General features: G+C 45.5%; 2 protein-coding genes across 2 annotated transcripts; one reads left to right on the forward strand and one right to left on the reverse strand.

Annotated features, from left to right (window-relative positions):
• Positions 1-275: 275 nt before the first annotated feature.
• LOC134612359 (uncharacterized) lies at positions 276-20,951 on the forward strand (the record flags this gene model as incomplete). Its single annotated transcript, XM_063456733.1, has 5 exons — positions 276-329; positions 10,218-10,715; positions 11,526-12,317; positions 15,257-15,260; positions 19,720-20,951. Coding segments are annotated over exons 1-5 (2,580 nt in total), but the record flags the coding sequence as incomplete, so codon positions are not given.
• Positions 20,952-58,549: 37,598 nt separating this feature from the next.
• Positions 58,550-120,008, reverse strand: LOC134612445 (ornithine decarboxylase 1-like). The gene is made up of 9 exons (XM_063456838.1): positions 119,937-120,008; positions 107,689-107,862; positions 107,428-107,600; positions 91,243-91,377; positions 84,410-84,575; positions 84,150-84,297; positions 72,521-72,657; positions 60,822-61,036; positions 58,550-58,679 (listed from the first exon to the last, which is right to left on the reverse strand). The coding sequence occupies exons 1-9, from the start codon at positions 120,006-120,008 to the stop codon at positions 58,646-58,648; spliced, it is 1,254 nt and encodes a 417-aa protein (XP_063312908.1). The 3' UTR covers positions 58,550-58,645.
• Between the last annotated feature and the right edge of the window lie 24,171 nt (positions 120,009-144,179).

The raw sequence follows: 144,179 nt of genomic DNA on the forward strand, positions 1-144,179 counted from the left end.
AAAGGGTCAGCAAGGAGCTGAAAATGGCAGCAAGGAGCAGGAAGGGACAGAAGGAGCACAAAGGTGAAGTAGGAGAAGGAAGAGGAAGGAGTAGGAAGGGTCTGCAAGGAGAAGGAAGGGTCTGCAAAGAGCAGAAAGGGACAGAAGGAGCACAAAGGTCCCCCACTCTTTTTACTTTAGGGCCCCCGCCTGCCGCTCAGTGGTTCAGTGGGGGCAATAGGTCCTTTTTTTTTTTTAACAGTGAGCAGAAGTCCCAAAAGTCCAGAAATTCCAAAATGCCGAAATTCCGCAGTGCCGAAGTTCTGAAGTGTCGAAGTGCCGAACCGAAGGTGTGTTGTAGTTATGAAAACATGGCTAATATCAGTGAATGCATGAAAAAGCCTGTTGCCAGCATCAAAAAAAGCTTTCCAACTTAAAGGAGCACAAGTTTGTTTTCCTGGCACTATAGTGTCATTAGGTCCCCCCCCCCCCCACCCTCGTGGCCCCCCTCCCCTGGGCTGAAGGGGTTAAAACCCCTTCAGCCACTTACCTTTCTCCAGCACCGGGCTCCCTTGGCCTCTGCCGACGTCAGCTCAGAATGCGCACAGCGAGAATGACAGAAGCACCTCTAGCGGCTGTCAGTGAGACAGCCACTAAAGGCTGGATTAACCCTCAGTGAGATATAGCAGTTATGTTTTCAGCTGCAGGGTTAAAACTAGAGGGACCAGGCATTGAGCTGAAGTGGTCTGGGTGCCTATAGTGGTCCTTTAACTTAAAGCACACTTTAGTGTTTATGATGCCAAAAGTGCCCTGGCAGCCCCACCACCAATATAAGTAGTCAAACTATTTTAGAGTAGTTTGACTTCTTACCTGGGGTTCAGAGTTCAGTTCCCTGCCTTCACTACAGTCTTCAGAGAGCCAGGCGTTCTCAGTCTAGGTTATGCACTGCAGTGCGGGCCTTATTTCATTGGCTGACAGCAATCAGCTCATGTTCTCAACCAATGAGCTGGCCCTTCGCTGCAGGAATCAGCTCAAGAGAGCTGGGGAAAGTTTCTAAGCAAAGCTTCCAGCTCTCTTGCCTGCAGAAAGGTGGCTGGGAGTGGCACCCAGCAGGCAAAAAGTCAAACCAATTTAAGGAACCATTATTAACATGCCATGGACAAGTTAACACGTCATAGATAACACAATATTAACACGCCATAGACAAGTTACATCAACATATTTGTGGCAGACTAACATCTGGAATAATAGCATCTATTCCAATAATTTTGTGCTCTGGAGGGGGTACATTGACGACGCCCTCATGCTATGATCTGGAGGGGTGAGGAAGGAGATTTTTTTGAATTTTAAAGGATTTTAGATAGAAATACTTATTGCTTAGAATTTACCTCTAATATAAATATACAATAGACTTTTTAGACTTAAAGCGGCACTCTCATGGCCGAATCCAGTTTTGTTTAACCTCCCTCCGGGCTCCACTACATGTAATTGACCCCCTAGTCACCCACAAATTCCCCTAAGTCCCCTATGTTACCTATTTTTTCATCTTTATTTAGTGCCAAGTCCTATGTCCTGGACGCCGCCATCTTTGTGTGGGTAGATGAAGTCCCTGTGGGAGAAGTCATCTGCCCACACTAGACAGCGCTGTGAAATTCCCTAGTTAAACAGTTGGGCATGTGAACGGGAATTTCATCTATTCATTCATTTGTCAGAAAGACGAATAAATGAATATACATTTCAAATGAATGAACAAAGACTTCTTTGTTTGTTCGGTTTATTACAAGGAGAGAGTTATTGGCGCTCAGCTCCTTCCTTCTAATATGTAAATAGAGAAGCTGCAGGGAGCAGTGCTCCCCGCCACTTCCTAAGACCCCACATGTCCTCCCTCACTCTATGGGGGTCAATATGACCCCCATAATAGCATAAGGGAAATTAAAATCTCCAGAATTACCTAAACGCTATGCCGCGAGTAGGGGCATGTGTACTAAACAGTGAGCAGCCAGTGGCCGTTGCCACTGGCTGCTCACTGTTTAAAAAATGTGCCGTCGCTGGGTGAAGATGGATTATATTTTTACAATCTGGATTTTTTTTTTTGCGCTCTGGTTTTTTATTTTATTTTCAAAGTTCGGCTGGTATTAAGGATTTTTATTTGGCCTCTTTTGGGGCTGAAAAAATGTTTTTAGAAAAAAGAAGATATCAAATGGTAATTTATTTTTATTTACAGGTATTTAATTTTTTTTTGTTCCCCCTCACTATTTTTAGGGTGAGGGGGGTAGGTAGGAATTTATAAAAAAAAGTTTTGGGTGTGGGATATAATATTTTATTTTTTATGGAGATATGTTATGTTTTGGGGTGTTTTCCGGACTTTGGGGAAAATTTTTGTTTTTCTGCCTGTGGATAATTAGGTTATTCTATTTGTTACTTTATTTATATCACAGGCAGAGGGGAGGGATTGTTTGCTGTATGTGGGAGTGTCGGTCATTGTTACAGTGTTCTTATTGGTTTGTACAGTTGGTAATGCGGTGTTCCATCAGGTCCAGGGGGTGTGCCTCTGGCCTGAGGAATTGTATATAAAGAAACCTGAACCATTAAACTTTCAGATCATCTTGCACCTTCATGAAGTATTGGCTCATGTTTGGGGGGTTGGAAAACTACACTCTGGGGATTGCTATAATCTCAATTAAACAATGTTTAATAGACATGCCCCTACTTGCGATATAGCGAGTAGGGACAGAATTTACTAATACTAACTAATTTTTACTTAGTTAAGTTGGCTGAAAGACCAATCTTGGTCTTTCAGCCTTTTGGTAGATAGCTCCCTAATACCGTGGGAATTAGGGAGCTATCTACTAAACGGTTGCAAGATGCAGCAGCAGCACAGATCGGATCAGAATTTAATTTATTCAAATTAAATTCCGATCTAAAAACAAAAGTCCCGAATTTCGTCCTAACACGAATGGACGAACTGCTCTCATTCTATTAGGACGAAATTCGGTAGTTTTGCCGGCGTTCGGGAATACGGAAGGGAGGTGTAACGGATCGCCTGGCACCCCGACTTGGTACCTCCGTTAAAGGATGCTCCTAGCGCTTCCTGAGGACTCCAAGCACTCTGGCAGACACCACAATCACCGAATCAGAGAAGCATATGAATCCTCTCAAGCCTCTGAATGCTGTAGACAGTTGAATAGGAACCATACAAATAGGTTTGCACTCCTTCCCTTACACACCTTCAGCCGCTGGGGAGAGGGGATAACAGGCTCCTCTCCCTGCACCGTAGACTGCCGCTGGGGAGCAAGAACGGCACCTTCAGCTCCCTGTAACGCACACTGCCGCTGGGGATCTGGGCCGACTGCCCAGCATCCCTGTAGGGCCGGTAGAGAGACCGCAGTCCCATCTCCACCTGCCATCTGTGGGTCTTCCCAGGACCAATCCGTGAGGCCCCTCAACATTTGTGAGTAAGGGCCACCTGCTTCCCCACCTGGCAACTCTGGCTGCTGCTGGGGATCTGGGCCGGCTGCCCAGCATCCCGGTGGGCCCGGTGGAGAGACCTTGGTCCCATCTCTACCTGCCTGTTGTGGTTCCTCACAGGACCAGTCTATGAGGACCCCCACTTCGGGTTCCTCCCGCCGCCTCAGGGAAAGACGGCTAACCTCCTCGGATGCAGCCTCTACTCGGCTGCTGTAACGCTCCTGCTGCTGAGCATACTTCCTCTCTTTCGCCAACCGGAATTCTCGGTCCAGCCTTGTGTTTCGCTCGGCCATGACCTGGTTCCAGATCACCCGGCGTGTCTCCATGGGTATATCATCCCCATACTCGGCCACTCGCTGCCTGACCTCGGCCAGCCAATCCTCTCCAGAGCCAGAACCTTCCATACTAGTCTGCTCCCAGGGGCGCTGCACGAGTGCTAGCGTTGCCCTCAATTTGTAAATCCAAACAGTGTCTCTGAGCTGCTTTACCTCGCACTAGGACGCCATCCCACCGCTGCCACCAATGTAACGGATCGCCTGGCACCCCGACATGGTACCTCCGGTAAAGGATGCTCCTAGCGCTTCCTGAGGACTCCAAGCACTCTGGCAGACACCACAATCACCGAATCAGAGAAGCATATGAATCCTCTCAAGCCTCTGAATGCTGTAGACAGTTGAATAGGAACCATACAAATAGGTTTGCACTCCTAGCAGTCAAACTGGAACAGCATACAATAAATCCTCCCCCAATAATGAGACGACACTTCACTTTGAGGGTTAAACAGGAACTCTGGACTGGCTCATCCAGCCTGGCTTTTATTTCCATCTCACACATACAGGCCACACCCAGGGGGAGGCATAAAATAACCAATCCGAGATATGGTACAACCCACACATCCCCTCCCCTTAGCCTGAGAGATAATCCACTTATTATACAGTTTAAAACATAACTTTTACACAATATCTGTAACTTCAAAACCATACATCACATTCACATACAAATCACATATTCAGACTCAGCATACTTTAAACATAAACACTTCCAAAATTCAGGCAAATCCCTCCAGTGGATCAAAAGTTACACTTAAGTCCTGTTATGACTGACCGCAAGCACATTTTCTTGCCCAAAACTGTTCCATAGATTTGGGCTGTGCGGTCGGTCAATTCCTGGCATAAAAACGGCTAAGTCCCATTCGAAGTGTGCCTGTACTTCGACTTTGGTCGAAGTGTCGAAGTGGAGTTGATGTTAAGGGTCGGCGGTGTTCGAAGTTAAAATGGCCGCCGCCACGTTGTCCTTTGTCCGATACCGGCCACTTCGACGACTTCGGTAACTTCGGTAACTAGGATCAGATGTAACTGCTCGAAAGAAGATGATTTTAATAAACAAGTGTTTAGTCCCGAACGGCATGACGTCACCAGTGAAAAGCTACAAAGGCAAAAGCCGTAAACTCAGAAGTTGCCAATTGGAAGGCGGATTAACCAATCTACTCAGGTATAAAAAGACGAACGCTGATAAGGGACTCAAAGCTCTTGAAAAAGTCCCCGACAAAACACGTAGAGCAAACCTAAACAGATGAATGCACTACAAGGATTCTGGTAAACTGAAATTCTGGTGAATGAAATATACCGAACCAATAGTGCCTTTCCAGCCGACTGCTACTACTGCATAGATCCTGGGGACATCCTTGTGAGTGTACATTTGGTTTTGTTTTAAAATTGTTATTGTTACATTAAATTCTACACTATGCTATTTCTTTCTTGTTATGTCCTTCTCGTTATATTATCCACTTTATATATCTAATCCTGAGAGTATCCTGGCCAGTTTTTAAAGCCTTTAAAGTAATACTGATATTTTACATTGTATTTTGCACATAATTGTGAAATTGCACAGTGCACTTTTTTGCAGGAAAAACAATATTTTAGTTTATTTCACGTTTGTTTTGGAACTTTTGGAGGTGGTCCTGTCTTTTAGATTGCGCATTTACACTTAAATAAGATTACACTTTATGTGTCTACAATGTGTTGTACCTGTCCCTCATACTGTATTTTGCATTTCAGGAATGTGACGAGGTTGTTAACATTTCTAGTACTCTACTGAAGTGGGCAATAGTATACACCTTGTGGTTAATTTGAATAGATAATAGATTCTATCGAATTTAAGAATGGGGAGATGTTTATGTAAAATCTGGGTTATATCATGAAGCACCTTAGTAAATTGAGAACAGAAAGTAATATTCCTATCATCCCCATTCTGTGTCAATCTATTGGTAGACTCCACCAATGAAGATTCTGTATTCTGGTTTTTAGCAATGTTTTAGCCTCAATTAATTGGTTTCTCCTTATAACCTCTAGATTTCAAGAATTCTTTAAGCAACCTGGCATGATGTTAAGATTTAGTATTATTAGAACAATTTCGCTTTATGTGAATACGTTTGCTCACAGGTATACCCCCAAAAATGTGGGACTAACGTGTCAACTAGAGGCCAGCAATACAAAGTTGGGTTTCTTGTAATTGTTAGTTATAATCTCCCCAAATCAAATGAAACTCATTATTATTAAGAAGTTCCATAAAATAGGCAAATCTTCCCTGGCACCTCTCAAAATCATTGTCAAATTATCAGTAAATCTACCATAAAGTAAACATCTGGTCCCTTAAAGGACCACTCTAGGCACCCAGACCACTTCAGCTTAATGAGGTGGTCTGGGTGCCAGGTCCTTCTAGGGTTAACCCATTTTTTCATAAACATAGCAGTTTCAGAGAAACTGCTATGTTTGTGAATGGGTTAAGCCTTCCCCTATTTCCTCTAGTGGCTGTCTCACTGACAGCCGCTAGAGGCGCTTGCGTGATTCTCACTGTGATTTTCACAGTGAGAGCACGCCAGCGTCCATAGGAAAGCATTATGAATGCTTTCCTATGTGACCGGCTGAATGCGCGCGCAGCTCTTGCCGCGCGTGCGCATTCAGCCGACGGGGAGGAGAAGAGGAGGATCGGAGGAGGAGAGCAGGAGGAGATCTCTCCGCCCAGCGCTGGAAAAAGGTAAGTTTTAAACACTTTCCCCTTTCCAGAGCCGGGCGGGAGGGGGTCCCTGAGGGTGGGGGCACCCTCAGGGCACTCTAGTGCCAGGAAAACGAGTATGCTTTCCTGGCACTAGAGTGGTCCTTTAATAGCTTACTATCTCCATAAAGAGGTTGGCATATGAGGGCACACCTCACGACCAAATCGCTGCTCTACTCCTTGGGAGGCGAACAAAAAATGTAACAAAAAACTTATTTTGGGACAAAAAGAAAATTTTGGACGCCAGGAGGAAGACCAGAAGCACACTTCAAAACCAAATTTGTTGGGAATCGAGGAATATAAAGGGATACCAAAGGGATATCAAAAGGCATCCCCTTTTCCTACTTAATAGATTCCAATTTTTGTAATAGATGTCTAGTATCTTTCAGAACTCTGGAGTTCCTAACTAGGGGTCAGAGATGAATATGTACTGTGGTGGAATCTCGGTAAAAATAAATTTAGTAGGCCGAGATTACCACGTGGCATGTGTACGTGCATATGCTGACGTATCGATCAGTTGGTTGCACGAGGCAAGATACGATCAGTAGTGTACGGAGCATGTGCAAGAATACAGGATATAGTATTCCCCCTCCTCCATTGTGCTGGACAAGCCATGCGGTCAAACAGGAAGTTAATTCTTATTTGTATTGATTGGTCAAGGGAATGTGCGGGTGGAGCTTAATATGGGAGGAGTTATATGCCTATATAAGGAGCCTGCACTGTTGTCCGGGGCTCAGAATTTGCTGTATTTTGGTGACGCTAGTCCCTCTGAGTCCCGATCGGTGATCCAATAAAGAATCTCTTCCTTCCTGAAGAAACCTGTGTCCATCTCTCTGTGCTTGGCTTCCGTCAGTTTCTCCGGTATCATTTGGTGCATTGGCCGGGAAGCTCATCGTTCAACGGTAGCTGAGAGGCAGAGGCGTGAGACGGTCTATCTTTGCCCACGTTCTCTACGGCTGCACCCCTGAACTTCTGCGTGGACCTCCCTTCGTCTCGGCGCCACTGGTCTGTTGTCCAGGAGATCATCGGCCTCTACGTGAGAAGTGCTGGGGTGTCCCCGTCGATGAGTGTGAACTCAGGTTCAGGAACGAGGAGGTAAGACAACTGCTGTTTTAGACGGCAGGATCCGCTAGGGGTATACCGATTGTGCGGTAGGCCCAAAGGGGTTTTTGAATCTGTATCTGCCCCCTCTGTCGGAGGGAAGGAGCGAAGGCGCACCGCTCGATCGAACGCTCTTTAGTCAGACCGTTTGATTTGGTTAGTCAGGCGGGGTCCTGGTGTAAATAGCCCTAGCCGGACACCGGTGTCTTGTCTAGACTAGCGTTCTAGGGTGTATATTACGTTCGCTAGGTCGGAGGGACCGGGAGACTAAGCGGCGCCTGTGTAAATTCGGTTCGCTAGTTCTCATCCTATCTGGGCTAAGTGGGAAGGCGTGTAAATTTGGAACCCACTAGACTTTTGATAGTACGACTAAGAGGCGCCTGTGTAAATTCGGTTCTCTAGCTCGTTGTATAGTGCGACTAAGAGGCGCCTGTGTAAATTCGGTTCTCTAGCTCGCTATATATGTGGTGATTGGGCAGTGTGGCTAACCAAAACGGGTGTATATAGTTTTAGGTAGTCCATTCAAGGTACTGGCCAATAGTTTAGTTGGGAATTGTAAATGTGTTAACGATTGTTTTAGTAAAGTGTATATCTTGTTAGATAGCGCGAGCTCAGCCGTCTAGCGAGAGTGTTAATAGTGTGTTGCTGTATTATAGTGCACGGTACCATAACACTGTATATTTACTGACACTGTATATAAGTACTAATCATTGTCGTCCATTGCATGTTTAACACCATAACCACTAATAATTGTATTGTGACCTTAACTTGTGCTTTGACCTATGCTAACCGTACTGTAACCGCTATTTGTAAAAGACGATGTTACTGGGGTGTGTTATAGACGGGTAATTCGTATATAGAGAATTATAGCGTGGGTGACTGTATAGTTACGCCAAAGGGCATAATATTGATTATATAGTGACTGGTGTAGCAGCTGTGTGTGTACGGGAATTCCCTGAGTGTTTATTGTGTTATTGTGTACGTTTCACTTGGTAACCGTACCACGTGGTGCTGTTGCCAGAGGAAACGGGTGTGACTGTTGAATAGTACGCGTGTATAGTAATCGTTGTCGACGACGTTCCATTGTTAAATATGGGTGCGTCGCAGTCAACGATTCCGGATCCCTTAGGATGTATGGTTAAGAATTTTAAAAAGGGATTCAAAACCTGTGATTTTGGGGTTAAGATGTCTTCTGTGCGTTTAGTTACTTTATGCACTAGGGAGTGGCCTACTTTGGTTGCGGCATGGCCGCCACGTGGCAGTTTGGATCTAACTCTGGTACAGCGCTTACACGTGGCTGTATCAGGTAGGCCTGAACTTTACGGCCAGTTTCCTTATATTGACTGTTGGAGACAGGCCGTAAATGACTCGCCAAAATGGCTCCAGACATGCCACGAGGAGCAGTGTCGCCTCATGGTAGCTAGGACTTGTTCGTCCACTAGGACTGGTGTTAGGCCCATTTTGGACACGCCCCCTGAGTCCGAGATCCCTTTGCCGCCCCCTTACTTTCCGTTAAGAGGAAGTGACGCAAACGCAGGAAGTCCTGCACCCCTCCCCTCATTACCCTCATCCACTTCCGCTTCCTCCTCCAGTACAGGATCCACCCCCCCTCGTACTAAATCTCCCCTTCCGGAACCAGAACCCACCCCCATTAGAAACGAATATCCTGATTTGGCGCCACTTCAGACTTCCGGTCAAGCTTCATCTAGCTCGGCCCGAAGTGTTTTATTTACGACCTTTTCCCAAAACCAACCTCCCACATCCCCATACCCTATCTCTCCCCGACCGGAAACCATGACTGACGCTTCCCTACGTAGCCCCATCCAAACCCGACAGTTGACTGGTGCCCAACAATTAAAGCACTATCAGATGCCTCTTCGCCTAAATCCCGGGTCAGCTTATATCGATGCCGCAGGTCAAATGGCACACGCTGACCCAGTCTTCGTATATGTCCCATTTACCACTACCGACCTTTTAAACTGGAAGACCCATAATTCCTCGTATACTGAGAAACCACAAGCCATGACTGATCTGTTCACCTCAATAGTACAGACGCATAATCCGACATGGGCTGATTGCCAGCAGTTACTAATGACTTTATTTAACAATGAGGAAAGGACAAGAATAAATCAAGCAGCCATTAAAGCATTAGAAGATAGAGCCCGTGCTTTGAACCAAGCTAATCCAGCAGCATGGGCCGCAACACATTATCCCAACACTGATCCCGATTGGAATGTAAATGGTGCTGATATGGTTCAACTCAGAGCCTATAGAGACGCTATAATTGCTGGCATGAAAGCCGGAGGAAAGAAAGCCATTAACATGTCGAAGACAGTTGAGGTGATCCAGAAAAGCGATGAAGCGCCCAGTGTCTTTTATGACCGATTATTGGAGGCATACCGCTTGTATACCCCCTTTAATCCGGAAGACGCAGACAATTCCCGAATGGTTCCCCATCCCCTTGTCTTACTACCCCTCGACCGGAACCCCTAACTGACGCATCTCTACGAAGCCCCATATTAACCCGACAACTGACCGGTACTCTCCAACCCCGACATTATCAAATGCCACTTCGATTGACTCCTGGCCCGACACACATTAACGATGATGGCCAGATACAATACGCTGATCCAGTCTTCGTTTATGTCCCTTTTACGACTACCGATCTCTTTAATTGGAAGACCCATAACTCCACTTACACCGAAAAGCCTCAAGCCATGACGGATTTGTTTACCTCAATAGTCCAGACACACAATCCCACTTGGGCTGATTGCCAGCAATTATTAATGACATTGTTTAATAACGAGGAAAGGACTAGGATAAATCAAGCAGCAATTAAAGCGCTGGAAGAAGAGGCCCGTACACAAAATCAGGCCAACCCAGCAGCATGGGCCACAGCCCATTATCCAAACACCGATCCAAATTGGAATGTCAATGGCGCAGACATGGTTCATTTAAAAGCTTATAGGGACGCTATTATTGCTGGCATGAAAGCTGGAGTAAAGAAGGCGATTAACATGTCTAAGACGGCTGAGGTATTGCAGAAATGTGATGAATCGCCCAGTGTCTTTTATGACCGATTATTGGAGGCATACCGCTTGTATACCCCCTTTAATCCGGAGGCCCCTGAGAATTCCTGGATGGTTAACTCTGCCTTTGTCAGCCAAGCATACGGAGATATTAAGCGCAAGCTACAAAAGTTAGAAGGGTTTGCAGGTATGTCCATCACCCAACTAATGGAGGTAGCAAATAAGGTCTATATGAACAGGGATACAGAGAGTAAGAAAGAGGAGGAGCGCAAGATGCGTAAAAAGGCTGATATGCTAGCGGTAGCAATCGCAGGCGTAGATAAACGGGGCCCAGATAGAGGCAATAATAGATGGAGTAGGGAGCCTTTGAGTAGGGATCAGTGCGCGTATTGCAAGGAAGAAGGGCATTGGAGGAACGAATGTCCGCAAAGAGAGCAGTACGAGAGAGACCTACCCAGGGCAGGCTACGGAAACTTTAGAGGCAGAGCGAGAGGTAGAGGAGGTCCCGGAGGGAGTAATGGTTATAGAGGGAGTAATGGGAACAGAGGAAGTGTTAGGGAAGACAGGTATATTCCAGCAGCGCAAAGGTCCCGCGATAGAGAAGGTAGGGACTTCGTAGGATTGGCTGACACGGTCATGGAGGACTATTGATACCGACCGGGCTCCATCCCCCTTGGTCGAGCGGAGCCTATGGTCGATGTATCAATAGGGGGAAAAAGGAGTGCGTTCATGATCGACACTGGTGCTGAACATTCAGTGGTGACTAATCTAGTTGCTCCTCCATCTGGAAGGACTATTACTGTGATAGGAGCAACTGGAAGAAGTGCTGAAAGACCGGTTCTTAAAAGTCGACTCTGTACATTGGGAGGCCACGTAGTAAAACACCAATTCCTTTATATGCCTGAATGTCCAGTCCAATTGCTGGGACGTGATATGCTATCAAAATTACAAGCGCAGATTACGTTCCTACCAAATGGAACAACATCCTTAAAGTTTAATGGACCTTCAGGTATTATGACTTTATCCGTACCAAAGGAAGAAGAGTGGCGACTTTATACAGTGTTGACTAGCCAAAACCCTAGGAGTGATGAGACATTGTTTAACATACCAGGAGTTTGGGCAGAGAACAACCCACCAGGACTGGCCCGCAATATTCCACCTATAAAAATTGAACTGAAAAATGGGGTTTATCCAGTGAGCCTAAGACAATATCACATTCCGCAGAAGGCTAAGAAGAACATCCAATCCTATCTGGATAAGTTCATACGGTATGGTATCCTAAAATTCTGTACTTCCCCCTGGAACACCCCATTGCTGCCTGTTCAAAAGCCCGGTACAGATGAGTATCGACCTGTACAGGACTTAAGAGCAGTCAATGATGCGGTTGTTAGTATACATCCAGTTGTACCCAATCCATATAACCTGCTTGCTTTAATTCCGGGCGGGGCTACTTACTTCACAGTCTTAGATCTTAAAGATGCCTTCTTTTGCCTCCGAATTGCCGCAGAAAGTCAATGTATTTTCGCTTTCCAATGGGAGAACGCTGTAACGGGCTCAAAACGCCAAATGACTTGGACAAGACTGCCCCAAGGGTTTAAAAATTCACCTACCCTATTTGGCTCAGCCCTAAGTCAAGATCTACTGGATTTCGAGTCCATCCCAGGAGAGTGTGTTTTGTTACAATATGTAGATGACTTGTTTTTTTTTGTAAATATATTTTTATTGTCATTTTCGTATATTCAATGTGAGACTCGCAGGTCTCAAGCGTTGTAAACAATATATAAATCGAGACTCGCAGGTCTCTTTGAGGTAAGCAAACTGAGCACAACGTGTGCTATAAAGTACAGGTTGGAAGTGGAGCACGCAGGCCCCCGACAGTGGTGGACACGCAGGTCCTATCAGAAGTGAACCTTGGTTAAGTATTTGGTAAACCATTCGTGTGTCCCTCTGGGTTTAACTGCATAGTAGGTTAACCCTAGTAGTTGTCATAGTGTTTAAGTACAAAACGAATGTATCTGCGGTTCATAGGGTAAGGGGGTTAGGTAACCAAATGTTCAAAACATCTCTCAGTCATTGTAGGTGAGCTTTGTGTGTCTGCGTGGCAGTCTGAGCCGTCGTACAGTGATCCTACGTGACTCTGTGTTGTCGGGGCAGTTGCCTACGGCCTTAATGGAGGATGTGGGAATTGTTAGAGGGGGGGGGGGAAAGCAGGGGGTGGGGGGGATTCTGAGGGTGGGAGGGGTATGAGGCTCCGTGGTGGGTTGGGTGGGTGGGGTGGTAGAGTCAGTCCGTCCCGTCGTGTGAGTCTCCCGTCTCCAGATATGTGGTGAAGTCTGTCTGTATAGTGGTTACTATCCAGTGCGTCCAGGTCTCCATATATTTCCCAGTGGTATTGGTGGCTCCTGAGTGGAGTTCTTCTATTGCCCTGAGGTCCTCCATTTGGTTGAACCAGGCTTTTAGGGGTGGGGGTCTGTCCTGTCTCCAGTATTGAGGGATGATCTGCTTTGCTACATTGAGGATCCTAATTGTCAGGGATTTTTTATACCTAGATCTGGGTGTTGTCGTGTGGTGTAACAGCATCGCCGCTGGGTCCAGCGGAGGTGGTGCATCTGACAACCTTGACAGGATATCGTGGATAGACTTCCAGAATGGTGTTATCTTACGGCAGTCCCACCATAGATGTAGTGTGGTGCCTGTAGCCTCTCCACATCTCCAGCACAGGTCGGAGTGTGAGGGGTCTATGGCATGTAATCTGTGTGGTGTGCGGTACCAATGGCTCAATAGTTTAAATGCCGTCTCTTGCGTCCTCGAAAAGGTGGAGCAGTGGTGTGTTAGATAGCAAATTTTGTCCCATTCTGTCTCTGTAAATGTCTTCCCCAGGATCGTTTCCCATGTTCCCTTAAAGGCTGGAGTCTCTGTGGGGGTCTCCCTCTGTAGCAGTGAGTACAGGGTTGATATGCTGTGGGGAAGGGGGTCAGGATGGATACAGTGGTCCTCGAAGGTGGTCGGTTCCCTAGCGTGGTTCTGTCCTCCGGGCAGTGAGTTAATGTAGTTCGAGAGTTGTTTGTATTTAAAAGTTTGCATGAATGTGGGGTGTGTGCGTTCCGTCAGTTGTGTGAGTGTTTTCCGTCCGTTATGTGTGTGTATGTGGTGTAGTCTGGGGATTGGGTTATGTATGAGGTCTCTAAAGGCCTTTGGGTCCAGCCCGGGTGGAAAGTCTCGGTCATGGATAAGTGGTAGCAAGGGTGAGGGGTGTCGGGTGAGGCCATGTACCCGGGACGCTCTGTGCCATACCCGTAGGGTATGTTGCGCCAGAGAGGAGCATCCCCGACCCAGGCCCCCTCCGGAGCACCATGGTAGGGTCGACACCGGCCCCGCTGTCTCAGTCTCTTCCACCGTTTTCCACTGTTTGTGGACGTTGGTCTTGGTCCAGTCTAGGACCCTCCGCAGGTGGCCAGCCGTGTAATATAGGTAGAAGTCGGGGATGGCCAGCCCCCCCCTCTCCTTGGGTAGAGTGAGGGTCTGGTACTTGAGACGTGGTCTTTTCCCATTCCATATGTACCCGCTAGTCAGTGTGCGTAAGGTGGTGAAGAACCTTTTAGGGATTGTTATGGGGAGTGTCTGGAATAGGTAGAGTAGTCGTGGGAGAAGGTTCATTTTAATTACCTGAACCCTTCCCAGCCACGATATATGTGGGTGGGACCATTCGGCTAGTTCCCTTTTGAAAGTGTTTAGTATAGGGGGGAAGTTTTCTCTGTATATGTCTTCTTTCTGTCTGGTTAGCCATGTGCCTAGGTAACGTATTTTGTGTTCTGCCCATTGGAATGGGAAGCTGGAGCGGATGGGGGTATTTCTGTTGTCAGGTAAGTCTACATTCAGTATGTGGGATTTGGAGTAATTTATTCTGAGGTTGGAGATGAGTCCGAATGTCTTGAAGGATTGCAGGATGTTGGGGAGAGATATCTCCGGTTTCGTAACGTAAAAGAGGAGATCATCCGCGTATGCGGCCACTTTGTGATGTGTGTCTCTTGTACGTATGCCCGTTATGTCGTGGTGTTCTCTGATGGCTATCATAAAGGGTTCCAGGGCAAGGACGAAGAGCAGTGGGGAAAGTGGGCAACCCTGGCGGGTGCCGTTGTGTATCGGGAATTCTTCCGTCAGTGCCCCGTTGATTATGACATGAGCCGTGGGCCCATCATACATGGCTGTGATCCAGTCCTGCATGTGGGGTCCCAGACCTATTTGGCCCAGGATCTGGAATAGGTACTCCCATCCCACTCTGTCGAAGGCCTTCTCCGCGTCCGTGGACAGAAGGAGAAGGCCTCCGGCGTCGCAGGTCTTGTTGTGCATAAGGGCAAGGGTTCGGATGGTATTGTCTCGTGCTTCACGGTCTGTGACAAAACCGACTTGGTCGGGGTGCACTAGTGTGGGAATGTGTGGCTGTAGGCGACCGGCAAGCATCTTCGCCATCAATTTAATGTCACAGTTGATGAGGGAGATGGGCCTGTAGTTCCCGCAGTGCTCTGCGTCCTTGCCCTCCTTTGGAATGATAGTAATGTGTGCTGTCAATGCCTGTTTGGGGAAATGGTGACCTTCTCTAATCGAGTTAAAGGAGGCCAGCATAGGTTGGTGTAATCTGTCTGCGAAGTGCTTGTAGTAGCAAAGAGGCAGGCCGTCGGGGCCCGGACTCTTGCCGGGTTTAGTTCCTTTAATCGCCCTCGACAGTTCCTCAACTGAGAAAGGTTCATCGAGCTGGTCGGCCACCTGTTGGTCTAGTACGGGTAGTTTATGGGTCGTCAGGTATTGTCGGATGGAGTCTTTTAGGTGGGCGGCCGCCGTCTCCGACTTCGGTCGGGGAAGCGAGTAGAGTTCTGAGTAGAAAGTCTTTATCGTTTGCATGATTTCGGATGGTAGGCGGCGCGTCACTCCCTGTTTGTCTCGTATTTTATTGATGTAAGTCATTTGGCGTCGTTTCGCCAGCATCCTGGCTAAGAGCTTGCCGCTCTTATTGCCGTGTAGGGAGAAAAAGGCTCTATGTCTGAGGGCTTCTCTATGGTGTTTGGACTGGATCAGGGAGGTCAGGTCTCGTCGCAGTTGTAGGAGTTGTGTGTGAAGGGCCGGGGATTGGTTTTGTTTGTGGAGCGTGTCGTGTTGATGTATGTCTGTTATGAGTTCCGTGATTCGGGCTTCCCGTTGTTTCTTGAGTTCTGCGCCCTTTTGTATGAAGTGTCCCCGTATGACGCTTTTGTGTGCTTCCCACCTAATTGTCGGTGAGGTGTCCTCTGGTGCGTTGTCCTGAAAGTATTCGGTCAAAACTCTGTCAAAGTGCGTGGTCATGTCTTGGCGTGATAGCAGGTATTCGTTCAGTCTCCATTTGGTCATTGCGGGTCTAAGGAGCGGGGATCGGAGGGTGATAAGGACTGGAGCGTGGTCTGACCAGGTCGCTGCTCCAATCTTTGCGTCTCGTATTAAGGAGAGGTGGTAGTGTGTGGTGAGAAAGTAGTCTATGCGAGTGTATGTCCGGTGGGGGTGGGAGTAGAATGTATAGTCTCGTTCGTCCGGGTGGTGTGCCCTCCAGCAGTCAATTAGTCTGTGTTTATTCAGTAGGGCGGTTATTGCCCTAAGGTGTTGTCTGGGGAGGTGGGAGGTGCCCGTGGAGCTGTCCCAGGTTGGGTCTATGGCGACGTTTAAGTCGCCCCCTATTATGAGGACCCCCTCTGTGAAAGCGTGAAGCTTCCGCAGAGTGCTTTTAAGGTAGTGGTGGTGTTTGTAGTTTGGTGCGTACAAAGTGGCAAAGGTGTAGAGGTGGTCGGATATTGTGCCTTTTACAAAAAGGAATCTCCCTTCCCTGTCAGTCATGTTTGCCTTCTCCACAAACGGTATTTTCTTATTAAATAGTATCGCCACCCCCCTGGATTTTCCTTCGTGGAAGTCGCTGTAGTATCCTGTTGGGAAGTGGTGGTTAGTCAGCTTGGGCCTGTCCCCATCTCTAAAGTGGGTCTCCTGTATCATTACTACAGATGCTTTCTGCGAGTGGAAGTCCCGCAGTGCCCCAGACCTCTTCTCCGGTTTGTTAAGCCCTTTGGCGTTTATGGAGAGGACAGTGAGGTCGCACGGCAGTAGTGGTCTGTCGGTCATCGTGGGATGTGTGTACTTGTCTGTGTCGGGTCCGGTCAGTGTGTGTAGTGGGTCAGTAGGGTCGTCCGGTTGAGGAGGGGAAGGAGGGAGGGGGACGGGGGGGGGGGGAGGACAGGTATGGGGCGGGAAGGGAAGGGGGATCTAGGCGGGGAAACTATGTACAGTGAACCAAGCAGCCACTCGGTGGTGGCTGTTTAAGGGTCGAGCGTCGGGGGACAAGGAGTGGTGGGGTCCACCAGTGGTCCACCAAGTCCCGTCCACCTGTCTGTGGGCGCTCTCTTCCTATTGGGGAAAACGGAGGAGGTCGAGAGTCTCCGTGTGAGTCCCGCCCGGGAATCCCGGGGTTGTGTGGCCTCCCGTGCCCTCACACCCCTGGCTCTCGTGTGTCGGGTCTCACCTGGAACCTCCAGCCCCCTTACGGCTTCAAATGTATGTGGTGGGTGAGTGGGTGTTAGATCCATCCTCGTCCTAAACTCGCATTGGCCTGGGGCCCTCAGTGGGTAGGGTTTGTTTCTTTGGGCGTTGGTTTTGGTGTGGCGTGTGGCCCAGTGGGTAGATCAGTGAGCATCAACAAACAAGAATAGTTGAAATAACATATTAAGCAATTATAACAGTTTAAATGAACTTATTAGGCAAGCATATATTGAACAGTTTATCTACCTAAGAAAAGGTCCCGTTTCCCCATTCCTCAGGATTGGTTTCGGTTTTCCCATGCAACTCTACGGGTGTGAGTCCTAGTCTGATTCCTTGTGTTGTGAGGAGGTTAGGACAGTTTGCGACTCTCATGGTGTGGGTGGGAGGGGGTACCCCGTTCGTGATTTTAGCGGTTGTCGGGGGTGGGTTCAGATTCCAAGTTAGCATTCTTTGGTGTCTCGCACCCATCCCTAGTTCGAGGTAGGCCCTGTACTCGTCCTCCACCTTCTGGTTTTGGTGTTGAGTTAACTCCCCTGTTGCTATCGAGAAGGGGGGTCGTGCCCCGGGTGAACCGCACCAGCATCGGCCCCCGCCTCTGCTCCCCCACCGGTTCCTTGCAGGGCGGTATCACCTCCGCGGCGCGGTCCAGCCGGGGACGCCCCCCTCGCCCCTCCGCTAGGGGGGGTTCGCTAAAGTCGTCTCAGGACGTGTGTCTGGGCTAGGGGGTAGTGATGGTGGGCCGATTAAGATTTGCTCGGGTGTGAGCTACCTGTCTCTATCTCTAGCGGGGTCCTAAGCTGTTACAGGGCGAACCTTCTGGTGTTAGTGTTGTATTAATTCCCCTGTTGCTGTCCAGGAGGGGGGTCGTGCCCCGGGTGTGCCGCACCTGCAGCGGCCCCCACCTCTGCTCCCCCACCGGTTCCTCGCAGGGCGGCGTCGCCTCTGCGGTACGGCCCAGCCCGGGACGTCCCCCTCACCCCTCCACCAGGGGGGGGTTCGTTAAAGTCGACTAAGGTCGTGCGTCTGGACTAGGGGGTGGTGATGGTGGGCCGGTTAAGGCTTACTCGGGTGTGAGCTACCTGTCTCACACGGAATTGTATCTCTAGCGGGGTCCCAGGCTGCCTCCGGGCATGTAGCTTCCCTCCCCTCCTCCCCCCCCCCTCCCGCCCCCCCCTCCCCCCCCCCCCCCCCCCCCCCCCCCCCCCCGTTACTTGTTGTAATGAATCAAGTGGAGTCTAGTGGAGCAAAAGGAAAAAAAAGTCTCGTATGTGGTGCATGGGTGGTCTTAGTCTCTGAGTTCATGGAGCGTAGTTAATACTTGCAGTTAGGATCAGAGGTAGAAATGTCTCTCGGCTTAAGAGGTTGCTCCTGATTGGCGTGTGGTCTGGGCTCTGGTTCTCCGTTGTCTGCGGGGTTGTGAGACCGTTCCTGGGTGGAGGGAGTAAAATGACATCGGGTCTGGCCATGTGAGCTGAATAGGCGGTAGTTGCAGTTCGGTAGACAGGTCTGCTAGGTCCTCTGGGGTTCTCACCACAAATAAGCCGTTGGGAGTGGAAGCTTGTAGTCCTGAGGGATAAGTCCATCGGTAGCGTATTTTGTTAGATTGTAGGACACGAGTCAGGGGTTTAAGTGTCCTTCTGTAGGCCAGAGTTGCTGGCGACAGGTCAGGGTACAGTTGTAGGGGTGTGCCGTTCAACAGGACCCGGTCTGATTCTCGGGCCTGTCTCAGGATGTCCTCCTTTAGTTGATAGCTCGCTAGGCAGCAGATTGTGTCTCTGGGGGGGGACTCCGGGGGGCCCCTAGGTCTCAGGGCCCTGTGTGCCCGCACAAATTCTATGTGCGTGGTTTCAGGCCTTCCAAGGAGCCTGTTGAATAGCCCCATTAGTGTTACGCGGATCGGGGTAGTTTGGTCCAGTTCTTCCGGGATCCCCCTCACCCTGATATTTTGTCTGCGTCCCCTATTGTCTAGGTCTTCGAGGTGTAGGGCCATCTGGCGTAGTTGCGCCTCATGTACCTTCAGGGTATTTGTAGTGGCGTTTTGTGTGGCAGTCAGATGGTCACTATCCGCTTCCAGCTGGGATACCTTTTGGTGCAGGCCCTGTAGTTCTTCTCGGAGGGAATGGAGCTCTGCCGTGATGGAGTTTCGGAGCTCAGAGTTCGCCTCCTTGAGGTCTGCCTTGGTTGGTAGTGCCCGGATTAAAGTCACCCATTCCGGTGTATGCTCTGGGTGGGGGTTGGTGTCGGTGATGTCCGTGCAGGGATCTGCGGTTGGGGAAGGAGGGCGCGAGGCCCACGAGGTCCCGGAATCCGTCGAGGCCTGCGAGGCCAGGTCCGCCGGGGTTTTCAGGTATTTGTGCAAGGTGGACGCCGGAGTGCCCTTGGTTGTGTCTGCGGGCTTACCAGCGTGTGATGAGCGATGTGTTTTGCCCATTTTGCGTTCGTAGGGAGTGGATGGACGAGGATTTAAGATAAGCCTGCGGGGAGCTCTCAGATTAAGCTGCCATTCCTCTCGGCCTCCAAGCCACGCCCCCCGTAGATGACTTGTTGATAGCAGCAGTTACAAAAGAAATCTGTCAGCAAGCAACGCACGATCTACTACACATTCTCTGGAAGGCAGGATACAAGGTGTCTAGAAAGAAGGCTCAGTTGTGTTTGCCAACTGTCAAGTATCTGGGATTCCATATCTCTGAAGGTCAAAGAATTATGGGGCCAGAGAGAAAAGAAGCTGTCTGCCAAATACCAATACCCAAGAATAGAAGACAAGTGCGAGAATTCTTGGGGGCAGCAGGCTTCTGTAGGATATGGATTCCCAGCTATGCGATACTAGCAAAACCTCTGTACGCAGCTATCAAAGGTACAGAGCACGACCCCTTCTTATGGACCCAAGAACAGCAAACGGCATTTGAAGATGTGAAGAAGGCTTTGATGAGTGCCCCAGCATTAGGTCTACCTGATCACACACGACCATTCTACTTATATGTACACGAGCAAAGAAGAATGGCTGTGGGAGTATTGACACAGTACTTGGGATCATGGCAAAGACCTGTTGCCTACATGTCTAAGCAACTGGATGCAGTGGCCAGCGGACTTCCACCTTGTCTAAGAGCCGTAGCTGCAGCCGCCCTGCTAGTAGCTGAAGCCGATAAACTCACTCTGGGTCAAGAACTTTATGTACGAGTTCCACATGCAGTACAGACGTTGTTGGATTACAAAGGAAATCATTGGTTCAGTAACAGCCGTATGACCAAGTATCAAGCAATGTTGTGTGAAAACCCAAGAGTGCATTTAGAGACTGTAAACACCTTAAATCCAGCTACCCTTTTGCCACAACCTACTGAAAGTCAACATGATTGTTTGGAAGTAATGGATGAAGTATTTTCAAGTAGACCAGATCTTCGTGATTTTCCCATCCAGAACCCCGATGTTCAATATTATACCGACGGCAGTAGTTATGTGAAAGAAGGGATCCGCTATGCAGGATATGCAGTAACAACAATAGACAAGGTGATAGAAGCTCGGCCACTGGCGAAAGGAACATCAGCACAAAAGGCAGAATTAATAGCACTAACACGAGCGTTACAATTGGCTGAAGGTTTAAGAGTGAATATCTATACGGACTCTAAGTATGCGTTTTTAACCACTCATGCCCACGGAGCTTTGTATAAAGAAAGAGGACTACTGAATTCAGAAGGCAAAGAAATCAAGTACGCAGCTGAAATCCTACAACTATTGGAAGCAGTGTGGGAGCCGAAAGAAGTCGGTATTATACATTGTCGAGCGCATCTGAGAGGAGATGGTGATGTAACCAAGGGAAATCGGATGGCAGATAGTGCAGCTAAGCGTGCTGCTGAATCAGGAAGACAGGAGTATGTGGGGCATATAGCTGCTCTAATACCAACCCCACTGTCTCAATGGACTCCAGTTTATACAACTCAAGAAGAGGAGTGGTTAAAGACTGAACCGGGAAAGTATCTGGAGAACAAGTGGTATCAGCTAGAAGATGGAAGAATAGTTATACCAGCATCGCTAGCGGTAGAAATTGTCCAAAATTATCACAACGGGACACATTCTGGGAGAGACAGTACTGAAGAATCTCTCAGAAAACATTTCTACATACCGAGATTGTCCAACTTGACTCAGGCCATTGTACGCAGATGTGTAACGTGTGCTAAGAATAATGCAAGACAAGGACCAGTAAAGCCACCAGGAGTCCAGTTTATGGGGGGACTCCCCATGTCCGATCTACAAATAGACTTTACAGTGATGCCTAAATCGGGTGGACATCGTTACCTGCTGGTAATTGTGTGCACCTATTCAGGCTGGGTAGAAGCATGTCCTACTCGTACCGAGAAAGCAGGAGAAGTTGTGAGATTCCTGCTACGAGAAATAATACCCCGATATGGACTACCCTGTTCTATAGGATCGGACAATGGTCCAGCTTTTGTTCACCAGTGCCTACAACAACTGACTCATATGCTTGGTATAAAGTGGAGGCTTCATACTGCATATAGACCCCAGAGTTCTGGTAAGGTAGAGAGAATGAATAGAACTATAAAGAACCAGTTGGCTAAAATGTGTCAGGAAACCCAACTTAAGTGGAACGTTCTCTTACCTATAGCTCTATTGCGAATCCGCAGTACCCCTACCAGAAGGATGGGCCTCTCTCCTTTTGAAATTATGTATGGGCGTCCACCTCCCGTACTTGGTAACTTAAGGGGGGACTTGAGTCAGTTGGGAGAAGGAATTACCCGGCAGCAGGTTGTAGAGTTGGGTAAGACTATGGAGGAGGTACAGAAATGGGTACAAGATAGATTACCTGTGAATATTTATCCCCCTGTTCATAATTATCATCCAGGAGACCAAGTGTGGATTAAAGAGTGGAATAATGTACCGTTAGGGCCCAAGTGGAGAGGTCCTTATGTTGTTCTTTTGTCTACCCCTACAGCGATAAAAGTAGCAGAAGTGACTCCGTGGATACATCACTCCAGGGTTAAACCAGCAGCAGTCGATTCTTGGCAAGTTACAGCAGATCCAGAGAATCCCTGCAAGATCCGGTTGAAACGCACTACTCAGTCGGAGTAACGAGGAATTATTGTGGATTACAAATTTTATTGTTACAGGTGTAAGTGAGAAGGCCATAATAAAGCCTGTCCTCTTACCATCACATAGTGTATAAGCCAGGAAAGTCCCGAAGGGACACCTGTGAAGACGAGCAGAACTCCATTCCCTGCAGCCCTCACATCCTGGAAGCTGAGGTTCCATCGCACGGACGAAGACTGAGGATGACGGCGAAAGATGTGCTTTTGATTGTGTTTATTTATATGTGTTTTTATATTCAGGAAGGTAGAGGTACCGACACTCCTAGCTGTGAGGTATGCATTAAGACTACGAGAACAGGTAACCATATTTCCCAAACCCTAATTTGGCATTCACAATACGAATGTAAAGGAGATGTATCAAGATGTAGATACTTAAATATAGACTATAGTGTATGCCATTTAGGAGTAGGAGAACCTAAGTGCTTCAGTCCGGAGTATCAGCCTCGTACAATTTGGTTGACTCTCAGGAATGGAGATCCTCAGGGGACCCTAATTAATAAGACGGTGTTAGAATCCGTATATTCTTCGGGTGTTCTGCTATTTGATGCATGTAAGGCGATATCAAGTGGTAGAAAGCCGTGGAATGTATGTGGGGATCTTAGATGGGAGAGGACGTATGGATCTAACGATAAATACATTTGTCCCAGTAGCAAAAATAAATATGTAAGTCCTAGATGCCCAAATAAAGACTATAACTTCTGTCCATATTGGTCTTGTGTGGGGTGGGCGACTTGGGGACAGACAGTAGACAAAGACATGATAGTGACTAAGTTGCCGACTAGCCCATATTGTAAGTCTATGGAATGTAACCCAGTCCATATACTTATTAATAACCCCGACAAGTTCTTAGATAAGTATGGCAATTTATTTGGGTTTCAGATATACGGGACGGGTTTAGATCCTGGGACATTATTGTTTATAGGAATAGAGACTGATACGGTATCCTCCCAGACTCATCAAGTATACCATTCCTTTTATGAAGAGATGAGTATAGATAATAAGATCCCCCATAACGCTAAAAACCTGTTCATTGACCTAGCTGAAAGTATTGCCGGTAGTCTTAATGTTACCAACTGCTATGTGTGTGGAGGTACTAACATGGGAGACCAATGGCCTTGGGAAGCAAAGGAGGTAATGTCCGGTTCTGAGGCAGTTGACCAACTAATATCTACACAAGCCGATTATCATTTGAGTGTTAGAGGTAAATCTGAGTGGAGATTAAAGACCTCCATCATAGGTTATGTTTGCATAGCAAGGAAAGGAATAATGTATAATACTTCTGTAGGAGAATTAACTTGTCTAGGGCAAAAAGCTTATGATGATGATACAAAGAATACAACTTGGTGGTCGGCTTCAAATGTCTCAGAACCATCTAACCCGTTTGCTAGATACGCCAATTTAAAGGATGTGTGGTTTGATCTATCCATCACATCTACCTGGAGAGCCCCAGCAAATTTGTACTGGATCTGTGGTAAGAAAGCCTATTCGGAACTGCCACAGGACTGGGAAGGGGCATGTGTGTTGGGTATGCTCAAACCATCCTTCTTCTTGTTACCGATTGAAACAGGTGAGACTTTAGGTGTTAAAGTGTATGATGTGAATCATAGGAAGAAAAGGGGACCCTTAGAGATAGGCACCTGGGAAGATAATGAATGGCCTCCCCAGCGTATTATAGATTATTATGGGCCAGCCACGTGGGCTGAGGATGGTACCTTTGGTTATAGAACCCCTATTTATATGCTCAACCGTATTATAAGATTACAGGCGGTGGTTGAGATTATCACTAACGAGACATCACAAGCGCTCAATCTTCTAGCGAAGCATAACACCAGGATGAGGACAGCAGTCTACCAGAATAGATTAGCCTTGGATTACCTTTTGGCAGTAGAGGGAGGTGTATGTGGGAAGTTTAACCTAAGCAATTGCTGTCTTCAAATAGACGACGAAGGGCAAGCAATAGCTGAGCTTACTAGCCATATGGTTAAACTAGCGCATGTGCCTACTCAGGTATGGAAAGGGTACAATCCAAGTAGTTGGTTTGGTAGCTGGTATGAATGGTTTGGAGGGCTTAAGGCAGTGGTAGGTGGAGTCCTACTGATTTTACTGTTGTGTCTACTCCTACCGTGTCTTATACCCTTAGTAGTTAGGTCTGTGCAAAGCCTGATAGGAAGTATAGCAGAGAGGAAGGCTGCTGCACAGATAATGGCGATATATAAATATAGGGCCCTAGATCAGGGAGAACCAATGCAAGAAGATGAATGTTGAAGATTCACATCATAAGATAAGTCTGGTCTGGTTCAAGGTAACTTGCGGTGTAAGCAAAACTAAGGTTATGTGATGCCTCAAGTAATTGTAAAATATCAAGAGGCATCAAAGGGGGGAATGTGGTGGAATCTCGGTAAAAATAAATTTAGTAGGCCGAGATTACCACGTGGCATGTGTACGTGCATATGCTGACGTATCGATCAGTTGGTTGCACGAGGCAAGATACGATCAGTAGTGTACGGAGCATGTGCAAGAATACAGGATATAGTATTCCCCCTCCTCCATTGTGCTGGACAAGCCATGCGGTCAAACAGGAAGTTAATTCTTATTTGTATTGATTGGTCAAGGGAATGTGCGGGTGGAGCTTAATATGGGAGGAGTTATATGCCTATATAAGGAGCCTGCACTGTTGTCCGGGGCTCAGAATTTGCTGTATTTTGGTGACGCTAGTCCCTCTGAGTCCCGATCGGTGATCCAATAAAGAATCTCTTCCTTCCTGAAGAAACCTGTGTCCATCTCTCTGTGCTTGGCTTCCGTCAGTTTCTCCGGTATCAGTACAAACTTTAGTTGGACCCTATTATAAGCTCACATAAGTCGATTCATCTACCAATTGTTTTAATGCCTCAGATATATACTCATCCAGGGGCAGACTGAGCACTCGGGCAAATCGGTCATGGACCGAGAGCCCGAGGCTCCGAGGGGCCTGCCCGCTGTGCATATAGCAACAGCTCGGCTGGGGAGTTTAATAATCTCCTCAGCCAGTCTGCAGTCAGTCAGGTGCCCCGCACGGACCTGTTACAAGATACAATCTCCCCTCGTTTGCTCCACCATGGCACACTGAGTGACAGCTAATGGGCCCTCCCAAAGCCCCACTAGGCTGACTCTCAGTGTGCCTGACTGATGAGCACAGCAGGAGAGCTGTCTGTAACACAGATCAGGCAGCTCCATGCGGCTCGTTATAGAGGAAATTACATAATGTGTCAAAAGTTCAGGGAGCAGTGCGGAGCTGCCTGATCAGTGTAACATGCAGCACTTCAGGGAAAGACAGCTGTCTTCAGTGCTGGCTGGACCGCTAAGAGAAGAATTCCCCCCTCTGGCCAAAGGTAAGGCTCAGGGAGGGGGGGGGTGAATTTTTTTAATTACATATGTATATAATGGTCTCCATTGAAGCCCCTCATCCACTTCAGGGATTCCTGGTGGTCGCAGTGGTGAGAGTGAACTCTAGCCCCATAAACACACTGCCCCCACACACCATACACATTCACACACTGCCCCCATACACCTACACACATTGCCTCACACACACACACACATACACTGCCCACCCATACACACACAGCCCCCCATACTAACATTGCCACACACATACACAGCCCCCTCATACACACATTGCCCCACACACCCTACACATTCACACACTACACCCCCTAACACACACTGAACCTTTCACACACACTGCACCCCTTACACATTGCACCACTGCTCCTATACCCTACTACAGCCTCATATCCCAGCAGACCCCAGGTAAGTTGTCAAACTGTTCTTAAACGGTTTGACTACTTACTCTGAAAGGGGGGCCCGGCCCTCCTGGCACCATAACGACTATACAGAGCAGTAGTGGTTATTGTGCATGGATTATTTCTTTAAATAATCTACAAGTGCCCCAGTAGCCAGCAAGCCAGCCAGCCCACAGGCCGGCCAGCCAGCCAGCCCACAGGCCGGCCAGCCAGCCCACAGGCTGGCCAGTAGCCAGCCAGCCCACAGGCCACCAGTTAGGCTTACAGCCAGCAAGCCCACAGCCTGCCAACCACAGCCAGCAAGCCCACAGCCAGCAAGCCCACAGCCTGCCAGCCGCAGCCAGCAAGCTCACAGCCTGCCGGCAGCAGCCAGCAAGCCCACAGCCTGCCAGCTGCAGCCAGTAAGCCCACAGCCTGCCAGCAAGCCCACAGACTGCCACCCAGCAACAGTAATTAAGGTAAGAGGAGCCAACTTGGCCTAGGTATCACCGAGCTATGTTGTGTTGCTATATTGTGAATAGGAACCAGAGTGTTGGAGAGACCCCCCTCCAGGCCCCATTAGACTCCATTGTAGTCTCTAATGGGACCTGGAGGAAATTCTTTCTAACACACCCTCTAAAGGACACTGAGATAGCCTCTGCTAGAATGCTCCCCCCTCCATGGCCCATTAGCCCTCAATTGTAGTCTCTACTGGGGCCTGGAGGCGACTGTTTCCAGCAGGGACACTGAGATGGCCTCTGTTAGAAAGACCCCCTTCCAAGCCTATTAGACTCCATTGTAGTCTCTAATAGGGCCTGGAGGGGATTCTTTCTAACACACTCTCTAAAGGACACTGAGGATAGCCTCTGCTAGAAAGACCCCCCTCCATGGCCCATTAGCCCTCAATTGTAGTCTCTACTGGGGCCTCGAAGGGATTATTGCACTTTTGTTCCTTGTGTCTAAAGATTGTGTAGGGTGTGGCTGGAGGCGGTGCATGGAGGCGGGACATGGGTGGCACTTGCTGCGGAGTATGGGTGGGGCCTGTAAGGGGGCCCTTGATTTATTTTGCCCGGGGGCCCTGATGGTTCTCAGTCCGCCCATGATATATATATATATATATATATATATATATATATATATATATATATATATAATAAAAATAGAAAGTATATATGCCTTGTTGTGTGTGTTTATTACTGCATTTTTTTCCTGAAGAAAGCCCCTGAGAGGACTGAAACGTTGAATTTTAATTGCATAAATAAAAATTGGATTTTAGAGTGCTGCCTCACCATTATTATATATATATATATATTTTATATATATCTCTATCTTCAGGAGGCCCAGGACACTGTCAGTCCGCTCCTGTACTCATCTTTTCCCATAACCCTGTTTATTCTCCCTTAGCATGCTGTAGTGATTTTGGTGCTTGAAGTGTTTTTTTAAATGCCCCCTACGGCACAAGCATTATTAAATGGAATCAGGTGGATGATTTACAGGATATTAGAAGGAAGTAAACATGCGCCAATTACTTTAACCCCTTAACGACGAGTGACGGACGAGGTCCGTCACTCAGGGGATTGCCTTAACGACGAGTGACGGACCTCGTCCGTCACCTGTTAAAATTAACCCCAGATCGCCGCAATCGTGGAGATCGCGAGGTTAATGGTGCTTCGGTCTGCATCTGTATTAGAGGCAGAACGGGAGCACCGGATCGGGCTGTCCCAGCACATGTGCCCGCTCTGACAGCATGTCAGAGCGAGCACATGTGCTGTGTATACTCACCTTCCGCCTCCCTGCACTTCCGGGTTCACTGTGAAGTGCAGGGAGACGGATCATCAGTGATCCTGCCCCCTGTTGAAAAAAAATAATTAAATTAAAATCCCACCCCCTTTACCCATTTTAATAAAAAATTAACCCCTTTCCCTGCCAATTGATCACTGAATACAGTGATCAATTGGCAGGGATTACATTTTATTATGATCTGATTTTTTATTTTTTTTAACCCCTGAGGGTTAATTCTTTTTTTTTTTTTAACCCTCACGGGTTACATTTATTTTATTAATTAATTTAAATATTTTAAAATTATAAATTTAGCTAGCTGGGGAGGGTGGAAGTTAGTGGGGAATTGGGGGATTTAGTGTTAGGCTAACTAGGGGTTAACGTTAAAAAAGTTTAAAAATAAGCTTTAAAAAGTTAAAAAATTAAGTTAAAAAAAGTTTTAATAACGTTTAAGTAAAAAAAGTAAAAATAAACCCTTTACCCAGTCCAAATAAAAAATGAACCCCTTCCCTGCCAGTCGATCACTGCCTACAGTGATCAAAATACAGATCTCAGTATTATGCTGTGATCTAATTTTTTTTAACCCCTGACGATTAACTTTTATTTATTTTTTAACCCTCAGGGGTTACATTTATTTAATTAACTAATTTAAATATTGTATAATTAATTTTTTTGCTAGCTGGGGTGGGTGGGAGTTATGGGAAAATGGGCAATTTACTGTTAGTGCTGCTTACTGCTAGTTAGGGGGTTAACGGTAAAACAAAGCTTAGAAAAATGTTAAATCTGTAAAAAAAAGTTTTACGAAAGTTTAGGAAACTTTAAAAAAAATAATAAGCAAAACAAAAGTTTAAATTTTTTTTTAAAAAGTAAAAAAAAGTAAAAAAAAAAAGTAAAAAAAATACATTTAATAACGCTCATTACCACTACACCTGGTACAAGCTAGCGGAAAAATGATCCCACGCTAAGGTTCAAAATATGCCTTTTGAAATACCCTGGGATGTCTTCTTTAATAAATGGTATGGCTTTATGGGGTATTTGGATTATATAGCCTGGTAAAATACTCTAAAATGGGACATGGGCACAGCGTAAAAATTTAAAGTTTGAAAAAAATGGAATGGCTGTGTCCCAAATGTGCCCCTCCGATGTCCACATATACCTGGCAAAGGTACATACAGGGGTATTTTTGTACTCAGCAGAGATAGCTGAGTAACATATGAAGTATTATACAGTGGTAGTACACATAAGGTTTGAAAAATATACTGCGCAAACTCACTTTGTGTGTCAAAAAGGCAGAAAAAATGCGTATTACCACTACACTTGGTACAAGCTAGCGGAAAAATGATCCCACGCTAAGGTTAAAAAAATGCCTTTTAAATTGCCCTGGGATGTCTTCTTTAAGAAATGGTATGCCTTTATACTGTAGTTGTAATATGTAGCCTGCTCAAGTGCTCCAAAGTGGGACACGCACGCATCAAAACCCTCCATGAAAATTCACACTTAAAAAACGTAACTTGTTATGTCTCTTTTACAGCAGTGTAACTTCACAAAATAGTGTCTAGGTCATACATTGGGCATATTGTTTTACTCAGAAGGCTTAGCTGAGCATAATTTGGGGGGTTTGAACTTAGTGGCACATATGAAATGTACAAAATGCCCAGCAAAAATGTAATCCATATGGAAAAATGCCCCAAATTATATTTTATCACATACTTTGGCATATATTGGTGAACAAATGGGGGCATGTTAAAGCACAATATGCACCATATGAGATACCCTGAGGTGTCTACTTTTACAAATGGTAGGCCTTTGTGAGGTTTTTTTGAACAGTCAAACTGCTATAATACCCCAAATTGAAGCATAGGCCCATTAAATCCGCCTCTCAAAATTCTACTGTAAATGTTGAAACGGACAGGTCTCCTATATGGCACTGTAGCTTCACGAAATAGTGCCAAAGACATACAATGGGGGTACCGTTGTACTCAGCAGAAGTAACTGAACACATAATAAAACCTTGTACAGGAATAGCACACACCAACTTTACAAAATACACATGAGAAGTTCTTTGTTATAAGTTTGTGTGCCAAAAACCCCAAAATACTAAATTTTACTCCAATATTTAGCAGAGATTGGCGGTGAAATGGCTACTTAGAAAGTGTCAAAACAACCTTAGGACAATAGCCTGTGATGTCTACTTTATATAAATATATACTTTTGTGTAGCAATTTTGTTTTCTTTTATGGCTATTAAGCTTACAAGACAAACATACCAAATTCTAAAATCGCTCCACATTAAAAGTTTATTTTACTCCTTGTGCTTTGTGACCTGTAACTACCAAAAAAAACTTAAAATTCCAGACACATTATATATTCTGTAAATCAGAACAACTAAATGAATTTATTTTTAATTACTTTCCTTAACCTGCACTAATTGTGCACACATTATTATTGCAAAAACTGTAAAAATAAATAAATAAAATTTTTCATTTTTTTGCATTTTCTGTATTTTTTTTATAATAAATAAGCATTTATGTATGTATGTATGTATGTATGTATATATATATATATATATATATATATATATATATATATATATATATATATATATATGTATATGTTACATCAAATTAAAGCCCTTTCTGTCCTTTAAAAAACGGTATATAATATGCGTCGGTGCAATAAATTAGTAAAATGCAAATTGCAGTTGAACGCAAACAGCAAAAAATGCAAAAAATGCCGTTGTCATTAAGTGAAAGACAAGCTTCTGAAGCTCTGTCCTTAAGGGTTTAATTTGTAAATAATTATACTTTATTCTGCTGTGAAGTGATTTGCACATGATCCACATAGAAAGGAGATTTACATGTGATTACTTAAGCACATAAACTGAAGATGTTTTGTAACTCCATTTCTTTCAGTGCACCCAACATCTGCCAAATCTGATAGTTACATTTAATCCTATTCAGGGACTGGCTCACTGGCCATTGATGAGACTCACAAATTGTGTGTGTAGGGGAAAGGGTAAAAGCCACCATACCCTATAACTAATTTTATAAGTGATGGTGATGTATAGGGTACAAAATGTATCACAAAAGGGTTAGAATATGTGCCAGGTTAGATAGTGTAATAATAGTATGATAATTATACTTATTGCAAATTAATACTTAACATCAAGTTGCATACACTAACAGCCATCCTTACAGTTTCTACATATTTTCTAACAAGCCAAAACATATGTGCATTAATGCAATTACATATTTTTCATGAGAAATAAAAAAAAATGGCAGGGAAAAAGTCTCCAGACTGTGTATTTGACCAGCTTGACTATTTTAATGTCAGTTTGAGTCTGCACAGAACTAATTGTTTAATGTTAATCGTATATACTATTTAAACTCACAAATGTACTTGTTAATATTAACAGAGTATCACTCCCTACTATGAGATATAGATTTGAATATATTTGGAAACTGAAATCACCAATAGACTTACAGTTGACTTTGTCTCAATTATACTTTTCAGGAACTGTTCAGCGCTTGTTCCCTCATCGAGGAGAAAAAGGTCTTTTGTTTCAGCCATATCCATTACTGGAGCTACTGTCTCTTGAGGAGGTCTCAAACGGAGATTTATAATTCATGCCAGGTTTATTTAGCCAGTCCCTAGCACCTCCCAGGTAAAAGTCATATTTGCCATTTAGCTGCACGAAATTTTAAAATGTAACCCTTCCATGACAAGTGTTAATTTGTACATTCAAGATAAGAGTGATCTCAGCTTCTTTTAAATACTGTATATAACACCATTCGTGCACTCATGAGTATTATATACTGTATAGTTATGTTTTTATTTTTACATATGATAATGTGTATTCAACTAGCCTAGCTATAAAATACTTTAAGATCGACTTGTTTAACTGCTAAAATTACCTGGTTTTAAAAATACCAGATATGCTGAGCATATTCATCTATTTTGACAGTTTTAACGGCATGTATTTCATTGACAGCCTTATTGCTTAAAACCATTAACCACTGTATAGTTTTTTTTTAAGTTTAATAGTGATACCAAACCTAAAACCTGTACACCAAAGTGTACAGTTGGGTCCAGAAATATTTGGACACTGTCAACAGTTTTGTTATTTCGGCTGTTTACCAAAATAAATTCAAGTTACAGTTAAATAATAATTATGGCCTTGAAATGCAGTCTTTCAGCTTTAATTGGAGGAAGGTTTTAGGAATTACAGCTCTTTAATATGTACCCCCTCTTTTTCAAGGGACCAAACGTGGACAACTGACTCAAAGGCTGTTATGGGCCATTCCTTCATGATTTCTTCATCACCTACGCAGATAAAATGGTCTGGAGTAAAAATGGGGCCCTGGTGTGAAACTGATGCATGGCCCTCCCCCCCCCCCCCCTCCCCCCTTCAGGATGCACCAAAATGGAAATTCTGGACCAAAACCGAAAATTCAGGATGTCCCTGGCTAAAAACGACTTTTTCCCCCAAATGATTTTAAAAAGTTTTTTTCCTATAATTTTTATTAATATTAGACTTTTTAAAGAATTTAATAATCTAATATGAAAAACTTTCCTTCTCCCTTCTCTTTTTGTGGTCCCCCTCCTAAATGTTCCTCTCCCCACCTCTAGTGTTCTTCTCTCCTCCCTCTTTTTTAATGTTCTTTTTTCTCCTTCTCCCCCCTCCCATAGTGTTCTTTTCTCCCCCCTCCCCTATCCCATAGTGTTCTTTCCCTCCCTCCCGTCCCAAGTGCACTATTCTTGACATTTCATGTAATCATTACTATCTTTCATTGTGATATATAATCATCTTAATTGTTAATGCAAGCATGTCTGGTAAACTATGTACAACAAACATAAAAAATATATATAAAAAAACAACTTTGGCAAATTTGACCTGTTTTCGGACTAAATTCCGGGGCATCCCTAGTCCTAATATTAATAAGTACACATATTTATACCTTAGATGTTCAATCAGATCATTTTAGGGCCTACCTTAACTTGGCAAAGATACAAGGCCATACCTTGGTCATTTCACATGGGAACATTTTATCTATGTTTATTTGTCATGACCTAGACATCTTATCTATGTTTAGACTATAATGTAAGGGTGCACGTGACATGGGAAATTACACTAACCTAGGACAAGATGGCGCCCTCAAGTCTGAACACCATATTCACTGAATATGGATAAGAGGTCATTTATTAAAGAAACATTGTATGAAAAACATTTTTTTCCATTTCTAATAACTCGTCAGATTGCAAAATCTCTTAAAAACAAAGTACACAGTTTAAGAAATACAACTTTTCATTCTAAAACTTGGAACATTTTCATTTGCCCATAACAATAGGGAGGATCAAACCCTTGTGTACAATGGATCCAAATGGCAGACTCACCACCAGGTGAACAAAGTATCCAATGCTTTATTTGTGGGTAAAAACAATAAAAAAAAATTTTTAAGTTAGGCTCACAGTGTCTCAGTAGACAAAGTCTCTGGTTCGTTGGGATGCAGTTAGAGTGCACTCTCTTCCCTGCAAACAACCAACTATCATCGCGTCCGTCTGTCCACTTCTTTCTTCAGCACGCTAGAGTGCAGAATACGGAAGTCATCTGTAAAACACAGTGGAGACAGTGTGATGGCTTCCAATGGCACTGGTCATTAGTGTTTAATGATGATGTGACAGAAGTAGCCAGATGAATTCTGAAGTGTATAGGGTTATATTGTCTGCTCAGATTCAGCCAAATTCAGGAAGTTCCTTAGATGGCGCTTCATTTTACAGATATAAAATGGTCCAAAACATGCTGTGAAAGTACCCCAGGAGAATTTAGTGTAAAAAAGTGAAATATGCAGCAATGGCCAAGTCAATCACCTGATCTCAAATAATCGAGCATGCATTTTTCAATTGCTGAAGACAAACAATGCAAAAAGGCCCATGAACTGAAGACAGCTGCAGTAAAGGCAAAGTATCACAAAGGAAGAAACCTGGCGCTTGGTGATTTCCATGCGTTCCAGACTTCAAGCAGTGATTGCCAGTAAAGGATTTTCAAAAAAGTACTAAAAATTTACATTTTATTTATGATTGTGTTCATTTGTCCAATAAGGGGACTGTATATGAAATAAGGACTGTATATGAAAATGGTTGCAATTCCTATATGTTTCATACAATATTTTCGCTCAACCTCTTGAATCAAAGCTGAAAGTCTACACTTTCACGGTTGTTTTATCTCAAATCCATTGTGGTGGCGTACAGAGGCAAAGTTATGAAAATTGTGTCAGTGTCCAAATATTTCCGGACTTGACTATACACATTGCTGGTGTGTTGTAACTGACTTCATAGGGTGATTCACATAAAGTGTTTAAACACTTTTCATCCAGCCATTTTTCTTATCTATTTCATGGTTCATCATAACATTATACTCTGCATATAGCATTGTACATTTGTCACAGAAATAATATGTAGTGTCAGTTGATGTCATCCTTGGGGGTTTGTTGTCAATAAGGAAAATTCCCCAATTTATTTGTGGGAACGTCAAAGGAATCATATAATTAAAGAAAATACCCGCACTCCAAATTCAATAAAAATTTTAATTTTTATTAAGTTCAAATAGAATACAAATCAATCTATGTATGCCTATTACTGTTGGCACATCTATCACACTACATCTGTTAAATACACAGAAGAAAATCAATAAAAAAACAAAATACAGGAAAATCTTGATACCAAGCATGCAAAGATACAAATAATGAAAAAATTATAAATTGCTATACAATATTACGTGACAAGTGGACAGGACTAAACACCCAACATTTCGGTTAAGGAGCCTTTGTCAAGGGTGATCTATAGTCACAACACCATAAGTTCATATAAGCATACATTCAATTAAAAAAGGCGGTTGGACCTCCCACTAGTAGCCCCAAATTCAATAGAGAACACCTGTGTTTTAAAGTGTAGAAAAATGTATGGTTGCTATGGCAACAGGACGCTTCAATCAATATGCACATATCATTTTGAAGGAAACCCATCATACCCTCACCAATAGTGACCCTCTCAGTCACAACAGATTCCAACAATGTAGCAAGTTTGTTCAAAATCAAACGTAACAATATTGCAGGAAAGACCCTGTGCGTGTAAAAACATACAAGCCAGTTTTCCTACTACGGAAGCTCACACTGACCAAAATATACCCGAATGTGAATAGTGCTCTCTGGATAATATAAAATAAAATGATAAAAAATATGGAGGTATACTCACAAGTGCAGAGCAAATAGGATATTGCTCAATATATGTAGGCGTAGGTGGTATGATCCCCACCAAAGATATCACTCCTCGAGTCCTCCAGTGGGGGTGTTGGAGAGAGTAAAAGGAGTTATATCATAAAATAAAATAAATAGAATAAAAGGATAGTTTTGGAGGCTCCAGTAGCATAAATGAGCTATCTTTATTGGAGATAAAAAATAGTAACTGTGACGAGACCAATCTCGCCACTGTGCATTGGAGGAGCCTGGTTGCCTGCCTTCTGCCTTTTGACTATGGACCGGCATTTAAATACTTTATTTTCCTATGCAGAAAGGTCTATTCATGTATTTCTGCCCTGGCGTTCGGTAGATTCTCGGATTTACTGAATGAACTCATTTAACCCAGATAGCTATGCCATGGAGCCTATTCGTTTAATAAAAGACTTTGGCTCCATGGCAATTGAACTTTATGTGTGTGGTCTGAGCTCCATTCAGTAATAATGTGTGCTCAGACCTAAGCTATCTGGGGATATGTTGCATGTCTGTATTTTATGTAATAAATGTAACCTTGTGTATTTTATTGTATTCTACTGTATTTTGCTACCATGTGGCTAATGGAGTTTTGCCTCTGTCCTTGGAGATAATTTGATTACTTCTCAATTATCTCCAGGATAGAAGACTCTGTGGAACTGGTTTTGGGCAGAAAAGCCATGCTTCATTTGGTCACAAAGGACTTCGATCTATCTTTTGAACCAATGGACCAATTTGTATGATTTTGACATATGTTTGTATTTGGAGTATGCTGATTCTGAAAATGTACATGCGAATGTGATGCATACTTTTAAAGTTATGAATAATGTGGAAAAACTGTATTTCTCTGCCTGTGATAATTACAGTACCCATTGTGTAAGGTAATTGTATCACAGGCAGAGGGGAGGATTTTGTGTGGGAGTGTCTGAGTGTATTGAACGTGTTTATTGGTTGTTTTCCAAAACCCTGTGGGTGGTACTAATGTGTAAGAATGAGTATATAAGAACAATAAACCCACAGCTCTGTTCCTGCTTGACCCTCAAAACTGAGCCTTGTCTCGTTCTTCGGGGGATTTATTGTATGCTGTTCCAGTTCGACTGCTAGGAGTGTAAACCTTTCGTATGATTTTTCCTATTCGGCTGTTTACAGTATTCGTATGGTTCCGGTTGTGCTGTTTACGGCATTGATATGCTTGTCCGGTTTGGTGGCTTGGTGTCTACAGTAGCTGCCTGTATATCTGGAAGGGAATATCCTCTAAACTGCGTTTAACCCCTTTTATGCCTGGGGGTGCCGTTACAGTAACATAAAACAGCTTTAAAAAAAAACACTAACGCGTTTCTCCTGCAAAGAGGCTTTATCAAAGTGTTACAGCATCAGAGGCCTATCCTGTTTACATAGCAGATACAATTGATTACATCATCACAATTAGTCGCATCATCAACCATGTGATACAGAAAACATATTAAAACGTTTTAAAACGAACAATAATACAGTGCAGATGGGAGGGGGACATAAAATAGGTATAAATTATCAAATGGATAAACATAAATCTTAAAATTGAGGAAGATAAAAGAAGAGGATGTGGTGGTTTTAAGAAGGGCACCAATATGGCTGCCAAATTATGTTAATGGAGGACACCAACATGGCTGCCGCTGGCTTAACTTTCCCTATATCAAAAGTGTGGATAGAATACCTAAATCCCTAGTATAGGGGATGGGGAGATGGAAGAGATGTCTGCTGAAAACGATTTTTTTTAGGTGAAAGAAAGTAAAGGAAGAGGGAATTTCCCCCCCCCCAACTTTATAAAAAAAAAAATCAGAAAGAACAAACAAAATGGTGACCCCAACCCAAACCAACATGATCAACTGGGGAAGCATCGCCATGGAGACCATCCTTACACAGTCTTGTAGTGCAGGGGGTAAGGGAGGGCTGGCCTTATGGTGGGAATGACAGACATGACCTATGTCACATGACTGACCGGGTCACATTGTCATGGAGATAGGAAACACTTAATACCTGAACTGAGATGAAACAGGGGGAGGAGACTGGCAAGAGGAAAGGACAACAGGGCTCTCCTTCTACCCCATAGAATAATGGGGAATGTAGTAGAAGGAAGAAATACATGCCTAAAAGAAACTAGAAGTGAGAGTATAAAGGAATATAACTAAAACATAAAATAACAGTACTAGGAGAATGGAACTTACAAACATTTAAAAAAATACAGAATAAAAACTCTGGGCAAGTGTAAAAAAGGGGTGATTAAAAATCTGTGTAAAAGAAAAAGGATCAGATAAAATAAATGTGAGAGACCTTGGGACACGAGATCATAAAAGGAGTCATACATTGTTTATAAAAACAGAATACTGTAAACACTTTAGTACCTATGGCAAATGTAAAAGGGGTGTGGTTAAAAATATTATACAAGAAAGAGGACCAAGTAACATTATTATTTACAAAAAGTTATACAAATCAAAATCTACGTTTAACCCTTGGGGTACCAAAGTGTCTAGTGTGAATACCCAATTCATCTCTTTTTTGCCTAGGAGTTTTGGGAGGTTGCCTCCTCGCCAAGAGGGGGATACTTTTTCTATAGCACACAATTTTAAAAACTTGGGATCTTTCTGGTGGATTAAAAATTGTTTTGACACGGTTAATGTAACCTTTTTTTATGTTTCTACAATGCTCGGCAATGCGGGTTTTTAAGCATCTTGTAGTCATGCCAACATATTGCAGTTTGCACGGGCATTCTAATAAATAAATTACATTCTTGGAATTGAATGTAATAAAATCCTTTATTTTGTGTTCATAAGGGGAGTATTTTGATTTAAAAGTTGTACGTTTGATGTGTTCATTGTTTGTACTCCTGCATGCCAAGCATTTTTTGCATTTGTAGAACCCTTTATGTTGGTTAAAGAAAGGAGGGGTATGGGAACTGGTTTTTTTTTGTATAGTTTTTGGTGAGGCAGGTTTTTAGGTTAGGGGCCCCCCCTAAACACGATATATGGTTATTCTGGTAGAAGTTTATTTAAAATGTCATCCTCTTTCAGAATATTCCAATGTTTTTTAATTATTTTTTTTAATTTAAAACTTTTATTATTGTAGTCTAAAACAATAGGGAGAGTAACCTCTTTGTGTGTTTTCGAATTATTGTATTGTAATAACTGCCTTCCATCTGCTTGATTTATTTCAGCAATTAAAGTGTCCATATAGTTTTCATTATAGTTTTTCTCTTTAAATTTTTCCTTGAGATCTTTGGCTTGTTCATTAAAAACCTGATTATCATTACAGTAACATTTTAATCGTATAAGTTGGCTCTTTGGGACACTTCGGAGTCACGGGGGATAATGGCAGCTGCTGAAGTCTATGAAAGTATTATTGTGCACTTTATAAAAAAAAGTTTTGGTGTGCAATTTGCCATTGTCTATATAGATTTCTAGGTCTAAAAAAATGTACCTTAGTGGAGCTTATTTCAGTGCTAAGCTTAATACCCCTATCATTGTTGTTTAAAAATTGTAAAAAGTCATTAAGATCATTTGTTGTGCCTTCCCAAATAAAAAAACATATCGTCAATATATCTACGGTATAAAATAATATTAGATTTCCATTGTTAGACCAAATATAGTTAGTTGTCTTCCCAATCGGCCATGAACAGATTGGCATAGTTTGGTGCTACCTTCGTCCCCTGTGCCTTGTTGTTGCATTTAAAATGAGTCATAAAACCAAAAATAATTATTATTAAGAATGATGTCCAGGCCCTCTAAAATAAAATTAGTTAGAGTTGAGGGTGTATCTCTATCTCTCTCTAAGATATGTTTTATAGCAGTGCATCCGAGGTGATGAGGTATAATGGTATAGAGGGACTGGACATCACTGGTAACTAAGATGTAATTTGGCTTCCACTTAAAATCATTTAAAATCTGTAGGAGACTCATACTATCTTTCAAGTACGATCTCATATTGGAAACGTGGGGTTGGAGACGGGTGTCCAAATATTCTGATAGGTTGGATAGGACAGAGTTGATGCTTGAAACTATAGTGCGGCCTGGAGGTTTTTTTTAACATTTTTATGAATCTTGGGTAAAAAATAGATGACTGGTATAGTTGGATGGGTTATATTTATATAAGTGTATTCATTTCTGTTAGTCTGCTGGTCTAGTCCTTTATTTAAAAGAATGGTTAAAACGTTTTTGATATTAGGGGTAGGGTCAGATAAAAGTTTCTTATATACTGTGGTGTCATTTAGTTGGGAGAGAGCTTCCTTCATGTACATGTCTGTAGGGAGAATAACTATCCCACCCCCCTTTTCTCCTGGTTTTATGACGATATTCTCATAATTGTTTAGAGTTTCTAGAGCCATTTTTTCTTTTCTTGTTAGATTTGATTTGTCAAATTTGCTGGTAGTAATTTTTTTAAGGCGCCTGGTGACTAGCTTTTTGAAAGTATCTAGGCTACTGGATTTGAAATACTAAGGGTAGAAGGTGGAAGTAGGTTTTAATTTAGTGTATATATGCTCTGTTGTGTTTGGGGGAGGTATCAGGTCACTGGTGGTATTATCATTGTTTTTGCCTATGTAGAATCTTTTTATTGTGGCTTTTCTCACAAATTTATTCACATCAATAAATGCAGAAAAGGGGTTAAATTTACGGGTAGAGGCGTATTTGAGGCCTTTGTTTAGTACTTTAGAGCTCTGTTAGACAGATTAAATATGCCAGCCCCAGAATCTGTACTTGTATTGTTTTTCTTTTTTTTTTTAAAGTTTGTAATTCTCTCTTTCCTTTTTTGTATCCTTCTCCCACTCCTTCGTCCTCTGGTGTGAGACTTATCTTTTTCCTCTTTTCTTCTAGAGGTGGTTGTGATATGTGCTGCTTGGTACCTATTTCTAAAAAAAAATGGTCCTCTGTGTCAGTGTAGTCTGATGAGAGTGTATAGAACCTATTTCTTTTGATGAGTTCATTGGGGGATATGGGTGCTTTGAGAACTTGTCTGTTGGGTGTTCTTGGTTTCAGAAAGTGAGTGGTGGTAGTCTTTGTCTTTTGGGGTGTGAAATTTAATTAGTGCTGAGTTGAGTGCTGTGATCACAGTGTCTGGTGTAATATGCTGGAGATTTGAGAGAATAATATGTGTGGGAGATGTGGGGTGTTTTTTTTTTCTTAAGATAGGATGATATTGGTGCATGGGTCGATAGGACCTGGGTCTCTTTGGGGATGGTGAGTTGAATCTGGTGTTGTATGTTGGTGCTTTTCTATCTTTGTTGTACAGACGTGGAGTGTTGGTACCGTTGATTCTTTGAGTAGTCTTTTGTTTTTAATGGGCTTCTGCCTCTGTTAGGGGAGTTGGGGATGGGATCTCTTTTGTTGTGGTATGTCCAAACTTCTTTTTTCATAGAGTCTTGTTTAATACCACAGATTTTCCAGAGGTGTTGGGTAATTTCCGCAGTGAATTGAGTACCCCGATCCGAAATTATCTCCCTGGGTAACCCCATTCGGGAGAAAATCCACATGAGGGCCTCTGCTATAGTTTCAGCGTGGATATAAGTTAAGACCACCGCCTCTGGATAACTGGCAGCGTAGTCCACTTCTGTCAAGATAAACTTCTTGCCAGAGGGGCTAGGCCAGGCTAAGGGACCTACTATATCCACCGCTATTCGGCTGAAAGGTTTTCTCGACTATGGGTAAGGGGTGTAATTTAGCTTTCCGGCAATCCCCCCCTCTTTCCTACTCTCTGGCATGTATCACAGGTATTGCAGTATTTCCTAACTTCCTGACTGATTCCTGGCCAAAAAAAACTCTGGGTGCGACTGACCTCTAAATGTCCAGATAGCGGGATAACATGCGATATCCGGAGTAACTCTAGTCGGTACCGCTGAGGTACCACCAGCTGCCTAGTGATAATTGGGTCAGACCCATCTACAATTTTCTTGGACTCCCTGTACAACAATTTCTTGTCCCACACAAATCTCTCCCCCTCCTCCACGGATTGGCCAGAGGTGACCTTGTCTCTATACACTTGTAGTGTGGGGTCGGTGATCACCTCTGCCTCAAACTCGCTAGGGGGGGCCCAGGGGACACACTCTAAGGGTGGAGTAGGATCTCTTACCTGAACCTCCGGATGTGAATTGTGGGCCTGGGTGCGGGCTTGGAGACTGGTAACAAACGGGTGTGCTTCTCCTGCTGTGGTCTGTGGCTCATAGGTGGATATGAGCTTCCCCAGATTATTCCCCAACAAAACCTCTGCCGGTAACTGCGGCATTAACCCCACCTCCACCGTTCCAGACCCTGCTTCCCAATTCAATTGTACCCTTGCTGTGGGTAGCCGGTATACTGCTCCCCCAGCAGTACAAAAGTCCTGGTCTGGGTAGGTTTTTGTTGCCTGCGGGCATCCAGGTACTCATCCGCTCTCCTGGCTGCCTCCATGATAGAAGTGGGGTTTCTATCTCGGACCCACTCCTGAATATCTGTGGCTAGCCCCTCATAAAATTGTTCCAGCAGGACCAGTTGTAACAAATCTTCTAGGGTGCGCACTTGGTGTGCCTCCACCCTTCCCATAGCATCTCTGTGAAGCTGACAAGCCCATTCTGCGTGGGAATCTTTTTCCACTTTCTTTAGTTCTCTAAAGTGCCTCCGGTATGCTTCCAGTGTAGTAGCATACCATGCCAGGATGATCTCTTTTACTCGCCTATAATTTCTGATGTCTTCGTCTGGGACGGTGCGGTAGGCTTCCGTCTGCTAACTAATAAGGGGACCCATTCCTCTCTATCAATCTTGTGTAAGGCACATTGTCTTTCAAAGTCCTGTAGGAAAGCATCAATTTCTTCTTCTACCACTACATAGGTTTTAAATGCTTGATATGGAATGTTGGGCTTACCCTCTGGCACTGTGATCACTGCTGGTATGTGCTGCTCTCTTTGCCGCATCACAAACTCCTGTACCTCCGTCATCATTCAGGAGAAAATCTCTATCGGTGGGCTTTCTCCATAAAATGAAAGCCGAAACTGCAGCTCTCTTTGAAATTCTGATTGCTCCCGTTCATTAGATGAACCACTGCGTTCGGGAGCCAAACCGCTATCCGTTTGGTATTCCGTCATCACTTCTGTAACAAGAACAGCCTTTTCTTGTTGCTGGCAGGAATACCTAGGAGATCCTTTAACGTGGACCGCTTAAAAATAGAATAATCGATCTCCATCCACAATCCATTGGTACTGCTGCCTTCCCTGGTACTTATTCCTTTGTGAGCTCTGGATCCCGCCACTGCCAACCAATGTAGCGGACTTTTCTCCGCTATTCAGATCGGTTCAGGGGTTCGAAGGTTTTATGGAGGTCTTAATTTCACCAACCACACACGAGGTGTAAGCTGAAGATACGTCCATGTGTTTTGGCCTTGTGGTCAGTCTCCATTCGTGCAGTTGAAAAGCACGAAAAGGTCTACAGAATGGGTTTTGTCTGGGTTTGTATGATTTCCCTGGTTCGTATGATTCTTTTCACCGAACGTCATTCTGTTCTCATTCTGTGGTATTAAGCCAATAGACTGTGCCCCCTAATACCCCCAACCAAATGGGCTTTGTGAACGTTTTAACGGAACACTGAAACAGATGTTCTGAACCTTCCCCGAGACCCACAAAGGTAAAGTAGGGGAAGAAGTAGAAATTGTCTGCAAGGAGCAGAAAGGGATCAGAAAGAGAAAGGAGCAGAAGGGTGCAAAATAAGAAGAAAGTAGCAGAAAGGTGAAGGAGCCAAGGAGGAGAGAAGACAGTGTCAGAAGAAAAAGAATACTGTGTCAATTGCAGGAGAAGAAAAGGAGATTGGAGCAGGAAGGACAAGTGAAGCGAACCCTCCACTTAATTCTGGACACCACATCATAAGGCTTTGGTACCTGGGCCTGGCAGGGAAACTTTGGACCTTCTCATCTCCCCAGGTAAAAATAAAATCAGTGTTAATGTGCTCACTTTTATTTACTGAGTGTCAGGAAGTACAGAGTGCCGCTGGTTAGGGGTGTCGCTGATTGGCTAGAGTACTCAGCTGGAACTCTAAGCCAATCAGTAGCTCCCCATTTATAAAGTAAAACTTTTTATGAATCGGGAACTAGCGATTGGTTTAGAGCGTCAACTGACCACTCTAGCCAATCTGCAGCACCCATGCCTGACGTCAATCTGCACTTCCTGACACTCCGTTTCAGAAGCCGAATACCACTGAGCGACCTGGAGATCTGGAGCTGGAGGAAGCCTTTGGGGTTAAACCATTTGATAGCGGTTTAACCCCTTAAGGAAAGAGCACACCCAGGAGATTACTGGATTCATAGCATTTTCATTTAGATAAAGTTGTTATGGTGACCAGAATGTTTTTTGAATTTGCTTAAAGGAAATACAAACGTATTCCTGACACCATAGTTGTGAAAACTCTATTTACTCTGGCTTTGTGATAATGACTATGGGGCCAAGCATGGATGTCATTACAGTTATGCTCTCCCCCTTCCCCCCCCCGGAAAAAAATTCTGTGGACGCCCATGTACACACACCAGGGGTCAAGTCCTGGGGAAAAAAGTGTGGGAACTCACCCAAGATTCCGCCTCCCCCCCCTTAAAGTAGTGTGTTTGTAGTGAGTGCAGTGTGTATAATGAATGTAGTGTGTTTGTAGTGAGTGCAGTGTGTATAATAAATTTAGTGTGTTTGTAGTGAGTGCAGTGTGTATAATGAATGTAGTGTGTTTGTAGTGAGTGCAGTGTGTATAATAAATTTAGTGTGTTTGTAGTGAGTGCAGAGTGTGTATAATGAATGTAGTGTGTTTGTTGTGAGTGCAGTGTGTGTATAATGAATGTAGTGTGTTTGTAGTAAGTGTAGAGTGTGTATAATGAATGTAGTGTGTTTGTAGTAAGTGTAGAGTGTGTATAATGAATGCAGTATGTTTGTAGTGAGTGCGGATTGTGTATAATAAATGTAGTGTGTTTGTGGTGAGAGCAGAGTGTGTATAATGAAGTGTTTGTAGTGAGTGCAGTGTGTATAATGAATGTAGTGTGTGTGTAGTGAGTGCAGTGTGTATAATGAATGTAGTGTGTGTGTAGTGAGTGCAGTGTGTATAATGAATATAGTGTGTAGTGAGTGCAAAGTGTGTATAGTGAATGTAGTGTGTTTGTAGTGAGTGCAGAGTGTGTATAATGAATGTAGTGTGTTTGTAGTGAGTGCAGAGTGTGTATAATGAATGTAGTGTGTTTGTAGTGAGTGCAGAGTGTGTATAATGAATGTAGTGTGTTTGTAGTGAGTGCATAGTGTGTTTAATGAATGCAGTGTGTTTCTAGTGAGTACAGAGTGTGTATAATGAATGCAGTGTGTTTGTAGTGAGTGTAGAGTGTTTTTTTAGTGAGTGCAGTGTGAATAATAAATGCAGTGTGTTTGCAGTGAGTGCAGAGTGTGTATAATGAATGCAGTGTATTTGTAGTGAGTGCAAAGTGTGTATAATGAATGCAGTGTGTTTGTAGTGAGTGCAAAGTGTGTATAATGAATGCAGTGTGTTTGTAGTGAGTGCAGAGTGTGTAGTGAATGCAGTGTGTATAATGAATGTAGTGTGTAGTGAGTGAAAAGTGTGTATAGTGAATGTAGTGTGTTTGTAGTGAGTGCAAAGTGTGTATAGTGAATGTAGTGTGTTTGTAGTGAGTGCAGAGTGTGTATAATGAATGTAGTGTGTTTGTAGTGAGTGCAGAGTGTGTATAATGAATGTAGTGTGTTTGTAGTGAGTGCATAGTGTGTTTAATGAATACAGAGTGTGTATAATGAATGCAGTGTGTTTGTAGTGAGTGTAGAGTGTTTTTTTAGTGAGTGCAGTGTGAATAATAAATGTAGTGTGTTTGTAGTGAGTGCAGAGTGTGTATAATGAATGCAGTGTATTTGTAGTGAGTGCAAAGTGTGTATAATTAGTGCAAAGTGTGTATAATGAATGCAGTGTGTTTGTAGTGAGTGCAGAGTATGTAGTGTGTTTGTAGTGAATGCAGAGTGTGTATAGTGAATGCAGAGTGTGTATAGTGAATGCAGAGTGTGTATAGTGAATGTAGTGTGCAGTGAGTGCAGAGTGTGTATAATGAATGCAGAGTGTGTATAGTGAATGTAGTGTGTGTATAGTGAGTGCAGAGTGTGTATAATGAATGCAGTGTGTATAATTAATGCAGTGTATGTAGTGTGTGTGTAGTGAATGCAGAGTGTGTATAATGAATGCAGAGTGTGTATAGTAAATGTAGTGTGTGTAGTGAGTGCAGTGTGTACAGTGAATGTAGTGTGTTTGTAGTAAGTGCATATTGTGTATAATGAATGCAGTGTGTGTGTGCTGGATTATGTGTGTGTGTGCTGGATGAAGTGTGTGTGTGTGTGTGCTTAATGAAGTGTGTGTGTGTGTGTGAGCTGGATGAAGTGTGTGTGTGTGTGTGCTGGATGATGTGTGTGTGTGCACTGGATGATGTGTGTGTGTGTGTGTGCGCTGGATGATGTGTGTGTGTGTGTGTGTGCTGGATGAAGTGTGTGTGTGTGTGCGTGTGTGTGTGCTGGATTATGTGTGTGTGTGCTGGATGATGTGTGTGTGTGTGCGCTGGATGATGTGTGTGTGTGTGTGCTGGATGATGTGTGTGTGTGCTGGATGATGTGTGTGTGTGCTGGATGATGTGTGTGTGTGCTGGATGATGTGTGTGTGTGCACTGGATTATGTGTGTGTGTGTACTGGATTATGTGTGTGTGTGTGTACTGGATTATGTGTGTGTGTGTGTGTACTGGATTATGTGTGTGTGTGTACTGGATTATGTGTGTGTGTGTACTGGATTATGTGTGTGTGTGCTGGATGATGCGTGTGTGTGCTGGATTATGTGTGTGTGTGTGCTGGATTATGTGTGTGCTGGATTATGTGTGTGCGTGCTGGATGATGCGTGTGTGTGCTGGATGATGCGTGTGTGTGCTGGATTATGTGTGTGTGTGTGCTGGATGATGTGTGTGCTGGATGATGTGTGTGCTGGATGATGTGTGTGCTGGATGATGTGTGTGTGTGTAGCGGATTGGTACCGGGCTGTCCTACAACATGTATGGGAATAATTGTATTCGGTCATATTGCTGGTTTAATGTGTGCGAACATGCATGGGAATAATTGTATTCGGTTATATTGCTGGTTTAATGTGTGTGAATTACTGTATTCCTCTGGTTGTTCGGTAGAAACATTTGAATAAAACAAGGGAATGAAACTACCGAACAACCAGACCACCCTGTGTAAAGTGTGCCTTCAATTACCGTTTGCAACAATGTTGCAAACGGGTAATTACCTATTCGTACAGTGTGGTCTTTGTTCTCTGGGTGGCCGCCATTCGGGATACGAACACGTGGCGGCGGCCATCTTAAACTGCCGAACAGCGGTGTTTTGCCGTCGAGTGTCTGGAACCGAAATCAGACACTTGACTAGGCAAACACCGCTGAGACCTCCAGACTCCCAGTACTTCGTGGGGAAACTACCGAACGGCCCGCCATTCGGTAGAAAGAACCCCACGAACTAGGGGATTCATCCGAATCCTCGTCAGGCTACTTAACATCAATAATTCGCCTGTTTGTATTCCCCTGTCTGTGACCGACCGCAGGGCCAAAATACATGGAACTGTTTTCGGACACTTTTTCCCAGCGGTCGGTCAAAACTACACCTTGCCATAACTCCTGAACCCCTGGTCCAATCTGGGTGATTTTTGAGTATGTTGCTCACCCAGATCAGGGCTACCAGGGGATACCATTCTTAAAGGGGTACCCCTATGTTTAGGGGTACATCCAGAAACTGTGGGAATTCGTGTACAGTATAAGGGGATTATGATGCTAGAGGAGGGGAGGATATAACTGGTATGTGAGCGCTCCAATTAATTATGCAGATCTACATAAAAATCAAGATGAAAATATCAATAAACTTAAAAATGACCAATCTCGCCGAGATCACCACAATGACCACCATAAACCACAATTGAATGTACTGGGTGAGTCTTATCTGAATCAGAATACTCTACACATATATATAAGAGTATAACAAAATATCATTTATTGTATAGTAAACCAATCATAAAAAATGAAACAACATCTCAAAACGTCCAGTATCAGATGTAATCGTGATGAATAGTAAGGGGCCCCTTATTCATATTCTTGTCGACAAAGGACTGATGTAAAAAATCCGAGATGTGCACATTAGCATAAAAACTATATGTGAACTCAAAAAAGTTCAAGCAGTAGGCTCCAGTCCAGTCCGTGAAAAAATATATAAGTGGATAAACGGATAGTGCCCAGACGACCAAGCCGTCTTACGGAGAGGGAGCTCAAACACCAGCCAAACACCCTGGTCAAGACTAAGAGGGAAGCGATAGGGATGGCCCCAAAGGTGAAAAATCACATCCAGATATGGAAAACTATGGGGATATCACTTCAGCAACTTACCCTATCCGTCCGACCATCGGGTGAGAAACTGGGAGCACATAAACTCCAAACCGTGAGGGCTGCAGGAAAAAGGCCGTTCTCGCCAGGTCGCTTGCCGAAAATCAATGGCGGGTCGTAAAGGACGAATCGGCTGGGAAGTTCAAATCCGTCGGCGGTGTGGTGAGGTAGCAGACAGCACGTCTACGCGTTTCGTCCTAGCTGGAGGACTTTTTCAAGACAATGTCTGCTGTCTAAGAGCCGGGTTTATATACCCACTCTTAATTGATTCATAGAATGGTCATGATTGTTAATTGATTCATAGAATGGTCATGATTGTTAATTGATAAACTGAGATCATTACAGATCTAAAGTAAATGGTCATAATTGTTAATTGATAAACTGAGATCATTACAGATCTAAAATAAAATATGCTGCAAGTGGATAGAAAAACACAAAATATAATAAATGAAAACATATATCCTTATTAGGACAATCTCATATTATTAACATCGAAAAATTATATATATATAGACATAAAATAAAGATTACAAAAATATATTTTTATTTTTACTTTTATTTTTACTAATAAAGTATTTCAATCTCAAGTTTAACAGAGATAATTAATCAATCTTGATTTGTGAGCCTTTTTTTAAAAATAATAATAATGATAATATAGTTCAATTGTTTTATAAAAATCTGTTATTTATATATATTAGATTAGGAACAAGAACATTAAAATAAATGTTGAGCACTATATTTTTGTATATATATTTATATGTATAATTAAGAAAAAGAACATTGGAAAAAAATGCTGAACACTCATATAGGATTCATATAAGTGTTAAAGAGACCATGGGGTCTAAGGTGAATCGTAATATATATGTGGTTCCCGATTCATCCTCTCCCACATATAGAGACAGTGAAAGATCTTTCACTCACAGGGACAAATAAGTATGTCTTCCAAATTTTAAATGTTACATTCCACTTCTTCATTTAACCCATTAGGAGTAAGTGTGTTGAGTCTAAAGATCCATTTAGTTTCTGCTGTAATTAAGGCTAATTTTCTATTGGGTATATTCTCTGCAATATGCTCGATGCCCATTACTAAAAGCTGTGAAGGGTTACTGTCATGGGCCATTTGGAAGTGTCTGGCTACTGGAGATTTTTTATCACGGTTGCTGATGGCTCGTCTGTGTTCCCTGAACCTGGCTTTTAATGGTCTCGAAGTCTGACCTACATATAGCAAGTCACAAGTACATATCAACAGATATACCACAAATGAGGTATTGCACGAGATTCTAGTGGTTGTATGGAAGTTCTCATCTTTAGAGGAAGGGGGAAAATTCTTTTTTCCGTGACATATGTGTTGGCAGGTTAAGCATCGGGTGGCACCACATTTGAAATTTCCTGCTTCACATAATATCGATGTTTGATTAGTTTTTGCAGTCGGAAATTTGGAAGGGGCCAATAGGTTCTTTAGATTCCTATTTTTACGGAATGTTACTCTGGGTACTTCAGGGATACTGAAACGAAGCCATGGATCCAACCGCAGAATAGACCAATGATTGTTTAGGATATGAATGATCTGGTTGTACGCCCTATTGTACGTTGTCGAGAAGATGGGACCTTTATTCTGACCCACCTCTCTAGTACTGATGTGAAAGTCTATCCTCGGTTTAGGTCTCCTTATTATCGGATGATTCTCCAATAGAGATATAATCTCCCTATGTTTGACTGAGGGGGAAGGTGATGAAATCAGTATATCAGCTGCAAACCCAGGGATAATTATAGAGTTCTTTCCGTCCATTCCAATTTTACGCTGGTTGATAAGGGAATCTCTATTGAGCCCTCTAGCCTTCTGGTACGCCCGACCAATGATGCTAGGGTCATAATTCTTATCCAGAAATCGCTGGCAAAGGTCCAACGACTCCTCTTCAAAATTCTCCAAAAAGGAACAATTGCGTCGGAGCCTGGTGAACTGGCTAAACGGGATATTATTAATCCACGTAGGATGATGACCACTCGTGGAGTGTAAAAAACCATTGACATCCACCTGTTTTTTATATGTTCTGGTGTGGACATAACCAGGTTTCCCACTCAGGATTAAATCCAGAAATTCAATAGTAGATCTATTTTTGTTGCTCGTGAAGGAGAGCCCCCACTCGTTGTTATTGAGACTTTGAACGAACTCCTCAGCTTCATTTAGATCACCTTCCCAAATGATCAGGATGTCATCAATGAAGCGTTTGTAGAATTTCAGGTGCCTCTTCCAGATAGGGTTATGGTAGATGTTGGAATGCTCCCATAAACCCATAAAGATGTTGGCGTATGCTGGGGCAAAGCTCGCCCCCATTGCTGTCCCTTTCTTCTGTAAATAAAATTGCCCATTGAAACTAAAATAGTTGTGGGTTAAAATGAAGGATATACTTTCAACAATGGCTTCCACTTGAAATCGTGGAAGAAGGGGGTCTTCCAAAAGGAAATGTTTGACCGCTTTCAAACCTAACTGGTGGTCAATGTTGGAGTATAAGGCCGCCACGTCAATCGTTAGCTAGCAGAAGTTCTCCTGCCACACAACCTCCTGCATCAGAGACAACACGTGTCCTGTATCTTTAATGTAGGAGGGGAGGTGAATCATAATTTTTTGAAGGTGAGTGTCTACCCATTTTGAGAGTGGTGCAGTCAGAGAACCAATAGATGAAATGATGGGTCTCCCCGGCGGGTTGGTGAGAGATTTATGAATCTTGGGGAGAAAATAAAAAATGGGGATATTGCCTTCACCAGAGAGGAGGAAACCTTTCTCCATTTTGTCAATAACCTTCATGTCAAACATCTTATTTACCCAAATCCGTAATTCTTTGGTAAAGCGGGTTGAGGGGTTGAAGGTAAGAACTTGATAGTATTCTTGGTCTCCAAGAATTCGATTGGCTTCACCCAAGTAGTCCTCTCTATTGAGAAGGACAATCCCTCCTCCCTTGTCTGCTCCCTTTATGATGATGTTATTATCCTTTTTAAGGCCCTTTAGGGCTGACATTTCGAGATTAGTAAGATTGTGTTCCAATTTACGATCTTTCTGTTGCTTCTCAAGATCCAGGACCAGGTGTTTAAAATCCTTCATAACCAATTCATAGAAGATAGGAATGAACCCTCCTTTGTCGGCTAGAGGATAGTATGTAGAACGAGTTTTAAGTCCTGTAGATACACTAGCCTCCAACACCTCCAGGGCATCAACTTCCCCAAGGGCTTCAGTTTGATCATTTAGTAGGCTCATCAGGTTCTTCAGAATGATTTTATCTTGTGGATCATTTAGAAAGAACGAAGCCGTGTGAACGCTATTGGCATCCTTGATATTAAACGACCTGGTTAAGGTTAATTTTCTAATAAATTGGTTAAGATCTCGAAATAGATCTAGGATATCCGGATTCCTAAACGGAGCAAAACTCAGACCCTTGTTGAGTAAGGAGATCTCAGGTGCGGTCAATACATGGGTGGATAGGTTGAAAATTCCAGTTATGGGAGGCATCTGAGATGTGTGGGAGGTTACTGTTCACCGATTGGACAATGTATTAATTGATAGAACCTCCTCCCTTGCATGGGAGAGGGCTTTATAGGGCACTGTGGAATAAAGCTTGTCAGTTCTGCTCCTGAAAGTGTGTGTCGTCCAGTTATTGGGATTGCGATGGGGATACTGCTGTATGATTTTACCTGCTAGAAACCTTGCCTGTGGACTTATCATCACCTTGTTCCTGAGCCTCACTGGGATCGCTAGTGGAGAATAGCTGTGGAAGATCGGCTCTCCGCTACATTGGTTGGCAGCGCTGGGATCCAGACTCACAGAGGAACAAGCGTAAATGGAGTACGGATGGAGATTGATTTTTCTGCGCTAAAACGCTCCACGCTAAAGGACCTCCTAGAGGCAAGGGGTATACAAGCCAGCAATAAGAAGAAAGCAGTACTTGCTACAGAACTCATGGCAGAGTACAGAATGGAGGGCGATTCAGTTCCTGCACAGAGGGAGCCGGGAGGAACACCACAAGACTCGGAATTCCGGAGGCAGGTTCAATTCAGGCTATCCCTTTATGGGGAAAACCCCTCAGAGGAAATTATTTCCAGGACGGTGACCGAGGTACAAGAATTTGTTATAAGGACACAGGCGACAACAGTTCCAGAACAAAGCTCTTCAAGTAGTGTGCCACAGGAAGGCAAGCCTAAAATACCGTACCAGGCTTTTAAAACATATGTGGAGGCAGAGGAAGATATAGACGCTTTCCTGCAAGATTTTGAGAGACTGTGTGCACTGCATAAAATTAACGCAGAGGACTGGGTACCTATTTTGGCTGGAAGGTTAACCGGGAGGGCAGCAGAGGCATATCGGACTGTACCTAATGACGAAATACGGAATTACAGTAAAGTAAAATAAATTATACTCGCCAGGTATGCTATAACACCAGAAGCATACCGGCGGAGATTCCGGGATTTAAAGAAAGTAGAGAAAGACTCGCACGCAGAGTGGGCATGCCGATTACAGAGGGCAGCACTCGGGTGGGTGCAAGCTAGCGGGGCACGTTCTATGGAGGATGTAATACAGATGTTGCTGATGGAGCAGTTCTATGAGGGAGTAACCAGTGAGGTCCAGGAATGGGTAAGGGACAGAAACCCTACCTCTCTCACCGAGGCTGCTAGAAAAGCAGATGACTACCTGGATGCCCGCAGGCAACAAAAACCTGCAACTCCAAAAGCAACTTTTAAAACATTCGGGGGAACCACCTACACCCCAGCTCCACCGAGACCACTACCACCACCCCCACCACCCGCTGCACAGCCCCGGTTCCGACAACCCACCGCTGGCCCCTGTCATCACTGCCAGAAGTGGGAGCATTATAAAAGGGAATGCCCACAGCTGCGGGACTGTTCCACCTGGATTCGTCCAGGCCCACCTCCACCCAGGGCGGCCGCAGCCCACCACTACCAGGACCTAGTTGCCACCCCGTATGGCTCCGCAGTCCCCAATACCACTGTGGAACAATGGGAGGTACTGCACGAGGCAGATCCTGTCCAGGCCAATGTGGACAATCTACGGCACCATCGACAGACCGTATATCTGAATTGTACAGCAGTCCGGGGGTTACAAGATTCGGGAGCCACCATCACTTTGGTACAGAGCCACCTGATTTCAGATCAGGCAAAACTGAACAAAACTGTTGCCGTCCGGGTAGCCGGGGGAGCGGTGTACCGGCTACCTACAGCAAGGGTACATTTACATTGGGGAGCGGGGGCAGGGGACGTGGAGGTGGGGTTGATGCCGCATTTACCGGCGGAGGTTTTATTGGGGAACGATCTGGGGAGGCTCACTTCTGCTTTTGAGCCCCAGTCGCCCACCACAGGGGAGGTCAACCCTGTAGTCACCCGACAACAGGCCCGCACCCAGGACCACAACACACTGCCGGAGGTCCAGGTAAGCAATCCTACCCCCCCTCTAGAATGTGTCCCCTGGGCCCCACCTAATGAATTTGTAGCTGAAGTTGCAACAGACCCCACGCTTCAGGTGTATAGGGACAAGGTTGTCACGGGCTCCCCCGGGGCAGAGGGAGAGAGATTTATCTGGGATAAACAACTTTTGTACAGGGAAACAAGCAAGCAGATTACGGGGTCAGACCCGATAGCGATGAGACAATTAGTGGTACCGCAGCGGTAACGGGCGGAATTACTCCGGATAGCGCATGATATTCTGCTATCCGGACATCTAGGGGTTAGTCGCACCAGGTACAGACTAACCCAGAGTTTCTTCTGGCCAGGGATTAGCCAGGAAGTACGCAGATATTGCACGACTTGCGATACCTGCCAGAGAGTGGGAAAAAGGGGAGATCGCAGGAAGGCTAAACTTCACCCCTTACCCATAATAGAGGAACCTTTTAGCCGAATAGCGGTGGATCTGATAGGCCCCCTCAATAAAGCCAGCCCGTCAGGAAAAAGGTATATCTTAACGGTAGTAGATTATGCCACCAGGTATCCAGAGGCAGTGGCTCTGACCAACATCCACGCTGAAACGGTCGCGGATGCCCTCATGCAGATATTCTCCCGGATGGGATTACCCAGGGAGATTATCTTGGATCAGGGCACCCAATTTACCGCAGAATTCACCCAACACCTCTGGAGGATCTGTGGCATTAAGCCTATTATCAGTGCCCCTTACCACCCCCAGACGAACGGGCTCTGCGAACGATTCAATGGTACCTTAAAGCAGATGCTCCGAACCTTCGCAGAGACCCACAAGGACTGGGAACGATTCCTGCCGCACCTCCTATTCGCATACCGGGAGGTGCCGCAGGAATCCACGGGGTTCTCCCCGTTTGAATTACTGTTTGGGAGGAGGGTCCGAGGCCATTAGATCTTATTAGAGAGCATTGGGAGGGAGACCGGAGCACAGACGGCACCCCCATCATACCATATGTGTTTCGGGACCGCCTAGAAGCGTTGACCAAGACGGTAAGGGAAAACCTTCAGGCAGCCCAGACCCGCCAGCGCACATGGTATGATCGGGGAGCCAGGGACCGTAGCTTTCAGGTCGGGCAGAAAGTACTAATTTTAAAACCTGTCCGACATGATAAGTTACAGGCCGCCTGGCAGGGCCCATATAAGGTGGTGGAACAAAGATGTGACACCACCTATATTATCGGCCCCTGCATAGGGACTGGGGGGCGACACATGCTCCATGTGAACATGCTGAAGCCCTACCAAGAGCGTACTGAGGAGGTAACCGCCATCTGTGCCCCTAACACGGAAGAGTTTGACAGCTTACCCCTCCCCGATTTGCTGGGGGATGGGCAGTTGTCTGGGGATTTAGGGGAGGTTGCGCTGGGAGATCGGCTGAGCCCACAGGAGCGGATCGAGGTACAGCAACTATTAGAAGAGAAACGCGACACGTTCTCTAATGTACCTGGATACACGCCTCTGGCAACTCACCGGGTCGAGACCCCAGGACAACTACCCATGCGCCAGACTCCCTACCGCATCCCAGAAGCGGTACGGGCAAACATGCGTAAGGAGATCGACGAGATGCTCCAACTGGGGGTGATTGAACCCTCAGACAGTCCTTGGGCATCTCCTGTAGTCCTCGTACCAAAGCGAGACGGTACGACCCGCTTCTGCGTGGACTATAGGAGGTTGAACGAGAAGACCGTATCCGACGCCTATCCTTTCCCCCGGATAGACGAGTTACTGGACAGAATGGCCAGGGGCCAATACCTCACCACTATTGACTTGTGTAAAGGTTATTGGCAAATCCCCTGGCCCCAGACGCCATCCCGAAGTCGGCCTTTGTCACCCCATTTGGCTTGTACCAGTTTAAGGTCATGCCATTTGGGATGAAAAACGCCCCAGCCACCTTCCAAAGGATGGTGGATCGGCTCCTGGATGGATTTCAGGACTATACCTGTGCCTACCTGGACGATATTGCTATTTTTAGCAATACGTGGCAGGAACATTTAGCTCACATAGGAGCTGTGCTAGATAGGATAAGGGAAGCAGGTTTGACCTTGAAGCCGGCCAAGTGTAGTATCGGAATGGCTGAGGTACAGTACCTGGGACATAGAGTAGGGTGCGGTAAAGAGAAACCCGAACCCGCCAAAGTCGAGGCTGTCGCCCAGTGGCCCACCCCTAGGACTAAGACCCAGGTTTTAGCGTTTCTAGGGACAGCGGGGTATTACAGGAAGTTTGTCCCCAATTATAGCGCCCTGGCCAAACCCCTCACTGACCTGACCCGTAAGAACCTTCCCCGCCAAGTAAACTGGACCCCGGAGTGTGAGCAGGCATTCCAACAATTGAAAAATGCACTGATAAATGCCCCTGTCTTGGCAGCTCCCAATCCAACTAAACGATTTCTTGTTCACACAGACGCTTCTATGTTTGGATTGGGGGCAGTACTGAGTCAAGTCGGGGCCGATGGCGGAGAACATCCAGTGGCTTACATCAGTCGCAAACTGTTACCTCGAGAAGTAAGCTACGCCGCCATCGAAAAGGAATGCCTGGCTGTGGTGTGGGCCTTAAAGAAACTGCAGCCCTATTTGTTTGGACAGCCCTTTTCCTTGCTCACGGATCACAACCCGTTAGTCTGGCTGAACCGGGTGGCTGGGGACAACGCCAGGCTGCTGCGCTGGAGTTTGGCGCTACAGCCTTTTGACTTTAATATCCAGTACCGGCCGGGTAAGCAGAATGGAAATGCTGACGGGTTGTCAAGACAAACTGACTTAGAGAAATGATCCGTGAGCCCCCGGACATCCCCAAGCCGATCCGTGTTGGATCAGACTGTGTATGCCGGCTTGTGGGCAAGGGGGAGCAGTGTAGCGGATTGGTACCGGGCTGTCCTACAACATGTATGGGAATAATTGTATTCGGTCATATTGCTGGTTTAATGTGTGTGAACATGCATGGGAATAATTGTATTCGGTTATATTGCTGGTTTAATGTGTGTGAATTACTGTATTCCTCTGGTTGTTCGGTAGAAACATTTGAATAAAACAAGGGAATGAAACTACCGAACAACCAGACCACCCTGTGTAAAGTGTGCCTTCAATTACCGTTTGCAACAATGTTGCAAACGGGTAATTACCTATTCGTACAGTGTGGTCTTTGTTCTCTGGGTGGCCGCCATTCGGGATACGAACACGTGGCGGCGGCCATCTTAAACTGCCGAACAGCGGTGTTTTGCCGTCGAGTGTCTGGAACCGAAATCGGACACTTGACTAGGCAAACACCGCTGAGACCACCAGACTCCCAGTACTTCGTGGGGAAACTACCGAACGGCCCGCCATTCGGTAGAAAGAACCCCACGAACTAGGGGATTCATCCGAATCCTCGTCAGGCTACTTAACATCAATAATTCGCCTGTTTGTATTCCCCTGTCTGTGACGGACCGCAGGGCCAAAATACATGGAACTGTTTTCGGACACTTTTTCCCAGCGGTCGGTCAAAACTACACCTTGCCATAACTCCCGAACCCCTGGTCCGATCTGGGTGATTTTTGAGTATGTTGCTCACCCAGATCAGGGCTACCAGGGGATACCATTCTTAAAGGGGTACCCCTATGTTTAGGGGTACATCCAGAAACTGTGGGAATTTGTGTACAGTATAAGGGGATTATGATGCTAGAGGAGGGGAGGAGATGTGTGGGAGGTTACTGTTCACCGATTGGACAATGTATTAATTGATAGAACCTCCTCCCTTGCATGGGAGAGGGCTTTATAGGGCACTGTGGAATAAAGCTTGTCAGTTCTGCTCCTGAAACTGTGTGTCGTCCAGTTATTGGGATTGCGATGGGGATACTGCTGTATGATTTTACCTGCTAGAAACCTTGCCTGTGGACTTATCATCACCTTGTTCCTGAGCCTCACTGGGATCGCTAGTGGAGAATAGCTGTGGAAGATCGGCTCTCCGCTACAGTGTGTGTGCTGGATGATGCGTGTGTGTGTGCTGGATGATGCGTGTGTGTGTGCTGGATGATGCGTGTGTGTGTGCTGGATGATGCGTGTGTGTGTGTGCTGGATGATGCGTGTGTGTGTGTGCTGGATGATGCGTGTGTGTGTGCTGGATTGTGTGTGTGTGTGTGTGCTGGATGATGCGTGTGTGTGTGTGTGCTGGATGATGCGTGTGTGTGTGTGTGCTGGATGATGCGTGTGTGTGTGTGTGCTGGATGATGCGTGTGTGTGTGTGCTGGATGATGCGTGTGTGTGTGTGCTGGATGATGCGTGTGTGTGTGTGCTGGATGATGCGTGTGTGTGTGTGCTGGATGATGCGTGTGTGTGTGTGTGTGCTGGATTGTGTGTGTGTGTGTGTGCTGGATTGTGTGTGTGTGTGTGTGTGCTGGATTATGTGTGTGTGTGTGCTGGATTATGTGTGTGCTGGATTATGTGTGTGTGTGTGTGCTGGATTATGTGTGTGTGTGTGTGCTGGATTATGTGTGTGTGTGTGTGCTGGATTATGTGTGTGTGTGTGTGTGTGCTGGATGATGGGGGGATGCATTTGCTTTTTAACCTTTATGTTTTTTTTTACTTTACTCCCCCCTCCCTGCTTCTTACCTTGTCAGGGAGGGGGGAGATCGCCTGGTGGTCCGGTGGAGGGTAGCAGCCGCTGCATACAGGGGCCATCACACGCGGCGTTCTTCTCCAGCTCTCTCAGCTTCAACTCTCGCGAGACTCACCTGTGCGGAGCGTTGCCATGGTAACCCGTGGCAACGCTCTTACAGCTGCGGGTCTCGCGAGAGTTAGAGCTGGAGAAGAACACCGCGTGTGATGGCCCCTGTGTGCAGTTAGCAGGGCAGGTCCTGCAGGACTGGGAACGGCGTTCCTGCAGGACTCGAGCCCTGACACACACACAGATTTACACAATCTTACAGACATAGTATACTAATTTCATCTGAAGCCATCCTTAACTTACCTTGTGTCCTGGCTGAGACTGATGGGAGTGAGCATTGAGCTTCACACACCAGCCTCTTCTCTGCCTCCATGCTGCATGTGTTCTCCAGACTCCTACCTCCCTCCCTCCCTCCAGCTGTCTTCTTAGCTAGGAGGAAGTGACAAGGTATGTATAACTTCCTTGCAGCTGGTGTTCACAGGTAGGGAAATTTGATAGAACAGGGGCTGTGCTTAGATCTCCTGCAAGCATCTGTGTGACAGGGAATTCTAGCTATTCGACTTGCTCCAGTGATGCTCTAACAGGACAGGATGTAGAGAGAGGGATTTTATCATGCAGTGTAGGCGCCCCATCAGGCTTGCACCTGTGGGCAGGTGTGTACTCTGCCTAATGGGAAATCCGGCCCCGTAAAATAAACAAAAAGTAAATAATAATTAGAGAATAGATGGATTTTGCACATAATATTTATTATACAACAAACATGCATATTATTAATCACCAATGTAATCTAAATGAGCACATTGTGTATGTTCTGCGTTTTACTCAAACATGATAAGATTATTTTTGCTGAAGCATGCTTATTATTCAATCTACAGGTGTACTAAGTAAAGAAACATTCATAAATCACATGTACCTAGTTTCCATGTGATTTTTAAACGACAGCCACATGTTTTAAACATTGACATAAAAAACAAGTAATAAATCACTTAAAACTGTTTTCTACTATATCTTGATTTTTCAACAAAGCCTCAAAGGATAACATTTGAATTGCAGAGGATGCACCTGAAAACAAAGTAGAAGAGTTACAGTATGAATAGTGATAATGACTTTTTTTTGTTTGTTTATAAATTATCCAGTGCTTTTATTGGATCATTTAAACAAATCTAAGCGAAAGGAGAGAATTTAATGGGATATACATCACTTGCCATTTTAAAAAAAAAAACAAGGAAACTTTTACACAAATATACAAACTAAAATAAAGCAAGAAAACTTTGAAAAGTATGTAACAACCATTTATAAAAAAAATATTAAACTAACTATTGACAGGGTGAATTTGGCAGGGTTGGAAGTGATTGTGATAGAGTGAAGGAGATGAGTATGGGGGCTTGGCAGTGTATGGGGATGCTGTTTCTTTGTACAGCCTCCTTATACTATACAAGCTCTTTTATTTGAGGTTTGCCTCCCTCTTGCTTAACGTCCTGGGCAGAGAGTGGGGCGATAATCTATTCATACTACCTTAGTGTCTATTCTCCACTGGCTGCACACTGTCAGCTGGGTTTATGCTGTCTTATGAGCTCCAGCACTTGAAGTGTCAGAGCCTTGATGTGGTAACCCATGGTAATGCTCTGACTGGCCAGAACTCAGGAGAATGGTACTCATGGTCGGTGCCTGGTGGAGGTAAAGACCAGAGAGGCTGCTGGGCTGTCTCCCCCTGGGCAGATTGAATGTAGGGGGATGTTTCTTAGAGCCACACTGTGCAAGCCACAGGGTCCCGCAGCAGCATCCAGGCCACATCCTAAAGATAGATAATCAGCATCCAGTGCACATCCTAAAGATAGATCATCAATGATGTTCCATGGTGTTTCAATTGAGCATGTGCAATTGAGTGACACATGCTCAATTTGACTTTTTACAATTCCTAGTGATAGGACACGGACAGGATTGGTTGGAGTGGGTGTTAAAAATGCAAGATAGAAGAAGCAGGTAAATATGAAAAAGCTAATGATTTTGAATAAGAGTTATCTCTTTAAAGCTGTTGTGAAACTTTTTGTCAGATCCCATGCACAGGTTTTTTTTTTTATTGCTGTCAACAGGTTTGCCTAAAACCCATGCCTTAATTTCCTTACCTGTGCAGAATCTAACATGTGGTTCAAAGTGAAGAAGGGAATTCAGTCTATTTCTCTGTTCTACATAGTGTAGCTTACATATTAACAATTGGTTTCTGCATTTATCACTACAGAATGTGAAGGTTGAGAGATTTTACATAAAGGCTCTGACCTGAAACTGCATTTGCTGTGATTCCTAATTTTATACAACTGACAACCTAGTTATCAGCTAAATTGAGTCTGTAAAGTAATACCATATCAAGAGCAGATAGGACATGTTTTCAACTTAAGCTAAAAGAACGCTCCAAGCACCGTATAAGGCAGATATCTATATATGTGTATTTATATACACAAAGATTAATCTGCTGAATAACGAAATGGTATTATTTGTAAATCGCTCATTCAATAAATGTCATGCCAAACATAATATTAATTTTATACAGAATACTCTCAAAGAGCTTACAGTTCATGACTATACATCCAGGGATGTCTTTACCACAAGGCAAACAAGGCATTTGCCTAGGGTGGCACTTTCAGCGGGGGCACCAAAAATGCCACCCCAAGCTCCTAGACAAATGCCTTGTGCTCTGGGGCTGTCCACCTTACTGTGAGTGAGTGAGTGTAGCTGTCAGTGTGTGTCTGTGAGTGAGTGAAAGTGTGTGTCTTTCAGTGAGAATGGGTGTGCCTGTGAGTGTGTGTCATTTTATGTGTATCTGAGAGTGTGTGCCTTTCAGTGAGTGGGTGTGTCAGTGTGTGTCTGTCAGTGAAAGTGTGTGTTGGTTAAACAGTGTGTGCTTATGACTGTATGTGTGTACCAATGACTGTGTATCTTTCAGTGAGTGTATATCAGTGCATGATTCAATGAGGGCATGTGTCTGTCAGTCAAAAAAGTGGCATTGACACGAATTGGGGGGTGGGGGCAAATTTAGATTTTGGGGGTGCCCGAATTTAGTCATGCCTATGGCAGCACAAATCCAAAATACACCACTGTATACATCTGTATAGTATCACCAACTAAACAAATCTAATGATATTCAATAATATTATGGCAGATTACAGTCTATATAATTGATTATATTAGACATTGCATTATGCTCACCAATGTTCCTTAGAGATGACGTAATACACAGGAAGCTTTGGAAAGCCACAGTATGAGCTGTAGAGTGTCACCGAATAAGCTCCCATGTTAGGGAATATTATCCAATCACCAACATCCAACTCTGGTAGGTATACTTCATCCATAATGATGTCTTCCTCGTCACAGGAAGCCCCCCATAGTATGCTGCGATACCAAGGCTGCATAGGGGCAGCAGGCTAAGAATAATGCAGAGCAACAACAAAGAAATGACTATTAGCAACTTACTAGTAATTGGCTGTGATCAAAGAATCTTAATGTATATTTTAAATACTTTGTTAATGCATGCTATTATACCGTAGCATTTTTAGATCTTGTTCTGACATTTATGTTGATCCCATTTGTCTTCTCTGTTCCCAACTGGTCCCCTTTGTACCAATGTTGCTTGTTCAGTATAATACATTTGACTGTATCTGCATGTAAGCTAGGGGTGGAAGGTCAATCATATGATATAATGGCTGACAATGTGGTAAATCCTGTAATGCACTCATATGTACTAAATATTATTGCATAGCTCTGTTATAACCTAATTGGAACAGTGTATTGCCGAGGAGCTCTGCAATACACTTCTATGCATTTCATACACTAATATGCACTGCAGAATCCAGGGGGGGGAAGTCACAAGAAAAGAAAATCACAGAAAATATTCGCAGGAGGATTGTCACACAAAAAAGTAACCCTAACCCTTCTAACGCTAAGGAACTCCCTGATATGGACTAATATCAGCAGATCAATTTCCAAGTAAAATCAGTAGTGTGGTATGACAATATTAAAAATACTGAATACTGTGATGTCACATTTAAGCAGCACTCTCACTAACATACACACACAGTGTCCCTTGCACACTCTCACTAACATACACACACAGTGTCCCTTGCACATTCTCACTAATACACAGTGTCCAGGGCCGGACTGGGGAAAAAATTCAGCCCGGGCATTTTTCAATCACAGCGGCCCCCTGAGAAAGGGGCGGGGCCAGAAAGGGGGTGTTTTGTTATCACTAATGACAAGCACGCCCCTTGTCAAAGTGATCATGTTAGTTCAATGCGCAGAGCCCTGCTGAAGAGCTCTAGCATGGGAAAAAGACCCTGTATTTGTTCTGCGCAGCGCAAGAAAATGTAATAACATGCTTGCGCTGTGTTTGCTTTTAACTTGTCTCTGGTGTCTCCACAAGTCGGATACCAGAGGACAAGAGCCTGCTTGTGGGATTGCGTGTGTGTTGAGTAAGTTGATTGTGGTGTGGTATTGTGTAAATAGGTCAATTTAATTTGTGTTTGTTGTGTAATATGTGTGGCTAGGGGCTGTAGCGAGTTTTTTTAGGGGGCATAGTGTGTATAGGGGATGTAGTGAGTGTGTGCATACGGGCTGTAGTGTGTGTAGGGGTTATAGAGAGTGTGTGTTTAGAGAATGTAGTATGTGTTTGCTTACAAGGAATGTAGTGTGTGCATAGGGGATCCAGAGTCTGTATGTCAGGAATGTAGTGTGTGTAGGTGGTGCAGTGTGTGTAGGGGATCTTGTGTGTAAAGGACCCAGAGTGTGTATAGGATATTGTGTGTGTGTGTGTGTGTATATATATAGAGAGAGAGAATTCAGAGTGTATATAGGGTAAGGGATCTAGAGTGTATCTGGAGCGTAATGTGTGTAGTGGTGCTGTAGTATATAATATTGTAAAGCGCTACGGAATCTGTTGGCGCTATATAAATGGCAATAATAATATTAATAATATTATGCATGCTGCACCCTTCACACATACACACAGCAGACCCAACACACTGCGCCCTTCACACATACAATACGTCCAAACACATATATGTATGTGTTTGGACGTATTGTATGTGTGAAGGGTGCAGTGTGTTGGGTCTGCTGTGTGTATGTGTGAAGGGTGCAGCATGTGTGTGAGGATTGCAGTGTGTGTGTAAAAGGGGTGCTGTGTGTGTGAGGGTGTTCTTATCTACTGTCACATTCTATGTTTCTAATTTTTTTGTCTGTTAACTTACTGAGGGTTATTTTATATATTATACATACGTGTGTGTGTTGTATATGTGTGAGAGTGTGCTGTGTGTGAGTGTGTTGTGTGACTGAAGGTGATGTGTATGTCTGAGGGTGCTGTGTGAGTGAAGGTGCTGTGTGTGTATGAAGGTGCTGTGTGTGTGTGTGTCTGAGGGTGCTGTGTGTGTGTTCTGTGTGTGTGTGTTGTGTGACTGAAGGTGATGTGTCTGTCTGAGGGTGCTGTGTGAGTGAAGGTGCTGTGTGTCTGTGTGTCTGAGGGTGCTGTGTGAGTGAAGGTGCTGTGTGTGTTTGAGGGTGCTGTGTGTGTGTGTGTGTCTGATGGTGCTGTGTGTGAGTGTGTTGTGTGACTGAAGGTGATGTGTCTGTGAGTGTGTTGTGTGACTGAAGGTGCTGTGTGTGTGTGTAGCGGTACTTACCCTTTCCAGGGGCCGGCCAGGGTCCTCTGTTCGAGCCACGCGTGGTCCTGCTCCTTCACAAGCCGTGCGTGGCTCATCCGATGGCTGTAACAGAAAGGCGGGCAGTGACCGCGAGAAGCGGTCACGTGTCCCGCCTGACTCTAAGAGCGCGCCGCGGGTCTCGGGCGCGCTCTTAAAGGAACAGTGGAGAGCCTAATTGGAAAAGGTCTCCCATTGGCCCCTGTCGTGCCACATTCCACATACACTCACCTTTTGGGGGCGTGGATATGACAGGGGCCAATCAAATTAATTGCTAAGGTATATATACTCACCTTTTTCCCTTAGTACCTTGCCCTATCGTGGTTTCTGTTACAGTTCCCTTTAGCGCTTGTTGTGTCCAGTTGTGTTTCTTCGTACTTGATCTTGGCTTTGTTTCTGACTCCGTTATCTCTTTATCCTTATCTGCTCTGTTTGCCGGCGTTCTGATTTTTGTGTAACGGACCTCGGCTAGTCCTAGTTTATGCTGCCTCTTTGTGCCCTTGACCTCGGATCGCTCCTGACTCTGTATCTCTCTCCTTTACGTCGAGTCCGGCCATTCTAAGGTCCGGTAGACGTATCTCTGCTCTGTGCTGTCATTTGTTAAGCTGAATCCTGCGTGTTGGGGTATATCACCGTTACAGTGTGTCTGAGAGTGCTGTGTGAGTGAAGGTGCTTTGTGTGTGTGTGTCTGAGGGTGCTGTGTGAGTGAAGGTGCTGTGTGTGTGTCTGAGGGTGCTGTGTGAGTGAAGGTGCTGTGTGAGTGAAGGTGCTGTGTGTGTGTGTGTCTGAGGGTGCTGTGTGAGTGAAGGTGCTGTGTGTGTGTTAGAGATGTCGCGAACATAAAATTTTCCATTCGCAAACGGCGAACGCGAATTTCCGCAAATGTTCGCGATCGGGCGAACCGGGCGAACCGCCATAGACTTCAATAGGCAAGCAAATTTTAAAACCCACAGGGACTCTTTCTGGCCACAATAGTGATGGAAAAGTTGTTTCAAGGGGACTAACACCTGGATTGTGGCATGGCGGAGGGGGATCCATGGCAAAACTCCCATGGAAAATTACATAGTTGATGCAGAGTCAGGTTTTAATCCATAAAGGGCATAAATCACCTAACATTCCTAAATTGTTTGGAATAACGTGCTTTAAAACATCAGGTATGATGTTGTATCGATCAGGTAGTGTAAGGGTTACGCCCGCTTCACCGTGACAGACCAAACTCCCCGTTTAACGCACCGCAAACAACCGCAAACAGTCCATTTGCACAACCGCAAACTCCCCATTTGCACAAGGTTGGATACCAAGCTAGCCATGTCCGTTCCTTGTCCTCACTGATGTCATTGAAGGTCTCTCTTCCTCCACCCAGCCACGTACAACACCAAGGGTCACCGAAAGGTGACAACAAGCCCCCTGGGACGCCTGCTGTGTTTGGTCTTCCACCTCCTCAAAGCCACCTTCCTCCTCTGACTCCTCTTCTTCAGACTCCTCTCTCTTCCTTGCCTCTCTCTGCGTTATTATAAGGTGTGTTAAGTAGTACTATTCCCATCAGTTTAATCCCTGTTACGTCCCTTATCAGGGGACGTGTATATGGCATCGATTTTAGGAACCGGGAGATGGAAAAAGATGCTTGGGTGGTCCTCCTACTTCAAATTTGGGGCACTGCGCGTGTAATCTAATGTGCCACCAGATAGGAGTGGTGTGTTAAGTAGTACTATTATTATCAGTTTAATCCCTGTTACGTCCCCTATCAGGGGACGTGTATATGGCATCGATTTTAGGAACCGGGAGATGGAAAAAGATGCTTGGTTGGTCCTCCTACTTCAAATGTGGGGCACTGCGCATGTAATCTAATGTGCCACCAGATAGGAGTGGTGTGTTAAGTAGTACTATTCTTATCAGTTTAATCCCTGTTACGTCCCCCTCATCAGGCCTTTTTTAGTCGAATATATCGCCCACTGTCAGTCCCTTCGGGATCCATCCCTCATTCATCTTAATAAAGGTGAGGTAATCTAGACTTTTTTGACCTAGGTGACTTCTATTCTCAGTGACAATACCTCCTGTTGCACTGAAGGTCCTTTCTGACAGGACACTTGAAGCGGGGCAGGCCAGAAGTTCTATCGCAAATTGGGATAGCTCAGGCCACAGGTCAAGCCTGCATACCCAGTAGTCAAGGGGTTCAACGCTCCTCAGAGTGTCGATATCTGCAGTTAAGGTGAGGTAGTCTGCTACCTGTCGGTAGAGTTGTTCTCTGAGGGTGGACCCCGAAGGGCTGTGGTGATACGTAGGACTTAAAAAGCTCCGCATATCCTCCATCAACAACACGTCTGTAAAGCATTCTGTCGTTGCCGGCGTGGTCGTGGGAGGAGGAGGATTACTTTCACCTCTTCTCCTGTTAGATTCCCGTTGTGCTGTGACATCACCCTTATACGCTGTGTAAAGCATACTTTTAAATTTATTTTGGAACTGCTGCATCCTTTCCCACTTGCGGTAATTCAGTAACATTTCAGGCACTTTCTGCTTATCTAGTCTAGTAGCGTGGACACCCAGTACAGGTCGTTCTCCTTCAGCCTTTTTATACGAGGGTCCCTCAACAGGCACCACAGCATGAAAGACCCCATTTGCACAAGGTTGGATGCCGAGGTACTCATGTCCCGTTCCTCGTCCTCAGTGATCTCACTGAAGGTATGTTCTTCCCCCCAGCCATGTACAACACCACGGGTACCAGATAGGTGACAACGAGCACCCTGGGAAGCCTGTTGGGGTTGGTCTTCCTCCACCTCCTCAAAGCCACATTCCTCCTCTGACTCCTCTTCCTCACAATCCTCTTCCAGCGTTGCCGCAAGTCCAGCAAGCGATGCTGATAAGGCTGTTTCTGGTGGTGATGGTGACCACAACTCTTCCTCTTAATCTTCACGCTCATCTATGGCCTGATCCAGCACTCTTCGCAGGGCACGCTTCAGGAAAAAAACAAATGGTATGATGTCGCTGATGGTGCCTTCGGTGCGACTGACTAGGTTTGTCACCTCCTCAAAAGGACGCATGAGCCTACAGGCATTGCGCATGAGCGTCCAGTAACGTGGCAAAAAAAATCCCAGCTCCGCAGAGGCTGTCCTAGCACCCCGGTCATACAAATGTTCATTAACGGCTTTTTCTTGTTGGAGCAGGCGGTCGAACATTAGGAGTGTTCAATTCCAACGTGTCGGGCTGTCGCAAATCAAGTGCCTCACTGGCATGTTGTTTCGCCGCTGGATATCTGAAAAGTGTGCCATGGCCGTGTAGGAATGCCTGAAATGGCCACACACCTTCCTGGCCTGCTTCAGGACGTCCTGTAAGCCTGGGTACTTATGCACAAAGCGTTGTACGATCAGATTACACACATGTGCCTAGAACTAGAGACTATAGGGGATGACATTCAATCCACAGACAATCTGAGCTTTCAAGAAAGGAAGGCACTAAATGTCCTTAAAAAGAACGAATCTATCACCATTAAACCATCTGATAAAGGGGGAAACCTGGTCGTAATGGACAGGACAAACTATGTACAAATGGTACATCGAATTATAGATGATGTGAACACCTATGAAGTCCTAGCTTCTGATCCAACAAACAAGTACCTACTTGAATTTAAAAATATACTGGACCTAGCCCTCCAAAAGAATCTTATAACAACGGATGAATATAAGTTCATGTGGAACAAAAAACCAACCATAGCAACTTTTTATTCCCTGCCCAAGATCCACAAACAACAGGCAATACTATCTGGGAGACCAATAGTCTCAGGCAGGAATAACTGCCTCTCTCTCAAAACTGCAGTGTATATGTAGAGTACATGTTACGGGATTTTGTTAAGACTCTCCCTTCCCACCTTAGAGACACAAAACAGACTTTGAACATCTTGAAAGACATGACACTACCTCCTGACGCCAAACTATGTAGCCTTGATGTAGAAGGACTATATAGTTCCATCCCTCACAACATAGGCATCAAGAACGTGCAGTGGTTCCTCCAATCTAGAGATGGGTCATTCACCAACCACAATGACTTAGTGGTGGAACTCCTACGGTACATACTTACGCACAACTACTTTTTGTTTGAGGGGACCTACTACCAGCAGGTGAGAGGGACCGCTATGGGGACAACTTGTGCGCCCTCGTATGCGAACCTCCACCTAGGTTGGTGGGAACACAACATTGTGTTCAATGCAGGGTTTTCCCAGTACCATAAGTACATCAAATTGTGGAAACGCTACATTGATGACGTGTTGATTGTATGGACTGGATCATCTGAATTGTTTAACAGCTTCGTCGAAGCCTTAAACACTAATAACATCAATCTCAGACTTACTCATGAAATAGGAGGCCATAAGCTACACTTTCTTGACGTCACACTAGAAATTACACAGGATAATTATGTATCCACTACCCTGTTTAGAAAACCTACGGCCACTAATAATCTGCTTAATTGGGAGAGCTGCCATCCTTCCTCTCTAAAGAGAGGAATACCCACGGGTCAGTATCTTCGGGTTAGAAGAAACTGCTCCACACTAGAAGAGTTTAAACTGAAAGCCCAAACCTTGAGGTTGCAGTTTAAAAAGAAAGGGTATTCTAATAGATGCCTGAAGTCAGCATACCAGAGGGCACTACTAACTGAAAGGGAGTCCCTCCTTACTGAGGATTCCACCAAGGATACAACCCAGAACCTGATCAGGTGTATTGGCACCTTTGATTCTGGATGGGACCCTGTGAAACAAACCCTTGAAAGATACTGGCCACTAATATACCAAGATCAACATCTAAAAGAAGTCCTTACTCCTCATGTCTCACTCACAGCCAGAAGAGGCCGCAACCTTAAAGACATTCTTGTACCAAGTCATCTCCCACTGAAAACAGGCCCGACCACTTGGCTAAAGTCTCCAACAGTAGGCACCTACCAGTGTGGACGTTGCAAGGCTTGCAAATTTATCAGAAGGCATTCAAAAACTTTTTCTAATGCAAACAATACGAAGACATACACAGTTAAAACTTGTTTTAACTGCCAAACAGCTGGAATTGTCTACCTCCTGACTTGCAGCTGCGGCCTAAAGTATGTGGGGAAGACATTTAGACCCTTTAAAAATCGTATTCTGGAACACATTAATTCAGTGAATCCTTCCAGACAAACTGATACAGTGATTTCACGTCATTTAAAAATGAAACATGGAGGGTCAGCACAAGACTTACGCTTCAACGGTTTAGAGAAAATCAAACTAGGCCCAAAAAAAGGGGATATAGATATCAAACTTCTACAAAGAGAAAGTTATTGGATATACACACTCAAAACATTGTCCCCTGCAGGGTTGAATGAAGGCTTTTCGTATACGTCCTTCATCTCTGACTAGAAACTATCTATACACTGCAAATACCATGCCTCTCTCTTGTTTTAAAAGGATTACATTTCCATTAAGGTTCTAATGAGCATACACGCCATTCTCATTATTGTATATATGTAAATATGTAAATAGTCTTCAGCAAAATTAAATTAAGTTGTGTCATAGCTAGTAGCTGCTGCACCTGTTCCTCTAACCTATTACATTTAACAATCAGACTACACACATCAATTTTTAGATGTTATGATTATGAAGTCAGACTGTCCCAGTAATCAGACTCTAATTAACATTACATTCAGAGCTAAGCTTAAAAATAGTAATTGCAACACAATCATTGTAAGAACTGCCTGGACACACAGCCATCAATATGGACGTCTGGTCCTTTAAGAAGTGACGGTATGTCACTAAGCGGTACATAATACACTTTATCAGACCCCATAAAAGGAAATGTCCTTGATCTTTCCTCTTATAATAGGGCTTGATATCTGTCTTTTAGGCAATTACAATTTATTAGCTGCAATGCGATAATCTATCAACTACACACTACTGTCCCGACTTCAGAGCTTAGTTAATAGTCACATGCTTTCCAGCATATAACTACTCCAATAATCAAAGACACAGTTAACACCGTTTCCTAGTAAGCATCGCAAAGACACCTCTGCCCGGTATTCTGTTAGAACGGAATCGTCTGATTCCTGATATGTGTCTAGGGACAGAAGTCTGTGACTTAGTTTATTACTGCCGAAATTTATCCAGCTTTAAACCTGACATTATGACTGAGTCAATTGACATTGTCTTTTCATATAATAAGTCAGTTTAAATAATAGATACGGGTTTGATTTCACTATGTGCGAACTGTATTTGACCATAAAACAGCATTCTTGATTTCGCCGGCTAGGTTTTCTTGCCGCAGAAATGGTATATTGCTACAGTTTCAATAAAATGTAACCCTATCCCAAAACTACGTTATACAAATTACAGCTGCAACAATGTGAGGAATTCATAGCATCAATAAGCAGCATGCAAATCACTAACTTCACCAGTACAGGCATGAATACTAGAAATGCCTCAGTAACCACAATACCACTTCAAAGACCATATATGCTTATGGTCTCCCAGGAAGATCATGGCAGTATTTCACTTTAGTATAAGCTACTAATTATCACAGTAGTAGCCCCAATAGCCAGAAGCTATTCATTCTCTAAGGATAAATTTCGGCACCACAACAGTTAAAACCACTCATCCGCTGATGTCAGATGGAATGCACTCTGATTGGCCAAGAAAACAAAAGAGCAAAGAAAAAAAAAAATAATAATTTTTTTTTAAAACTTTATTTGTTTGTTTGTTTTTGTTTTGGCGCCAAAATGTAGTCACATGCCTGATTCTGATTGGTCCAACAGGTATTAGCAGCTACTAGCACACATTTAAAAGGAGACCTGAGGTCAGTCTCCCTCCAGCCCCTGACGAAGGTGCATTACTGAAAGCACCGAAACGCGCGTCGGGTTTCTCTTTGCTTTCACTTATTTTTTCACTAGGGCACTGTCACTATGTGTAGGTAACCAACAATCTAAGTATGGTTCTACACATTAGATCACTCTAATTTTCACTTTCCTTATTTTTCTTGGACGTAAAAACCCAAGGGCAGAGTACAGATCATTTGATAGAGTCCTAACCGCAACATCTGAGGAAAGGGATTTAGGGGTGATTTTTTCTGATGACTTAAAGGTAGGCAGACAATGTAATAGAGCAGCAGGAAATGTTAGCAGAATGCATTGTACGCAGTACTGGAGACCGTATCTTCGGAAGGATATTGATACCTTAGAGAGAGTTCAGAGAAGGGCTACTAAAAACTTAGTATCTGTGTGTTTCTCCCCCAAGAGGGATTAATAAAGAGTTTTTTGTTCTTTGCTCTCTGCGCTCCACTTTTATATTTATTATTGCAGAGTAGCTTTTTTCACATAAGGATACAAGGTCTTTTTGGGAGGCAGATTGTCTTTAATCTGCAACCCATTAGTCCTATTTTTTCTTTTTATTTAAATAATACATGACCTTTTCAGTAACTGTTTTCATTGTCACAGTTGTAACTTATTTTCCTGTGTGCTTTTTTCCCATTCACCGCAGTGCATACTACTGCAAAGCTCTTAGTACACTCATATGCTCTGCATATTTCTACGTAATTCTGTAGTGCACTTACATGCACTCCATATTACTGCCATGCTGTATATTATTATTATTATTATTGGCATTTATATAGCGCCAACAAATTCCATAGTGCTTTAATACACTTACATGTACTGCTCTTCCTCTTATTTACAACAGCACACCAGAACTATCTTCTACTGCCAAAAAAATGAATTTTAACATCAAAGAAATACTCTAACATTAGGAATAAAATAAAGTCTTTAACTTACATTTATTTCCATAGCACGCCGGTTTAATGCTGCTGCTCCTCCTCCAGGTAAGATCACATCGGCAAGCTTTGGGGGCTAGTGTACATGCGCAGTAATTGCTGCGCTGCACCAACCAGCATCTCCTCATAGAGATGTATTAACTCAATGCACCTAAATTGGGACCAGAACTACAACTAGGACCGCCATTAGAGGTGGTCTTAGGCAGCAATGTAAACATTGCATTTTTTCAGTAAAGGCTGTGTTTACACTGCTGAGACTGCAAACTAGAGTGTTCCTTAAACTACAAATTAGCCTATCAAATACAGCTTCTAATTTTCCCTGCCATTTTACCACTGCCTTCCCAAACTACATCCTTACATTGCCCGGCAATTAACCCGCTACCAAACTAGAACCTAGCAGTTCCCTGCAATTTACTCCTCTTAACTAATTAAAATGCCACATTTCTCTGAAAATGTACTCCCACCAATTACCCTGTTTACATTTCCATAATAGTTTTTCCCTTCCTTCTGCCAAATTCACATAAAGAGACTGTCACGGTATAAAATCCAACACGCAGAGTATAGATAGTCAAGGGAATAAGAACATGTTACTGGTCCTTAGAGGAGGCCAGGCTTCATGTATAACAGAGTAACAGATTAACCATAAACAAGCCAAAGTCAAGGGAAACTAGAGATCAGATAAATGAGAAGGCTGAAGAAATTAGGAGTCAGTGGAAACCGGGTCAAGAAAGTACGGTATGTATTCTTGCTCTTCCTGCTGTTCCTTACACTATAGTCACCAAAACAACTTTAGCTTAATGAAGCAGTTTAGATGTACAGAATATGCCCCTGCAATCTTACTTGTTAAATCTCTCTGTTTATGCAACCCTAGTCACACCTCTCTGCATGTGACTTACACAGCCGACCTAAACACTTTCTGTAAGGGGTCATTTAACTTTTTATACTTTCCTTATTGCAAATTCTGTTTAAGTTAGAATTTCTTATCTCCTGCTCTGTTAATAGCTTGCTAGACCCTACAGGAACCTTCTGTATGCGATTAAAGTTACATTTACAAAGCAGGAGATAAAAACTTTTAAAGTTACATCTGATTGAGAGTGAAACCGTTTTTTTTTCATGCAGTCTATGTCCGTCACAGCCAGGGGAGGTGTGACTAGGGCTGCATGCATAATTAGAAACAAAAGTGATTTAACTTATAAATGGCAAATAATGGAGCAGTGAGACTGCAGGGGCATGTTCTATACACAAAAACTGCTACATTAAGCTAAAGTTGTTTTGGTGGCTAGTGTCACTTTAAGCTATGTATATTCTATTTGACATGCTATACAGATTGTTGGTCCATGTGCATTCTACACTAGTGCTCACCACCATCATATCATCATATATATTTTGTTAAACTTCCCAAAAACAAAAATATCATGCAATGTGTAATCTTTATATTCATTCATACTCCATATAGTTTCTCTTCCAGGTGCAGAAATGAAGTAGGATCAAGTAGAATTTTATGCAAAATGCTTTCCAAGAAGGATACAAATATTCCATCATTCATGTAGTAGGAGATATTCTTTTTTATTTTCCCATCTTCCCCTGAAAGAAATATGATAAAAAAAGGTAACCAAAGTCTCCCATCAGTCCCTTATTTAACAGTACATTCAAGAGTACAACAGTACACTCCCAAAATTGTGGTCCTGTCCCACCATCCCTTATCTTGGGAACAAATGTACCAGGTATAGCATGTCATTAGACAAGCTTACACTGTGCAAACTCCACTGTGTGCAATTAGCTCATGGACAGTGCTTTACTACATATGCCATCCTCAGTGGGGCTGGCTAGCACAGGGCCGATCCTGGGATCACTGATGCCTGGGTGCAAGAATATTTTTGGCACCCCCAGGTGGGTGTGGCTATTTTGTTAGCTTCTCCCCTACACAAACATAACACTTTTAACCACAGCCATTTTCTTTAGAAACCACTCCACCTCTTTGGGCCCCCAAATTCACCAGGTCACATGTCACCCACTTTCTACAGTACCAGCTTTGCCTCCAAAAATATATATTTGTGTCCATCTTCTCGGTGCTGTCTCTGTCCCTATACAGCTTCCCAGTGACTTTTGTTTTAGAATAGCTAAGTGCCCTCTCTATGTCCCAATATAACTAAACAGTGCCATCTCTGTCCCAGTATAGCTAATCAGTGCCATCTTTGTCTCAAAATATCTTTGACCCCATCTTATTAATGACATCTTTGTGTCCAAATAGCTTTTCAGTGCCATCATTGTCCCAAAATTGCTAATGAGTGCCATTTTCTTTTTCCAAACAAATTACCAGTGCCATCTTGTCCTCGTGTAGCTTGTCAGCTAGTAATGTTTTTGTATGAACTGTGTATAAGCTGGGTGTATTTTGCAGAGAGTCAATGCATTTGTATTTCAGGGATGTATAGGATGTGTGTAAAAGTGTTGTTCACTTGACATTACTGTGTGTTATTGCATTGTTGTATTTGAGCACTGCAGCATGTTTATTTTTCTTAATGTCACTGTGTGACTTATTTCACAATTTTCTTCCACTTTTGGGGTTTCAGGGGTGTTGCTATGTTGACCAGGGACTTCAGCCTAAAAATACATTTGATAACCCCTCCTATAGTTTACATTGGTCTTATCCAATAACCTGAAATACTGAAATATTGATAACTAGTGAAAAAAGTATGTTTTAATTTTGTAAGAAGCCCTTAGAGTCCATATATATATATATGGACTCTAAGGGCTTCTTACAAAATTAAAACATACTTTTTATCACTAGTTATCAATATTTCAGTTTTTTAAGGCACAACTTTGTTGAGGAATTAATACAGCTGCATAGGAACACTGTTACACACACACACACACACACACACACACACACACACACACACACACACACACACTCACAAACACATTTAAACATAAGCACACAAACTGTTACACATACAGACACACACTGTTACACAGATACACATACTATTGCATATTTCAGGACTGGCCCCAAGACATTGTGCTGCTTGGGTCCAGGGATAAAATGCTCCCCCCTCCTTACCAAAAGAATGCACACCAAAACACTGCCACATCCATTATGTGCAGTGTGTGTAGTGAGACGTGTCTGTGTGTGTGTGCTGGGGATGCAGTGTGTGTGCAGGGAATACAGTGTGTTTATGTGTGTGCACAGGATGAAGTGTGTTTTACATTTACATTTAAAATGTAAAAAACACACCTGCAATTTTTAAAAAAAAATTCAAGAATATTCATTGCACACATATGTAAACTGTATGTTAGAAAGTGTCCCCTCAAAGCCCCATTAGAGACTAAAACGGAGTCTCATGTGCCCTGGAGAGGGTTGTCGCTAACACTCTGGCCCCCAATTACAATAGCGTGATATAACATCGCTCTCTGATACCCAGCTCAAGTTGTCTCTTCTCACCTTAATTCCTGTTGCTAGCTGGCTGCTTTGGCTGGCAGGCTGCTGCAGAGGCTGGTTGGCTAGCTTCTGTGGCTGGTTGGCAGGCAGACAGGCTGGCTGCTACTTCCTCCAGCAGGCATCTGCTTCTACCCCCAATCCATTTGTGTGTCTCCTTTTCCCCTTGGACTGTCCTTCCCCCTCCAGCTCTACTGTGTGTCTGTTCGTCCCTCCAGCCCTTCTATGTGCCTTTTTGCAAAACACAGAAGTGAGCGCCGACATGTGGGGCACACGTGCGCTCCGTCCCAATGAAACCCGGAAGTACAACATCGACGTCTGGAATGCATTTTGCGTTCCAACATACGGAAATACCGGAAGTAAACGCCCGATTGGAGGAAAAAACCCGGCGGGAACTTTAAAAGAAGAAAATAGAGCCGAGTGACTTTTATCCAACTGAGGAAGCCTGAGCAATAGGCGAAACGCGTTTTGGACATTATTCTAATCAAGGACATTTTAAGAGACTTTCATTTTGATTAGTCTTCTGTTTTTGCACTTTTAACCAGTTGTTTCTGGTATAAGTAATATATATATATATATATATATATATATATATATCTTTTTGTTTACGAATAAAATCATTTTCTAAAGGACCATTTGGATATCCCACAGCTTTATTTTGGAATACCAAATAAGAGCATAAAGAGGAAAATACCAAGATCCTGGCTACAAAAGGGTCTGGACAACCCCTGAATGGTCCAAAGAAGCATACTAAGAGAGTCATATGATGGTATGACTCCAACTTTGTGAGTGAAACTACTGCTATTTACTTTTCATATTATATACTATTGAATAGACATACTACGCTATTTTGTATATACCATTGTGTTTTACAGATTATTCAAGGTTTAAGCGGCTTCACCTATTGCTTTGTATGTATTCTTATGTTTGTATGGTGGTGTAGGGGATACCACATTTTAGGTGTATTTAGAGATGCTCACCTTCCCTCTTTCTCCCACTGTATGTTCAATTTCTTTTCACTGAATCTTCAAATATATATCACCTACAGGTAGAAAATCGCCCACCCGCCAACACAAGGAACAGTGCTACTACACCTGAACTTGAAAAAAACTCCTATAAACTCAAACTTTTAGCACAAAAATGTTCTCTCTATCTCTCTATTTTTTGAAGGAGTGGAGACTGGGTGAGCTTCTAACTGAGGAGGGAAGAGAGTTCCACAGGAACGGTGCAGCCCTTGAGAAGTCTTGAAGGCGAGCATCAGAGGTGGGAGTACGGACAGAAGACGTAAGTTTTCAGCAGAGCGTAAGGGCCTAGACGGGACATACTTGTGTATTAGGGAGGATAGATAGGTTGGAGCAGAATTATGTAGAGATTTGAAAGCAAGAACCAGAATTTTAAATTGAGCCCTATATCTTACATATATGTATATTTTGCATATATCTTGTATAGATGCACCTGTATTTTTCTGCCTATAATGTATTGTGTTTGAAACTAAGTATAGTGAGTGTATGCAGCTGGTGGTAATGGTCTTGTAAAGATAATGTATTTATCTTAAACTAAGAAGAAAAATGTACACGAAGTCCATATAAGGGGAAAAAAGAGAGAGAGAGATATAGAAACATAGATGTGACGGCAGATAAGAACCATTCGGCCCATCTAGTCTGCCCAATTTTCTAAATACTTTCATTAGTCCCTGGCCTTATCTTATAGTTAGGATAGCCTTATGCCTATCCCACGCATGCTTAAACTCCTTTACTGTGTTAACCTCTACCACTTCAGCTGGAAGGCTATTCCATGCATACACTACCCTCTCAGTAAAGTAATACTTCCTGATATTATTTTTAAACCTTTGTCCCTCTAATTTAAGACTATGTCCTCTTGTTGTGGTAGTTTTTCTTCTTTTAAATATAGTCTCCTCCTTTACTGTGTTCATTCCCTTTATGTATTTAAATGTTTCTATTATATCACCCCTGTCTTGTCTTTCCTCCAAGCTATACATGTTAAGATCCTTTAACCTTTCCTGGTAAGTTTTATCCTGCAATCCATGAACCAGTTTAGTAGCCCCTCTCTCTAAAGTATCATGATACTTCTGAAGATACGGTCTCCAGTACTGTGTACAGTACTCCAAGTGAGGTCTCACCAGTGTTCTGTACAATGGCATGAGCACTTCCCTCTTTCTACTGCTAATACCTCTCCCTATACAACCAAGCATTCTGCTAGCATTTCCTGCTGCTCTATTACATTGTCTGCCTACCTTTAAGTCATCAGAAATAATCACCCCTAAATCCCTTTCCTCAGATGTTGAGGTTAGGACTCTATCAAATATTCTGTACTCTGCCCTTGGGTTTTTACTTTCAAGATTAATTATCTTGCACTTATCCACATTAAATGTCAGTTGCCACAACTCTGACCATTTTTCTAGTTTACCTAAATCATTTGCCATTTGGCTTATCCCTCCTGGAACATCAACCCTGTTACATATCTTAGTATCATCAGCAAAAAGACATACCTTACCATCAAGACCTTCTGCAATATCACTAATAAAAATATGAAAGAGAATGGGTCCAAGTACAGATCCCTGAGGTACCCCACTGGTGACAAGCCCAAGCTTCGAATATACTCCATTGACTACAACCCTCTGTTGCCTGTCACTCAGCCACTGCCTTACCCATTCAACAATATTGGAATCCAAACCTAAATATTGCAGTTTATTGATAAGCCTTCTATGTGCAACAGTGTTAAAAGCCTTACTGAAATATAGGTAAGCAATGTCTACTGCACCACCCTGATCTATAATTTTAGTTACCCAATCAAAAAAATCAATAAGAATAGTTTGGCATGATCTCCCTGAAGTAAACCCATGTTGTCTCTGATCTTGAAATCCATGTGTTTTTAGATGTTCAACAATCCTATCCTTTAACATGGTTTCCATCACTTTCCCCACTACTGAAGTAAGGCTTACTGGCCTATAGTTGCCCGACTCCTCCCTATTACCTTTCTTGTGAATGGGCACAACATTCGCTAACTTCCAATCTTCTGGGACTACTCCTGTTAACAATGATTGGTTAAATAAATCTGTTAATGGTTTTGCTAGTACACCACTAAGCTCTTTTAATAGTTTTGGGTGTATTCCATCAGGTCCCATTGACTTATCTAACAAGAAACCCCCCTGGAAATTCTAGTACTATAACAGCAACCCGGGTGTATTAAGGACCTATCATCAGTTTTGAAACAACAGGTCAAATTGAACAATACTCTTAATATATAGAGTAAAAATGGGACAAATTCTTAAAACCATCGAATAAATCCATCATTAAAATAATTATGGGTGATCTCCCCCTTTTTAGCTATTCTGTATCTCATATTGGGTATATCCTTGTATATATTATCACTAATATACATCTTAAGCACACTGTACAAATGTATAAAGTGCCTACTTTAGAATTAGTGTATATAGTACTTAGCTCTTAAGATACAATCAGGGGTTAAGGTTGTGCCAAAAAGTTTTTTTGAAGATAGATCCATTGATTATGGGTATTAATGGGATTTTGTCACTCCATAAAAATTATCATTAATGCGGTTCCTCTTGTCAAAATATACAGTGGTTATGCTTGATAATGGGACCTGGCATTTTCTCATTATTTTTCTTTTTAGTGCTGTTTCTTTTGTCAAAATTTTCCTAGTGGTTATGGTTAAAATGGGACTGAGTATCTCTATCTGTATTATTATAATTATCACTTGCACTGTTCCTCTTATGAAGAGTTTTTTTTTTTATAAAAACCTGCTCATTTTGTTTCAATTTAACTTTTCATTCATAATAAGTTACATTATAACCAATTGAAGTTAAATTGTAACCTTTTTCCAGCTATAAATATCCTATAATCAACTTTGAGCATGAGCTCAGGACCATCTTATTAGACCTCTTTTTCGTTTAATAAGATATTAAACTCTCATTATTTGCCTAGAGTTCTTGTATATATTATATTTCTTGTGGACACACACTCTATATATTTAATTAGAGATCATCATTATATATAATTTTTTTTCTTTGATGCCCTCTGTGGCGAAACCAACCTCGCCACTATGAGCTGGAGAAGCCTGGTTGCTCGCCTGCTTCCTTTGGACTATGGACCAGATTTTAACAAGCTTTATTTTACCTGCAGAAAGGCATATTCGTGCCTTTCAGCCGTGGTGTTCGGTAGATTCCAGCTACCGAACAAACTACCGTATGAGGGACCACCTAGGAGATGGAGTGTGCCGTCAATTAACCGCCCAGAAGCTGCGGTTAACCGCAGCTTAATTGATGAACGCTGGGTGGCCTTTGTTCGTTTGCCGACCACGAGGTAGCGGCCATTTTAATTGTGCAAAAGACCAGCGGTGTTCGGCGAGGATTCTATGGAACTATAAACGGACACTTAATTGCACGAACACCGCTGAGCCGCCTGTCGCCTGGGTCCTAATCGTACAAGGTTAACCGAACACTGGAATTCGGTATTTCTATGGGAATTGTAGTAACCCAGATAGCTATACCATGGAGCCTATTTGTGTGATTAAAGACTTTGGCTCCATGGCGATTAAACTGTATTCGTGTAGTCTGGGTGCCATTCACCTAATAATGTGCACCCAGACCTGAGCTATCTGGGGATATGTAACATGTCTGTGTTGGGTGGAATAAAAGTGACTTTATATATTTTAAAGCATAATACTGTATTTAGATCCCCACATGTGTAATGGAGTCTTGTCTTTGTCCTGGGAGATAATTGGATTACCTCTACAATTATCTCCAGGGCAGAAGGGAGGAAACCAGGATGCATTGTGGGAATGTTTACTGCTGTGTGTCTGTAATTGGTTTATGTCTGTCCTTTGTTACAGTCTTCCATTTGGTCCCCTAGGGGAGTGTCCACCAGCTGGGAGACCTGCATAAATACTGGGCAGGTAGCCCTGAGTAAATGAGTTGCTGTTTAACCCTGAAGCTGGAGTGTGTCTCTTTCTTGGGGGGAAAGGGGACTGTATGCCGACTGCCAGGAGTGTAAGCTATTCATATTGCTTTTCCTGTTCGGCTGCTTCCAGGGTTCGTGTGTCTGCTGTTCGAGAGTTGGTGAATTCGTGCAGTTTGGGAGTTCGGGAAGTTGGTGCTTATGGTAGCTGCTGGTCTATGGAAAAAGGGGATTATCGCCTAAACGCATTTTTCCCCTTTTATGCTGAAACGGTCCGTTACAATTGGTGGCAGCGGTGGGATCGTTCCTACAACCAGAGGGACAGCTACAGACAACACCATTCCTGGATTACAAAGTGAGGGCAACGCCAGTACCCGTACAGCGCCCCTATCTACAAGGAACCAACTGCAGCAGAGCAAGCATGGCACCCAGCTACACTCAAGAGGCGTATGACAGAGAGGTCACCAAGATACTGGCTTTATGCGGACCCAACCCCTCAGAATATAGAATGCAGCGTGTGAAGCAAGCAGTGCGAGAGTACTTGCCGTGGGAATCAGAGCGGGCCAGGGGGTTTGCAGACCTCCCTCCCCAGCGGCAATGTGTGGCCCAGGGAGCTGATGGTGTCGTCCATCCTCCCCAGCAGCCGTGTGTGTCCAAGGGAGCCGAAGGTGCAGTCCTTCCTCCCCAGCGGCAGGCTGAGTTACAGGGGGCAGAGGTTGTTGTTCCTGCCCCCCAGCAGCAAAGTGATATGCCAAGAAGGCAGTGTGAAGTGAAGGGAGAGGAGAGCAGCGTCCTCCCTCCCCAGCGGCAATGTGTGCCCCAGGGAGCTGATGGTGTCGTCCATCCTCCCCAGCAGCCGTGTGTGTCCAAGGGAGCCGAAGGTGCAGTCCTTCCTCCCCAGCGGCAGGCTGAGTTACAGGGGGCAGAGGTTGTTGTTCCTGCCCCCCAGCAGCAAAGTGATATGCCAAGAAGGCAGTGTGAAGTGAGGGGAGAGGAGAGCAGCGTCCTCCCTCCCCAGCGGCAATGTGTGCCCCAGGGAGCTGATGGTGTCGTCCATCCGCCCCAGCACCCGTGTGTGTCCAAGGGAGCCGAAGGTGCAGTCCTTCCTCCCCAGCGGCAGGCTGAGTTACAGGGGGCAGAGGTTGTTGTTCCTGCCCCCCAGCAGCAAAGTGATATGCCAAGAAGGCAGTGTGAAGCGGAGGGAGAGGAGAGCAGCGTCCTCCCTCCCCAGCGGCAGTGTGTGCCCCAGGGAGCTGATGGTGTCGTCCATCCTCCCCAGCGGCAGTGTGTGCCCCAAGGAGCTGATGGTGTCGTCCATCCTCCCCAGCGGCAGTGTGTCCTGCAGGGAGCAGGGACAGTCAGTCTCGCACCCCAGCAGCCGGACAAGAGAATGAAAGGGGAGACGGCTGGTTCCCCTTTCCACCAGCAGAGAGAGTGCCAGGGAGAGGAACCTGCTAACCCCTTTCCCCAGCGGCAGTTTACCATCCAGAGAGAGGAGCTTGTTACACCCTCTCTCCAGCGGCAGCCTAACCCACCAAGGGGAGATGTTAAGCCCCACATCTGTGCAGATGGGACCGTAGTCTCTGCACTTCCAGCACCAGGGGTAGGGATGGTCGGTCCTACCCCCCCACGACAGAGCTGTGTATCCCAGGGGGAGACAGTCCGTCTCCAGCAACCAGGCTCCAACCAGACTACTCCGGTGGTAGTGCTGGCACCAGGACAGAGTACCGCTGGTCTCTGCCCACTCAGCAACCCACCAAGGCAGCCTACCGGTCCCACCCACAGCCGTGGTGAGGCACCTGGACATGGACAAGATTCTCCTCTACCCAGGTGTGGTGGCCATTTATTGTGGGTGGGCTGTACTGTTTTTTCTGCTTTGCGGGTGGGTTGCTGGACTAACCAGGGCACTGACCGGCAGGAGGTCAGATACCCTGTTAGTCTAATAGGTAAAGGGGAGAAGTGTGGCGAAACCAACCTCGCCACTATGAGCTGGAGAAGCCTGGTTGCTCGCCTGCTTCCTTTGGACTATGGACCAGATTTTAACAAGCTTTATTTTACCTGCAGAAAGGCATATTCGTGCCTTTCAGCCGTGGTGTTCGGTAGATTCCAGCTACCGAACAAACTACCGTATGAGGGACCACCTAGGAGATGGAGTGTGCCGTCAATTAACCGCCCAGAAGCTGCGGTTAACCGCAGCTTAATTGATGAACGCTGGGTGGCCTTTGTTCGTTTGCCGACCACGAGGTAGCGGCCATTTTAATTGTGCAAAAGACCAGCGGTGTTCGGCGAGGATTCTATGGAACTATAAACGGACACTTAATTGCACGAACACCGCTGAGCCGCCTGTCGCCTGGGTCCTAATCGTACAAGGTTAACCGAACACTGGAATTCGGTATTTCTATGGGAATTGTAGTAACCCAGATAGCTATACCATGGAGCCTATTTGTGTGATTAAAGACTTTGGCTCCATGGCGATTAAACTGTATTCGTGTAGTCTGGGTGCCATTCACCTAATAATGTGCACCCAGACCTGAGCTATCTGGGGATATGTAACATGTCTGTGTTGGGTGGAATAAAAGTGACTTTATATATTTTAAAGCATAATACTGTATTTAGATCCCCACATGTGTAATGGAGTCTTGTCTTTGTCCTGGGAGATAATTGGATTACCTCTACAATTATCTCCAGGGCAGAAGGGAGGAAACCAGGATGCATTGTGGGAATGTTTACTGCTGTGTGTCTGTAATTGGTTTATGTCTGTCCTTTGTTACAGTCTTCCATTTGGTCCCCTAGGGGAGTGTCCACCAGCTGGGAGACCTGCATAAATACTGGGCAGGTAGCCCTGAGTAAATGAGTTGCTGTTTAACCCTGAAGCTGGAGTGTGTCTCTTTCTTGGGGGGAAAGGGGACTGTATGCCGACTGCCAGGAGTGTAAGCTATTCATATTGCTTTTCCTGTTCGGCTGCTTCCAGGGTTCGTGTGTCTGCTGTTCGAGAGTTGGTGAATTCGTGCAGTTTGGGAGTTCGGGAAGTTGGTGCTTATGGTAGCTGCTGGTCTATGGAAAAGGGGATTATCGCCTAAACGCATTTTTCCCCTTTTATGCTGAAACGGTCCGTTACACCCTCTTTTACAACTGCTCTACTGTGTACCCGAGCATTAAGGGTTACATTCCTCTTCTTCCCCCTCTCCATCCGGTTGGTGAAACTGTAAACCAATCAGGATGGAGGGCGGGATATTTAAATATCCGATCAGCTCTAACTCGGTTCCCTTTCAAGAGCCGATACTCGTCGAAACGCACGTCGGGACTACTTATTAACAAGAGGGTGGAGGGGGTTGACAGGGGACCATGCTGCAGCCGCTATATTTTATTATTTTCCTCCGGTCTAGTTACCTTACTTGATGATCTTATTACGTTTAGTTAGGTAGCCGTGTTGACAGCTCGGCTGCCATTCTACTGCAGAGGGCAATTAGATTTTGCCGCTAAGGTGGCACAGAATGATGGGTGTTTGGGGGGGTAGTTAATTGAAATATAGATACTATATATCATATAGTGTCTTTTTGTCTATACCTCTTTTTCCCCCTGTGCCACTAGTGCTTGCCAATCAGACAGGGGCAGCACAGGCTAACTATCATTTGTCTCCTCTCAGTTTTTTATTTATTTGCTTTTCACTTTCAGTTATTTTAACTATTAGAATTAAAAGTTACATTTTATTTCTCATTATGAGAAAAACACCTGGGTTGCTGTTATAGTACTAGAATTTCCAGGGGGGTTTCTTGTTAGATATCTCTCTCTCTTTTTTCCCCTTATATGGACTTCGTGTACGTTTTTCTTCTTTGTTTAAGTTAATTTATACTAGGGGTTACCCCCCCACGAATGTTCAGCAACCTAACACACTCTCTCTACTCTTTCTTTACTTTAAACATGGTGTATTTATCTACTCAATAAAAGTAGTATTTCTTAGTGAATTATTTGAAATCCACTCAAGCTATAGAGTGATGCTATACCTTTTAGTGTCTTGTGTTCATTAGGTGTACCATTGTTCTTTCCAGAGGGACATCAGGAAGTGCTGGCAGGGATGCTGGTGGTATTTTGAGGCATTCTCTACTTGAGATCCTGGCATGTTACCCAAGCTTGTAAGTTCTGTGCCACCTGAGCTAGGGCTATAAGTGATATGTGTATGACTTAGGGTTCCATACTGGCTCTAGCAAAATGTCATACTCAAAGGTCTTTGAGTCTGACATAATGGGGTGTGGAATCCAGCTGCAGAGACCTACAAATCCAAATATGATACCGCTCCCTGGATCCTTATGGGTAGTCCACAATAGAACAAGATCTCTTAAATTGAGTTCTGGCTTGGGACCAGTCTTTTAATTATTTATAGTTTGTTTTATAATGTGATAATGCATGACTAAACTGCTGTAGAGGTGCCTTGTGCAAGTTAAAATGTAGGATTGCTTTTGTTTCTAAGGTGTACGAATTACCAGAATACATATAAGACCAAAACCAAAAGGCATCTAAAAGGGACACTTTAAGCATCATAGTAACATATTGTAATAGTCTCCAAATAATTTTGTTTATTTTTAACAAGTTTATCAGTTAATTTTAGGACCAATGGCACTTTTAAAAACAATCTGTATTTTTTCTTTCTCTTAGAGGCATTTCTGACCCCCCCTCCCCCCCCCCCCCCCAACCATACCACACACCTTTCTCATTCACCACTTTCTTAGTTACAATATTGAGGGCAAGTGTGCCAGCAGAGGTCACATAATATCTTCCTGGCTCTGCAATGATCTCTAGGCCGTTCTCCATTGGAAAATACTGATCCAAAGCTTTATTTATCACCACTGCAAACTGAAATGAGAATAAGAGAAAGTATTATTAGATTACAGATGAAACAATTACAAACTATCTTCATAAGTGACAAGTAAATTGTCCTGATTCTGTGTTCACTATGACTTCTTACCTCTTCAAATGAGGGTTGAAAAGAAGGGTTTCCAGGTAGCCCCCCTCCAATATCCAAGAGTCTCATCTTGTGGCCCAACTTGTTTCCAATATCAAACACATTTCTGCCATCCTTAATGGCCTGGCCAAATGCTTGGGGATTCCTGGCTGATGATCCTATATGAAAGCTGTTGAAGATTTGTGAAATATGGTTGTTGACTACCACAAATTAAAACTGTCACAGGTTTGAGAATTTGGTTTCATGGAACAGGGTCATAGCAATGAAAGTTTCCAGTGAGATTCCTATATTTTGTATGGTTTGCTGGTTTATTGCTGAACCAGGAAACACTTCAGCAATTGACTCTATGTACAGGAACACAGAATATTCTCTGAGAAGAGAAGCCCAAGCCATGTGAGAAAACTTAAACTTAAAGGACCACTCTAGGCACCCAGACCACTTCAGCTTAATGAAGTGGTCTGGGTCCCAGGTCCAGCTAGGGTTAACCCATTTTTTTTATAAACATAGAAGTTTCAGAGAAACTGCTATGTTTATTAATGGGTTAAGCCTTCCCCCAAATCCTCTAGTGGTTGTCTTATTGACAGCCGGTAGAGGCGCTTGCGTGATTCTCACTGTGCAAATCACAGTGAGAGCACGCAAGCGTCCATAGGAAAGCATTGTAAATGCTTTCCTATGCGACCGGCTGAATGCGCGTGCAGCTCTTGCCGCGCGTGCGCATTCAGCCGACGGGGCGGAACGGAGGAGGATCGGAGGCAGAGATCTCCCCGCCCAGCGCTGGAAAAAGGTAAGTTTTACCCCTTTTCCCCTTTCCAGAGCCGGGCGGGAGGGGGACCCTGAGGGTGGGGGCACCCTCAGGGCACTATAGTGCCAGGAAAACAAGTATGTTTTCCTGGCACTAGAGTGGTCCTTTAATAATTTAAGTATATTTCTCCATATTTGCCAATAGATTTTTTTTTTTTTATATTATATATACAAAATCCAGAGTTGACATTGGTTAGTTGCAGTGTTGCTGCATTTCAGTCCTCATGTCCTCTATTGTTTTGTGCTGGTACAATGTTTGTTCCTTGCATCCAAGACTCAGTGGTAGACAGGCAGGCAGGGATATATTATATCTCCACCACATACATTCAACACTATGTATATGAAGAGGCCTAGCTGGAGGAAACAGCCAGGTCTCTCTAATTATGAAAGAAAGCCATTTTCAGATAATTTAAGGAGAAGAAGAAGAGGGGACGTGGAATGTGGAAAGAATAGTCAGTATTGAGAGCATAGAGAGAGATATGGGGATGGGTACACCAAGCATAGAGAAAATCAACAGTTCAATTTACAGATAGTCAACATAACTATTCATTACCATCCAATAACCAAAAGAAGATTGTTAAGCCTTAAAATTGCCTTGCTGCAGATATTTAACTTTCTGATGTAATATTAACATATATCAATATCTCTGGATAATAGCTTGATATGCTAAATTTGGCAAATTACCAGTAAATCATACATAACTCCCATTCAGCTGCAGGCTGAATTTCTCCCTTTTTCTCATGTGTTATCACTTTTAAAGAATTTTGTATCTTTAATTCGTTCATGTGATCTTTTTAAAGTGACCAATGGGATTAGATGAGTATACCTTATTCTAAGTATTGTGTTTATAGACGTTGATCAGTAGATGGTGTTATTAATGACAGAAATTACGTAGAAAATCGTTATAGTTACTTCATCATGGATGCCTGTCACACTTCAAATGGATAGTAGACTACCAGCTTTTTCATGCCAAAAAGTATATATTTGATGCATCTGGACTTTGGTTCAACTCACGTCTTACAATGGGGTCTTGCATTTATATAGACTTCCCTCGAAGTAAAATGAATTACTAGTAGGCAGTATATCTTCTTGGAAATTCTTATATGTGTATCTAGTTCACACTGTCCTATTGTTTGGAGCTAAGTGTGTCTGAATTAGTAATATGTGATAACATATGATATATACATGTCTTTTACACACATTCAGCTAGTGGTAGTTTTATAATAATGAGATTATTATTTATATAGCGCCATCACATTCCGTAGCGCTGTACAATGGGTGGACTAACACACATGTAATGTCACAACTACTAGTGTGGACCAGCACGCAGAAACTATGTAAACATATACATAGACAAGAAAAGGAATAAAAAGGACAGAGCGTAAACCGGACCTTAGAATGGCTGGACTAATACGCTAGAGACAGAGAATGGTCAAAGGGAAAGCCGAGGTCAAGGAAGCCAGAAAATACACAATACCGTTTACACAAGCCAAGTCAGGGAAACCAGAATTCAGAATAACCAGGGAAAAGCCAAGATCAGGATACCCGGAAATCAGATTCACAAATATAAAGCACTCTCAGGAAACCAGGAACAGGAAACCACGACAGGGCAAGATACTGGAGTGAGCTACGGATTTAAATATCCCTCTCAAAGGTCTGATTGGTCAGAGGGCGACCTCTGACCCCAGAACGTGCGTGCGCGTCAACGTTGTGATGTCACGCGCACGTCCGTATAAACTTCGGGGGCGGAGCTGAGTTTAGGCGCGACCACGCGGTCAGCGCCATTTTGGATCTGGGCGTGGTGGTCGGAGGATGCGGAGAAGCGGCTGTCGGCTCGCCGGTGAGCAGGTAAGCTTGTGCCGTCGGCTAGACTGTGCCGGTTGGGCACAGCTTTGCCACGCGGCAAGCCGGCAACCGCAACATGTAATTGTAACCAGACAACTAGATGTACAGGAACAGAGAGATGGAGGGCCCTGCTCAATGAGCTCACATTCTACAGGGAGTGGAGTATAGTGACACAAAGGGTAAAAGTAGGGGTATGAAGTAGGTTGTTAGAAAAGTATTCACTGAGGGCTTAGTATGTAATTTTGATAGTTGCAGGAAAGGAGTCATGGGGGGTGGGGGATGAAAACCTGAGTTTTCAATTATTTTTTGAATGAGTGGAGACTGGGTGAAATTCTTACGGAGAAGGGAAGGAAGTTCCACAGAGGAGGTGCAGCCCTGGAGAAATCTTGGATGCGAGCATTAGAGGTGGGAGTACGGACAGAGGATATACATAGGTCTGTGGCAGCGTGTCGGGGCCTCAACAGGACATACATGTGTATTAGGGAGGATAGGTAGGTTGGAGCAGCATTATGTAGGGACTTGTAAGCAAGCACCAGAATTTTATATTGAGCCCTATATCAAACTGGAAGCCAATGCAGGGACTGACAGAGCGGGGAGGCGTGGGAGGTGTGAGCGTACAGGAAAATGAGCCTCGCCGCAGCATTCATTATAGATTGCAGCAGTGCAATCTGGGAATACGTAAGACCACTGAGAAGGGGATTGCAGTAGTCAAGGTGATAGAGAACAACAGCATGGACCAGCACCTTAGCCGCATCTGGAGTTAAATAAGGGCGGATGCGCGCTATGTTTTTGAGATGGAAGTGACAGGATTTGGCGATTGATTGGACGTAAGGGGTGAAGAAGACGTTGGAGTCAAAAAGAACACCTAGACAGCAAGCCTTCGAGGCAGAGGTGATGGTAGCGCCGTTGACTTGGAGGGAGACAGACACGGGAGTGTTAACACTTGAGGGAGGAAAAAACAGAAGTTCTTTTTTGGACATGTTGAGTTTAAGGAAGTGAGCAGCCATCCTCTTGGAAATCGCGGAGAGGCAGTCAGAGACACGAGTCAAGAGGGGTGGAGAGAGATCAGGAGTGGACAGGTAGATTTGTGTGTCATCTGCATAGAAATGATAACGGAAGCTAAAGGAGCTGATGAGTTTACCGAGGGAGGCAGTATAGATAGAGAACAGTAGGGGACCAAGGACAGAACCTTCGGGGATACCGACAGAGAGTGTTTAGGGGGAAGAGGCAGAGTCATAGAAAGAAACACTGAAAGAGCGCTTGGAGAGGTAGGAGGAGCACGAGGAGAGAGCAATTTCCCATAGACCAAAATTATGGAGAATGCAGAGAAGCTGTTAAAGATCAACAATGTCAAAGGCAGCAGAAAGATCAAGGAGAATTAGGATAGAGTAATGGCTGCGAGATTTAGCAGCAATTAAATCATTGGATACTTTGGTCACAGCCGTTTCGACAGAATGACCAGCGCGGAATCCAGACTGAAGGGGATCATGCAGAGAGTTGGATTCGAGAAAGTCAGTCAGTCTGGTGTACACAAATCTCTTGAGGATCTCTCGAGACCATTTTGTTAGAGATCACCCCCCCCCCCCGGAGGAAGGCTAGATGCCGAAACGTTAGGGTTGTATTATCTCCTGATCTAGGTCAATATGCCTGCATTGTTATGTACAAAAAGAGAAGTCCTGCGCTTAAGCTGCAAGGACTACAACACACATCAGCCCCAATATATAGTAAAAACCAAAGAAAAGAAAATGTTACTTGCGCTTTTTCCTTAATCCCTATGTATATTTAGACAAATGGAGGTCATTTAGTTGCTCCAATGGCCATTGGAGGGATGCCCGCCTGCCAACGTCAAGGCAGACCCCCCCTAAGCGGGTCCTAACACTGACCCTTCAGCCTGCTTCCTTGAGCTTCTGGCAAAGATATCTCTAATGAGACAGAAAGGGTTTTTTTTATATACACCCCTTTACTTATTAACCCTTAATAGGGAACACATGGGATGGGTAGCAGCATTGTAACCAGGCTGTGTGATACAAAGTAAATACAAATACAAAAAGAGAAGTCCTGCGCTTAAGCTGCAAGGACTACAACACACATCAGCCCCAATATATAGTAAAAACCAAAGAAAAGAAAATGTTACTTGCGCTTTTTCCTTAATCCCTATGTATATTTAGACAAATGGAGGTCATTTAGTTGCTCCAATGGCCATTGGAGGGATGCCCGCCTGCCAACGTCAAGGCAGACCCCCCCTAAGCGGGGCCTAATGCCTGCATTGTTATGTGTTTATGGGTTTCAAATTTGAGCACGTACTATTGTATCTGATGTGGTTATGGGTATGTCATCAATTGCCTTACATGCCTGAGTTTTGCACTTTCTTTGTATAACTTTTATTATTCCACTGTATGAATACAATTTTTAAAATCTTTTTATGTGCAATTTACTCTGGTGTACTTTGGGTTATTCTCTACTATGTCTATGGATCTGGTGGCTGAACAGATTTTCCCATAAAGCATTCAGCACCTCTTTTCCTCAGGAACACACTCTCGGACAACCACTAAGGGAAACCATGACAGGGCAATGAGGAAACGGCAAAAGGAGTTTAAATAAGCCTCCTTCAGATCCGATTGGCTGTACCCCGCCTTTGACCCCAGAACGCGCGTGCGCGTCCTTTACGTGACATCACACGCACGCCGACATCGTTAATACCGTGGGCGGACGTGGGTCTACAAATTGGCATGGCCGAAGTGGCCGGCGCCCACCAACATGCTGCAGGAGTCAGATACATTGGCGCATGGCCGCTGAATGGCACTTTCGTATTTGTTAGGAAGGCAATTACTGCAAATACCGCAAGGTGAGGATGAATATGTTACAGCTAGAAGCATTCTTACCTGGAACTGGAAGTCTTTGGTTATCCCTAGCCTAGTAGAAATAAAAGTAAGAATACAGCTCAATTATGTATATGAGCTGCTGCCTTCCCATTCTCTTAAAGTTAAAAAACTGGTGGCCCAGATTTAGAGACTGTGGATGGCTGACAAATCAGGGGTTGAGGGATGTGAGTGGGGACGTTTAGCTCCTGGTAATACATGGTGTACGGAACTAGTCACCATAGAGGTATCCTTGAGCACAATCATGCATTAAAGGACCACTATAGTGCCAGGAAAACATACTTGTTTTCCTGGCACTATAGTGCCCTGAGGGTGCCCCCACCCTCAGGGACCCCCTCCCGCCGGGCGGGAAACTCTCCTCCTCTTCTCCGCCACCGATCCTCCCTTTCGGCTGAATGCGCATGCGCGGCAAGAGCTGCGCGCGCATTCAGCCGGTCTCATAGGAAAGAATTTACAATGCTTTCCTATGGACGCTTGCGTGCTCTCACTGTGATTTTCACAGTGAGAATCACGCAAGCGCCTCTAGCAGCTGTCAGTGAGACAGCCACTAGAGGATTTGGAGGCTGGATTAACCCTATTATAAACATAGCAGTTTCTCTGAAACTGCTATGTTTATAAAAAAAAGGGTTAATCCTAGAGGGACCTGGCACCCAGTCCACCTCATTAAGCTGAAGTGGTCTGGGTGCCTAGAGTGGTCCTTTAAGGACAACTGACAACTTGCTACTCTTTGTAATGAGTGCCTGTGACACTTACAATGTCTGTCATATTGTTACTGTATTTGCATTACTGCATGCTGTATATGCACAAATTTGCTATATTTTCTACCCCATCACTATTTTCTTTTCTGTACCCACTTCCTGTTTCATTTTCATAAAAATCAATAAACTTTTAAATAAAACAAAGACATATGGGTTGGTGGGTGGCTGGGGCACTGAGAGAGAAACAGAAGCAATGAGGTTATGGAGAGAAAAACTGAGTGTTTAGGACATGGGGAAAGACCTAAAGATAGGTAAGAGATCTTCCAAAAAACCTCAATGCAGTCAAGCCATTTTATCAGCTGAATTTACCTATACGTTACTTAAGTAATTTTGTAAATTAGACATTTTAAAAAGAAAGCCAATATGTTGACATTTGTTAGTAGGATATCCTTAAGACAATGAGACTTCTATGCATGTACGTTAGTCACCAAAATACACTATTTCACAAGTGATAACTTCTTTGCAGCATGTAATTCATCCATAGTAAAGTGAAATCTGATGTTCCTTGACCTTTTGCTTAAAAAGGAATGTAAATGTCGAATTTTTTATATACCTCACTCCAATAACATCTAGATTAAGATTATTTGCGGTCTCCAGAAGATGCTCACAACTTATCAATGAGGCTCCAAATTTCCTGCTGAAGGGGCACATAGCTCCAGAGTCATCAACATTAATACGGAGAATCATCCTGTGTAGGAAGGTAAAAGAAGAATGTAGGATGTAGTATGAAAGAAATTTGATTAACAATAAAAAATAATGTGAAATGTGCTAATATATTACAGCCCCCACATTGACAACAGAAATACTTATCGAGTATGGGAGTTACTTAAAATCTCAACAGCAATAAAATAACCTAACAGAACCTACCCATATATACCTGTGAATAACATACTTTCACCTGCAAGTAGTGATGTCGCGAACATAAAATTTTCGGTTCACGAACGCGAACTTCCGCAAACGTTCACGAACCGGCGAACCGGGCGAACCGCCACAGACTTCAATGGGCAGGCAAATTTTAAAACCCACAGGGACTCTTTCTGCCCACAATAGTGATGGAAAAGTTGTTTCAAAGGGACTAACACCTGGACTGTGGCATGCCGGAGGGGGATCCATGGCAAAATTCCCATGGAAAATTACACAGTTGATGCAGAGTCTGGTTTTAATCCATAAAGGGCATAAATCACCTAACATTCCTAAATCACAATGGATATGGATTGACACCTGACATATGACATATTGACACCTTGACATATGGATTGACACCTGTCCTCAGATACCCTGATACACACTGACACAGAGCAGAATAGGGACTGTTCCCCCTATATAGGGTCACTTGGCAGATATGGATTGACACCTATCCTAAGGATCCCTGATACACACTGACACAGAGCAGAATAGGGACTGTTCCCCCTACATAGGGTCACTTGGCAGATATGGATTGACACCTGTCCTCAGGGACTCGGATACACACTGACACAGAGCAGAATAGGGACTGTTCCCCCTACATAGGGTCACTTGGCAGATATGGATTGACACCTGTCCTCAGGGACCCTGATACACACTGACACAGAGCAGAATAGGGACTGTTCCTCCTACATAGGGTCACTTGGCAGATATGGATTGACACCTGTCCTCAGGGACCCTGATACACACTGACACAGAGCAGAATAGGGACTGTTCCCCCTACATAGGGTCACTTGGCAGATATGGATTGACACCTGTCCTCAGGGACCCTGATACACACTGACACAGAGCAGAATAGGGACTGTTCCCCCTACATAGGGTCACTTTGCAGATATGGATTGACACCTGTCCTCAGGGACCCTGATACACACTGACACAGAGCAGAATAGGGACTATTCCCCCTACATAGGGTCACTTGGCAGATATGGATTGACACCTGTCCTCGGGGACCCTGATACACACTGACACAGAGCAGAATAGGGACTGTTCCTCCTACATAGGGTCACCATTTTTAGCCCAAGGCAGCTCATCTCATCAGGCCTTTTTTAGTCGAATGTATCGCCCACTGTCAGTCCCTTCGGGATCCATCCCTCATTCATCTTAAAGCGGCACTGTCATGCCGAATCCCGTTTTTTTTTTAACCCCCCTCCCGCCTCCACTACATCCAATCGACCCCCTAGTCACCCCCAAATGCCCCTAAGCCCCCCACATTACCTCTTTTTAATTCTTTATCTTCTGCCCCGATCTTTATTCAGGGCGCCGCCATCTTTGTGTGGGTAGGTGAAGTCCCTGTGGGACACGTCATCTACCCACACTACACAGACTGTGAGATTCCCGCACATGCCCAGTGAAACACCTGGACATGCGAACGGGAATTTCACCTATTCATTCATTCATCAGACAGACGAATGAATGAATAGAAAAAATCAGACGAACAAACTAACACTGTGTATCACTGAGTATCAGTGTTAGTTTGTTCGTTCAGTTTATTATAAGGAGGGAGCTACCGACGTGCAGCTCCCTCCTTGTAATATGTAACTATAGAAGCGGCAGGGAGCAGTGCTCCTCGCCACTTCCTAAGCCCCCCATGTCCCCCCCTCACTCTATGGGGGTCAATATGACCCCCATAATAGCACAAGGGAGATTAAAATCTCCCCAATACCCCTACTCGCTATACCGCGAGTAGGGGCATGTCCACTAAACAATGAGCAGCCTGTGGCCCTAATAAAACAAGTTTTTTTTTTTTTTTTTTACAGGTTAGTTATTTTATTCCCCCCTCACTATTTTTAGGGTGAGGGGGGTAGGTAGGGGATAGAATGTTTTGGGTGGGGGGTGACTAGGGGCTTGGGACCCCTAGTCACCTTGATGGGGGGGGGTCATTTAGGGCCCCCACCCACCGCGCAAGGGTGGGGGCCAGGGGGGGAGGACAGTAGGTCCCCCCCCTTATTGTTTTATTAGGGCCCCCACCCACCGCGCAGGTGTGGGAGCCAGGGGGGGAGGACAGTAGGTCCCCCCCCCCTTATTGTTTAATTAGGGCCCCCACCCACCGCTCAGGGGTGGGGGCCGGGGGGGAGGACAGTAGGTCCCCCCCCTTATTGTTTTTATTAGGGCCCCCACCCACCGCGCAGGGGTGGGGGCCAGGGGGGGAAGGACAATAGGTCCCCCCCTTATTGTTTTATTAGGGCCCCCACCCACCGCTCAGGGGTGGGGGCCGGGGGGGGAGGACAGTAGGTCCCCCCCCCTTATTGTTTTATTAGGGCCCCCACCCACCGCGCATGGGTGGGGGCCAGGGGGGAGGACAATAGGTCCCCCCCCTTATTGTTGTTTTAGGGCCCCCACCCACCGCTCAGGGGTGGGGGCTGGGGGGGAGGACAGTAGGTCCCCCCCCCTTATTGTTTTATTAGGGCCCCCACCCACCGCGCAGGGGTGGGGGCCAGGGGGGGAGGACAATAGGTCCCCCCCCCCTTATTGTTTAATTAGGGCCCCCACCCACCGCTCAGGGGTGGGGGCCGGGGGGGAGGACAGTAGGTCCCCCCCCCTTATTGTTTTTATTAGGGCCCCCACCCACCGCGCAGGGGTGGGGGCCAGGGGGGGAAGGACAATAGGTCCCCCCCTTATTGTTTTATTAGGGCCCCCACCCACCGCTCAGGGGTGGGGGGCGGGGGGGGAGGACAGTAGGTCCCCCCCCCTTATTGTTTTATTAGGGCCCCCACCCACCGCGCATGGGTGGGGGCCAGGGGGGAGGACAATAGGTCCCCCCCTTATTGTTGTTTTAGGGCCCCCACCCACCGCTCAGGGGTGGGGGCTGGGGGGGAGGACAGTAGGTCCCCCCCTTATTGTTTTATTAGGGCCCCCACCCACCGCGCAGGGGTGGGGGCCAGGGGGGGAGGACAGTAGGTCCCCCCCCTTATTGTTTTATTAGGGCCCCCACCCACCGCGCAGGGGTGGGGGCCAGGAGGGAAGACAGTAGCCTCCCCCCCCCCAATCTTTAACCCCCGCGCAGGGGAGGGGGGGTGTTTATTAGTTTTTTTTTTGTTTTTTATGTGTGTTTTTTTTACAGTGAGCAGCCACAGGCTGCTCACTGCTTACTAGACTTGCCCCTACTCGCGGTATAGCGAGTAGGGGCATATTATTTACTAATACTAAGTAATCTTTACTTAGTATTAGTAAAGTTGGCTGAAAGACCAATTCAGGTATTTCAGCCTTTTAGTAGATAGCTCCCTGATACCGTGGGAATTAGGGAGTTATCTACTAAGCGGCTGCAAGATGCAGCCGCGGCAATGAATAGGATCGGAGTTTCATTCATTAGAATGAAATTCCGATACGATCAAAGTACCGAATTGCATCCTAACACCAATGGAGAAACAGTGCTCATTCTGTTAGGTGCAATTCGGCAGTTTTGCCGGCGTTCTGTCTAAGTGACAGGACGTTCGGCAATACTGACAGGAAGCATTGTGGGAACAGGGAGGAAAGCTAGGGATCATGGGAAAATTGCTCTGACCAGCGGAAATGAAGCACACTTTGCTCCTCCGCTGGTCAGAGCTGGTCAAGCGGAGGAATCCTTCATAAGACAGAGTCCCTACTTTGTCTTATGGTTTTAAAGAAAACTAAAGAAGACAGGAAGAAAAGAAGAACAGATCCTGAGAGAGGGGGAGAAGAGGAAGAGATTGAGGAAAGGTAAGTTCGGCATGACAGTGCCGCTTTAATAAAGGTGAGGTAATCTAGACTTTTTTGACCTAGGCGACTTCTCTTCTCAGTGACAATACCTCCTGCTGCACTGAAGGTCCTTTCTGACAGGACACTTGAAGCGGGGCAGGCCAGAAGTTCTATCGCAAATTGGGATAGCTCAGGCCACAGGTCAAGCCTGCACACCCAGTAGTCAAGGGGTTCATCGCTCCTCAGAGTGTCGATATCTGCAGTTAAGGCGAGGTAGTCTGCTACCTGTCGGTCGAGTCGTTCTCTGAGGGTGGATCCCTAAGGGCTGTGGCGATGCGTAGGACTTAAAAAAGCTCCGCATGTCCTACAACAACACGTCTTTAAAGCGTCCTGTCCTTGCCGGCGTGGTCGTGGGAGGAAGAGGATTACTTTCACCTCTTCCCCTGTTAGATTCCCGTTGTGCTGTGACATCACCCTTATACGCTGTGTAAAGCATACTTTTTAATTTATTTTGCAAATGCTGCATCCTTTCCGACTTGTTGTAATTTGGTAACATTTCAGCCACTTTCTGCTTATACCGGGGGTCTAGTAGCGTGGACACCCAGTACAGGTCGTTCTCCTTCAGCCTTTTTATACGAGGGTCCCTCAACAGGCACGACAGCATGAAAGACCCCATTTGCACAAGGTTGGATGCCGAGCTACTCATTTCCAGTTCCTCCTCTTCAGTGATCTCAATGAAGGTATGTTCTTCCCCCCAGCCACGTACAACACCATGGGTACCAGATATGTGACAACGAGCACCCTGGGATGCATGTTGTGCTTGGTCTTCCTCCTCCTCCTCAAAGCCACATTCCTCCTCTGACTCCTCTTCCTCACAATCCTCTTACAGCGTTGCCGCAGGTCCAGCAAGCGATGCTGATAAGGCTGTTTCTGGTGGTGATGGTGACCACAACTCTTCCTCTTCCTCTTCACGCTCATCTATGGCCTGATCCAGCACTCTTCGCAGGGCACGCTCCAGGAAGAAAACAAATGGTATGATGTCACTGATGGTGCCTTCGGTGCGACTGACTAAGTTTGTCACCTCCTCAAAAGGACGCATGAGCCTACAGGCATTGTGCATGAGCGTCCAGTGACGTGGAAAAAAAATTCCCAGCTCCCCAGAGGCTGTCCTAGCACCCCGGTCATACAAATATTCATTAACGGCTTTTTCTTGTTGAAGCAGGCGGTCGAACATTAGGAGTATTGAATTCCAACGTGTCGGGCTGTCGCAAATCAAGCGCCTCACTGGCATGTTGTTTCGCCACTGGATATCTGCAAAGTGCGCCATGGCCGTGTAGGAACGCCTGAAATGGCCACACACCTTCCTGGCCTGCCTCAGGACGTCCTGTAAGCCTGGGTACTTATGCACAAAGCGTTGTACGATCAGATTACACACATGTGCCATGCACGGCACATGTGTCAACTTGCCCAACTTCAATGCCGCCCAAAAATTTGTTCCGTTGTCACAAACCACTTTGCCGATATCCAGTTGCTGCGGAGTCAGCCACTTTTCCACCTGTGCATTCAGGGCGGACAGGAGTGCTTGTCCGGTGTGACTCTCTGCTTTCAAGCAAGTCAAACCCAAGACGGCGTGACACTGCCGTATCCGGGATGTGGAATAGTACCTGGGGAGCTGGGGGGGTGCCGTTGATGTGGAGCAAGACGCAGCAGCAGAAGAGGACTCAGCCGAGGAGGTTATGGAAGAGGATGGAGTAGGAGGAGTAGAGGAGGTGGCAGCAGGCCTGCCTGCAAGTCGTGGCAGTGTCACCAACTCCTCTGCAGAGCCAAGCATTCCATGCTTGGCAGCCGTCAGCAGGTTTAACCAATGCGCAGAGTAGGTGATATACCTGACCTGACCATGCTTTGCAGACCAGGTATCAGTGGTCAGATGGACCCTTTCCCCAACACTGGCCAGACATGCCATTACTTCCTTTTGCACAATCGAGTACAGGTTGGGGATTGCCTTTTGTGAAAAGAAATTTTGTCCGGGTACCTTCCACTGCGGTGTCCCAATAGCCACACATTTTTTAAACGCCTCAGACTCCACCAGCTTGTATGGTAAAAGCTGGTGGGCTAATAGTTCAGACAAACCAGCTGTCAGACGCTGGGCAAGGGGGTGACTTTCTGACATTGGCTTCTTACGCTCAAACATGTCCTTGACAGACACCTGACTCTGGGCAGATGAGGGGGAACTGCTCAAGGCGAGAGGCGGAGTGGCGGATGGTTGAGAGGGGGCAAGGAGGACAGCAGTGGTTGACGTGGCTGAAGATGCTGGACCAGGAGGAGGATGGCGGCTTTGAGTTTGTGTGCTGCTTGTACTCATGTGTTGATCCCATAGGCGTTTGTGATGTGCGATCATGTGCCTACGCAAAGCAGTTGTACCTAGGTGGGTGTTGGACTTCCCATGACTCAGTTTCTTTTGGCACAGGTTGCTAATGGCATCGCTGTTGTCAGAGGCAGACACACAAAAAAAATGCCACACTGCTGAGCTCTGAAATGACAGCATTCTGATGGTGGACACAGCATGCGTTGATTGGCGTGCTGTCGGGCTGACTCCGGGTGCCGATGCATTCTGTCTGACTGTGCCACTAGCTCCTTGGGACGACCTCCCCCTGCTTCCAACTCGTATCCTACTCCTCCTCTCTGTCTCCCCATCTGAACTTTCGCCCTGTTCTTCTTCTTGCTGAGCGGGCACCCACGTGACATCCATGGACGCATCGTCATCATCAACCGCTTCACTTGTATCTGACAGTCAGCAAAGGAAGCAGCAGCGGGTACAACATCATCATCATCAAACCGTACGTCCATGTGTGTAATGCTGCCTGACTGAGACATATCCCTGTTATCTACAACCTCTGGCAATAATGGTTGCGCATCACTCATTTCTTCAAACGGATGTATAAATAACTCCTCTGACAGATAAAGTGAAGCGGCTGTGGTGCTAGTGTTGGTGGTGGCGGCAGGCGGGTGAGTGGTATCTTGAGAGGTGCCCAAAGCTAAGCTGGAGGAGGATGGTGCGTCAACGTTCCGAGCGGAAGCTGTAGAAGATAGGGTGTCCTGTGTTAGCGAGTCAACTATGTCCTCAGAACTTTTCAAGTTCAGGGTACGTGGCCTCTGAAAATTGGGCATTATTCTAGGGCAAAAGGGAATCACAGCACCACGACTACGACGGCCACTGCGGGGTGGCCTGCCTCTGCTTGTCATTTATTTTTGGATTAGTGGTACTATGCGTGCAAGCTACTGTGAGACCAGAAATGAGTGGCAATGTGCACTGGCAGAGGTTGGCAGAGTACACGCTGTAGGCCTGACACACCCGCTTGAAGACAAGTAACTGCTATTCAATCTATAACAGTGAAAAAAAGTGGGGGTTTTAAATGCACACTATTGTGACACCAGATATGAGTGGCAATGTGCACTTGCAGAGGTTGGCAGAGTACACGCTGTAGGCCTGACACCCGCTTGAAGACAACTAACTGCTATTCAATCTATAACAGTGAAAAAAGTTTTTGGGTTTTTAAATGCACGCTATTGTGACACCAGATATGAGTGGCAATGTACACTTGCAGAGGTTGGCAGAGTACACGCTGTAGGCCTCACACACCCGCTTGAAGACGAGTAACTGCTATTTAATCTATAACAGTGAAAAAGTTTTTGGGTTTTAAATGCACGCTATTGTGACACCAGATATGAGTGGCAATGTGCACTTGCAGAGGTTGGCAGAGTACACGCTGTAGGCCTGACACCCGCTTGCAGACAAGTAACTGCTATTCAATCTATAACAGTGAAAAAAGTTTTTGGGTTTTAAATGCACGCTATTGTGACACCAGATATGAGTGGCAATGTGCACTTGCAGAGGTTGGAAGAGTACATGCTGTAGGCCTGACACACCCACTTGAAGACAAGTAACTGCTATTCAATCTATAACAGTGAAAAAAGTTTTTTGGTTTTAAATGCACGCTATTGTGACACCAGATATTAGTGGCAATGTGCATTTGCAGAGGTTGGCAGAGTACACGCTGTAGGCCTGACACCCGCTTGAAGACAACTAACTGCTTTTCAATCTATAACAGTGAAAAAAGTTTTTTGGTTTAAATGCACGCTATTGTGACACCAGATATGAGTGGCAATGTGCACTTGCAGAGGTTGGCAGAGTACACGCTGTAGGCCTGACACAACCGCTTGAAGACAAGTAACTGCTATTCAATCTATAACAGTGAAAAAAGTTTTTGGGTTTTAAATGCACGCTATTGTGCCACCAGATATGAGTGGCAATGTGCACTTGCAGAGGTTGGCAGAGTACATGCTGTAGGCCTGACATCCGCTTGCAGACAACTAACTGCTATTCAATCTATAACAGTGAAAAAAGTTTTTTGGTTTTAAATGCACGCTATTGTGACACCAGATATGAGTGGCAATGTGCACTTGCAGAGGTTGGCAGAGTACACGCTGTAGGCCTGACACACCCGCTTGAAGACAAGTAACTGCTATTCAATCTATAACAGTGAAAAAAGTTTTTGGGTAATAAATGCACTCTATTGTAACACCAGATATGAGTTGCAATGTTTACTTGCATAGGTTGGCAGAGTACACGCTGTAGGCCTGACACACCCGTTTGAAGACAAGTAACTGCTATTCAATCTATAACAGTGAAAAAAGTTTTTGGGTTTTCAATGCACGCAATTGTGACACCAGATATGAGTAGCAATGTGCACTTGCAGAGGTTGGCAGAGTAGACGCTGTAGGCCTGACACCCGCTTGCAGACAAGTAACTGCTATTCAATCTATAACAGTGAAAAACGTTTTTTGGTTTTAAATGCACGCTATTGTGACACCAGATATGAGTGGCAATGTGCACTTGCAGAGGTTGGCAGAGTACACGCTGTAGGCCTGACACACCCGCTTGAAGACAAGTAACTGCTATTCAATCTATAACAGTGAAAAAAGTTTTTTGGTTTTAAATGCACGCTATTGTGACACCAGATATGAGTGGCAATGTGCACTTGCAGAGGTTGGCAGAGTACACGCTGTAGGCCTGACACCCGCTTGAAGACAACTAACTGCTATTCAATCTATAACAGTGAAAAAAGTTTTTGGGCTTTAAATGCACGCTAATGTGACACCAGATATGAGTGGCAATGTGCACTTGCAGAGGTTGGCAGAGTACACGCTGTAGGCCTGACACCCGCTTGAAGACAACTAACTGCTATTCAATCTAAAACAGTGAAAAAAGTTTTTGGGTTTTAAATGCACGCTATTGTGACACCAGATATGAGTGGCAATGTGCACTTGCAGAGGTTGGCAGAGTACACGCTTTAGGCCTGACACACCCGCTTGAAGACAAGTAACTGCTATTCAATCTATAACAGTGAAAAAAGTTTTTTGGTTTTAAATGCACGCTATTGTGACACCAGATATGAGTGGCAATGTGCACTTGCAGAGGTTGGCAGAGTACACGCTGTAGGCCTGACACACCCGTTTGAAGACAACTAACTGCTATTCAATCTATAACAGTGAAAAAAGTTTTGGGGTTTTAAATGCACTCTATTGTGACACCAGATATGAGTGGCACTGTGCACTGGCGGAGGTTGGCAGAGTACACACTGTTGGCCTGACACACAGACGCTTGCAGACAACTAACTGCTATTCAATCTATTACAGTGAAAAACAGTTTTTGGTTTTTAAATGCAAACTATTGTGACACCAGATATGAGTGGCAGTGTGCACTGGCAGAGTACATGCTGTTGGCCTGACACACAGACGCTTGCAGACAACTAACTGCTATTCAATCTATAAGAGTGAAAACATTTTTTTGTTTTTAAATGCACGCTATTGTGACACCAGATATGAGTGGTGGCACTGGGCAAGTGCAGGGGCGTATTAGCCGCGAGGCAAACAAGGCATTTGCCTTGGGCGGCATTTTCCAGGGGGCGGCAAAAAAAGCCACCCCCAAATGCCGGCGGGCTGCTGGGCGATCGGGCGGCACTGCCTGGCTGGCTGGCGGGCGGGCGGCCGGCCGGCGAGGGAGCACTTCCCCTGAGCTGTCTGCTCAGCTCCCTCGCCAGCCGCAGAGTGAGGCTGGGAGGCGGAGCCGGAATATGACATCATATTCCGGCTCCCAACCTCACTCTGAGGCGCGCGAGGGACCTGAGCAGACAGCTCAGGGGAAGTGCTCCCTCGCCGGCCGCCCGCCCGCCAGGCAGTGCCGCCCGATCGCCCAGCAGCCACTGGACCACCAGGGAGGAATAAAAAAAAAAAATGTGTTACAAATAAATTTAAAAAAAATGTGTTACAAATAAATTAAAAAAAAACGTGTTAAAATTTTTTTAAAAAAGTGTAAAAAAAAAAAAAATGTGTTAATGTGGGTGGGTGAGTGTGTCTGTGTCTGTTAGTGTGTGTCTGTGTCTGTTAGTGTGTGTCAGTGTGTGTGTCTGTTAGTGTTTGTGTCTGTTAGTGTGTGTGTCTGTGTCTATTAGTGTGTGTGTGTCAGTGTGTGTGTCTGTTAGTGTCTGTGTCTGTTAGTGTGTGTCTGTGTCTGTTAGTGTGTGTCAGTGTCTGTGTCTGTTAGTGTTTGTGTCTGTGTCTGTTAGTGTGTGTGTCTGTGTCTGTTAGTGTGTGTGTGTGTCAGTGTGTGTGTCTGTTAGTGTGTGTGTCTGTGTCTGTTAGTGTGTGTGTCTGTTAGTGTGTAACTGTGTGTGTCTGTTAGTGTGTGTTTGCCTGTGAGTGTGTGTGTATGTCAGTGAGTGTGTGTGTCTGCTAGTTTGTGTCTGCTAGTGAGTGAGTGTGTGTCTGTTAGTGAGTGTGTTTGTTTGTCTGTTAGTGAGTGTGAGTGTGTCTGTTAGTGTGTGTGTGTTTCTGTTAGCGAGTGTGTGTGTGTGTATTTAGAATGCGGGGCGGGGGGAAAGGTTTGGTGGGGGTGGCGCGGGGGGACGGGGGGGCGCCTGAGTTTTGTCCTGCCTAGGGCAGCACAAAACCAGGATACACCACTGGGCAAGTGGGCACAGTATCCACTGTGAGCCTGACACAGAAGCTGGCAGGCAGGCAACTGCAATTAGATTACACAAAAAAAAAAGCAGACTGATGTTCTAGCCCTGAAAAGGGCTTTTTGGGGTGCTGTCCTTACAGCAGAGATCAGATGAGTCCTTCAGGACTGTAGTGGATACTGAATACACTAGCCTAGCTATACATTTCCCTATCAAATGAGCAGCAGCTACACTTTCCCTCCTCTATCTAAGAATGCAGCTTCAGAATGAATCTAAAATGGATGCTGTACAGGCATGGACGTAGGAACCAGAACCTGTCCCCCCCGCATGATTTGCTGGTTATGGTGAAATCCCCCCCAGCTCTGCCGGCCCCCCTCATGCTGCAGCCGCCCGAGCGCTCTGCAGAGATCCTCAGGCGGCTGCAGCTTTGCCCGGGCTGGTGCGTCCATGAGGGCTCACTGCCCGGGCGCAGCATGAGGAGAGGGGCTGACAGGAGGGAAGCGCTCAGCACTCCCTCCTGTCACTGCCTTACTGTAGCGTGGCCGAGCCCTGTATGGTCCGCGGGTAGAGGGAGTATCTGTCTCCTGTACCCGACCGGACTAACAGGAAGTGCACACTGAGTGTGCACTTCCTTTTAGTCCGGCCGGGTACAGCAAACAAAATCTCCCTGTACCCGCGGATCATACAGGGCTCGGCCACGCTACAATAGAGGTAGGGGAGGGGGGAGGAAGAAAATTACAAGGGAGGGAGGGGGAGACAAAAGAGAGTGACAAGGGAGGGAGGGGGAGAAAGAGAGTGACAAGGGAGGGAGGGAGGGAGGGGAGAAAGAGAGTGACAAGGGAGGGAGGGAGGGGGAGAAAGAGAGTGACAAGGGAGGGAAGGAGGGGGAGAAAGAGAGTGACAAGGGAGGGAAGGAGGGGGAGAAAGAGAGTGACAAGGGAGGGAAGGAGGGGGAGAGAGAGTGGGGAGGGAGGGAGGGGGAGAGAGAAAGTGGGAAGGGACGGAGGGGGAGAGAGAGAGTGGGGAGGGAGGGGGAGAAAGAGAGTGACAAGGGAGGGAAGGAGGGGGCGAAAGAAAGTGACAAGGGAGGGAGGGGGAGAAAGAGTGACAATGGAGGGGGAGAAAGAGAAAGAGTGACAAGGGAGGGAGGGGGAGAAAGAGTGTCGAGGGAGGGGGAGAGATTGACATCCATCACACACAAACACACACACACATACACACAAAATCACACAACCCTTACACACACAGAAACACACAATGCATTCCTTACACACACTCAATGCACCCCGTACACACACACACAAACACACACACAGACATACAGACTGCTGAGTCCATACACACACACAGACTGCTGAGTCCATACACACACACAGACTGCTGAGTCCATACACACACGCAGACTGCTGAGTCCATACACACACGCAGACTGCTGAATCCATACACATACACACAGACTGCTGAGTCTATACACACACACACACACACACACAGACTGCTGAATCCATACACACACACACTCACACAGACTGCTGAATCCATACACACACACACACACAGACTGCTGAATCCATACACACACACACACACAGACTGCTGAATCCATACACACACACACACACACAGACTGCTGAATCCATACACACACACACATACAGACTGCTGAATCCATACATACACACACACACACACACACAGACTGCTGAGTCCATACACACACACACACACACACACACACAGACTGCTGAGTCCATACACAGACACACACACACACACAGACTGCTGAGTCCACACACACACACACACACACACACACACACACACACAGACTGCTGAATCCATACACACACACACACACACTGACTGCTGAGTCCAGACACACACACAGACTGCTGAGTCCATACACACACACACACACACAGACTGCTGAGTCCATACACACACACACAGACTGCTGAGTCCATACACACACGCAGACTGCTGAATCCAAACACATATACACAGACTGCTGAGTCCACACACACACACACAGACTGCTGAGTCCATACACACACACACACACACAGACTGCTGAATCCATACACACACACACACACAGACTGCGGAGGCCATACACACACACACACAGACTGCTGAGTCCAGACACACACACACAGAGACTGCTGAGTCCAGACACACACACACAGAGACTGCTGAGTCCAGACACACACACACACAGACTGCTGAATCCATACACACACACACACACAGACTGCTGAGTCCATACACACACACATACTGCTGAGTCCATACACACGCAGACTGCTGAATCCATACACACACACACGCAGACTGCTGAATCCATACACACACACACAGACTGCTGAATCCATACACACACACACACACACACACACACACACACAGACTGCTGAATCCATACACACACACACAGACTGCTGAATCCATACACACACACATACAGACTGCTGAATCCATACATACACACACACAGGCTGCTGAGTCCATACACACACACAGACTGCTGAGTCCATACAGACACACACACACACATACTGCTGAGTCCAGACACACACACACACACACACACAGACTGCTGGGTCCAGACACACACACACACACAGACTGCTGAATCCATACACACACACACACACACACACACAGACTGCTGAATCCATACACACACACACACACACAGACTGCTGAATCCATACACACACACACACACACACACACACACAGACTGCTGAGTCCATACACACACACAGACTGCTGAGTCCACACACACACACACACACACATCAAGCCTACCTGTTGCTGGGGGTCAGCCATCTTCTGGCCTTTGCGGCAGCAGCAGCAGCAAGGGCTGCTTCTTAACGGCGGGGGTGGGGCTTATTTGTGGGAGGCGGGGCTTCATTTAGGGGCGGGGCCTTGCCAGGGAGCCTGTCAGTGCTCTCTCCGGCCACAGACAGCCCCCAGCCTCCAGCTGAGCTGCTCTGTCCTGCATTCCCTCGGGCTGTCACACACTGTTACAGCCCGAGGGAATAGAATCTAAACACATGGCCAGCATGTTGCTGGCATTTGGGGGGGCCCAAGAAGGGCAGAGGTAGAAAAATTATTGGAAGGGGTTAGGGGAGTACTAATATGGAAGGGGTAGGGTGGGTTCTAATATGCATGGAAGGGGTTAGGGAGGTACTAATATGCATGGAAGGGGTAGGGGGGGTTCTTTTGTGCATGGAAGGGGTAGGGGTGGTTCTAATATTCATGGGAGGGGTAGGGGTGGTTCTAATCAGGAGGATCCCGGCGCTGTATCCGAGTTTGTAAAACCCCTTCCCTGTAGTGACCTGTTAATGTTATTATTTAATCATTTATATAGCGACTGCAAATTCCGTAGCGCTGTACAATGGGATAAACAACTCCTAGTTTATGGAATAAGAATATACCCGGCGAATAAAAATGCTATCCCCCCCCGATTTTTTGGGGTTCCTACGCCCATGTGTACAGGAGGTGGGAGGGTCTGGAAGGGAGGGTCTGCTGCTGATTGGCTGTAATGTGTCTGCTGACTGTGAGGCACAGGGTCAAAGTTTAGTCAATGATGACGAATAGGGGGCGGATCGAACCGCGCATGTGTTTGCCCGCCGTGGTTGAACGCGAACACGCTATGTTCGCCAGGAACTATTCGCCGGCGAACAGTTCGGTACATCACTACCTGCAAGTTACCATAACACCATTATTGAAGGAGACATGGTGAAGCAAAGAAAACATTAACAGAAAATGGTTAATATTTTCCTACGTTGATTTGCAAAGCCTGTCCATCCCTCACTCAAATGGAGTAACCTAAAGTGGCTAAATACTGACATGCAAGATATGTGTTCCCCTTTACTAAATGTTGACAGTAAAAAACTGTAGTGTGTCCGAATGAGACACATATCATAATGTAGTAATGAAAGTGTAGCGCAGCTAAATTATGTTACTGAAATTATGTATAATGTAGCATGGCCGAACTTTCTCCCTAAATAATATGCTATGCAAACGGAGCACATACACACTCGCAAATGCAAACACACCAATCAACACACAGATACACAGACCCATATATACACACAGAATGACACTTTTATAGATACAAATACTGACACAAATACAGATACACAGACACACTGACACACATACAGACAGGTAAACAAACACTTAATGACAAACATTCAAATACACAGAATGAAACATACAGATACACTGGGCACGCACTGACATACAGATACACATGCAGACAAACAGATAAACATAAAGACACACACATACATTAAGAGACACACACACACACAGACAAAATGTTGTAGTCACCCTCCTGTTTCCTACTTTTTAGGTGCAGGATGGTGACTTCCATGGGGTCCAGTGGCTTAGGCTGATGGGAGTCAGAGTTCCCACTCTGACTCCCTCCTCTCCTCCTCTTCCTCCCACGCCGTGTAAGCTGAGAGCAGTGACCATGGCAGTCACTTCCTCTGACTTCATCACAGGGGGCCCGGTCGCACTGTTAAATTATCGCAGCATTGACCGGCCTCCTGGAAATACTTTGCTGTTAGGGCCACCCAATACGTTTCTGAACGTGCAGCAGGCCGGGGCCACAACACAAAGCTGACGGGCACCCTGGTCACAGGGATCTACAGGGCGGCCGCATCTCCTGGAGTGACGGGCCTGGTCACTTTTGCGACCCCTGCAACTGCGCTAGTTCCACCAGCTGTGCTCTGAAAAAATGTATGCTCTGTTTTGGTTAACCTGATTTGTTTCCCACATAGGTTTTTCAGTATAGCATTAAACCTGAGCTGAACCAACATGTGTGTGAAAGTTGACCTTACTGAAAGAAAAGAAGCTATTTTCAGAAAAATTGTTTGGGAAGAACTTTTTTCGCCATGCACAAGTCTACCTACTACAATACCTAACTTTGTGGTAATTGTAGGCCCACACCACCTGGGACAGGAGGGCAGAGTTTGAGATCTTTGGCCTACAAATTCTTCTGGCTGCTTGGGCTTTAGAGAATAACCCAATGTAATATGATTGTCACACATTAACAAAATCAGTGTTAAGCTTATAACACTTACTCAGCCTTCGGATAATACTCTGCCATTTTTACCAGCTCAGACTCACAGTCAAAGGTCATTTTGCGCACTCCGTGCCTGGCAGCATGTTGGATATATGAAACCTGTTTACACGGATTGGCATAGATAATATCATCAGCTTGTACTCCGATACTTAGCACCAGGTCTATCTCACTCTGTGGACATGCAAAAACAAAGAATGAGCTTATTGGCCATAGAATAGCATAGTGTTCGGAATATGGCACATTCACCATCCTCCATTACCTTGCTGGCACAATCAAATCTAGTACCCAGAGCTGCCAGTGTCCAAAGCACTTCTTTGCTATTGTTACATTTTACTGCATAGAAAGGCTTAACACGGGGTAACTCCTGCATTAAAAGTCTGTGCTTGTGAACCACCTGTCCCAGATCAGCCACTAAGAATGGATCTTGTTTCCCCTGTAATAAGAAAGGTTGGAATACAGTATCAGACATTGTGGCACTTAGAGATCTTAAATATTTGTCAGGAAACAATAACTTAGATTAATAATTTGTTTCTCAATGTAGCCATAAGCATGCATGTTGGAGTGGAATCTAGGATTTCAAATTAATCAGCAAATAGACAATGGAGATGTTCTGTGCTACTTCTCTAACCTAAGTGGCAATTGTTTCAAGTATGTCATACACATTGGCTAAACTACATATTTGGGCCCAAAACTCTGCTAACAGATACCACCCTCCACCAATAGTTTAAAACGGGGGTTATAAAATCCTCTCAGCGCCACACTAGGAGTTGTCACCTAAACAGTGAATCCCAGAAAATGGAGGGGAAAAGCAAAAAGGGGAAAAAAAAGTTCAAAGGGTCAAAATAGTCAGAAAACAAGATGAGTGAAAAAGCAGAATACACACTGAAAACATAGAAACATAGAAAGTAACGGCAGATAAGAACCATTCGGCCCATCTAGTCTGCCCAATTTTCTAAATACTTTCATTAGTCCCTGGCCTTATCTTATAGTTAGGATAGCCTTATGCCTATCCCACGCATGCTTAAACTCCTTTACTGTGTTAACCTCTACCACTTCAGCTGGAAGGCTATTCCATGCATCCACTACCCTCTCAGTAAAGTAATACTTCCTGATATTATTTAGACCTTTGTCCCTCTAATTTAAGACTATGTCCTCTTGTTGTGGTAGTTTTTCTTCTTTTAAAAATATTCTCCTCCTTTACTGTGTTGATTCCCTTTATGTATTTAAATGTTTCTATCATATCCCCCCTGTCTCGTCTTTCCTCCAAGCTATACATGTTAAGATCCTTTAACCTTTCCTAGTAAGTTTTATCCTGCAATCCATGAACCAGTTTAGTAGCCCTTCTCTGAACTTCTCTAAGGTATCAATATCCTTCTGAAGATACGGTCTCCAGTACTGCGTACAATACTCCAAGTGAGGTCTCACCAGTGTTCTGTACAATTGCATGAGCACTTCCCTCTTTCTACTGCTAATGCCTCTCCCTATACAACCAAGCATTCTGCTAGCATTTCCTGCTGCTCTATTACATTGTCTGCCTACCTTTAAGTCATCAGAAATAATCACCCCTAAATCCCTTTCCTCAGATGTTGAGGTTAGGACTCTATCAAATATTCTGTACTCTGCCCTTGGGTTTTTACGTCCAAGATGCATTATCTTGCACTTATCCACATCAAATGTCAGTTGCCACAACTCTGACCATTTTTCTAGTTTACCTAAATAATTTGCCATTTGGCTTATCCCTCCTGGAACATCAACCCTGTTACATATCTTAGTATCATCCGCAAAAAGACACACCTTACCATCAAGACCTTCTGCAATATCACTAATAAAAATATTAAAGAGAATGGGTCCAAGTACAGATCCCTGAGGTACCCCACTGGTGACAAGCCCAAGCTTTGAATATACTCTATTAACTACAACCCTCTGTTGCCTGTCACTCAGCCACTGCCTTACCCATTCAACAATATTGGAATCCAAACCTAAATATTGCAGTTTATTGATAAGCCTTCTATGTGCAACAGTGTTAAAAGCCTTACTGAAATATAGGTAAGCAATGTCTACTGCACCACCCTGATCTATAATTTTAGTTACCCAATCAAAAAAATCAATAAGATTAGTTTGGCATGATCTCCCTGAAGTAAACCCATGTTGTCTCTGATCTTGAAATCCATGTGTTTTTAGATGTTCAACAATCCTATCCTTTAACATGGTTTCCATCACTTTTCCCACTACTGAAGTAAGGCTTACTGGCCTATCGTTGCCCGACTCCTCCCTATTACCTTTATTGTGAATGGGCACAACATTCGCCAACTTCTGTACTCTTATACCATTTATAAAAATGAATAAACATCTCAAATGGAAAAAAAAAAGTTGACACTTGTGATATTGATTGATGATATTTGCTCCCTCCCCTTCCTTTCTTATTTTCTGTACCCTTATACCGTTTATAAAAATTAATAAACATCTCAAATGGAAAAGAATACAGAATGTACCAATAAGGAACTATGACAGGGCACTGACTAAAGCACAAAGTATTCTATTTATAGCGTGACTGCTTTAGCTGTAAATCCATGCCCCCCAAAAACTTAAGGGTGTTGTGTAAATTATGCAAATTTGCATCATTAGCTTTATGATGTCAACATGCATGGGCTGCATAATATAAAGAGGTGAAGCCGAAGAGCCCAGGCTCGGAATCACTGAATGCCTGGAGAGAGGAGTGTTCGATAGTCAGCTCCCCACCTGGTCACACAGAAGAGAGGTAAGTAATAGTGACAATAATACATGCTGCACATTAAATTTGAGAAATCCAAAAACAACCCCAAAAAATGGCAGTGGCATTAATAGCTACCTGTGCTCTCTCCTTAATCCCTATGTATATTTAAACAAATGGAGGTCATTTAGTTACTCCAATGGCCACTGGAGGGAATGCCTGCCTGTCAAAGTCAAGGCAGTCCCCCCTAGACGGGTCCTACTCTGACCCTTCAACTTGCTTCCTTGAGCTTCTGGCAAAGAGCGCAGGTAACTTTTTTTCTTTGTTTTTTACTACATATATTGGAGCTGATGTGTACTGTGGTCATTGCTGCCGCCCAGGAGTGATAGGAGTGAGCGCAGGACTTTTTCTTTTTGTATTTATAAATGGTACGAACCAGTTGAAAATCCAAGTGTTCACCATGTAGGGTCTGTAAAAAAAAAACATCAAGAGATCATAGAGATCAACTGTAACAAAAAGCCTTGATACTCGATCTCTCTAAAACTGAGTTCCTTGTCTTTCATCCTCCTAAAACCGATCCTTCTCTTTCGCTCTCCCTTCAAGTTAGTGGTACCCACATCAGCCCATTCTTGCAAGCGCTCTTTCTTGGCAGTATACTTGATTCTGGTCTCACCTTTGAGCTTTACATCCAGTCTGTTACCAAATCCGGTAGGCTCCACCTTAAAGAAACCATCGTCCTGGGGCAGAGCCGGACGCGTGAGACCGTAGCTCCGTGCTACCGTAGCTCATCCGCTCTCAGCCAGTCAATACGCTATAGCTGGGGAAGAGCTCACAACTGCACAAACTCATGTTGCAGGTACATGGATCCCAGCGACATTGGACCTGGCTATTATAGACGTACTACCAGAATTCATAACAGCGATATCTGGCAGGTGTAACTTTCCGTTCTTATGGTCCTCCTTCTGGGAGGGGGTCCAGACTCCTACAGCGCCATGGAAGCACAAGCTGTTAGGTGTTAACTGACCGCAGGTTCTCATGTCTCTTTTTACAAGCATTTTAGCCAACGTAAAGGTATAGTCTGAGACCACAATGGGGATGTAGCTTGTACGCCTTCGGGCATAAACTCCCTAGATTGAGGAATGGTGCCATACTTTAGTTAAATACAACACCTCCTATCCTGTCCCCCTAATGTCTAACAGGCATTGGCTCAGACGCTCCCACAGAGTGACATGGGTACATGTGACAAGGTGTCACTGACTCAGGACCAATGGAACACTGGTATTGGTTCAACACGCCCCCCCCCCCCCCCCCCAGGATACCACAAACCACAAACTGCTGAACCCCAAACAGCATATGCCAACACCCACGCTCATTTACCCCACCATCACACCCCATAGGGGTATTCCTCTTATCTTGAACTCACCAGCTACTCTCTACCTTCTATCTATCTCTCGTTTCTCTTCTATCTTACTTACTATCCCTCACTCCAGCCGGGCGCTGGGTAACTCGGTGGCCTCAAGGATTACGGCACTGCATGGGTTAGTTGGAGAAATCCTTTAACCTCCCTGGTCATTCTTGACTTATGGCCAGAATGTACATGCTACATGTATACACAATGTATGTGTTTCATGTATATAGAATGTACATGCTGCATGTATATAGAATGTACATGCTGCCTGTATTAAAGGGACACTCCAGGCACCTAGACCACTTCTGCCCATTGGAGTGGTGTGGGTGCCAGCTCCCACTACCCTTAACCTGCATAAACTGCAATAATTACCTTGCAGGGTTAAGTCCTCCCCTAGTGGATGTCTACTAGACAGTCACTAGAGGGCACTTTCTGGTCCATAGCACGGGTTTTCTGTGCTATAGCGTCGCTGGACATCCTCACGCCGTCGCTAAAATCCCCATAGGAAAGCATTGAAAAGCATTTTCAATGCTTTCCTTTGGAGAGGTCTAATGCGCATGCACGGCATTGCCGCGCATGCGCATTAGGTCTCCCCAGCCCCATAGGAAAGCATTGAAAAGCATTTTCAATGCTTTCCTTTGGAGAGGTCTAATGCGCATGCACGGCATTGCCGCGCATGCGCATTAGGTCTCCCCAGCCGGCGCGCGGGGGGGGGATCAGTCTCCCCCGCCGACGGACGTAATGAAGGGGAGGAGCGGCGGCGGAGGAAGAAGCAGCAACGTGGGACATGTCGCTGCCTCTGGTAAGTGACTGAAGGGGTTTTCACCTCTTCAGCAACGGATTGGGGGGTGGGAGGGAGAGGGGACCTGCAGTGACAGGCAGGGGCGGGCTGGGCCGGGGGGAAGGGAGGCAATTGCCCCCCAGGCCGCCCGAAATTATTTTAGGACCGGCCGCGGCGGGCCGGCCCTTTAAATGCTGCAGCCGCCGAGCGCTCTGTAAAGAGCGCACAGACGGCTGCAGCTGCTTTTCCCTCCCTCCCCTCCCCTCCCCTGTAGGTGGCCGAGCTGCACTCCGGTCCGCGGTCCCGGCCGGAGTGATGGGAAGGTGCACACTGAGTGTGCACTTCCTGTCAGTCCGGCCGGGTACAGGAAACAGAAACTCCTGTTCCGCGCGGAACAGGAGTTTCTGTTTCCTGTACCCGGCCGGACTGACAGGAAGGTGCACACTGAGCACCTTCCCATCACTCCGGCCGGGACCGCGGACCGGAGACCAGCTCGGCCACCTACAGGGGAGGGGGTAAGAAGAGGGGAGGGGAGGGGGGGGGAGAGTAAAAATAGGGGGGGGAGTAAAAAGAGGGGAGGGGGAGAGTAAAAAGAGGGGGGAGTAAAAAAGAGGGGAGGGGGGGAGTAAAAAAGAGGGGGGGGGAGTAAAAAAGAGGGGGGAGTAAAAAAGAGGGGAGGGGGAGAGTAAGAAGAGGGGGGAGAGTAAGAAGAGGGGAGGGGGGAGAGTAAAAAGAGGGGGGGGAGAGTAAGAAGAGGGGAGGGGGGGAGAGTAAGAAGAGGGGAGGGGGGGAGAGTAAGAAGAGGGGAGGGGGAGAGTAAGAAGAGGGGAGGGGGGAGAGTAAGAAGAGGGGAGGGGGGAGAGTAAGAAGAGGGGAGGGGGGAGAGTAAGAAGAGGGGAGGGGGTGGAGAGTAAGAAGAGGGGAGGGGGGGTGGAGAGTAAGAAGAGGGGAGGGGGGAGAGTAAGAAGAGGGGGGGTGGAGAGTAAGAAGAGGGGAGGGGGGTGGAGAGTAAGAAGAGGGGGGGTGGAGAGTAAGAAGAGGGGGGGGTGGAGAGTAAGAAGAGGGGAGGGGGAGTAAGAAGAGGGGAGGGGGGAGTAAGAAGAGGGAAGAGAGGGAGTAAGAAGAGGGGAGGGGGGATAATAATAGGGGGGAGTAAGAAGGAGGGGAGATAAGAAAAAGAGGGGGTAAGAAGAAGAAGGGGGGAGTAAGAACAAGAGTGGGGAGTAATTAGAAGAAGGGGGTAAGAATAAGAGGGGGGTAAGAAGAAGAAGGGGGAGTAAGAAGAAGAGGGGGGAGTAAGAAGAAGAAGGGGGGTAAGAAGAAGAATGGGGTAAGAAGAAGAATGGGGTAAGAAGAAGAAGGAAGGGGTAAGAAGAAGAAGGAGGGGGTAAGAAGAAGAAGAGGGGGTAAGAAGAAGTAGGAGGGTTAAGAAGAAGAAGGGGGTAAGAAGAAGGGGGGAGTAATAAGAAGAAGGGGGTAAGAAGAACAAGGGGGGGGGAGTAAGAAGAACACAGGGAGGAGGGGGGTAAGAAGAACACAGGGGGGGTGAGAACACACAGAGGGAGGAGTGAGAAGAACACAGGGAGGGTGGAGGGGGGATGAGAAGAGCACAGGAAGGGTGGGTGAGTGTGAGAAGAGACCGCTAGGGGAGGGTGGGGAGAGGAAAGACCACTAAGGGGCAGGGGAGAGCTCTAAGGGACAGAAGGGACAGCTTTATAGGACAGGGGGCAAGACAGGGAGCTCTTTGACACTACGCGCACACACACACACACAATGCATCCCTATACATACACAGAAACACACAATGCATCCCTATACATACACAGAAACTGAACATGCTTCCCTTACACACAGAGAAACACACAATGCATCCATTACACACACACATAATGCATCCATTACACACACACAATGCAACCCTTACACACAAAGACAATGCATCATTTGCACACATACACAGAAACATACAATGCAAACCCTTACACACACATGCAAACACACACACTGTTTTTCTTACATACACACAGAAACACAATGCATCTCTTACACTCAATGCACACACATACAGACACACACACACCTTGCATCCCTTATGCATACAAACACAGATTCACACAATGCATCCCTCACACACAACCAGAAACACATAATACATCCCTTATACACAAATACACACTGCTTCCACTACACACAAACACACTGCATCACCTGCACAAACTGGTATCCCTATACACTACATACCATAAGCACACATATTAGATAACACATAACACATCCCCTACACACTCCACTCCGTGTGAGCGAGCTCATGGGTGGGTGGGACATATAAGTGGACTTATGAGTGGGCCTTATGGGCATACTCACCGTCAGGCACTGGGGCCCAGACCTGGAGCTGTGTAAGAGGCCCCCAAAAAATGGAGCTGCTTCCAATTCTACCAGAACGTTGAATTTTGTGACCACAGTTGCAAACAGCCTCCAGAGGTCCTGTTCAACACCAGACCAGTGGAGCCAAACTGCAGCCCATCATCATCCTCATCTAATTGTAAGTAGGCAATCTAGTATATTATTAGTGACACTAATCTATAATTTACCTCACATTAAAGGGACACTATAGCTTAATGAAGTGGTTCTGGTGTCTATAGCTGGTCCCTGCAGGCTTTTTAATGTAAACACACACTGTGTGCAGCACTGGCGTTAGTTCATATGGCAGATCATATGGGTGGGGCATTGTGATGTCACATGGGGGGGGGGGGGCGGCAAATTTATATTTTGTCTAGGGAGGCAAAAATCCTTGCACCGGCTCTGATCCTGGGCAGGTGCACCAGTCTACTGGTGACCCACATGAGGGGAGTGCACTGATTGCACTGCACTCTCCTCCTGCCCAGACCCGTCTTGACCGCAGTGCAAGTGCCCTCTGCCCCTAATTTACAGTGGCTCACACTCACAACAAGCAGTGCCTAGAGCCCTTTGCAGAGACGGAAACAAAGAGGTTCTGCGGCAGCTGGCCGTCCTGCAAGCATTACATTAAACAGCTGTTCCCCATGCAGCCACAGGTGGCGTTGTGCTGGGAGACTGTGATTACTCTTCACTTCCTCCCAGCCTACAGAGCAGCGCATGGGGGAGAGAGGAGGAGGCATTATTTAATCTTGAATAAATCCTCTAAGCAAACCTTTATAAATTTGGGGGGATCAGCTCTGTTTCCACAGTTTATTGGTGTTTACTCTCATCTCTGTATTAATATTGAGGGATGTCTAAGTAGTAACATCAGTATGTGTCAGCAGGGCCAGCCGTTGGGGTGGGCAAGCTGTGCGGTCACGCAGGGTGCCATGACAACAGAGGCGCCCGGCGGCCAACACAGCTCACAAGTTGGGTACACCAGCATATTTAATTTAAACGATTCGCTGGTGGTCCACTGGTGCTCACCAGCAGTAGGTGCAGTCAGATCATATCCTCTCCCTCGTGGTTCCGGCGCTCAGTTAGTGAGTCAGAGCACAGGCTCAGAGATTCTCAGCCTGTGCTCTGACAACATTGAAAGTCAGAGCCGTGAAGGAGCGGGTATGGCAAAGAGCTACTGATTAGCATAACATCAATATCCGTTATAAAACCAGAAAAAGGTGGGCATGGATGGTGAACTGATTTGGTGGCGCAATGGGCCACTTGACTGGTTTTGCCCCCCAGGCCTAAGGCTGCCAGCCCTCCCCTGGTGACAGGGAAAAAAAAGGATTGTTTTCCTGGTACTGGAGAGTCCCTTTAAGGATGTATGTGATATACACAGTATGTATATAGCATATTATATATAATGTACACATAAAAACAGAACATTTTCTTATTATTTTTGCTCTTTCAGCTGTTTAGTAGATAGATCTCTGTATTGGTATCCTATCCTTATGTGGGGTTATAATAATTAAATTTAGAAAACTGATCTGTTAAGTAGATGGCTACTAATTTGGTATCCTTAAAAATGGCAATTCCACATAGGGGGATCAAATTAAGGAGCTATGTACTAAACAGCTGAAAGATCAAAATTAAGAAAACAGCTTTTCTTTTGCTCTTTCAGCTGTTTAGTACATAGCTCTCTAATTTGGTACCCTTATGTGGTATTATCATTTTTAAGTATGAATACAAGGGGCTGCACTAACCTGAACATGCATAAATGGGTTTTTTAAGTATGACAATTTAAGGAGCCATCTACTAAACTCAATACCTTTCTAATTTTAAAGGCTATATATCGCAATCCCATAATTAGGATGGGATACCACAATAGGGAGCTATCTACTCAGCAACTGAAAGATCATACATAGAAAAAAGCCCTATTCCTGAATTTGCGGTTTCCATTGCATAGTAAATACAGTCCAATTGGGTACCTTTAATTATGGCAATCCCACATAAGGTTACCAAATTAGGAGCTATGTACTAAACTGCTGAAACGTGATTTAAAAATAAAATGAAATCCTTTTTTTAATTTTGCGGTTTCAGTTTCTTGGTAGATATGTTCTTAATTTGGTACCCTTAATTATGGCAATCCTAGATAAGGATATCAAATGAGGCAGCTATCTATAACACAGCTGGCAGGCCAAGATTAAAAGGAAAACTATAGGCTAGGAATACAAAATTGTATTCTTAGCCTATTGTTCCCACCTCGCTTGTGTGCCACCCAGAGCAGAAAGGGTTAAAAACCCTTAATAACTGCAATAATTACCATTGCAGGGATAAACAAAAACAGAGCCACTTTAATGAGTCAAAGTGGTCTGGGTGCCTATAGTCTACCTTTAAGAAAAAAAAAAGCCCTTATAAAAATATTGATCTTTTAGGCAACTGGTTAGTAGATAATTCCCTTGTTTGGTACCCTTATGTAGGATTTATGTTGGATTTCTATTTTTAAGAACAAATTAGGGAGCTATCTACTAAACAGAACCTTATTTTGGTATCATTTGGAATAACTGGAAATAATGGCACCCAAATTTCATTTTGGCTACATTTTTTTCTGACTTTTTCTGATGTAGGAGGGTTGCTTTATGCAGATAGTATCCAGAGCACCACACTGGTTCTTGGTGGCACATCCTGTTGTTGAATTTTTACACCTAATGAAGGGGCAATAGGGTTGCTTGAGAAGTGGTGATACTATGTAGGTTTTTGTATTCATTAACTGTGCAGGAATACCAAGTACCCAAGAAATTGAGGATATGTTTTACTTTCAAATACATAAATATTAGGTTCTCTTTTCTTACTTAGTCATCTATGCCCCAAAGCTATATGTTTGTGTGTCAGTTTCCACTGTGTGTAACTGTGTGAGTGTGCAAGTGTCCTCTATGTGTAAATGTTTGTGTGTCAGTGTCCTCTATGTAACTATTATGTGTGTATTATATTTAGATTTTGTGACTTCTATACTTCAGATTAATAGTTCAGACACTCCTCCTTACATACACAATTGTCACAGAACCCCAATACTACATGGACAGAAAAGACAAAAAGGGCTATTGTCACTATGGTAAGAGAGTATGGAGACACCCTGGAGGCTTCTTCTAACTCCCAACTGGAATTGTTGACCTCTGGGGATTGCCTGAACCCGTCCGGCACATCAAGTGCCTTACCAGCAGATACTATGAAACACTCTGGAACTCTTCGCCGGATTTAAACTGTGCCACAATCCGTGGAATCTTTAAATGGGTATCTCTTGGCGCACCGACCACCAATCACTACTTGGACAGTTAGGGTGTTTGGTGATGCGCTATCCAGGCATATGTAATGTGCGTGGGTGCTGTATTCCCAAGAACCCCAGGAAGCCTGTTTTTTTTAAACAAAGACTAACTATTCGCATGCGTCAAACTTTGAGCCAGATTTGAGAATGGCGTGAAACAGTAAAACTTTAACACTAACTCTGGTGCAGATTCTCCAATCTGGGTACTATTTGGATAGTAAGGGCACACGTTGAAGAGCTATCCAGGTATATGTAATTCGTGTGGGTTCTCTCCCCCCCCAGAGTCCTAGGAATCCCATTTTGTGAGACTGGGACAAACCAGCCACACACCTGGAACTCTGAGCCGGATCGGAGAATAGCTGCAACCCGGGAAAACTTTATTACACTCTAACTTGGATGCGGATTCTCTGATCAGAATGTTATTTGGATAGTAAGGGCGCTCGGTGATGAGCTATCCAAGGACATGTATCTGGGTTGCTGTCCAGGTAAAGGAGGATTTCGGGGACAATTTGTACATCTTGCCTCTAGGTCTTAGCTAGGGATGCTGCAATCAAGACCCAGACTAAGTGGCACCAGGGAATCCACATATTTTTGTATAAATACCTGTGTTGTGTACAATAAAGCTGCATTCTACTCCCCTACATTCAGTCTTGACTAATGTGTGGGGAAAAACTATATTCACTGCTTTACAGAAGAAATGGGCTTCAAAGCTATAACCACTGCAGAGAGCTATAACCATTGTAGGGAGCAATAACCATGTCTGCCATATCCAGACAGCCTCAGTCCAGCTTTGGTTTCTGGGTCTGAAGAGCTCCGGCATCCCCTTCTAGCAGTGAGGAAGCTGACCTAACGGAGGTACTGAACTGGAGTACAGGAGTACTGTTACAACAATATTTACACTCTATTAATTATATTAAAAAATATTTTTACTACCTTTTAATCATGCATGTTTTCCAATATGAGAATAACTTACTTCAGTGAATTTTTAATTTAAGGTCTAAATAGCCAAATTGGAAAGATTCTAGCCAATTCTAGTAGGAAAAAAATTAGCTATGCTTTCAGCTTGACTTTTTTTCCCTTAAGTTTGATCTTGCCTTTAAATTCGCTTTGAAACGAGGTGGACCTACTGGAGGTGCAGCAGGTGCAATGGCACTGGGGCTTATCAGAGTTTAGGGACCCATTCTTGGCTGCACATCGGGGAGGGAAAGTAGTGAGGGCCCCAAAAGAGCTAATAATACAGAGAACATCCAGGTTTCTTATCAAAAAGATTCGATTTTGAGTCACTTGCTACCTCCATCTAGCCCCACACCTTCTTACTACAGAATACATGCTGCCTTGTAAGTAATGGGTGAAGCAAGCCTACTTTGGGTATAGCCTTGTGTTTTCAGCACAGGAAGGAGCCCTCTCTGTGGAGGCTGAGTGAGTCAACCTATTTTTCAGAAGAAAGGAAGAGGACCAGGGCTTAATGTCTGGCTGGCTAGGGTGGTAAGGGCAGTTTGCTACCTTGGTACTTTCATTTCTCAAATTATTTTGACTTGTCTGCCAAGTTTAAAACATTTGCTCTGTGCTGAATACAATGTGTCTGAACTTCATAAATGCATAAAGTAGGGTGTGTTTATGAACTGCATAATATGTTTCTGTGAACTGCCTGGAAGCTGCATGGCATTGGCAGGTGAATGTGTGTCTAAACTACATTTTGTGTGTGTCATTGGCAAGTACCCTACTGAGCTACAAGTTGGATCGGTTAAGTCAGGGCCAGGAGAGGTCTACCAAGAAGTAAGGGTAGAAATATGACTTGGCCCAACACTTTAGGAGCCAGGATATAGCCCTTCTGCAGTGTGTGGATAACAATGTGAATGCCTAACAATTCCCATTTTAGTGGATACCCTGCAGTGATGAGTAGCACTTACAGAAGAGATGCAATTTCTTAACTTCTCTTTCAGGAAGTCATGAGATGATGTTCCATCCTCAAGTATAGCCATCTTGATGTTACCAATCCCATTACTAGGCAGCATTTTGATACACGGTGAGTCACACTACTGTTGATATCTAAATGGTAAATCAACAGACCAATTATTAGAGACAACACACCCTGAACTTTATAAAGCAATGTCAATTTACATAGAAAATGACTATCATATAAAGTAGTAAGTTAAAAAGTAAAAATAACAGAGGTATATAGGGCCTTATTAGAATTTTTGGAGTCACTTGACAAACAACGTTGACACAGACTGCATAGGAGTGTAGGAAAGACTGTATGTGCAGTCTGGACTGAAAGTGCAATGTGTTCCTGTCTATGCTGGCCCCATTGCTCAACAGGGCCCCTTAGTGGAGTACTGGCTGTCACCTTTTACAAGCACCACTGCAAGTATTTTTCAAGCAGAACAAAAAATGTTAGTAGAATTGTTAGAATTCATACATACATACTATAGTTGTTTAAACTTATTTGTACTGCAAGCAGGGAGTGGACTGGACAAATATTTGGCTGATGCATTCAAAGGTAGAGCAGCCCAATAGGAAGGGGGGGGGGGCAGAGAGGGGGTGGGTTGTGTCATCATCAATGACACACAAGCTTCCACCCAAACTGGGCATGTAAGTTCAGGGCATCCCACATGCAGAGCCCTACTGAAGAGCTCTTATAAGGAACATACCCTATGTTTAGTGCAATGTAAGCCAATCTAATGTCACATGTGTTCTATATTTGCTGGTGACTTATCTCTAGTGTCCTCAGAAGTGCAATACCAGAGAACAAAAGTGGTACAGGGTTGGAAGAAGGTGTTGAAACCCTGAGGAGGCAGGCTGAAAGCTAGCCGGGAAAAGGGACATGTGTGAGTGAGGGGTAGGAAAATCAGGGCAAGGGAGGTCTTGAGTAAGCTAAGGGGTGGACCCCTGGGAAGGGGTGGTGTCACTATATATAGGTGATCATTTTCTGTAAGGGGCTCAGCCATCCTAATAATACCAGCTTGGAACAGTCTCCCTGTGCCAGAGCTTGTTTTTCGGCCAGAGCCTCCATGGATACTGATAAGGTCCTGGCTGCTCTTCGGGCTGAGGATGGTGGGGTGGGGAGCACCTGCACGCCCAGCTCGTGAGCCTGCATGCTGCTGCCACGGGGGCCGCCCCTGCTCACGGAGGCCCACGGTGGCGGGCTCGTCCTCCCTCCCATTTTTGCCCCGCTCCAGCTGGCCAGGTGTCCCCCAGGTGCCGGGTCCCCAGTCCAGCTTTGTGGCCTAGGCGTTCTGTGACCGCGAGGTCTGGCACCCCCGCGGTGGTGGTGTCCACTCCCTCCAGGACTGGGGGAGAGCTGCAGTGGGCCTGGATTCCCCCAGGGGGCCGGATCAGCCAGATAGAAGCCACAGTCCCGCCCCATGTGGCCGCCAGTCCGCTGGCACGAGGTCGGGGGCGGCCTCTACGATTCCGGTTTCTCCCAGCACGTGTTCCACTCATCGGTCAGGCGGAGTACCGGTCGGGCCTCCGGGCGGGTAAGTAGGCAGCGGGGTTCCTCACAGGGGGCTCTGGGCCAAGGGGTGCCCCCTCACCATTTTTTTAGTGGGCCAGGTAGCCCCCATGCTTCCCCTTCTGTCTCCCCTGGGCTTACTTCTGTTTTGCCCCCCTGGAGTGGGCCTGTGGTTGCGGGGGGGGGGGGGTTGGATTCTTACCTGTTTTACCATTGCAGGCGGCTCCGGACCGGGCTTTCTCACAGGCCTCCGCGCCCCCTGCACCTGGTACATCTACACTGGATGTTACAGCTTCGGCCCAGCGGGTTCCACCTAGCTCGGCTCTGCTGCTCCACGCATGGTGAGTACCTCTCAACTACCGGGGATGGCGGGATGGGGGTGAGCGCAGGCTCTACTTAATTTGCGGGGTGGTCTAGTCTAGTGGATAGTATTAGGGGGCTTCTGGCGCACCGGGAGCATGGCGCGGGGGATTCCCCCAATGCAACCTACATCTTTAGATGCGCAAATGCGGGCCAGCTGGGCCCCTGGCACTCCAGGGCCAAGTACGGTAGGGTCCTCTGTTGTAGTGGGACTGGCAGTGCTTACGGAGCCCAGGGCGCACACGGTTCTCGGGATAGTCCCCGTCGTGATATCAGAGGTGGCTCTGGCAGCTTATGGCGCGGCATACATGTGCTGGTCGGCCCGTTGGGGCTTCATTTAAAAGTGGAGCTGAAGGAGAGGATATTTAAGGGGGAGTTTGTGGAGATATTCTCCCTGCTCCCTCTGGAGGCTCTTCCTCCCTCCAATAAGGATGCTAAGGATGCCGAAAAGGACCGGGAGATGTTCCAGTACTGGAAAATCCCAAAATCCTGGTACGTCTACACTGGGTGTTACAGCTTCGGCCCAGCGGGTTCCACCTAGCTCGGCTCTGCTGCTCCACGCATGGTGAGTACCTCTCAAGTACCGGGGATGGCGGGATGGGGGGTGAGCGCAGGCTCTACTTCATTTGCGGGGTGGTCTAGTCTAGTGGATAGTATTAGGGGGCTTCTGGCGCACCGGGAGCGTGGCGCGGGGGCTGCAACAACGCAACCTACATCTTTAGATGCGCAAATGCGGGCCAGCTGGGCCCCTGGCACTCCAGGGCCAAGTACGGTCGGGTCCTCTGTTGTAGTGGGACTGGCAGTGCTTACAGAGCCCAGGCATACATGTGCTGGTCGGAACCGTTGGGGCTTCATTTAAAAGCGGAGGTGAAGGAGAGGATATTTAAGGGGGAGTTTGTGGAGTTATTCTCCCTGCTCCCTCTGGAGGCTCTTCCTCCCTCCGATAAGGATGCTAAGGATGACGAAAAGGACCGGGAGATGTTCCAGTACCGGAAAATCCCAAAGACATTTGGCAATTGGGTAAGGGCTTTCTCTATTTTGGCCAGTGTGATCTGGGAGAAGGCCCCAGAGCACTGCTCCACCCTATTCTGTTACCAGGATTTAGTATGGAACGCATGTTGGGTGTATGGGGGTTTAAGTTGGTGGTGCTACGGGGGGGGGGGGGGGGCGGTGCATGTCGGCCAATCCGCGGCACCTTGGGGGTTGTTGGCAGTTTAAAGACAGCCACTGCAAATGGGGGGCCAGCTGCAAATTTAAACAGGAGTGCTTGTTTTGTGGGGGGGAGTCACTAGGCAGTGAAATGCTTCAAGCAGGGTAGGCCAGGGGACAGAGGAGAAGCCATGGGATCTAAAGGGGAAGATGCTTGAAGGATTCAGGGCTAGTTTCTGGATTCCTCACCGGGAGCGGGAGGCCTCGGGCCCCTGTTGCAATCTGCGGTCGGTGGGGGATCTCCTGGGCGTGGTGAGGACAAAACTGGAAAAGGAAGTGGCCTTGGGGCGCATGGCGGGGCCGTTCTGGGCTCCGACATTCTTGCACTTATGGGTTTCACCTCTAGGGGTTGTACGTAAGAAGGAGCCGGGCAACTTTAGGCTTATCCACCATCTGTCCTACCCCCTGGGAGTTCCGTGAATAGCGACATTGACGAGGAACTATGCCGGGTTTCATATGCTTCGTTCGATGTGGCGGTGCGCATGGTAAAGGTGGCGGGTCCGGGCACCCTCATGGCCAAGGCTGACATAGAGTCAACCTTTTGTTTACTCCCGGTTCACCCAGGATGTCACCACCTTTTGGGCTGCTACTTCGAGGGTAATTATTATGTGGACCTTTGCTTGCCCATGGGGCACTCGATCTCCTGTTTTTACTTTGAATGTTTTAGTACGTTTCTGGAATGGGTAGTGAGGGAAAAAATCGCCTCTGCGTTGGGCCCACCCATATGTTCCCATGTGCTGCACTCCTTGGAATCGGTCTCGCGGTCGTTAGGGGTTCCGTTGGCGCCTGATAAAATGGTTTCTGGGCAGTGCTGGGCCCTCATTGGTGCGCAGCCCGATGGCTGGAGGCATTGCACGCTGGGGGTCTGACCAAGAACCTCACGTTCCTGGAGCTGTTCCCTATTGTGGTAGCAGTGGAGTTTTGGGGGAACATTATGAGGGACCGTCGGGTCGCGGTTTACTGCGATAACATGGGGGTGGTGTCAGTGGTTAATAACTTGACAGCTTCCTCCCCTCCAGTGGTTAGGCTACTTAGGCAGCTTGTGTCGAGGTGTTTACAGTTTAACCTGTGGTGAAAGGTGAGGGTCAGTAAGGGGTCAGGACTTGTAGTGGGGATCATAGGCAATAAAAGGGGATTAAGGGCTGTAGTGGGTGCTTAGTGATGGGTTAGGACCTGTAGTAAGTGGTAAGATGCAATAGTGGGGGATTAGGACCTTTAGTAGGTGGTTAGAGCTGATAGTGTGGGCTTAGTACCAGGTGAGAGAGCCCTGGACTGTGACTCTGCCTAAAACTGAACATAGCCTGGTTCACTAAACAGTGAACTGGTTTATGTGAAACTGATCGCTGCTGTGTGGTAAATATATAGACAGACAAATATATAGACAGAATGTGAGTATTTACCCCACATTTGTCACCACTTACTTTCTCACTATAACTCCACTTCCTTTTCTCATCTCCCCTCTCCCTCCCCCCAGCTGTACCTCTGCTTCCATTAGCCATGCATTAATCTCTTCCTTCTCAAGCCCTCACTTTTTCTTGAGTTTTCTTGAGTCTCTTCTCTCTTTCTCTCCACCAGCCCCTGAGCAGCATGCCTCTGCAGTAATCCTGTCCACAGTGTTTCCTCCTGCAAGCAACTCCTCCTAGCAGAGCACACAGCAAGCTGTAGAAGGAGGAGGGGATGTCACTCCCTATCTCCTCCTGGTATTCAGCTCTGAGCTCTCCTCCCTGCACACAGAGCAAGACCTGGCAGGGAGACTTCTAACACTGCCAGGTCTAGCTCTATAATGCATAAGGGAGGGGGGTTGATACGTCACTGGTCAGAGAGATCTTTTGATCTCCCTGCCGGCTCGATCAGCAACAGGCTCTTTTCTGTGGCACCTCCAGTGAGCTGGCAAAGGCTGACCCCGGGGGAGGAGGCAAGCTGGTGCTGTTGCTTTTCCCTGACATCTGCTTGGTTTGGTCCGAGGTGGTGTCCCGAAACTATTGGCGCTGTGCCAGGGACCAGCGCGTGATAGAGCGCAGTAGGGTTAAGCTGATAAGCGGATCTCCAAATTTGTCTGGGGGGTTGGGGGCGTTACCATTCCACACCGCATATTTGAGCAGAATGCAGCAATGTTTTTTAGGTGTGACGAGGTGCATCTCACATGTGGGATTGGATCTTTTAATTTGGCTTTGCAGGACACTCTGGAAGAGGCCATGGCTGGTTTGGTGGGGCGGCCCCGCTGATTTTAGGGGGTAAAACAGTGGGGCTTATGGCGGAAAAGATCCCTTTTCAATCAGGGTTGGATTAGTGGTCCAGCGGAAAGATATTCAGGGCTGATCCCTCCCCTAACCTCGGTTATGTTTATGGGATGTACGTGCCCACTGAGCCAGAGGCAAGTGGTTAGCACGGAGTTAATGTTAGGCCAGTTGTAAGGCCGGTTGGTGTATAAGACGAGGGGGAAGGCAGGTGCCCAGGATCAGCAGGAATGGTTGACAAGGGTGTGGAACTGGCAATGTTATGATTAAATTATGATAATGTATGGTTAATAATTTATGGATTTATATTTGATAATAATAAAGCTGTGGCCTGTCACCATCAACGTCCTGCGTATGTTTATTTAGGTAACCTAAGGTATGGGTACATTCATCTACCAGTCCCCTCCACCTTCACACATGTGTTGGGGGAGGTTGCCTGTGGTGTTGTATGATTTTGCAGGCTACTTTTTAGGCTGCATGTGGTGTGTGGAGAAAGGCTGCATGTGGTGTTGCATATGTGGTGTCAGCTGTCTGTAGAGCTGTTTGTGGGATTGTTGCCTGTGGTGTTGGGGGATGCTGCTTGTGAAATTGTTTGTAGTGGGTGAGACTGCTTCTGGGATTATGTATGTGTAGATGGGGCTATTTGTATTGTCATGTACAGTTGTAATAAAAATTATTCAACATCCATTGAAAACAGGGGCGCCATGGGACCAACACAGCTTGCAAGTTATACTGACAGACAGGATGTTTTAGGGGGTAGGAGGTGCGATGTGTCTCCTCTCACCTCAGAGATGCAGGCCCCTCCTGCTATAGTTTCAGGCAGAGAGTGCACAGAGAGATTTCTAACTGGCCACTGCCTTGCAGAAGCAGAGTGTGTCATGGGAGGTGAAGGTATGCTCCGACTCTGCCTGCCACTGAAGAGTTCTGCGAGGTTGTGCATAGGAAGATCAAACCCTATCAGTCCTGTCCAGCACAAAATAGTAATTATATAATAATGGGCACACTCTGGTGGGAGAAAAGCACACTATGAGGGAAAGAGAGATTGTGAGAGAGTGTGAAAGATGGAACTTGATGAAATGGGAAAGTGTCAGGTGGCTAGTGGGGACACAAAGGGAGTTAGAAATGGAGGAGGGACAGGGGGATAATGGTGATACAACAGAGGTAGATCCTGAAGAAGAGACGGGGCGGATAGAGAGACCACAGAAATTAGAATTGGGGGAAGCACAAGGGGAATAATGGAGATACAATAGAAGTAAAACTTGAGAAAGTAACAGGGGAAATTGAGAGACAACAGAGGTTAGAAATTGGTAGACATGTGCAATTTGTTTCGTTACGAATGTCAATTCGGACGAATTTCGGGAAATTCGGACATTCGGATACACAGCCTTGTTACAATGCTGCCGCCCATCCCATGTGTTCCCTATTAAGGGTTAATAAGTATATAGGGGTGTATATAAAAAATACCCCTCTCTGTCTCATTAGAGATATCTTTGCCAGAAGCTCAAGGAAGCAGGCTGAAGGGTCAGTGTTAGGACCTGCTTAGGGGGGTCTGCCTTGACGTTGGCAGGCAGGCATTCCCTCCAATGGCCATTGGAGCAACTAAATGACCTCCATTTGTCTAAATATACATAGGGATTAAGGAGAGAGCGCAGGTAACCTTTTCTTTTCTTTGGATACTTCCGAATGTCCGAAGTTCCGAAAATGCCGAATTTCTGAAGTGTAGAAGTTCTGAAGTGCCGAAGCACAGTATTGCCGAAGTACTAATATACCTATCCAGTGGAAGAATGAAAAATGTTATACTTTATACAAGTTTAAATAAAAAGTATACAAACATAGCCAGGATTCAGCTGTAAGCATTTGCAACACTTACAACAATCAAGTAACACACATTCATATAAAATGTAAGTTACTTAGCCTGTCAATGGAATGACAGGAATGAATAAGTAGATAACTCCCTAATTCCCACAGTATTAGGGAGCTATCTACTAAAAGGCTGAAAGACCTAAATTGGTATTTCAGCCAAATTTACTAATACTAAGTAAAGATTACTTAGTATTAGTAAATTCTTCCCCTACTCGCTATACCGAGACTAGGGGCATGTCTATTAAACAGTGAGCAGCCTGTGTCAAATTTATACTTAGTATTAGTAAATTTGGCTGAAAGACCAATTTAGATCTTTCAGCCTTTTGGTAGATAACTCCCTAAACCGTGGGAATTAGGAAGTTATCTACTAAGCAGCTACAAGAGAAGTCCTGAAATTCCAAAGTGCCGAAATTGCGAGGTGTCGAAGTGCCGAACCAAAGTTCAGAATTTTGGAATGCCCGAACAGAACCGAAAACTTTCCCCATGCACATCCATAGAAATTGGGGAGAGACAGATGGGATACGTGAGAGACAGATGGGGATTGAAAGTGAGGGATGGGTTGATATAAAAAAGACAGCTGGGTTAAAAGTAGGGGAGACACAGTTCGGAAAGTGATGACATAAGGAGAGACAAATGGGATATATGATAAGCTAGAATTGGTGTTGGGGAAAGGGGGGGGGGGGAAAGGAGGAAAGAACGTTATAGTAAAGGATAGGTGAGAGACACCAGTGAGGGAAGGAGAGATGGATGAAAATAGACAAGTGGGAACATGAGTAGAATGATAAACATTGGAAATAGATGGGAAGAGACACATTGGGGAATAATGGAGGCGAGACAAATGGGCAGAGATAAGGGAGAGATTATTATTATTATTATTATTATGATATTTATATAGCGCTATCAAATTCCGCAGCGCTTTACAATGGGTGGACGAACAGACATGTAGTTGTAACCAGACAAGTTGGAAACACAGGGAAAGAGGGGTGAGGGCCCTGCTCAATGAGCTTACATGCTAGAGGGAGTGGGGTAAAATGACACAAAAATGTAAGGATAGTATTAGACTAGTGACAGTTGCAGAAGAGGAATCATTTGGGAGCTATTAACAGTTTAATTGATACGCTTTTATAAAGAAGTGGGTTTTTAACAATTTTTTGAAGGAGTGGAGACTCGGTGAGCATCTAACGGAGGAGGGAAGTGAGTTCCACAGGAACGGTGCAGCCCTCGAGAAATCTTGAAGGCCAGCATGAGAGGTGGGAGTACGGACAGAAGATAGACATAAGTCTTCAGCAGATCGTAAGGGCCTAGACGGGACATACTCGTGTATAAGGGAGGATAGATAGGTGGGAGCAGCATTATGTAGCGATTTGAAAGCAAGAACCAGAATTTTAAATTGAGCTTTATATTTTATAGGAAGCCAATGTAGGGACTGACAGAAGGGTGAGGCATGGGAGGTGCGGGCGGACAGGAAGATGAGCCTCGCCGCCACATTCATTATAGACTGTAACGGCGCAAGTTGGGAGCACGTAAGACCATTGAGAAGCGGATTACAGTAGTCAAGGCGAGAAAGGACAGTGGAATGGACCAACACCTTAGTCGCATCTGGCGTTAAGTAGATAAGTGAATACGAGGAGTCAACACTGAGAAAAAATGTATACACATTTCCAGTCTCTGTATTTTCACACACAGGACACCCAAACATTAGTTAGAAACTTACAATTTCATTCATATATTTACACACATAGAAACTGACAATCCATAAGTATTCACCTACATTTAAACATGCACACACACAATAGAAAATTATTTCTGATGTTGGTCCAACATCAGAAATAATTTTCAATTGTGTGTGTGCATGTTTAAATGTAGGTTTGTATTGAATTCAACAACCATTCACAAATGCACATATTGCTATTTCTGATGCATTGGATGAGACATTAATCTTAATCTTTCCACTGGTGGAATTTTAAATACAACATATAAATACAACATACCTAAATATTTTCTATATCTATATATACACATACATACGGTACATCCCTCCCCCCTAACCCCCATTGGGTTATTTCTCAAGTATACAATACATAAAATACATATGCACTAATTATATTTTCAATAGTGTCTATATGTTTGCATTTACTGAGCTTGTACTAATAGGGCGCTATAAGCTCAATTGAGAAGGCTCACTATCTAAATGCCAATAATAATAATAATGATACTAATATGTAAAGTTACAATATAAAACTCTTAACATTACTTTGTTTGAACAGATTTTATATAAAGGAAAATTTATACTGAAATTTCCAACATATGAATTAAATTATCCCTGATACAAATTATCTGCTTTGTTACAATGTTGTTCTCAGAATTAGCAAAAACAAAGTACAATACATACGAGTATTTATTGATAGTTTCTCCACAGAAAGCTCTCCACAGAGATCTTCATCCAACTCAGATGCCAAGGATTGTAAATACTGAATGATGGCATTCACAACTATTTAATCATGATTGAATAGAACACTTGACCCAGGTATTCAGTCATAAGATAATGATTGCCATAAGATGTGTGATTATTATAATAACTTCCTGGTCTATACTCTGCAATTCTTCGAATATTACTTCTTGACGTTTTGTTGTCTTCACGTGCCTGTATATAATTAAAAGTTATATAAAATGTTTTACCCTGACCGGACTCCTAGCTAAACATACAATTGTCATTTTATATTCAGAGGCACAACTAGAAACAGAGTTAATGTGATAGGGTTGAGTGTGGCAGGGTGAAAGGGTGAGAGCATGACAGAGTGATGGAGAATGAGTGTGACAGGATGATTGTGATAGGGTGAATATGGCAGAGCGATGGGAGGCGAGTATTATATGGGTGAGTTATTGTGAGTGTGGCAGGGTGAAGGGGGGTGACAGTGCATGTGGTGAAGTGACAGACACACAAGTGCATACACTGACGCACATGCAGATAAACAGACAAACATACTGACATGTACATACACACCATATAACATACCAGGGGAGGGCTGGCAGCCTTTGGCCTGCGGGGCAAATCCAGTCAAGTGGCCCATTGCACCAAGAAGAGAGTAAAAACACCTTTCTCATGTAATTGAAAGGGGGGGCGGGGGGAGCAGTCACCTAAATAGACACTCAATGACAAGCACAAACACACTTGCTGATTTGGCACACACTAAAAAACACAAACTCACTGACAGGCACACGCACACACTCACTGACAGGCACACAGACACACACAGAAAGACACACTGTTACAGGAATACTGACACACACACACACACACACAGGCATACTGGCTGACATACACACACACAAACTGGCACACACAGAGACATACTTGCACGCACACACACACACACAGACATACTGACACACACATACACCCAAACTTTACACTTTTAAAACCAGTAGACAGTGGCTGAGTAAAGGGACAGGGCTGTAGTGGGGGGACAGGGGCTGTAGTGGAGGGTATAAACTGTAATTGGGGGGTTTAGGAAATGTAGGGGGGGGATAGGGGCTTAAGTAGGTTGATGGCAACAATTTGGGAAAGGGGTTGTGGTGTGGGTGATATGGGTTGGATTTGGGGGAAGAGGAGCTGTAGTGGGGATGTTATGGGGCTGCAGTGGGAGGCATGGGGCTGAGAAAGGGGGCAGGAGCTAATAGGGGGGGAAAAGGAGCAGGGAAAGGGTGGGACAGAGCCTTACTAAGGGACCAGAGCCTGACTAAGGGACAGGGGATGGCTGAGGAGGGGGGCAGGGATTGAGGAGGGGGGGAAGGGGCTGAGGAGGGGGACTGGGGCTGAGTAGGGGGACAGGGGCTGAGGAGGGGACAGGGGCTGAGGAGGGAGGGCAGGGCTGAGGAGGGAGGGCAGGGCTGAGGAGGGGGGAAGAGAGGGGGCAGGGCTGAGGGGGGGCAGGGCTGAGGAGGGGGAAGAGAGGGGGCAGGGCTGAGGAGGGGACACGGGCTGAGGAGGGGACACGGGCTGAGTAGGGGACACGGGCTGAGGAGGGGGGAAGCGAGGGGGCAGGGCTGAGGAGGGGGGGGCAAGGCTGAGGAGGGGACAGGGGCTGAGGAGGGGGGGAGAGAGGGGGCAGGGCTGAGGAGGGGACAGGGGCTGAGGAGGGGGGGCAGGGCTGAGTAGGGGGGAAGAGAGGATGCAGGGCTAAGGAGGGGACAGGCGCTGAGGAGGGGGGAGGTAGGGCTGAGGAGGGGGGAAGAGAGGGGGCAGGGCTGAGGAGGGGACAGGCGCTGAGGAGGGGGGAAGAGAGGGGGTAGGGCTGAGGAGGAGACAGGTGCTGAGGAGGGGGAGGTAGGGCTGAGGAGGGGGGAGGAGAGGGGGCAGGGCTGAGGAGGGGACAGGCGCTGAGGAGGGGGGGCAGGGCTGAGGAAGGGGGAAGAGAGGGGGCAAGGCTGAGGAGGAGACAGGTGCTGAGGAGGGGGGCAGGGCTGAGGAGGGGAATAAAAAAAAACTAAAGTGTATTTCCCCCTCCCTGAGTCTTACCTTAGGCCAGGGAGGGGTGGGCAGCAGCCAGCATACAGCAACAGTCAGTTAAGTCTGGAGCCTGCAGTCAGTGAATTCGGACTCTCCTGATGATGTCAGGAGGAGGGGGCGTGGCTTCCTCTGCTCTTCTCCCAGACTCCCCAGCGGTCCTGGGAGAAGAGCAGTGAAAGTCACGCCCCCTCCTCCTGACATCATCAGGAGAGGCCGGCCGACTCCACTGACTGCAGGCTACAGGAAGAGTGAGGTAAGTTGAAAAATCTGAGTCCTCAGCCAGAGGAAGGGGATTCAGATTTTCCTTTTTTTGCTGGATGTGGGCAGCCCTGGCCCTGGGTTTAGGGCGGCCTGGGGGGCAATTGCCTCCCTGCCCCCCTTCCCAGCCCGCCCCTGTAACATACAGATACATACACAAACACACATGCTGACAGTGGCGGATCCAGGGGGGGCAACGGGGCAATCCCCCCCCCACCCCGAGATTCTCCCCTGCCGGCTAATGCAGGGCTGGCATTGTCCAGGTGCCAGCCCTGCAATGTGCCTGGAGCACGGTCTAGAGTTCACTCCTACCACTGGAACCACCAGGGATTCCCCACCGGACCACCAGGGATCCAGAAATATATACTTTTTTTAATGAATTTATTTTACAGTTTGAATTAGCAAAGATATTGACAAAGAGCTGGATACTCGCTTAGTACTTTGAGAAAAGGCATGGATATTATTACTTTCCTAGATGGAACACTATAGTGTTAGAAATAAGAAAATGTATTCCTCATGCCTATTTAGCCCCCCTTATGTTTGAGTGTTTGAAAGGTGAGTTTTACTTCCCTTTCAACCCTCGCTATGCCAGTCTCTGTCTTGCTACACCACCTCTTTCGCCAAGATCAACAGTGTAGATGATCCCAGACAATTGGAGCCTAGTGCACATGTGGAGCAAAATACCGTACTGTGCCAATCAAATGGTCTATATGAGACCATCTGATTGAATATCTAAGTTTAACTTGTCCATTGTGTCAGTATCACCATGAGTGGCTATTAGGGAGACAGCCAAAAGAGGCATGGTAACCCTGAAATGTAAACATTGTTGCTGCTGCAGAACAGCAATGTTGTCAACTGCAAGGTTAACCCCTTAACGCCCTTACGGCGTTCTATGCCGTCCTGGCTTTAAAGGGCTTTAAAACCGTTGCGGCAACATAGAACGCCGGAATGGCTTAAGCCCCCAGGAGGTGAGATGCAGGGCCGCCATCAGGGGTGACAACCATAACGCAGTGCCTATAAAGTCCATATCAATTTTGAATAAAGATAGAGGTAGGGAGAGTGTGTCAGGTTGCCACTAATTGGTGGTGGGGGGGGGGGGGGGGGGGGTAACCTCTATGTAAACACAAATACAAAAGAGCAACAAAAGGTTAGGTCATGCATACAAAAGTATAGAGCATTCCAGATCTAACTGGTGGTTGGATCTGGAATACTGTATACTTATGTATCCATGACCTAACCTTTTGTTGCTCTTTTTTGTATCCATATAAATTTTGATTTCACATCTTTTTAGTTTTATTGCATTTTCTTTTATGGGAAGTGAATCTTTGCAATATACTGATAGGTAACTATATAAAGTCACCTTATTACTCTAAAAGCATACAAATACACTATTAAACGTTTCCTTGTGAGCATTTATTTAAAAGACAAATCAAAATTAATTTACATTAGATACAATGATTAGAACAGACAATATGAAAATATTTGTCATTTAAAAAATAAATACATTTTTATTTAAAAGACTACTAAAAGTGATCCAGACCACTCCATCTCAACAAAGTGATCACCGTATGGATCAATTTGCCCAGGCTTTTAGCACGCTCATTTACAACCTGAGGCTTCTCCAATTATGTCACCACTGCCTAATGTACCTCCACCTGCCCTAATGCATATCAAACAAGGGAATCGGTCTATCTCTGATTATGCCATAGAATTTCGTACCTTGGCATCTGAGGTAGACTGGACTAACAACGGCTTAATCGCTGCTTTTAAAAAAGGATTATCCAAAGTTATACTTCATGAAATTGCTGCCAAAGACCTACTTAAGGTGTTAAATGACTATTACCTATGTGATGCAGATCGATAATAGACTCAGGACCAGGGAAATTACTAGAAACAGAACTAGACGTTTGACTATGTCACTAGCACCTCGATTCTCCAAACCTGTTGTCCCTGACCTCTCAACGCTGTCTGAACCCGAACCTATGCAGTTAGGGGTTACAGGACTGTCTGAGGCAGAGAAACAGTATAGGAGAAGAGAGGGTCTGTGCGTATATTGTGGCAAGAAAGGGGATATGAGAGATGCTTATCCTATCCGTCCGGAAAACTTCCTCACCTAAGAACCTTAAGGGGACAGCTCTTCAGTGTAATGGATACGTCCTCTAGTAATTCCCGAAGCAGATTTCTGCTTGACATTTCCGCCTTTTGCAATGAAAATAACTTTTCATGCAAAGCCCTGGTTGACTCAGGTGCGGCTGGTAACTTTATTGATTTGTATTTTGTTAAAAAACACACCATACCAGCCAAGGAGAGATCATCACCTCTAGCGGTTGAGGCCAGGGGAGGGCTGGCAGCCTTAGGCCTGGGGGGCAAAACCAGTCAAGTGGCCCATTGCGCCACCAAATCAGTTCACCATCCATGCCCACCTTTTCCTGGTTTTATAACGGATATTGATGTTATGCTAATCAGTAGCTCTTTGCCATACCCGCTCCTTCATGGCTCTGACTTTCAATGTTAACAGAGCACAGGCTGAGAATCTCTGAGCCTGTGCTCTGACTCACTAACTGAGCGCCGGAACCACGAGGGAGAGGATATGATCTGACTGCACCTACTGCTGGTGCGCACCAGTGGACCACCAGCGAATCGTTTAAATTAAATATGCTGGTGTACCCAACTTGTGAGCTGTGTTGGCCGCCGGGTGCCTCTGTTGTCATGGCACCCTGCGTGACCGCACAGCTTGCCCACCCCAACGGCTGGCCCTGCTGACACACACTGACGTTACTACTTAGACATCCCTCAATATTAATACAGACATCAGAGTAAACACCAATAAACTGTGGAAACAGAGCTGATCCCCCAAAATTTATAAAGGTTTGCTTAGAGGATTTATTCAAGATTAAATCATGCCTCCTCCTCTCTCTCCCCCATGCGCTGCTCTGTAGGCTGGGAGGAAGTGAAGAGTAATCACAGTCTCCCAGCACAACGCCACCTGTGGCTGCATGGGGAACAGCTGTTTAATGTAATGCTTGCAGGACGGCTAGCTGCCGCAGAACCTCTTTGTTTCCGTCTCTGCAAAGGGCTCCAGGCACTGCTTGTTGTGAGTGTGAGCCACTGTAAATTAGGGGCAGAGGGCACTTGCACTGCGGTCAAGACGGGTCTGGGCAGAAGGAGAGTGCAGTGCAATCAGTGCACTCCCCTCCTGTGGGCAGGGCCGGCCTTAGGGGTGTGCGAGCTGTGCGGCCGCACAGCCGGCCAGGATTTAAAAAAAAAAAATATATATATATATATATTTTTTAATTTGCAGCGGGGGCGGAGCATACCGTGCGGCGGGGGCGGAGCTAAAAGCGCCGGAAAACTGCTGCAGGGGAAGCAGGAAGGAGTCCCTGCTTCCCCACCAAACAGTCACCAGGAGCTGCACTGCCTCCACAATGAACTCCACAGGTAACTGTGTGATTGTCAGGTGAGTGTGACTCTCTGCCTGTGTGTATTACTGTCTGTGTGTGTGTGTATATGACTGTCTGCCTCTGTGTGTCTGTGTGTATTACTGTCTGTGTGTGTGTGTATATGACTGTCTGCCTCTGTGTGTCTGTGTGTATTACTGTCTGTGTGTGTGTGTATGACTCTCTGCCTGTGTGTATTACTGTCTGTGTGTATGACTGTCTGCCTCTGTGTGTCTGTGTGTATGACTGTCTGCCTGTGTGTGTGTATTACTGTCTGTGTGTGTGTGTGTGTGTGTGACTGTCTGCCTCTGTGTGTCTGTGTATATGACTGTCTGCCTCTGTGTGTCTGTGTGTATGACTGTCTGCCTGTGTGTGTGTATTACTGTCTGTGTGTGTGTGTGTGTATGACTGTCTGCCTGTGTGTGTGTGTATTACTGTCTGTGTGTGTGTATGACTGTCTGCCTCTGTGTGTCTGTGTGTATGACTGTCTGCCTGTGTGTATTACTGCCTCTGTGTGTCTGTGTGTATGACTGTCTGCCTCTGTGTGTCTGTGTGTATGACTGTCTGCCTCTGTGTGTGTATTACTGCCTCTGTGTGTGTGTGTGTATTACTGTCTGTGTGTGTGTGTGTATGACTGTATGCCTCTGTGTGTGTATGACTGTCTGCCTCTGTGTGTCTGTGTGTATGACTGTCTGCCTCTGTGTGTCTGTGTGTATGACTGTCTGCCTGTGTGTGTGTGTTTGTGTGTATTACTGTCTGTGTGTGTGTATGACTGTCTGCCTTTGTGTATCTGTGTGTATGACTGTCTGCGTGTGTCTGTGTGTATGACTGTCTGCGTGTGTGTGTCTGTGTGTATGACTGTCTGCCTCTGTGTGTGTATTACTGCCTCTGTGTGTGTGTGTGTATTACTGTCTGTGTGTGTGTGTGTATGACTGTATGCCTCTGTGTGTGTATGACTGTCTGCCTCTGTGTGTCTGTGTGTATGACTGTCTGCCTCTGTGTGTCTGTGTGTATGACTGTCTGCCTGTGTGTGTGTGTTTGTGTGTATTACTGTCTGTGTGTGTGTATGACTGTCTGCCTTTGTGTATCTGTGTGTATGACTGTCTGCGTGTGTCTGTGTGTATGACTGTCTGCGTGTGTGTGTGTGTGTATGACTGTCTGCCTCTGTGTGTGTCTGTGTGTATGACTGTGTGTGTCTGTGTGTATTACTGTCTGCCTCTGTGTGTGTCTGTGTGTATTACTGTCTGTGTCTTTGTGTATGACTGACTGTCTGCCTGTGTGTGTCTGTGTGTGTGTGAGACTGTCTGCCTTTGTGTGTCTGTGTATGACTGTCTGCCTGTGTGTGTGTGTGGATGTCTTCCTGTGTGTGTGTATGGCCGTCTGACTCTGTGTGTGTGTGTGTGTCACATACAACCAATACACGCATATCACACACTGTTAATACACCCATTACAAATATCACACATAGCATACATATCACACACAGTCATCACACCTACTATCACATACACAGACAACACAAACATTACAGCATACATGGATGACGGGGGGGAGGGGGGGCGATGTGAATATTTTTCGCACAGGGCGTCTAAATGCCTAAGGCCGGCCCTGCCTGTGGGTCACCAGTACACTGGTGCACCTGCCCAGGATCAGAGCCGGTGCAAGGATTTTTGCCGCCCTAGACAAAATATAAATTTGCCGCCCCCCCATGTGACATCACAATGCCCCACCCATATGATCTGCCATATGAACTAACACCAGTGCTGCACACAGTGTGTGTTTACATTAAAAGGCCTGCAGGGACCAGCTATAGACACCAGAACCACTTCATTAAGCTATAGTGTCCCTTTAATGTGAGGTATATTATAGATTAGTGTCACTAATAATATACTAGATTGCCTACTTACAATTAGATGAGGATGATGATGGGCTGTAGTTTGGCTCCACTGGTCTGGTGTAGAACAGGATCTCTGGAGGCTGTTTGCAACTGTGGTCACAAAATTCAATGTTCTGGGAGAATTGGAAGCAGCTCCATTTTTTGGGGGCCTCTTACACAGTTCAAGGTCTGGGCCCCAGTGCCTGACGGTGAGTATGCCCATAAGGCCCTCTCATAAGTCCACTTATATGTTCCACCCAGTTCGCTCACATGGAGTGGAGTGTATAGGGGATGTGTTATGTGTTATTGTAGAGGATCTAATATGTGTGCTTATGGTATGTAGTGTATAGGGATACCAGTTTGTGCAGGTGATGCAGTGTGTATTTGTGTATAAGGGACGTATTATGTGTTTCTGGTTGTGTGTAAGGGATGCATTGTGTGAATCTGTGTTTGTATGCATAAGGGATGCAAGGTGTGTGTTTGTATGTGTGTGCATTGAGTGTAAGAGATGCATTGTGTTTCTGTGTGTATGTAAGAAAAACAGTGTGTGTGTTTGCATGTGTGTGTAAGGGTTTGCATTGTATGTTTCTGTGTATGTGTGCAAATGATGCATTGTCTTTGTGTGTAAGGGTTGCATTGTGTGTGTGTGTGTGTGTGTAATGGATGCATTGTGTGTTTCTCTGTGTGTAAGGGAAGCATGTTGTGTTTCTGTGTATGTATAGGGATGCATTGTGTGTTTCTGTGTATGTATAGGGATGCATTGTGTGTGTGTGTGCGTAGTGTGAAAGAGCTCCCTGTCTTGCCCCCTGTCCTATAGAGCTGTCCCTTCTGTCCCTTAGAGCTCTCCCCTGCCCCTTAGTGGTCTCTCCTCTCCCCCACCCTCCCCTAGCGGTCTCTTCTCACACTCACCCACCCTCCCTGTGCTCTTCTCATCCCCCCTCCACCCTCCCTGTGTTCTTCTCACTCCTCCCTCTGTGTGTTCTCCTCACCCCCCCCTCCTCCCTGTGTTCTTCTTACTTCCCCCCTTGTTCTTCTTACTCCCCCCTTGTTCTTCTTACCCCCTTCTTCTTATTACTCCCCCCTTCTTCTTACTCCCCCCTTCTCCTTCTTCTTACTCCCCCCTTCTTCTTCTTCTTACTCCCCCTTCTTCTTCTTAACCCTCCTACTTCTTCTTACTCCCCCTTCTTCTTCTTATCCCTTCTTCTTCTTAACCCCTTCTTCTTCTTACCCCCTTCTTCTTCTTACCCCCTTCGTCTTCTTACCCCCCTTATTCTTCTTACTCCCCCCTCTTCTTCTTACTCCCCCTTCTTCTTCTTACCCCCTCTTCTTCTTACCCCCTTCTTCTAATTACTTCCCACTCTTGTTCTTCTTACTCCCCACTCTTTTTCTTACTCCCCCTTCTTCTTCTTACCCCCCTCTTTTTCTTATCTCCCCTCCTTCTTACTTCCCCCTTCTTCTTACTCCCCCCTTCTTCTTCTTACCCCTTCTTCGTCTTACCCCTTCTTCGTCTTACTCTCCACTCTTCTTCTTCTTACTCCCCCCTCTTTTTCTTACTCCCTCCTCTTCTTCTTCTTACTCCCCCTCTTTTTCTTACTCCCTCCTCTTCTTCTTCTTACTCCCCCTCTTTTTCTTACTCCCTCCTCTTCTTCTTACTCCCTCCTCTTCTTCTTCTTACTCCCCCCTCTTTTTCTTACTCCCCCTTCTTCTTCTTACCCCCCTCTTTTTCTTATCTCCCCTCCTTCTTACTCCCCCCTCCCCCTCTTCTTACTCCCCTCCCCTCTTCTTCCCCCCTCTTTTTCTTTTCTCCCCTCCTTCTTACACTCCCCCCTCCCCTCTTTTTACTCCCCACTCCTCTTACTCCGCCCCTCCCCTTACTCCCCCCTCCCCTCTTACTCCCCCCTCTTATTATCCCCCCTCCCCTCTTCTTACTCCCCCCTTCTTCTTACTCTCCCCCTCGCCTCTTCTTACTCCCCCCTCTTCTTACTCCCCCTCCCCTCTTACTCCCCTCCTCTTCTTCTTACTCCCTCCTCTTCTTCTTCTTACTCCCCCATCTTTTTCTTATCTCCCCTCCTTCTTACTCCCCCCTCCCCCTCTTCTTACTCCCCTCCCCTCTTCTTCCCCCCTCTTTTTCTTTTCTCCCCTCCTTCTTACACTCCCCCCTCCCCTCTTTTTACTCCCCCCTCCTCTTACTCCGCCCCTCCCCTTACTCCCCCCTCCCCTCTTACTCCCCCCCCTTATTATCCCCCCTCCCCTCTTCTTACTCCCCCCTTCTTCTTACTCTCCCCCTCGCCTCTTCTTACTCCCCCCTCTTCTTACTCCCCCCTCCCCTCTTACTCCCCCCTCTTCTTACTCCCCTCTCCCCTCTTACTCCCCGCTCCCCTCTTCCTACTCCCCCTTCCCTCTTCTTACTCTCCCCCCTCCCCTCCTCTTACTCCCCCCCTCCCCTCCTCTTACTCCCCCCTCCCCTCTTCTTACTCTCCCCCCCTCCCCTCTTCTTACTCTCCCCCCTCCCCTCTTCTTATTCCCCCCTCCCCTCTTCTTACTCTCCCCCCCTCCCCTCTTCTTATTCCCCCCTCCCCTCTTCTTACTCCCCCCTCCCCTCTTCTTACTCCCCCCCCTCTTCTTACTCCCCCCTCCCCTCTTCTTACTCCCCCTCCCCTCTTCTTACTCCCCCCTCTTCTTACTCTCCCCCCTCCCCTCCCCTCTTCTTACTCTCCCCCCTCCCCTCTTCTTACTCTCCCCCCTCCCCTCTTCTTACTCCCCCCTCCCCTCTTCTAACTCCCCCCTCCCCTCTTCTTACTCCCCCCCTGCCCTCTTCTTACCCCCCCTCCCCTCTTCTTACTTCCACCCCCCCTCCCCTCTTCTTACTTCCACCTCCCCTCCCCTCTTCTTACTTCCACCCCCCCTCCCCTCTTCTTACTTCCCCCCCTCCCCTCTTCTTACTTCCCCCCCTCCCTCCCCTCTTCTTACTTCCCCACTCCCCTCTTCTTCTTACCCCCTCCCCTGTAGCGTGGCCGAGCTGCTCTCCGGTCCCGGCCGGAGTGATGGGAAAGTGCACGCTCAGTGTGCACTTCCTGTCAGTCCGGCCGGTTACAGGAAACAGAAACTCCGCGCGGAACAGGAGTTTCTGTTTCCTGTAACCGGCCGGACTGAAAGGAAGGTGCACACTGAGCGTGCACCTTCCCATCACTCCGGCCGGGACCGGAGAGCAGCTCGGCCACGCTACAGGGGAGGGGAGGGGAGAATCTGTTCTGCAGCCGCCTGAGCGCTCTTTACAGAGCGCTCAGGCGGCTGCAGCATTTAAAGGGCCGGCCCGCCGCGGCCGGTCTTAATGGGATTTAGGGCGGCCTGGGGGGCAATTGCCTCCCTGCCCCCCGGCCCAGCCCACCCCTGGTTGAGGCTATTGATGGGTGACCTCTGGGGTGATGAGGGGTGGTGTAGGAATAATTATTTATTACAAGGAGGGAGCTGGATTTTCAAATCGCAGGGAAAATGTAAGATTCAGAAATTTTAAAGAAACAGCCAAACAAGAAGATTTGAGGCAAATATTGAATGATTATTTCAAATCCCTGGGTCTCACTTTTAATGGCAACGATGAGAAAATTGACAGATGCCATAGGTTAAATAAAACACTTAACATTGCACCATAAATACCTAGAGAGATTATCATCTGTTTCCATTCCTATGAATTCAAGGAAAAAGTTTTGAAAGCCTACAGAGAAAAAAACCCATAAAAGACAGCGATAAGAAAATGATTAATTGTTGGGCTAAAGAGTTTTTATTTTTGTTTTTTGTAGTAAGTAATGCAAATTTAAATTTAGACTTAATAAGCCGCACTCCTTTGCAAATATTGTTTCACTATATTGATACATATTGATAGCTAACACAATTTAATTTCACAAATTACACAAATGTGACAAAATCTCTAATATTTATTAGAAGTTATTAAAGTATAACAGTATCATGATAAATAACACAAGATTAAGTAATTGGGTAATGAAATGGGCAAGTAATAAAGAAGGAATAAATAGTATAGATTAATAATATTCACTATTTGTATAAATGTTTTCACCAGATTTGTTATTAATTCCTTATGGAAATATGGAAATATAAAAAATAACTAAAAATTATTTTTTTTGTAACATATGAAAAATAGAATGGTGTAAGTAACGTAAATTGAAATTTAGGTTTAATAACCCATAATTTTTTTGTAAATATATGCTGCACTATAACGTCAATAGTTAAAATAACTTAATTTTACGAATTACATAAGTGTGATAACATTTCCAAGAGAATATTTATTAGAGGTCATTAAAGTATAACAGTATCACGATAAATAACACAAGATAATGAAAATGGACAAAGAGATGGGCAAGTAATTAAGGTATAAATCGTATAGATTATTATACTCACCATTCATATAAATATTTTCACCAAATTGGGGTTATTAATTCCTTATGGAAATATTGAAATATAAAAGATAATTACATTTTTTTTATTGCATCTTCCTCTAGAGTTTATAATCTTTGGTCTTAAACTAATGTCAAAGGGGGGCAGGGCCTGACCACTGAGCCGAGATGATGCAGAAAAGACATGCTTCTGCTCCTACGGACATATCTCCTGGCTTATGTGCCTACACAGTACCTCAATCTCCTCACACAAGCACCTAACGGAAAGGCGAAACCGGGGCCTACCTGCAGATATCAAATATGTGGTACAACAGGCAGGAACCACTGAAGCAAGCCTCACAGCCCACCAGCATGGTCGGCGCAGGGGAGATGGCCTCTCCCCTGTCGCCTTCAATGGCTAAAAGCTTGATTGTGGGCTCTCCTCCCCCCTATGGACTGGTGGCAGTCCTCCTGGTCCTAGGAAGGCCTGTGGCAGCAACGCTTGAGGAGGCTAGCTAACACCAAAATGGCAGAGATCAAACCCGGGCCATCAGATAACACACAGGAGCCAGACATCCTGGCATGGCTAGACTCTGCATTTGAGGCCTTCTAGAAGAAACTCGACGACCGATTATCACACCCGTTTAGGTCGCAAACTCACCTTTGGCGCCACCCTACCACTCCTGTCCAAGTTTTGTGATGATCAGTCCAAGATTAATAAATCATAATTTAAAAACTAAAGAGAGGAATAGGAAAGGAATGAAAATTACAATCCTAGATATTGATGCTTAAAATAATAATTAATGTACAAGGCTTGAAAACCCAGAGGAAAAGACAAATGATATAGGATTCCTTTATCAGAGAAAAAGTCCAGATTGGTTTAATCCAAGAGACACATTGGAAATGTTTCGAACCTCAGAAATGCGGGGGAAATAAGTTCAAACCTATTTATCAGGAATCCCTAGAAAATAATAAACGCGAGGTTCGATCGTTTTTTTAATTTAAAATTAGAGGTATTGTTTCAGGATTCTGACTCATCAGGTAGATTTTTAGTACTGGTTTGTAAGATAGAAGAAAAAAATGTACACTCTTGTAAATGTCTACTTACCTAATGTAAATCTAATGTCAACATTCTCAAAAATTATGAACAGAGTAGAAACAAATACCAAAAGGCGTATTAATAATTGCTGGTGATTTTAAATTGTGTTTTTGATTTAACAATAGATAAAAAAAAAATCTCACTCTCAGCTTAAATCAGACAAGCAATTTTAAGAAATGAAATAAAAATAATGAATTGACCAGGAGGGAATAATCCCTCTTTGAAAAATATAAAGGTAGAGGCTATGGTCTGGAAGAGGTGTGTATCCACTAAGCAACTGGTAAAAACAGCCCACACCCAGTGACATCATACCATTTGTTTTCTTCCTGGAGCATGCCCTGCGAAGAGTGCTGGATCAGGCCGTAGATGAGCGTGAAGAGGAAGAGTTGTGGTCACCATCACCACCAGAAACAGCCTTATCAGCATCGCTTGCTGGACCTGCGGCAACGCTGGAAGAGGATTGTGAGGAAGAGGAGTCAGAGGAGGAATGTGGCTTTGAGGAGTTGGAGGAAGATCAACCACAACAGGCATCCTAGGGTGCTCATTGTCACCTATCTGGTACCCGTGGTGTTGTACGTGGCTGGGGGGAAGAACATACCTACAGTGAGATCACTGAGGACGAGGAACGGGACATGAGTACCTCGGCATCCAACCTTGTGCAAATGGGGTCTTTCATGCTGTGGTGCCTGTTGAGGGACCCTCGTATAAAAAGGCTGAAGGAGAACGACCTGTACTGGGTGTCCACGCTACTAGACTAGATAAGCAGAAAGTGCCTGAAATGTTACTGAATTACCGCAAGTGGGAAAGGATGCAGCAGTTCCAAAATAAATTTAAAAGTATGCTTTACACAGCGTATAAGGGTGATGTCACAGCACAACGGGAATCTAACAGGAGAAGAGGTGAAAGTAATCCTCCTCCTCCCACGACCACGCCGGCAACGACAGAATGCTTTACAGACGTGTTGTTGATTGAGGACATGCAGAGCGTTTTAAGTCCTACGCATCACCACAGCCCTTTGGGGTCCACCCTCAGAGAACGACTCAACCGACAGGTAGCAGACTACCTCATCTTAACTGCAGATATTGACACTCTGAGGAGCGATGAACCCCTTGACTACTGGCTGTGCAGGCTTGACCTGTGGCCTGAGCTATCCCAATTTGCGATAGAACTTCTGGCCTGCCCCGCTTCAAGTGTCCTGTCAGAAAGGACCTTCAGTGCAGCAGGAGGTATTGTCACTGAGAAGAGAAGTCACCTAGGTCAAAAAAGTCTAGATTACCTCACCTTTATTAAGATGAATGAGGGATGGATCCCGAAGGGACTGACAGTGGGCGATACATTCGAGTAAAAAAGGCCTGATGAGGGGGACATAACAGGGATTAAACTGATAAGAATAGTACTACTTAACACACCACTCCTATCTGGTGGCACATTAGATTGCACGCGCAGTGCCCCAAATTTGAAG

Source organism: Pelobates fuscus, chromosome 1, assembly GCF_036172605.1.
Source record: "Pelobates fuscus isolate aPelFus1 chromosome 1, aPelFus1.pri, whole genome shotgun sequence".
NCBI classification, from domain to species: Eukaryota; Metazoa; Chordata; class Amphibia; order Anura; family Pelobatidae; genus Pelobates; species Pelobates fuscus.

What these genes read in the sequence shown, in the direction of transcription:
- LOC134612445 (XM_063456838.1), bottom strand. Translation starts at nt 120,008, where the DNA reads ATGGCTATACTTGAGGATGGAACATCATCTCATGACTTCCTGAAAGAG. An exon ending in TTCAACCCTCATTTGAAGAG is followed by an intron (nt 84,298 to 84,409) that starts GTAAGAAGTCAT and finishes TTCTCATTTCAG; the next exon opens with TTTGCAGTGGTGATAAATAA. An exon ending in TGGAAGAGAAACTATATGGA is followed by an intron (nt 61,037 to 72,520) that starts GTATGAATGAAT and finishes CATTATTCTTAG; the next exon opens with CCTGCTGCCCCTATGCAGCC.